Below are 108163 nucleotides of genomic sequence, written 5' to 3' on the forward strand. Positions count from 1 at the left end.
ATCCACCCAGGACAGCAAACTAACAGCTCCCAAAGCCTCCAGCATTTCCTTGTCAGCCAAACTCAGAGCCTTGGAGTCAGTGCCTGAGGAAGCACAAATGTGCCCCCAAGAACAGCTCAACCTCACCCTGCCTGCGAGATGATTTCAAAACAAGACACTGCCTGTTGTACAAGACCTGCTTTCATCAGTCTTTGGCCATTCTGTGGATTATTTGCAGGATTTATGGGCATTTAACACATTAATTTTGGCCTCCTTCACAAAGTGACACTGTCCAGAGGAACTGACTACTCCTGAGATGTTGGGAACGTTCTGCTTTCACTCCTCTGAGCACACACAAGGGACACGTGACAGGACATTCTGCCAACCCTGTGTTAGAATATCCAACGATTTCCATCATGTTTGTCTGCAAAACTGAAATACTTCAGGAACTAAAATAAAGAATTGCAATTGCAAAAGGCACTAAAACACTGGCTTGGTGTTTTGCTGGCAGAAATCATCTAGCAAGAGGAACACACAAATCCCCAGCCCCCTGCACGTGTGCCAGACAGAGGGTCTCTCACAATTCCAGCAGGTCAGGCCAGCACAGAAGAGAGCCCAGGACAAGAAGATGCCCAGAAAGGCAGGCAGAGAGACTCAGCAATGACTCTGCTGTCTTAGCAGTGTCACCTTAATGATCCCAGTGACAATCCTGGCAACTCCACACAGCTGGTCTACAGGAAATGGGCAGAAATCACTGAGTATGGAGCCAAGTGGCATTTCCTGACCAGGATGAAGAATAATTAATAGAATAGTTAATGTCTCATCTAATGAAGGGGCTCCAGTGTTACCCTTCAGCACAAGAATTAAGCACTGAGTTGTTTCTGGACTTCTGCCTTCCTTGCACAAGAGGTTTTATCGTTGGTCTCACAGGCAGCATTTCCCAAGGCTCTATTCCATGTGCTGGACACTGCACACCTGGCGAAGTACAGAACAGGAGAGATGTGCATGCAACTCCTCAGGCACAGCCTGTGTCAGTTCTCATCAGCCATTTACTCCTTTTAAACTGGCACAGCTCAATCTCAATTCTCAACACTGCTCAAGAAATATTTTTCCCTGGAATGCTGCTCCACAAGCAAAAAAGGTGGAAGAAAAGAGCTGCTTTGTTGTGAGGAAATGCTCTACCCTGTGTCAATGGAGAAATGGCACACATGAAGTTTAGAGACAGAAGTATAAGCACCAGAATTCTCTGACAATTCATAGTCCTGGAAACGAGGATAAAGAATTGGCTCTGAGCTTCTCCTGCAGAGAGATTCCCAGTGAAGCATCTTTAAAGAGACCAGCAAGAGCAATTCAATGAAATAAAAAAGACAGCAACTGCTGGAGATAGAGAATCTAACAATTTAATGGAGTTTTTTCATTGACTGTAGACAGCACAAAGAGTTTAGAAGCAGAAAGTTGTGAGAGCTGAAAAGTTGGAAAATAACAAGGCAATAACAGACAGAGAACGAGTCTGAAATAGAATCAGGCTGCTGGAGAAAATGAAATGATTTGTAAAGACTTGAGAAGAGATGCCTGTACAATAGGAAGCAGCTTTGTGGTGTATTTTGACTTCCTTCCCTCCTTTGAAGAACCTTGTAAAATTGTGTGCTGCTGAAGGAATGGCAACAGGAAGAGGGGAAGGATCTGAGATGCCAGGGGAATAAATAACTACAAGTTCAGGTTTGGCATTCACCTGACAAAGCTGCAAGAAGAAAACTCTACACATTATTTCTTTGTATTAATTTGAAAATCTTGGCTGCTTCTTGGAAGTACCCAGAAGTCAGTAATGTGTGTCCAGGGAAGGGAAGGGAAGGGAAGGGAAGGGAAGGGAAGGGAAGGGAAGGGAAGGGAAGGGAAGGGAAGGGAAGGGAAGGGAAGGGAAGGGAAGGGAAGGGAAGGGAAGGGAAGGGAAGGGAAGGGAAGGGAAGGGAAGGGAAGGGAAGGGAAGGGAAGGGAAGGGAAGGGAAGGGAAGGGAAGGGAAGGGAAGGGAAGCACAGTGCATTGCTCCCTGCTTGCCCCATACCTCTCCAATGGTGAATCCCAACTGCCTGGCCCGGACAATCATCTCCATCTGGAAGACGTAGCCTTTAGAAACACACTTCTCTATCAGCTTCTGTAAGACTTCTTTTCTGTACAACCTGTCAACAATTCCAAAGGAAATATAACCTGAAGCCCAGTTTCTGGGATTTAGAAATCCAGACAGTGTGTAGGAACCTGAACTGCAATCACTCAGCTCATGACTATTTATAAAACTCTCTAACGAGGTCATGGGAGCAGCAGTTCTTGCAATCTAATCCACTGTTTCTTCCACCCTTTCCAAACAGATTTCACAGTCCACAGTAATGAAGGTCTGTTCTTACTCCAGTTCCCTGTCCAGCAGTTTCCTAATTTCCAATAAACTTTAGGAATTGCAAACCAGACCCTTACCTGAAACTCCCTGTTAGATCTGATGCCCCTGGTCTCAACAAGACCTGGGTCAGAAAATTGGCTCCACGACTGTGAAAGAAAACATCAGTGTCAGAGTTGTTTAGTACAAGAAGATGGGCACTTACTTCAGCCATTAAAAACCAGGAACAATCCAAACCCAGTTCCTGTGAGATGACTCTAACACAGCTTGTGCTCCAGATTCCTTGCAGGATAAATAAATCAGCATTAACTCCTGCCTGTTCTCTGGGAGGGACAGGAGCATTCCAGCTGTGCAGGCTGAGGTGTCCCTCCCAGCTGCCAGGTCTGAGTCTCAGCTTGTTCCCTGGATGATGGAACTGGGTGTCTGTCCCAGTCTGAGGCCACTGTCCCATTTTTCCAAGCCCACCCATGTCATTCCAGTCCTTCTTGACCAAAGAGTTGACCAGTGATGGGTGCTCCTGGTATTTAGTGGGATTCTGCAGTGCCAGCAAGTACAGCAGTTCTGGGAACTGAAGAGTTCAGAGCTTACAGGATGGAGTACTTGGAATTATAATTTACAAATAACAAATTTCTGTGTGAAGAGCTGAAAAGTACTAACCTGATTAACTTTCTTTTCAAATCCCAGCCATACACTCCTCCATTTCCTTTATATCTTGTTCCAGATACAATATCAAAATTGCCTTCCTTCTGCTTTCTGTAAACAATTTGTTTTATTAGAAAAACTGAAGGAATGTTTCAAAGTACAAATTTCAAAGTAAGAACAATCACTCTTTCAGTACAAAATTTGTATTTTACAGACTTCTGAACGAATAAGAAGATAGGAAAGCAATAGTTAGGGTGGCTGTGAGCATTATTCAAACACAGTTAATTGTTCTCTTATAAAGAGAATAAAGAGCTACTTATAAAGAGCTACTTCAGGGAATCTTATAATTATCTTTTACCCACTATAGCATAGAATTTCACAGACTGCCTCATAAATAATTTATAAAGATCAACTTTCATACTATAATCGGCACCTACCTGATAAACTCTGGAATAAATTTTGGCTGAAATGAAAAGAAGACAGATCAGAAAACAGGGCAGGGCTAAAATCACAGCAACCACTGAAACCTGAATTATAAGAGACTGCAGGCACAGTGCATAAATGCAGCCTTACATGGTGGGAGAGGTCAGCATCCATAATAACAATGAAATTCCCAGTGGCATACTTCATTCCATGGATGTAAGCAGTGCCTGGTGGAAACAAAAATAACTGTCCTCACTCTTTTACCACACAAATGCACAGAGAAACTTCACCTGAGGATGGGTCACTACTTGAAATGTCATTTACAAAGCACCACAAGGCTCCAAATGATCACCAAGAATTCCCAGCCCCAGTCTGTGCTCAGTGGGTGCAGGGCAGGAGGGAGGATCAGGTCTGAGGTTCTGGGAAATGTTTTATAAACACATTGGGATTTTTAGTTGCATCTTTTAAGTTTCTTTCTTTAAGTTTACAAATGACTTGATGAAAATGTGTTTCTGCTTTTGGGCTTTACTGTGATTTTTTCTGGACCTTTATACACTGGATCAATCAAAGCATCCAGCAGATTCTTTTATTTATTTTTAATAATCAGAGTTAATAAGGACTTACCCAGGCCCAACTTCCTTGCTCTGGGTCTCAGAAGCTACAGGAGATAGAGAAAACACATAAATTACTTGCCATACAGTTTTTAAAAAGACTCTAAAACTTCCTGTATATTTTTTTCTTAAAACAATCTTCATAAATGCAACTTAATCCAGAAATACTTTAAAAAACTTGGCATTTACACAGTAACAGATTGGAAAAGTATCTGACTGCCACTAAGTAAATGACAGCATCTTGTCTATAACTGAGAGTTATCCTGTAATATATTACATAGACAAAAATAATAAATCTAAAACTCCCGTTCTTGAGGAATGCAATGAGACACATTAAAAATAAATCATAATCCCAGCCCAGCTTTTATCTTTCTGATTTCCTTACTCCTGCTGTCAAATAAAATGAAACTAAATCTTATCCAAACCCCAGTCATTGCTCAGCACACAGCAATGCACCAAGGACTGACAACATTTTGCAAGCAATTCATGAGTTTGCACATTTGGTCAGAATGCAGCATTATGAACTATCATGAGCTCACACTTGTCTAAAGTGGTGTACAACAGCTTGTTCAAGGATGTGAAGAAAGTGCAGAACCCAGGGAATCCATCCCAGTTCTCAAGCACTTATAGTACTTTCCAATTAAAAAAAAAACCAAAACCAAAAATCAAACAGAAAATATTACCGAACACACAACTCACTATTTTATCTGATCCATATATTTTTTCCAGTTGCTGAGCAACTTCCTGTGTCCCATCGGGGCTTCCATCATCTATGATGATAATTTCAAAATCGATGCCACTGAAACGAGAATGATTTCGCAATGAACAGGCAAAGGTTTGGATGCCCATCCCTGGAGGTGTCCCAGGAAGGGCTGCAGGTGGCACTCAGAGCTCTGGGCTGGGGACAAGGTGGGAATCCATGGGCTGGGAGGGCTTTTCCAACTCAGTTTTTCTGTGACTGCGGGTTGGGGAAAAGGTGGGGATGGGGCACGGTGGGGACTCGGTGTTCTGGGAGGGATTTTCCAACTCAGTGATTCTGTGCCTCGCTGCGGGTTGGGGACACCTGTCTGTGCACCGATGGTGTCACTGCCTTCCCACCTGTGCCGCCCCCGTGTCCCTTTCTGGGCATTTCCAGCCCTACAGACACATCTGTCCCCGCCCAGCCCTGTCCAAACCCCGCACCGCCAGCGTTTGTCCCGCTCCGAGCCGGGGCCATCCCTCGGCTCCGTGCCGGCCTGTGTCCCCCGGCCCCGGGCTGTGTCCCCCCTGTCCCGGCCTGTGTCCCCCCTGTCCCGGCCTGTGTCCCCCCCGACCCCGGGCTGTGTCCCCACGGGCTGTGTCCCCCGGGCCGTGTCCCCCCCGGTACCTGTCGCTGAAGGTGCGCACCAGCAGCCACACGACGAGGGGCAGGTTGTCGCGCTCGTTGTAGGTGGGCAGCAGCACGGAGACGCGGCCGGAGCCCCGCGCCGCCATGGCGGCAGTGACGCGGCGGAAGCGGCGGGGCCGGGGCAGGGACAGCGGCCATGGCGGGCGCGGCGGCCGCGCGGCTGCGGGCCGAGATCCGCCGGCGGGAGCGTGAACTGCGCGGGCTGCGGGAGCGGCTGGCGGCCGAGCTGGCAAGGGGGGACACGGCCGAGCAGGAGGAGGAGGAGGAGGAGGACGGAGAGCAGGAGCAGGAGGAAGGAGCGTGCGGGCTGCGGCAGCCCTCGGCGGCCGAGCTGGCGCGGGGGGACGCGGGGGATGCCGAGGATGAGAATGAGGATGCAGCGCGCGGGCTGCGGGAGCGGCTGGCGGCCGAGCTGGCGCGGGGGGACTCGGGGGATGCCGACGAGGAGGATGAGGATGGTGACGAGGAGGAGCAGGAGGGAGCCCTCGGCTTCCCCGCGGAGCTGCCGCCGCTGCCGGCGCGGGAGGCGCTGAGCGCGGCCGAGATCCTGCGCTACAGCCGGCAGCTGGTGCTGCCCGAGCTGGGCGTGCGGGGCCAGCTGCGCCTGGCGCGGAGCTCCGTGCTCGTGGTGGGCTGCGGCGGGCTGGGCTGCCCGCTGGCTCAGTACCTGGCGGCGGCCGGCGTGGGCCGCCTGGGGCTGCTGGATCACGACGTGGTGGAGACGAGCAACCTGCAGCGGCAGGTGCTGCACGGCGAGGCGCGCTGCGGGCGGCCCAAGGCGCGCTCGGCGGCCGCGGCGCTGCGGCGGCTGAACTCGGCCGTGCAGTACGTGCCGTACCGCGGGGCGCTGCGGCCGCGCTCCGCGCTGCGCCTCGTGCGCCAGTACGACATCGTGGCCGACTGCTCCGACAATGTCCCCACCCGCTACCTGGTGAGCGATGCCTGCGTGCTGGCCGGCAAGCCGCTGGTGTCCGGCAGCGCCCTGCGCCTCGAGGGGCAGCTCGTGGTGTACAACTACGGCGGCGGACCGTGCTACCGCTGCCTGTTCCCGCAGCCGCCCCCGCCCGACACCGTCACCAACTGCGCGGATGGCGGCGTGCTGGGCGTCGTCACCGGCATCATCGGCTGCCTGCAGGCGCTGGAGGTGCTGAAGATCGCCTCGGGAATGGGCTCCTCCTTCAACCAGTACATGCTGATGTTCGATGCCCTCGAGGGGAGGTTCCGCAACATCAAGCTGCGGCCGAGGAAAGCGGACTGTGCCGTGTGCGGGGACAAGCCCAGCATCACCTGCCTGCAGGATTACGAGGCGTTCTGCGGCTCCTCGGCCACGGACAAGTGCAGGGCTGTGCGGCTGCTGCCCGGCGGGGACAGGCTGTCGGTGCAGCAATACAAGGAGCTGCTGGATGCGGGGGTCCCGCATGTGCTGCTGGATGTGCGGCCGCCGGTGGAGGCGGAAATCTGCCGCCTGCCGCACGCCCTGCACATCCCGCTGCGGAGCCTGGAGCAGAGAGACGAGCAAGCGCTGCAGCTCTTGCGGGAAAGAATCTGCGAAGAAAAGCAGAGAACTGACGGCCAGAGCTCTCTCCCCGTGTATGTCGTTTGTAAGTTAGGGAATGATTCCCAGAAGGCCGTAAAGGTTCTGCGGGAGTTGCCTGCCGAAGAATTTGGTTCTGTGTTAGCTAAGGATATTAAAGGTGGGCTCATGGCTTGGGCCGCTAAAATTGACCCAACGTTTCCTCAGTACTAGAATTTTAAGTGGTGAAAAAAACCCACACGTTTTCAGAGTAAGTTCTGTAGGGGTCCATCTTCTCTCTGTAATGGCTATATCACATGGAAAAAACAGACAAAAATACCATACTGCTTTTTTGTGTTACCTTCTTTTTTTCCCCAAGAAAAATGCGTATTTTTGTAGCTGTCTGATTATTTTTATAAAAATGTAAATCAATCCATGAAAGTGGAAAGAAATGTGTTCCTTGGTTATGATTCAATAGTAAAAACTTGGCATAACTACTGACTTGTGCACGTGATGATTGAGAATATCCTAATTAGCAATTGTAACCTGGAAAACAGCAAAACACAGGAATCATATTTCTACTCAGTCTCTAAACTGCTTAACAAATTGAAACAGTGCATGAAATGAATAAAAAAATAATTACTGGTAATCTCTAGCTGGTCTGTAGCACTAATTAATCTGTGCCAGGGAATTTCCAGGACAGCACTAATGGTGAACGTGGTGGTGAACTCCTGTCAGTTCTCTCTAGAAGCCGTGTGCATTTCTGCACTGCAGCAGCTCCAGGCGTTAAGAACTTCCAGAGCCATCCATCCTCGTTTATGGGATGGCAAAGCAGTGCATTCCCCAGCTTGACTAGAGAAACTGGGGTTAACTGGTAATGAGACAAAACCCTGAAGGTTTGTAAAACAGACAGAAAATGCTTTTGTCAGTGCTTAGAAGATTTCAGAGATTGAGAGATAATGAGGAGGTTAGAGAGAAAAAAATTGATACTTACCCTCCCTCCTGCAAGGACAAAAACCTGTTTTCTGAGTTTCTCCCTGTTGCTGTGGCACTTGCAACTCCCCAGTTGGTTTTGCTGGCTGGCATGAAGAGCTCTGCACATCTGGGGAGTGTCTGTACTTAGCTGAATGAAAAAAAGAGAAATAAATAGCATTTCAACAGAGCTGCCTGAGGCCTCATCACCTCAGTATAGTAATTATCTCCTTATATTAATTAAGGTATGGATTTCTTTACTTCCTGAGGAGGAAAAAAACACCTGTCATGACTAATCTTCACATTGCACCGGGGAAAAAGAAAGAATAATGCCGTTATAATTAGTAGTTGAAAAGGTGTATTTTGGTAAAATAAATTTGAGAACAGCCACACTCCGTGCTGTATTACAACATGCCGTGCTTCTAGCAATGGCAGCCTCGTGAAGGAAAAGTGAATTTGTAAACAGAGAGTCAGATCTTGCAGTTTAGAGGACAATGAAAACATGAAAGGCCAGGACTTAAAGTAAATTTCAGTGTTGGTGTGTGCCCAAGAGTCACTGGGTTGTGGAGGCACAGCTCAGGAAGTTTCTGGAATCGGGATTTCCTCTCCTGGGAATTAGAAACCAGGGGGGCTTTAAATTTTTCTGTCTTCAGTGTGATTTCCCTTTTCTGTGATGTCAAGAAGAGACTGAAGTGTAGAAGGCAGCAGTAGCAGTAATTCTGTAATCCCCACAGTGGGTGCTGTGTCACACATCCCTCTCACCTGACTAAAGGATTCCTTCCAGTCATTCCAAGCAAGGATTTGGGGAGAAGGGAAAAACCCTTTGATTGTAAATCTGAGTGTGTGGGAAATGTGTGTGCAGTCTTTTCCCATGTTCTGAGATTGTTCTGCCTATGTGTTCTGTAAATGCAGACCTTGGCAGTGCTGGACTCTTTAAAGATAGGCTGAACAATCAAAGACCATAAAATCACAACTAAGCCCAAACATTCTTACTATTGCAGGCTTATCTTTTGTTTTGACTTGCTTTAATTCGTGAATTCCTAACATGTAGTGGTTTCTCTGTTCACTGGGAGAAACTCTACTTAGAAATTCTCAGAGAAACACTACAACTTTATGATTTGTATTGCTGCAAAAACCCTGCTGAAATGTTGGGGTGTGCTGACATCGTGAATGAAGAGAAGCTGCTTTGGCCAAGGAGCTCTCAGCGTGGCTGGGCTGTGTTTTCAGGGGGATGAGCTCAGGACAAGATCTTGTCCTTGACCCTCCATGTCCTGGGGTTGCATTTTCTAATAAAAACAAAACTTTGCCTTAGGTCCTTAAGATACTCCAAGCAGAAGTTTGTCCTTTTTTTTTTTTTTTTTTTTTTTTAATGCAAGAGCTTTGAGCTGTCCTTTGTGAAACTACAGAAAAAAATAATGTGAGGGCTGTGTGCTAGGTGGCACTGCAAGTTCATAAAACCACAGCACTCCCGAGCTTGAGAGATGCAATTCAAGCTAAGCAAGAACTGACGTCCCTTGAACAAATTATTGTGCAGGTTTTTGGAAAAAAAGATCAGGGAAATAAAATAAAATGGAGATGAATATTAACGTGGATTAGGGTAACAAAATTTGGAGCAATATAAACGACAGGAAAATGCACACACGAATTGGTTTGGGGCATTAACCTTTTGTGGTTTGTGGTGCTTGGTTAAATATACCAGCCCTGCTGCTTTACTTCCCTCTGCAGCTTCAACATCTCAGTAGGGAAATATGTACAGGGCAGGAAAAGAGGCAGAGAATAAGGCAAAGGCCAGAGAAGAAATGCAGAGTTTACAAAGTTTTATTCTGCACTGCTCTGGTGCACATCACTTCTCCCCAGTCTGTGCTCTGTGTTATGTTGAAATCTCACCCCAGTGAGCAGGTTCCAAGGAACCATTGAATAAGGATGTTCTAGAACAATTGTAATAGCTAAAATTCACAGTCTGTGGGACTTGGACAAGGCAGTGGGGCATTGCACCTGCTCTGATGGGAGCACTGGCAAAGCTGCACCCTCTGTGCTGCCCTGCCAGCAGCAAAGCAGCTGGGACACTCTGCTCTCAGCACAGGAAAAGAAAATCACCCCTGCTTGCCCATTCTCCAGTTTTGTCATTGACTGTGCTCGTTTGAGCTGGTCTTTACAATATATTTCAAGTGATTGACTCAGAGCCAACTGAAATGTGTCAGTGTGATGGTGCTGCTCTGCCCTCTTGTTGTCTTCATTGTGAAGTACCTGCAATTCTGATATTTCACACTCCTGCTAAGAACAAAAAATAGCTGCCCTCCAAAATGATGGCTGTCATGTGAACCTTACCAGAAAAGCAAGCTGATACAAATTCAGTCTAGTCCTGCTGTGGTACAAGTTCTCCAGCTAGAGAAGAAACTATTCCTAGTGTTCCTCGGGGATAATTCAGATGATGGTGTCCACTGAGATGCAGAGGCAGCCACAGCCAGCATGGGGAGAGCAGCACGGGGCAGGGGAGCAGGCTGTGACAACGTGCTGTGACAGCACAGCTGTCCTGCTGTCCTGCTGTCCTGCTGTCCTGCTGTCCTGCTCCTGGGACCCCCAGCTGGCTGCTGGATGTCCCATTTGGTGTCCTGGCCCTTTGCTGGGCTCACTGGAGGAAGGAGCAGCACTGGGATGTTCCCGGGGCCCTGCTGGGAGGGGAGGATGTGGTTTGGTTCACAAGGTGTTCGTGCTGTTGCTAGGAGACAAAATCCCTGCTGGTGAGGAAAGGTTATCTCCAAATTTAAGATGGCTCCGTAGCAATTTGACTGGGGAATGAAGTCTCTTGGGGAAATGGACATTTCCCTGCTCAGGAGCAGTGCAAGGAGTCCATGCAATCCCAGGTTGGTTTGGGTGGGAAAGGACCTTAAAGCTCATCTCATCCCAACCCACCTTCCACCATCCCAGGCTGCTCCAGCAAAGGCAGCCCCAGCTGCTCTGGGCACCCTGTGCCAGGCTCTCAGCACCCTCACATTAATAAAAATCTTCCTTATCATTAGTCTGAATCGACCCTTTTTAGTTTCAATCAATTTCCCTTGTGCTATTGCTACAGGTGCTGCTGAAAAGTTCTCATTTTGTGAAACACGCTTCTAACTTCACAATGTAAGGGTTTGAAATCCTCAAAAATCATTAAAGTGTTTAAACTTGCCCTTCCATGTATGTATTTATATGGACACACATGTATGTGCACAGCCAGAGGTGTATTCCAGGTGAGGGACAGACAGGCTTTAGGCAGAATTTCTAGAAGTCATTTCCAGGACTTGCATGTTGTCATTTCAAACACGATTCTGAAACTCTGCTCTCAATTTCTCTTTACTACTGGAGTAGTGGGAGGTAGCAGGTGTGACAGTGATTGGAACTCATTAAAACACTCTATAGCTCATCCTCAATTAGATTACTATCTTCTTTTTTATTTTAATCACTCTAAGTAGATTCTGTCACTTCTTTTATAAATAAAAACATAATTTTACTTACCAGGCTGTTCTTTTACGAGTGATGGAGGTATTTAGGTTGCCCATGTGACCTTGAAAATCTTAGTTTTAGCTAGATAAAGTTGCTTTAACCTTTTGAAAAATATCACTTATCAATATTGCAACCAAATAAATGCTGTATAAATATTTTCAGGAGTTTCACACTTCCCAGAGGTGATGGTGATGGTATCTTCATCCTCATTTCCTTGCAGATCCACCAGCCTGCTCTGGAAACGAGAGGCCACGGCTGCAGCGCATGGATTGAATATTTCCCTCGGGATGTTAAATATTTAATCCAGCCTTTTCAAGTCGGCTGGTGCAGGTGGGTGCCTTAGGACAGGAATTGGCCGGGAGCAGCCCGTAGATGGCAATGTAAGATCCTTAGATCGGGTTTATTCCTGCTCCCTTCCCCAAACACCGATTCACGCCCCGGACCTGAGATGTTTCTCAGCGATTCCTGACTCTTCCAGCAGCACGGAGCCACCTCTGGGGCCAGGCGGGCATGTGGGGCACTGCCCCTCTCCTGGTGATAAATAGAATTATACACAATACAGAAAACAACCAGAGCTGTGTTTACAGGAAACATTTGGCTTTGCCTGTCAGGAATGTGCAGAAATGTAACTGTATCTCACCACAGCATCCCAGCATCACAGAATTCCAGAATCACAGAATTCCAGAATCTCAGAATTCCAGAGTCACTGAGGTTGGAAAAGACTTCCAAGGAACATCCAGTCCACTCTGTGCCCCGTGCCCAGTTTGCCCCCAGCCCAGAGCTCTGAGTGCCACTTGCAGCCCTTCCTGGGACACCTCCAGGGATGGGCATCCAAACCTCCTTGGGCAGCCCCTGGCAAGCCCTGACCACCCTTTCCATGGGGAAATTCCTCTGGAATTCTCATGGTGCTTGCAGACAGTGGAGAGTGAGGAGGCAGCAGGGACAAAATGCACCTGCAGCTTTCCCCAGGTCCCTCTCAAAGGAAAGTTTTCCTCCAACCAAATTCAGGGCTTCTGGAAACCTCCCCTCACTCTGCCATGTGATGCTTTGCAGCCTTAACTTTGCCCGTGTTGTCCTCAGAAATATTCCTCTCCAAAATTAAAGTCACCTGCAGTTGCACTGTTGGGTTTGATTTGCATGAGGATAATATTTATGGATTTCTCAAAATGTGCTTTTCTTTAGGAGTGAAAGAAACAGAGTCATCTTTTCCTTGGCTGACCTGGGAGCTGCCAGCCCTGTGAAAGTTGTGGATGATTTCTCTCAGCTGCTTTGTGACATGAGGTGCATCACTAATGAGAATGAGAGCAGCACTTCAATTTATCATTCAGCAATTCTGTGTCAAAACTTCATTTCTCTATAGAATTAACTACAGAAATTTATGCTGGTGCCTACTTTGTTCCTGAGGTGGGCACCATTTAAATCCTATTGTTATCTTTAATGGAAAGATAAACATTATTATCTAGCTGACCACTTCACTTGCATGACTGAGAGCTGCCAAATGAGCTGTAAAGTTTTTTTAAAAAAATCCCAATCTCCAGATGATGGCTGGGAATTTCTTCTATTCCAGGTCAGTCCCTGGAGCAGCTAATTATTGTGGTTTACAGCTCAGTTTTTCTGGACCCACACTGAATGTAGGAGTTAAATTATGGCCATAATTAAGGATGGCTACAAAGCTGCTGTCATTAATGAGGGGACCTGACAAAGGAGGAGCTGAGACCTCAGCCTGACAGAGATACACAGGTTTCTGTGCCCTGCCTGCCTCTGGTGCTGCACAAGGCTCCAGCTCCTGTCACAGGGGCTACAGGGATAATGAATGAATATTTATGAAGTGTAGCAAATATGCTCTAATTACCCTAATTGGCCTGCTGTGGTTCCAGTTATGGCAGAACTTTATTTCTGTTCAAGCGACATTTGCTTCTGGATTAGTTCCTGCAGGCAAAGAAAAAATAAAAGCCCTGCTGAAGAGGGCAGAAGATCCCCTGATATCCTGGTCCTGCAGTTCCTCACCATGCTCCTGGCAGGCTCGTGGCTAATAACATTCCTCATCTCGTTAGGGATTTCTAGGGAGTGTTTCAGAGGATGTCAGACACTGGGAAATGACAAAGAAAAACAATGAGCAAAAAGGGAGGGGGAGACTAGTTTTATTGTTAGTAATTAATAGGCTAAACCCTGAACGTTTTCAGAGTGGCAGCACACAAAATTCTCCTTGATTTTATTTGTGGTGTAGAGATGTATCTTTATTTGTGGTGTAGAGATGTATCTTTATTTGTGGTGTGTGGTTTTGCAGAGTGACTGAGAGCCAGACAAGGAGCCCTGTCCTGAGGACTCACACGGAGCTGCTTCCATCCAGGGAACACATTTGCCATCTAACCTGGCCTTCCCCTCCTGCTTTGCCTCTGACCATTACTGTGCCAGGAATGCTGAGATCGTTGGGGATGCTGGAACAGGATGGTTGAGATGCCACAGAGAAAGTAGCAAAGAAGTGAGTGGGTAAATCTAGTGGTTTGCAATTCCTGCTGTAGCAATTGAACTTTTGAGGTGCATTTTTGTTGGCAGGGGTGACATTACTCCAGTTCCATGCCTTCAGATCTTTTTGGGATTCTGTAGGCTGCACTCTCTGTGTCTGGGATACTCCAGGTCCACCAGCTCATCAGACTTGGGATCTTTTCCTCCCCATATTTTGGTACCACTGTCATTTTTTGGATAAATAGATACTAAATCCACTGTCAAATCTTGCCTGAGGTAGGCAACAGAACTATTAAAACACAGGAAAAAAAAAAAAAACGGGCCATGCAGTATTTTGTACCCACTCCTGGTAGTAAATGGTGAGTAATGACTGTGAAAATGGTGAAATGTCTGATACCCCAGGCAGAGTCAGCTGCTCAGGGCAGGGGTTGGTGTGAGCAGGGATTGATGTCATGGTCTTCAACGTCACATTTGACTCTTCTTTTATTGTTTAATTTCTTATTAAACAGCCAGTTCAATCGATGTAGGTTTAGAATTATCTACTCCACTTTTCAGCCTGTTAAAACCCAAAAGAGGGGTGTGAAATTCTGCAGCAGTGTTGCTTTTGCATCAGGCTGAAGCCCCAGTGAATCTCTTCCCACACGAGTCAGGAATGTGTGGAGCACACCAGGTTTCCTTCCCAGACGTGCATCTGACGATGTGGGAATCTGTGATTCAGCCCTGCATGAGCTTTTTGTTTAATTAGACATTGCTAAAGCCTCTGAGTGTTCAGTGACACCCCTGAACCCTCTGTCTGTGGAGATCTGGGGTACTCAATTACATTGTGAAGGGTCAAATGGAGACAAGCTCTAAATATTCCCTACAGAGAATTTTTTAAGACCTTGACCTGTAGTGAATGTTGATATAATATGAATGGTTTCAGCTCACCTCTGATGTGCTGCTAGAGAAGCCACGTGGCTCTGCCTTCATTTCTGTGCTGCACCCACCAAGGGGTTTGTGCTGGTTTTGAGGGAGGAGGAGGCTGGAAAGGGAAGGATTTCAGAGAAAGGAATTTAATGTACCACCTTACCTGGAAATTCTGCCTTCAACAGGGACTTTTCTTTCTCAGTTTTTACAGATCCTTCCTGTTCTCTTCTGAATCTGACAGATTCTTTGTAAAAATATTTTAAAGTTCTGTCCCAAAGAGCTGTGATTGTGATTCTTGGGACAACATGCAAGGAAGAGGTGTCCCTGTACAATCTGGATTTTCCTGCAGGGGGATAATTTCCTTCTCTGGTGCTTTCTGGCACAGCCTGGCCCTGCTCAGAGCTGGGCTGTGCCCCAGCCCCACTCCCTGTGCCACCCTCCACCCCTCTGTTCCTGAAGGAGCCCGGGGCCGTGCAAGGAGAGCCCATCCCTTTCTGGATGCAGGGAATCCAGCTCCTGCCGTGGGATTGCAGCTGGCCAGAGCAGGAATCCGAGCAATGCCAGCCCCTGCTGCTGCAGGCATGCACTGCTGTGGGGCAGTGCCCACTGCCCTGCTGGCTGCAGCAAAGGATTGGAGCTGTCCTGGTGACTGCACACGCTGCTAAAAGGCCAAAAACGAGTGACAGCCCCAGCTGTGTCACAGGAAACAGCCAGCTTTTGTGCCAAGCCATCATTTTCATGGATTTGACTACAAATCCAGGTAATAGACCGATCACCTGAGACCCCCCAGGAAAGCTGGGACACAGCAGGTGAGCTTCACTCTGAAGTTGTGCTCTGAAGCCTCTGAGCTGGATTTATTTAGCACAAGGACTACAGCAAGCATTGCCCCTGTACAACACAGCAGGTTGGTTCAACATGCAGTCCCACATGTCAAGCACTGCTGCCAAGTTCAACTGACACAGGGTGGGGACATCCCTGGCAGCTTCCCTGTCCCTGCCCTGGCAGAACTCACAACAGGCAAGATGCTTTCACAGTTTTGCTCAACCAACACCCAACTCCAGGGTGATATTTGAATTTTATTTTTATTGGACAAGGGCTTTAGATTCAAGCTCTAGTTGTGGGATAAAAAAAATTAAGTGATACATGAAATAAATGAGCATTAATGTAAAGGCAGTGAGAAAATGGATGGCCCCACAGCATTTATTAGCTAGAAGAACATGGAAATGAGCTTAGGTTTTATTTGGTAAATCTTGATTTCTCCTTATATTCATGTACAACTCCTTATTTATGGCTCAGCCTGTCAAACACATTCTTAGATAAGCAACTGTTGCTCACAGGACTCATCTAATTACCAGTTCTTTTTATAACGAACGCTGACACAAAGGTAGAAGATGCATAGCACTTGTTCTGGAGCCAATGCTCCAGATGATCAAACAGTTTTGAAATTTTTTAAAAAATGGGGAGAAGAATTTTTTGTCACGATGTTCCTGTTTTTTGTCCAACTCTAATTAAATATGAAGAACAAGAGTGAAAAGCTGGTTCATTTGCAGCTTTGGCACAGGATTAATTGCCAAGAGTTTTGACTGGATATTTTAGCACTCTGCAGTAATGTTCCATAGGCACATTTCCCTACCACAGGCTGGAGAATGCTAGAGCCCTAATTATTTGCAAAGTGCATTTAAAAAGTTTTGGAATTTTCCTTCAGGAGCAAGCATATCAGGACAGCTTCAAATTGGATTTTAAAGACATTTGAACAGAAAATCAGCATGCTGTGGGCTTGGCAAACAGCACAGACTGAGAAACTGACTTTATTTTTTTTTTGGAAGGACAATGTTGTGTCCTTGGCCTTCATTTAAACCATAAAACCTTTGTGCATGCCGACATTTCTCACAACCTGCTCCAGAAATGCCAATAAGAAATAGTATTTCTGAAAATTAAGACAAAGAAGCCTTGGTCAGTGTGATGGGGACTTGTAAACTCCTCAAGCTCTTAACTGCTAGTAATTTAACTAAAAAAGAGTGGAAAATAGGTGATACTCCTTCAATCAGCTTTTCTTTAAGCATACATTAAATCATATTAAGTGGATTTAATTATTTTTTAAGTTCTGGAGTTTTTCTCCTGAGCCGTTCTGCAAGTCAGGGTCACTCCCTCTAAAATAAACGGGGTCTGTCCTGAACCTGCACAGAAACCTGTGCCAAACCCAAATATCCCCTGTGCTCCCCCTGACCTCAGCACAGAGCCTGGACCAAGATGAACAATACCTGCTTGTGCTTTAGGGTGTTCATTGCTTTTTGCTGTGCTAGTTCAAATCTTCCCCATTACCACCCCGTGTGTAGGGATGGCAGAGTAAAGCACACCCTGTCCCGAGTCCCTCCTGATGGAGCACAGAGAAGCACAAAGCTGTCAGTGCACCCCTCCATGACTCAAATCACATTTTCTTTTTCCCTCACTGGCAGCTTCCCACGGGCACAGATTTCCTGCTCGTGCCACAGAGCCCAGAGCTCCGTGGGAGGGGTGGCCCCAGTTTGCCCAGCAGTGCTGGGGTCCCTGGGAACTGCCCTCTCCCAATTCCCTTCCAGAGCTGAGGGACAGCGAAGCTGGGAACAGATGGTGGGGAAGGCTGGCATCTCCTCATGCATATTTCACTGGATTTGTACCTAGTCACCTCTTGGTAATAACATTAAGTGCTACAAAACTCCAAGGCTTTGTTCCTTGGAATGTTGCATTCGATGGCATCAGATCAATGCTGTAACAGCAATTCAATTTTGAAGCTGGTGAGCTCTGAGTATTTACATCTTTAGCAAGGTTATGCCATAAACAGCTCGATTCTTCTGTTCTGCTGTGGTTAGGGCTGACTTGCAAAGAAGGAGCTGGTTCTGTGGTGAGTGACAAATCTTACTTGATGTTTTTTAAAAGCACAATGGGACAAACATCTGTGGTTACTTCCATTACGCTCTAAGGCGTTGTTACTGGGAGAGAATTCAGCCATTAATTCTGATGTATTTACATTATTTATATACAAGAAGAACAAGAAAAATGGTGGCCTGTTTAATGATTATGTACATTGTGATTCGGTTGGAAAAATGTGTATTACAAATGGCAAAACAGCCTGTCAAGTGCATAATTATATGTTGCTCTTTTTTTGTTGTTCTTGCCAGAGAAGTTTTAATTCCTTAAATCCCACTGCATGATCTCATTGAAAGTTCTGCCCTATACATTATACGGGGGGGAGGAAGGAACAGCATAATAACAGACTTCTTAAACCACATCAAGTCCTGGTTAGGGCTTCTAAAATGAAGGCTCTCTTCATTTTAATATGAGGATTACCTTTGTAAGGTGCTTCCAGAGCAAATTGAAAGATGGAATCTGATGCAACGACAGCAAGAGAAACAGTAAGATAAATTTCATTCATTGTCCCTAGTCTCGGAGGAGAGAGTGGTGAACAAAACCTCGCTGCCTTGTGACTCGTTGCTCATCTGAGACTTGGCTTTCAGCAGGAACTGCGCTCTCCTGTACATGATCCTCTCCTGTTCCTGCTTCAGCTCCAGGTAGGAGCGTGAGAAGGTGTGGAAGATGGAGGTGACCGGGAAGGCCATGAGGAGGATTCCGCTCAGGATGCTGCTCAGGGCCACCACCTGCCCGGGGATGCTCCTGGGCACCATGTCCCCGTAACCCACGGTGGTCATGGTGATGACAGCCCACCAGTAGCAGGCGGGGATGCTGGTGAACTCCTGCGAGTCGGCCATCTCGTTCTCGATGACGTAGAGCAGGGGAGCGAAGAGCGCGATGGCCACGCACAGGAAGAGCAGCAGCAGCCCGAACTCGCGCGTGCAGCGCCGCGCCGTCAGCCCCAGCGTCTGCAGCCCCAGCGAGTGCCGCGCCAGCCGCATCACGTACAGGATGCGCAGCGCCCGCAGGATCCGCAGCACCAGCCCCACCTTGTCCAGGTAGATGTTGCCCGAGCTGGGCTTCTTGGAGCCCTCGGAGCCCGTGTCCACCAGCAGGGTGATGTAGTAGGGCAGGATGGCGATGATGTCTATGAGAGTCAGGGGCCTCCGCAGGAACGAGAACTTGCTCTTGGCCTGGATGAATCGGAGCAGGAACTCCAGGGAGAACCATGCCACACACACGGACTCCACAATGAAAATATTGTAGCACATCTGGGAACACTCACCCTGCAGGAAAGAGGAGGAGTTTGTAATCGGCTCTGGATAATAACTATTTTAGTTGGTGCGGTGACAGGAGGAGAGGCTTCTGTGTTGGTTTTTTTTTTTAAACCCAAAATATTAAAGGAATTGAAGCTGTTGCTATGGGGAAACACGTTGGCAGTTTGGAACATGCTAAATGCAAACCTTAGAAAGGCACTGCGTATTCCACAGAAGATACTGCTCGGGAATTTCAGGCTTTCTAAATAGCAAATGCAAAGTCTAACAAGGTAATGTACAGAAGAGTGCACGCTAACAGAATTTTCTTTGGACATAAAGCTGGATATGATTAATTCTCTTACAAGTAACTGAATGCCCATGAAATATTCCAATTACTCTTCACAATATTTCCCCCCCTCTAAAGACAGCTGCAAAATCCCCATCGAAGTCAGTAACCTCAGACCTTGTACTTGCTCTGCTCTTCCCAGCACATACCACTTTGCCATCCTAAAAGCGAACTTACCTTTTCCTCCTCCTCCCTCAGGTCAGGCATGGTGCTGATGGATAAGTTCACTGCTGTAATAGTTACAAACAAAACAGACAAACACGCAAACACCTTTCCAGGAAGGCCAGACTGGGGCCTTTCCACCATGTCTTGCAACTTTTTCATGCACAAACCAATTTTTGTCTCCTCTACTGTTTCACCTGTTGTTTCATTTTCTAGGAGGTCATCCTCCCGTTCATTAATCTCTGTGAGCTCCTCCATTTTTTGCAGGTATCTCCTTTTACAACACCAGTCCAAGTTGTCTTCCTCAATGCCCCAGTAGAGCAGCTCCTCTTGGAAGGACAGCGCGCACATCTCCCGCAGGAGCCGCAGTTTGCCGACCCGCAGGAAGGTCAGGATGGTCCTGAAGGCGCCCGGGTTGCGGTCGAAGAAGAATTCATTGCACGTCACATCGTAATCGTCACAGATGTTCAGAATGTCGTCAAAGTTAGTGCAGAACTTGAGCTGTCCCAAACGTGTCAGGGGGAACTCATCCAGCGTGGTCCAGGGCAGCAGGTACTTGATGCCCCCCACGTTAATAATTATGTGGCGCTTGCGGTCGTCGGGGTGGAAGCCTTTGAGGAGATCCTCCTGAGGGTGGATTAGCCTGGCTCTTTGGTAAAACACTCCCTTGAGGGTTTCAGACTCTGGAAAGAACGTGTGGTTGAAGGAAGCATCTGAAGTACAGCTCAGGGCACTGTAGTCATAGTCGGAATTTTCTCCAGGCATAAGAGTCATCTTGGAAGACAACTTTGCATCCCTTCGCTGCTCCTGCAAGTGTCTCCTGGAACAGAAAACAGACATGGGGTGAGGAAAGGCAGGCTGCTCTCAGGTGTTTGGAGCTCAAAAGCGTTTATGAATGATAAGAGCAATTGGAAAGAAAACAGCAGTGGCTGAGTGTGGTCAGAGACCTTTCTGGGCAGGCTGGGTTTGTCCAGCACATACCAAGGGCTGTGCCCGGTTCAGGAGCTTTGCCTGGCATATCTGTCACTCTGGAGGCTTCTCCTGCCTCAGATACAGAGGTCTCAGTTCCCAGAAGATATAAAGGGAAACCAGGAATAATTCCTCCATGTAGATGTTTCTGGTTCAGAATGGAGGTATAAAAATGATGACAGTATCACAATAAGACACGGAATTCAAATGTGTTTTGTAGGAAATGAAATTGTATAATTTTTAAAGTATTACTCATAAAACTTCGGAGTATTTTAGTGTCTATGAAATATATAGAAAGAATCAGAAGTCAATTATGTTGTAATTCAGTAAATACACACTTCTCAAAGACTAATTTCTAAAAGGCCATCTGGAAACAATTTGGGGGAAAAAAGCTCACTTGTATTGGTGATCATATAAACATTTGTATAGAGTTTATACACAATTAATGACATGGCAACTCCCTTTATATGGCCTCATTTACAAAAGACTGCAAAGAAATACAGGTTTTCCATGCAAACCTTGGAATGTTGTTTCAGTTATCACTGACACCCTACATGCAGTTATGGGGCTTTGTCCTTGCTGTAAGCTGAGCCAAGCTGCCTTTACTTCTGATTATAAGAACCCAAAAATTTCTAATGACAGCTTGGAAAATCCTATTTGAATTCATCTCATGCAACACTGGTGTAAAGTCCAGGGAATGAAGTGAGCAGAGATCAACTGGGTATCAAACACAGGAGCTGGAAATGTCCAGACTCCTTGTCTGCCTAATTACTGCACTAATAACTGCACTTCAAGAGTCAGCCTGGAATCTGCTCCTCCACAGGAGGTTGTGCAGTCCTGCTCCCACACCTTTTATCTGACATTCAGCCTCAGCTTAGTGCATGGAGTCCCTGAGTTTCACTTGATAAGAGTTTTTATTTATTAAGGAGATTGTACAATATAGACACATTAAATATGCACCAGTATTTTGGCTTTCTAGCCTCGGGTTCACAGGAAAGGAATAAATATTCCAGTTGATTGGCTTCAGTAGCAGCAGAGTTTTGTTCTTCTCCTGGCTGCACTTACCTCCCCTTGGATGTGCACCCCAGGGATATCCTCCCTGCTAGGGCCACTTGCTGAGCCACAGGACCCTCCTTTTCAGAAGCTGGGTTTATAAACCACACCAGGAATGGTACATACCTATCAGAGAAGAAAACCCCATGATTACACAACAGCAAAGGTCTCAAACCACAGCTGCACCTCAGTTTAAGAGCTCTCCTTGCTGCAAGGGCACTTGCAAGGCTTCAAATAAAAACTCTCTCATCCTGCTCCTAAACTTCCCAGAGGATTTGTGCTGAACAGAGCAGCTCTGTGCACACTTACAAACAGGTGACCCCAGGGCAGCTTTGGATGGGTTGGTTGGAAGGGACCTTAAAGCTCATCTTGTGCCACCCCCTGCCATGGATCAGCAGAAGAAATGCCACTGGAGCACAAGCTAAAGGTTTGATATGGAAACCAGGGCTGCCTGGTGGATGTTTGTGTAGGGCTTCATCCCTCAGACCAACTGCTGTTTGATTTAAAAATGCCTTTTCCCTTCTGCCTCAGCCATGTCTAAGGCAGGGCTGGTCCAAACAGAATGAAGAGTATGACTGATATAAGATATGGATAAGTGGGAGCTGTTAACCATTTTCCCTTCTGTAATACCAGATGATGTTGGTTAGCAACAACTTATCCTCTGAATCTCAGCCAAGAAAAATGAGGAGGCAGCTCATCTCTGTCACTGGTTTGATCTCCCAGCACATCCACTGTTGACACAATGGGAAGAAATGGAGAGAGGGAAATGTAAATGTTCTGCGTGTGTCAGACACACGCTGCAACCCCGAGGCAGCAACTGTGAAAGAGCAGAGCAAAGAGAAAGGCATTTCTTCCTTCCCTGCCAGCTCCTCGACCTGTGTGAAACCATAAATTGGACAAATGAATCCCCTGTGTGTCACACTGAGTGCCTGCACTTAGGAAAGGTTGCTCCTTGGGTTGCCATAACCAGAGCTGGCAAGCTTACAAATCCCACGTAGGATCTGATGCTCCACATGGGTTATTTTCATGTTCTTTGCCTCAGATACACGCAGCATCATATCTACAGGGGAAGAGTAGGAGGAGATAAAGGACAATAATAAACGTGGCCTGACTTGAAGGAAGGGAGAAAGGAGAAAAAATAAACCAGTGCCATTTCTCAGTGTGTTTCTTCTTTTCCTTCCGAGGGTGCCTCGACGGAATGATGGTCAGTATTGCTTTAGGATGAGAGAGATCTAATTAATGGAAGGACTCCTTGCTGTACAGCTTAAAGCCCAAGCAAGCTGCTTTATTCCTCCCTTGCAGCCTGATGACACTGGGGACAGCTGATAAGAAATTCCTTCAGGAGTAAAGACAACACACTGCAATGTCAGGTCAGACAAACACATCAGCCTAGAGCCCCAACCTTCCCAGCAATTAAACAAGATGAACTTTAAGGATCTGCTGTAAAATCCTCTGCTCTGCTCTGGCTAAGTCAGGCCCAATGGTAAAAGCCCTCCTGAGCAGAATTGAGCCCTTGGAATGCCTGGGACTCCCTGAAGCCCACTCCAGCTTCCTGGCTCCCCTGCTGACAATGTGCTCTCCTCTTGGGCAAATCCCTTCTCTCTGAGCAGCGTTGTGAATTTACTGGGGGCAAGAATTGCCTCTTCCTCCATTACCCACGCTGGGAATGGCTCTGGCTTTTAGAACCTGCAGTAACACAGAATAACTGGCCTGGGGCAAGGGCTCTGGGTGGCTCCAAGGGGTGGATTGTGCATGGGAAATAAGAAAGGACATATTTTCGAAAATCTGTCCTGCACAAGATGATATCCATTATGTCTGGTGAAGAAATCAAATTAGAAATCCGTACTGCCCTTACTTGCAGCCAAAAGTCAGGAAGGATGCCAGACTCCGAGGCAATGGGAAAAGAATTATTAAAGATGCCCTTCTGAGGGAAAGAAATAGAACTCATGAAAAACATGATAAAATTCCACTGCAAGTGTCGTTCCCCCCCCAGTGTCCTCTGCAGCATTTTGAATTCTGCAGTGCATCTCTGATGTAATCAGAGCTCCTGCAAGGAGTCCTGCTCCTGCTCCACGGTGCAGACAATTCAAAGTTGTGCCTGGATGATAATAAGCCTGAAAAGAAGATGCAGAACTCCTCCCTTGTCTCTTCTACCAATTCCAGTGCCTGCAAACCCTCTCCGTTGCTTTTTATTATTTTTAAATTAAGTTTAAAAACAAAAATTTAAAAAGTTTCAGATTTCAGCGCAGATTGAATACGAATAAAGTGATTTTTTGGAAAGAATTCCATAAGGAACAATTTAATGATCCCTACTCCTTTAGACTTTCCTTAGTTAAGCAGGCAGCATTTCCAAGCAGTGCCACACTCAGCTCCCTCCTGGCACAGGATTTCTGTGCTCTACCTCACTGCCAGGTACCTCCTGCCACACTTCAAGCCCTATTCCTGCAGCTCCTTACAGCCCAAGAACAGATCTCAAACTTCAACTCCGCTTGCAAAAGTGCACTTCCAGCCAAATCAGAGTAAAACTTAGAAAAGTCAATGTATAACACAAAATAAAACTCTCCTGAAAAGCAGATAAGCTGGAAAAAATATGCTCTATCTCTATCTTGCTCTCCCTGAGCTGGACAGTTGTGGCATCTTAAGACAACCTACAAATAGAATTATATCAAATATGTAACTTACTGTTTGGTTTTATAAAGCTGAGCCTTATTCTACTGATAATTATCAGAAGTGAAATAACTTTGCAGATAACTTATATCCCCAGGAGAATGTTCTGAAATACATCAGGATTAATAAATGCAGTTACTCTCCTGCTGTGAAACATATTTATGTCAACAAATTTTAGCAAGTCACATTCACAGCAATTTCTTAAAAATAATTTTAAAAAGTAAAGGATTTGTCAATTACTCGTATCGATAAATATTTTGCTACCGAAATGAAGATATGTAGACATGGAAGAGTTCTTTCATGCTTGTCCTGTCCTCACCCCCTCCCCAAGTCCTTTCCAATGAAAAAAAAATCTACCGGAAAGACATTGCCTATCAAGAACAGTTCACTTGATGCGCCTGTCAGTCACCAACGAGCAGAAGTCACTAAACACACCAACATAAAACACATCCCTTAATCATTTAAAAAATAAAAGCTATAAAGGACCTTCAGATTAGGCAAGGCGGAAGAAATCGGAAACGCGAGCCTCCATCCTGCGCTGTGCAGCCCCAGGAGCGGGGAGCGGCCAGGGCGAGCCCGGAGCAGCACGAAGCGAACCCGATGGACGAGCCCGGAGCGCCTCAGCCCCCGCGGCGGCGGGGCCGGGGCAGCGGCCGGGCACGAACGAACCGGGCGGTCCCGGGGAGCAGCCGAGCCCCTCCCGCTGCTGGCGGCGCGGCCAGCCCGGCTCCGGCAGGGAATGACGGCTCTTCCATCCCTGCGGAGGGACACACACACACACACACACACACGCACACACACACAAAACCTGTTGCTGATGCCGAGGGGAGCCCCGCCCGATCCGGGGGCTCGGCGGTCTCGGCCACCCCCGGCCGGGCGCTGCCCCCGCGGATCTCCCGCAGCCGCCAAAGTTGCCCGAACTTGCCTGCGAGTTGCCCGCGGCGGCGGCAGCGGGCAGGGAGCGCGGAGCCCCGCGGGTGGCTCGGTCGGGACCGGGCTCGGTATCGGGCTCAGTATCGGGCTCGGTACGGGCTCTCGTTACCGGGCTCGTTACTGGGCTCTCATTACCGGGCTCGGTACCGGGCTCTCGGTACCGGGCTCTCGGCACCGGGCACTCGGCACCAGGTTCTCGGTACGGGCTCTCGGTACCGTGCTCGGCACCAGGCTCTCGGTACGGGCTCTCGTTACCGGGCTCGTTACCGAGCTCTCGATACCGGGCTCTCGATACCGGGCTCTCGGTACCGGGCTCTCGTTACCGGGCTCTCGGTACGGGCTGTCGTTACCGGGCTCGGTACCGAGCGCCGGCACCGCGGGCGGGGGCGGAACGGGAGCGCTCCGGCCAAGCCCCGGCCCCGCGCATGGTGAGCACCGGCACCGGGAGCTGCGGCCGCGCCGGGACGAGCAGCAGCAGCAGGAGGAGGAAGAGGAGGAGGAGGAGCTCCCGGAGCCGAGGAGGAGCGGAACCGGAGCCGGAGCCGGAGCCGGAGCCGGAGCCGGAGCCGGAGCCGGAGCCGGAGCCGGAGCCGGAGCCGGAGCCCTGCCCCGCACACGGGTGGCATCCCGGGCTGCCCCGGTAACTGCTGTGCTGTGCCCCTGCCGAGCGCACCGCGGTTCTTTGGTTGGAGAAATGGGAGAAATGGGATTACAAGTGTCCGTGAAAGCATAAATCCCATGCCAGCTCTGTCCCCGATCTGCGCAGAGGGTCCAGGAGAGCCAAGCCCGTGCTTTGTTCCCTTGCAGCACACGGCAGCGACCCGCACACGGGGTTATTATTGTCACACACTCGGAGAATATTGCCTGGCTCTACTTTCTAATGACACTTGTTTGACATCTGGGTGGAAGTTACTGTGTGTGGATGCAATCTCCGTTTGAAAGCAGCGAGCAGAGTCTCGGTGCCAGGGTTAAGGAGTCACCCGTGTGAGCCGCTCCCATCCCGTGTGCTGTTGTCCCCCCGTGGGTGCAGAGATCGCGACACCTCTGCGCTCTGATTCCCCTTTCCTGCAGGCGATGTCCCGCTCCTCCGTGCGGGGTGGGGACAGTCCCCTCAAAGGGACGAGGGCAGTCTGTCCCGTGGGCACTGTGCCCTTCACCCGGAGCCCTGCGGGGTCTCACTTCAAGCCAAGTGCTTTGTTGCTATGGTAATACAAATGAAAAATCTAAACTATGTTAATTTTAGCAAAACACCTTTCCCCCCCCCCGAACTAAATCGGACTGTGGCTCAGGATTGTGTGGGCACACAGAAATAGTCGTGCTGACTATTGAACAGCAGTGGTGTGAGGGCAGGCAGCGACTGGGGCTGCCAGCTTGGGCTGCTTTTCCCTGATATTGCACAGGATTTTTATTTGACTTTGGAAAGGTTTCTGGGCAGGCTCTCAGCCTTTGTCTCCAGCAGGGAGCTGATTTGTTTTTCTGGCCACAGTGACAGGTACGAGAGTTTGGGCTTTTGTACAATAGTCTGTAATAATCCTGCTAACAAAAGCCTGTATTTTAAAAGCCTTTGCTGTCGAAGAGGAAGGACACATGAAGTAGAGTTTCTCAGGGAGTAATCTGGGAACAGTTTTGGTCAGTGTTCGCTGTAATAACTTGGGTGACAGAATGGAGGGCATTTTTAGAACGTGCAGTGATTCCTACATAGAGTGCGAGGCTGAGATTTCAAATGACCCCGGGATGCTGCAGAGCCTGCCTGAACTCAGCACATTGACACTGGAGGAGAAAAAGCGATGTGGTGTGCCCCAAAGGAGGAACATCCCACGTCCGAGGACCAATGTGAGGGACAAACACTGTGAGCCTGAAGCGCTCAGAGCCCGGGCAGTGCTGCAGAGCTGCCGTGCTGCTCGCAGCGCTCAGAGCAGGAGGAGCTGCGAGACATCAGAGGGCGTCATTTCTGTTCCATTTAGAGCTAACCAGGCTGGGCTGGAGCCTCTGACCAGTCCCAGGCACTGCACTCACCCTTACAGACAGATGTAGGCAAAGCAGAGAGGAGAACAGCAACCACAAGTGCAAGAGGATCGGAAATGTAAGCTGTGTGGAAGGCTGGAATTCATTATTTGAGCTGGGAAAGAAAACACAATGTAAGGACTCAGCAACTGTCTTCAAATGTATAAACACATTTGCAAAGATGACAGTAAACACTTGTCCTGTGACCACAAATGATGGGACAAAAAGCAATTTGCCGAAGTGCAATTAGGGAGATTACTTTAGATATCAGGGAAATAAACAAACAACCAGACAAAACTATTACCCTGCGAGTAGCTGGAGAGTAGCTGGAATCTCAGGAGGTTGTAAATCTGTTCAGTGAGATTTAAAGAAAAGATTGGATAAAGAGCTCTCAGGACTGGCTGTGACCATGCCTGGGGCAGGGGAGATTTTCAGCAACTTTCACTTGCCAGCCTTTATTCCTGTGAGTTCTGGCTGCCCATTGAGTTTCAGTGATCCTGCAGGAGGATCACATACCACCCCATATGATTAATGCAGAGTTTTTCTGCTACTTAATAACTCATTCATGTCTGTGCTGTTTGGATCAGAATCCTGTTTCCATCTGGAGACACACAGGAGTGGAACTCTCCATTGCAAGTAAGCAGTTTGCAAGTCCAGTTTTGAGCAATAATGACTGAAAATGGTTATTATTGTAGTCAGTGTTAATATGAATGTCCTTTCTTGGTACCCACTGTAGGATTCCTCCCTAATTTGGACTCTGGCTTGGCAGGTTCAGCTGAGATCAAGGACTTTGTGGACATCAGTGTGAGGAGTTGCTGTGAGATCACTGGCTGTGACCAATATTAAATTTGCTCTGGCAAATGGGGCTCTTCTCTCTTCTGGCTTGTCTCACCCACATCCCTCAAGAGCACAGAATTCCTGGGGGAAGCAGAGGTGGTCCCTGCCCCTGAGGGTGACCAGGAGTGCTCCAGGAGTTTTTCTGCAGAGATCAGCTTTGCATGGAGGACTGGCCAAGGATTCCCAGAGTCAATCAACTACTTCGTGCTCCTTGAGGAACTGGCAGTGCTGCACAGAAAAATTTTAATCCCACTTTCATTACTTTTATAGCCTGTGGCTGCTTTTCCTTCTGTTCCTTTGATTGCTGACATTGAAATCCTGCTCTCTCAGTTTCCCTGGCTTTTTAAGATAATTCCAGCATCGTTCTGCACTCAGGAGCAGTGCTACCAACAAAACAAGGAATCTCAGCTTCATAGCACTTTTCACCTCTCACCTCCCATACAACTCAGGAGGCTAAATTCCTTCCTTTTGAAGAACTGCATTCATTTAGGGCACTCAGGGCAGGAAAACATGCCCAGGCTGGAGTGTGCTCACAGAGGGCCACCAGGATGGTCAGTGCAGGGAGTGCCTGCTCTGCTGGGACACTCGAGGTTGGACTTGTGCAGCCTGGAGAAGAGATGGCTCTGGGGACTCCTGATAGCTGCCAGGACCAACAAAAGGCTTTTCAGAGAGACAAAAGGTTTCCAAAAGCTCGTTGGATTGAGCCCTGAGCAGCCAAGTCTGCTCTCCCAACCAAGCCTGCCCTGTGCTGGACTGGAGCCCTCCTGAGGGCTGTGCCAGCCTGAACCATTTGGGGTGGGTGGTAATTGCTCTTTGCAATTTTGCTGCCACCTCCAGCTCCCCTGAGATCGAGGACACTGCACTGAGAGCAGCTCTGGCCCCTCAAGGTGAGCAGATTTCCTGCAAGTGGACCCAATTCTCCTGTCACCACATGGTGATACATTTCTTTGCTGATTTATGGCCTATGCAGGCATTTTTGTTGCTTGCTTCTCTTGTCTTTTCTCATGAACAGCTCCATTATTCTTAGTGCAGTGCCTCTGGAGTGCACCTTCCTATGGATAGAGACTCCAAACCTGAGTTTTGTTACAAATAAACCAGTTAAACCAGCAATTTATCATGGGCTGGAGCTCAGAGATGCTCAGATCCAAAGGGATTATCCTACAGGGCTGCAATAGCAGGGGGTCTCAGCAAGCCCCATTTCCATGCTCCCCTCACCCTGCATTCCCTCCTTGTAGCCGTGGAAAGGGGTTTTAACCCTTTAAGTGCGGCAGAAATAAGATGCACAGCTCCATGGTCGTCTGTCATGACAGGAAGAAAGAGCCAAGTTTATTCAGAAACACACTTGGTTTTATAGCATGACTGCAACTCCCAGAGTAGAGAAAAGGTGATTGGTTCAGAGAGAAGACACCCCATTGCCAGGGCCTGGGCACACACCACAACAGGTGTTCTATCTTGTTATTAATTCCTTTTTATTTTGACCAAATTATCACCCTGGGAGAAATTCTCCCTGGCCTTGAGCTGGACCAGCTTATCGGCTGGGAACAGAGCTGAGAAGCTCCAGCCTGGAATATTTTTCAGGCTGTAATTTTCTTACTTTCTCAATATGTGTCCCACACCTCCTGCACTGGAATGAGCCCTCAGCAGACCCCTCCTGCCTGCAGACCACGATCCACAGCAGCTCTGCTTGGGGACCTGGCCCTGCCAGCCCTGCTTGGGGACCTGGCCCTGCTCCTGCAGTGCCCAGGGAAGGAAGGGCTCTGCCAGCCACAGGGAATTGCCCCAAAGCCTCAGAGTTGCTGTTCCAAGTGGGTCTCAAAGCTCTCACACAGCTCCCCTGGAGCACAAGGAGCAGGTTCTGGTGTGTTTGGGTTTGGTGCATTTTGCTAAAGATTTCCTCACCCGCCCTGCTGGAGGTAAATATGAATTTTAACTCCTTATGGTCCCTTTATTGCCACTGAGGTGCTTTGGAGCTGATGTGGTTGCCCACCAGGAATAAACTGTGTCTGTCTCAATGGGTGACTCAGGGCTCAATTCACTGTGAGGGCATTTTACAGAATTCTGGCACTGATGTTCACTTCTGCTGAGCAGATCCCACCTGCAGCCACTGGACTGGATCACAGGAGGTCTGCAGCACAGAGGGGATTACATTCAGATTTCTTACTCTCACTTTTAATCATTAACCAACTCCTAAGGCTTTTGTATTTGCAGAAAAGCTTTCCTTTAGCCTTATTCCTTGTGCAGTTTTCTGGGAGTTTTGTGTTTGTGCACGGGCAGCACCAGGCTCTTCTCCCATTCTGCTTCTGTCTGTCCTTGCTGCAAATCCCCCAGGAGAGCTCCTGAGGAGCTCCTGCACGTCTGTGTCGTGTTAGTGGCACTGGAGGAGCGAGGAGTAACACATCCCTCCTCCATCTGCAGCTCTGGGATGTTGTGTTTGTGTTTGCAAGGTGCCCCATGCGACTAAAATTAATTTACAAACCCTTGAGATTTTACTCCAGTGCCTCGTGCTGCCAACCTCCCCCATATTCCCTGTGCAGATCCACGGGGAGGTGTTCTGGATCCTCCCCTGGCTGCATGGTGTGTGCTGGCACCTGGGGGCTGCTGGAACGTGTCTGAGCAGGAGGGGCTGGATCAACAGAATCAACACAAAAAAACTGGGAAATGAACAGGAAACGAGCTGGAAAACAGAAAGAACTCAGGTGTACAATTGGGCAGAAAACTGTTTAGTCTGAACAAGTAGAGAGGTGTGGATGGGGGCTGGTTTCAGGTGTGCAGCTTTTCCTCCTCAGGGATATCTCAGGTGCTTGGCTGTGCAGCCCTGGAAAATCCTGGGATTGCCTGAGTGAGGAGAGGAACCTCTGCACGCAGATATTTGTGTGCTTAGCATAACTCCTGCCTAGTCTGAATGTGAATGTGAATCCTAGCAAAGGATAAACAGGAGAATTTCTGTCTCCAGGTGATTCTTGCCCCTTTGGATTCCTTTGCAGCCGAGGAATGCGATTGTAACTGTGGCACATAACCAGGAACCAGCTTTAAAAATATTTATATTCCAAAATGTTTGGTAAAATGCAGAACTTCAAGTGTGTTTAAATAACTGATTTACATCGTGTATCAACAAGAGCAGTGGAAAGTGTTTACAGGAGAGGGAGGTTCTTGGGCTGAAATGAGTTTCAGGGAACTGCTGTATTGAAACTATCAGGACCAGTGGATTATTTATCATGGCTCTGGCAGGCTGCCAAAAACGTATCACATTTTTTTTCAGATTAGTGAACTGGAAGAGCCTTGCAAGGATCTGAGAAATGCTTTCCCAAGCATGTGCTGTTCAGCTTTGCGAGTGAGAATGGATAATGCTCCTAAATACTTCATTACTGCATCTGCCTCAGGTTAGAACCTGAACAGAACCTGAAACACTTCAAGGGCAAGAGGGTCCTTAATTCCAAACGAAATCTACTGATTCCCTGATGATAGATCACTCACTCTGTCAAATGTCACCTGGTACACAATTTTCAGTCATTTATTTCTGTTCAGAAATATAGGCAAGAGGAGATCAACTTCCATTACCTCTCTTTTTCTAGCTCAGTCAATTTTTAAAACTGGTGATACGTTCAGTGGATGGGAAATAATTATCTTAGTCATAATACTTTTGATTCATACAAAAATATATTTTGTGTTGCAGCTTTTAAAACGATTTTGACAGTATAAAGGAAAAATTTTATTAAGCAAAAGTCATCATGCATAACTCCTGTAATTGCTGTTACTGAAAGCTGGGGGGATGCAGTAGAATTGAGATGATTTATATCTCAGTATTTCTGCAAATAACGAACAGGGGACATGGGGAGATGGGACAGAGAGATCTGAGTTCCTCTGGGCACTGGGGAAATTCCTGCCCAGCCTGGGCTGATTTTCCTTCCCTCTGTCGTTTGTTGTGTCTGCAGAGCAGAACATTTTCAACAGCAAAACCTGCACATGTTCCCTGCTGAGAGCTTCCCTTTGGGAAGGGAATCATGTGCACAGGGGCTGGTGGGAGGGGCCCAGGGAGAGCTCTCGGGCTCGGTGGGAGCTGTGATAATTCCGAGTCATTACTGTAATTACAGTAATGTGTAATTACAGCTCCCACGTGCCAGTGCCCCTTGGCTTGGCTGAGGGGACTTGGGTGGAGTTTCCTTCTGGTCCCCTCAGTTCTTTCTCTGTGAAGGAGATGCAGCTCTGTGAAACTTCCACATACATGAACTTGTAATGTGTTTGTCTCAGATAAACCTGGGAGTGCAAATAATGAAGGAACTCATTAATTTTTACTGTACGTAGCTCTGAAAGAAATGCTTTTGATCCTGCTTCTAAAACTTCCCAGTGTAACTCTTGTATTTTAGAAAGTATGTAGCTCCAAAATACTTTTTCCTTTCTAAAATAGTAAATAAATCTTCCACATGGCTGTATGGTGAATCTGAACATCTCTTTCGCTAAATCCAGATTATTAATTTCATCTCATTATTACTCAATAATTGCTGAAACTATTAACAGTTGATAAAAGAAAATGCAGTAGAGGCCAGGTAAGACATCTCATGGAGAAGTTTAGCTTTCCTAGTAGGTGATAAAAATCAATATAAATAAATTCAAAGTTAAACTTATGTGTGATTCTTATAATTCAGAAAAGGAACCACCCATACAAGAAGCAAGACTTGCATAATGCAGTTATTATACCTAATTACTGCTCAGCTGTATGACTTGCTTACAGCAAAATTACCACAAAATGTAGACCAGCTTTCTGCTTAATAAGATTCTTTCTCTTCTTATTAAGTTTATGAAATATTGCCCTGAGAATAATTCTTGTAGAAACCATAAGAATAAGACCAGGTTCTTCACTGGCAGTGTACTGTGGGTCAGCCATTCACATTTACTGAACTTTTTGAAGCTGATGGATTTATCTAAAAATAAACCGTGTTTTTTGGCATTTCCTGTTGGGCTGAGCCCTCCTAGCAGCTGCAGCTGCAAACCTCTGGAACTCGGGCATGGCAACCTTTTGCTGGTTTTGCCATTGAAATTCCTGTCAGAAGTTCCTCAGTGAGAGGGGTCCCAGCTTTTGCTGCTCTGCCGGCACAGTGTGGACAGAAGGGAAGTTCACAGATGATCACAGTTCTTCTGTCTTGGTGTCTTTTCTGGCTCAGATTGTGAGCAAATTGAGGTTTAATTAGCACTGTGAATTCTGTTTGTCCTCGTGCAGCAGGGATGGGCTCTGCTGCTGTGGCTCCTGAAGCTGCCACAAAACAAGTAAAGAGTAATTTTCCAGCATGACCCCAATAAATCTGTGCTTTTTGCCACTTCTGTGTTTAATCTGGCAAAGGAGGGGAGCTGGGGGGGGGGGGGGGGGGGTGTGCACTGAACAACTGAGTTCTCTGTTGGATTTCATGGCTGTTGGGAATTGAAGAACAATGTCAGCATTTGTTGTTTCTCTCATAAAATAGAGAAACCAGCACTGTCTTGACAAATAACTCACAAATGGATGGTTCCTCTGCAGGAACAAATACACTCTAAGGTCACTCTGCTCCCCTGCATCTGCAGGCATTCTAGGACAACAAAACGTAAAGATTTGTTTTATTTTATACAAATAAAAGAAAAACCTCCATATTTTCAGTCTTTAAATAACCTCTGCAATGCCATGTCATAGCTATAACAAGGTCTGATTGCTTTGCTGATAGAATCTTAGCTTAGCAGTGCTCTGATAAAAAGATATTAATGACTTCTTGGCTGCTACTCTTTTTCTGTCATACAGGAAGATAAACTGGACCAGTTTAATTGGAAAATGGGCACTGGAGCACCAGCAGAGCGTGGGGGAGAGATCCCATCTCTTGTCTGTCACTAAGTGACTAAACTGTCCTCTCGTGGAGTGTTTCATGTCCAGGAGATACAGAACATAATTGCAGTGTGGGATTTTCAGAAGTGCTTCATTGGGGATATCTGGGAGTCACTTAGGTAGTTTTGCAATTTGTAACGTAGAGTGTATGAAATTACTTAAATAATTAATTCAGGCAGTTGTTTTTATGGATATGCTTTGGGGTGTTTTGTACTGAATTCTGTCTGTGTTTGTTTTTCAGTCTCAATTCCTCCTGGTTGATGGTTTTACTGGTACTTTGGAAAATTGGAGCAGTGTTAGCATTGTCCAACCTCTCTATGCACCATTACAGACAGAACCAAGAGGAAATGGAATAAATCAGCTCAGGCTGCACTGGCATTTCTGTAAGAATTCCACGTTCTGGCAAGGCAAGCAGCATATGCAGAGTCACTTTCCAGAGCTGCTTGCTTTTGAAATACAGTGGAGGTGAGACTGAAGCTGATTGTCTCCAGCAAAGGGAAGCTTAAGTTTATTATTTCTCATCTCTGGCATTTTGTTCAACTCACCTGCCAAGAAAAATATAAAAACAAGTTTCCAGGGTGTCCATGGCTCTCTGGACACCCAGAGCTGATGGAGTGCTGGGGTCCAGCTCTCTTCCAGGCTCTGGTGGAAATCCTGTTTGTGTGTTTATGGGCAGACAGGCACTGCAGGGCAGCATCAGGGTTCGACTTTGCTCTGACCCTTGTGGGGCAGAGCTGTGCCCAGAGGCCAAGAGCAGCCAGGGCTGTTTGCAGCTCCGGGCTCACAGGGGCTGCTCTGGCTAATGGGATCTGTTAATTAATAAATCATCAGTGCTCCAGAGGGGCTGGAGCTGCCCTGACATCCTGAACCATTCCCTTTGGCCAGCAAAGTTTCCCTTCCCCTCCTGCCCAGCCTGCTCTGCCCTGGGCTAGAGTACGGTTTGGCTGGGCCAGGTCTGGGTGGGTTGGGGGAGTCTGTGATGGGAACTCGGTGGGACAGGGACAGGGGTGGGACAGGGAAAGGGAGAAAGACAGGGAGAGGGAGAGGGACAAGGGCAGGGACAAAGACAGGAACAGGGATGGGACAGGGAGAGGGAAAGGGAGAGGGACAAGGACAGGGACACGGACACAGCCAGGGACAGGGATGGAGATACAGGGATACAGACATAGACAGGAACAGGACAGGGACAAAGACACAGATGAGGACAGGGGCACAGCCGAGGACAGGGATACAGGGACAGGGATGGGGACAGGGACACAGCAGGGATGGGGCACAGCCGTTCTGCCTGCAGGGGCGAGGCAGGCTGAGCTGCAGGCAGGCTCTGATGCCCTGCCCTGGCTTTGGCTGCAGATCCGGTCCCAGCGCTGGGATGGCACAGCTCGCTGGGCTGGGCTGGGCTGGGCTGGGCTCTGGCAGGCTGGGCTTGAGCACACACCCATTCCGTTTTAATTACAGCAATTACAGGCGCTCTCTGCCTCTCTAGCTGGAAGCAGCAGTACTTAGGCACTGACCTGCAGACATCCAATTAGCTCCCTCTGAAAGCCACCACATAATGACTTGTTAAAAACTTCCCTGATGCTGCATTGTGGGCAGCATCAATTATTTGCTGCACTCAAGACTATGACTTCGTTCTGAGTCAATGAATAACTTTTCTAATTCCTGGAAAATGCTTCTGTGTCCTGCTGTGAGCCGCAGTTATTCCTTAAGAGCTGATGCAATGGTTTTGTCTGCATGGGGAGTTGCAGGGCTGGGGCCTGTCCATCCCTCTGAAAGAGCAGAATTCCTTCCTTGGTCATCCCACAGAATTCCCACCTGTCCATCCCACAGCCCATTCCCACCTGCTCTGTTGCTCTGTTGAGATGAACCCTCCAAAATCTTGGTGAAAATCTTGCAGCATTCTACCACAAATTCTTGCTATTTTGGGCAGGAAAAGCTTCCCAATTTTTTCCGTGCTGCCTGGATAGTTCCAGCTCCTGCTGAAATTCCAGAGGAAGCTGTGTTGTACTCCCTCTAAGTGCTCCTGTGGCAGATTTCTTACTGCTGTCCTCTAGCCCAGCTTCCCAGTGTGCTGCTCTGAGCAGAGTTTATTGCATTTTTAACCAATTCCTCCTGAAAATCCTTCCCAGTAAATAAAGCTTATTTCAACAGAGCCATCCCAGAGTTACCTGCACTCCTCTTGAATGCAGGATCTTCTTATTGTTTACATTTTTCACATAATAAAATGAAGACATCCTGGCACATCTGAAGTTTCCAGCAGGGGAGATTTGTTTGTCTCTGTCTCTCACTGCACCCTGAGCCCGAAGGTTGGCAGCTATAAATGAAACTCTAGAATGATACAGTTCCTCCCTGCCATGACTCAGAACAAGTTTTTCATCAAGCTGAAATGATAATCAGTGATGACAAAGGTGGCAGGATGCCAGAGGGATGATCCATGGAGCGAGGAGGAGACAGGAGGCACCACCTGGAGTCTGGAGCTGAGCCAGTGTGTGGCCAGCAGCTCCAGGGGTGTCCCTGGTCCTGCTGCCCCAGGGGAGGGTGGGCAGAGCACAATTCCAGGGCTCTGAGCAGCATTCCAGGCACTCAGCGCTTCCATGGGCAGAGCTGCTGCTCCTGGGACAAGGTTCCTTGGATCTCGGGTCCTCTCAGGGTTCCAGACTCATCCCAGTCATCCCCTGAGCATGAGAGCTGCTCTGGAAAAGTCATTGCTGGGGGCAGGAGGAGCTCCAGATGTGCTGGGCAATATCAAAAGGCCCAAATTCTGCAAAGTGTTGCCTTCCAGCTTAGGGCTGAGGCAGGTGAGTTACAAACACACCTGAGGAATGAATGTTGGACCAGATTCTGCCCGAGTTCAGAAGGGCTGGGGCTGATTCTGGTCTTACTGGCCCATAGATTTTGTTTTTCTTATGCCTGTAACAATTTCTGTTTAAAGACAATAATAATAACAACAGATTTAGGTTTGCTTTCATTTTTCTTCATTCAGTATTTTCCTGTCTAAACTTCCTGTAAGATGTTCACTCCAGGGTGAATTTGGCCCACACGAGAGGCAGAGTTTAGGAGGAGAGTTGTTATCTGAAGAGGAAAAAGTAAATTTACCGACAGAAGGAAAGGAAACAAAGGCAGTATTTATCCACAGTGGTGCTGCTATAGAGACCAGGCCATTTCAAACAGCAAGAATAAAGAGATGTGTGCTAAATTATCTCTGCTTGGTTCTGTCCCTGGCAGGCTCGTTACCATCACTGCCTGAGCACTGGCTCTGACCAACAGCTCCACCACTATTTCTTTAGAGGTTTATACTTACAAAAAACTCTAGATTTGTGGAACTGGATGATTTCATTTTACTTTGACAGTAAGGTTTCAGCCTTTAGAAAAAAAAAAAAAAGCTTTTCAGTCTCTTTCCCAGACTCCAAATTAAAAGAATAATTTGTCATGGAAAAGTACAAAAATGGGCTTAAAGAGAATGAAAGTAACATTGATTTTTCCCTCTGGATAAAAATGTACCTCAGAAGTTGAAAGGAAAAGATGCAAATGAAGAAGGTTGATTTAGGCACTGCTGCATATTATGCACATTCTGTGAATCTTTGTTTATTTAGGAATGTAAACTGAAAGTAAAACAAACGTGGTTCACATTTTTAAGTGGGTTTCCAGAAATCATTCAGCCAATTCTGTTTTATCCTATTTACAGCCTGTCAGCATCAGTAGGTGTAGAACAACAAACCTGCACTGCACTGCACCTCTGTGCTCATGGGAGGGGTGTGCAAAGCACAGCTGAGGTTCCACACCTGGGAAAGGTTCCTGCAGTGCTCTGCTCACCTGGGGTGTCCCAAAATCGTCCCTGGCCAAGCTGCAGGGGCTTTGCTGCTCTCCTGGGATCTCCCTGATCTCTGACAGGTGACAGCCACCAGAAGCAATGGGATTGGGAGTGTTTTTTACACTTGGGATCCACCCCTTGGGATCCATCCCTTGGGATCCACCCCTCAGATCCATCCCTCCTTTCTGCCAGGCTGAGGAGTGGAGCTGGGACTGGCAGCCACTGTAAAACCTGCTGGGAAACCCCAAAGCCAGCAGCATTTCTGGGTCTGATGTTCCCACGTTGAGTCTCTTTTCAGTCATCACACTTTGGTGTTCTCAGTGAACACCAAATTTACCAGCTCCTATTTGCCATTGCTGCTAAATAATCCAGCCAGAAGTGCTTTGGTGTGCTACATGCCCATTTTACCTGAGATGAAAATAGAGTTTATTTCTGAGTATATTCCTGGTGGCCCTTGTCCAGGCACCACTGCAGGCATTTCTGCTCAACAGCTACCACGTGTCAGAAGCCAAATTTTCCTCTTTCTTTGCTTTTTGCTTGAGATCCCTTGTATAGAAATGAAGGAGCCCAGTGGCTGTGTCACTGTAAGGACAATGGATGTGCCCAGGATTTTCCTGCTGCTGCTCTCAGGAGCCACTGAGGCTGTGTGGAACTGGGGAGCTGTTAGCTTGAGAAATGATCTGGAAAGGATCAGAAATGAAGAGAAAACCTGGGATATTGGAATGCATAGAGTGTTCCCCAGGGAAGAGAACATGCTCCATGTTTAATTCTGGGATCCTGGAGCCAGGCGGGTATTTCCATGCTGGGAATCAGGTGAGAGTGTCACCCATGGGAGAGGTTTGCATGCCAGAGGTGCTGATGAAAATGTTCTGAATATTTTTATAGGCACCTGTGAATTATTAATTGGGCTAATACTGTCATCGTGTCAGCTGAATTATTGAAGCAGGCTGAGTTCAGGAGCCGTGCTCTGTGAGTGCACATTGCCACGAGTGTCAGTCTGAGGGGACACTTGGACACTGGAGCCCAACTTATCCATGTCCATAAGAAAATTCCTGCTGCACCTCCCTCCACCCTGTGCTGGAGATCCTCATCAAGTCCTTTCCATATTACTTTGTTTTTTCCAGCTTTTCCTGAAATGTGTGTGTGCTTTAATAATGATGATGACATCAGTGTTAAATTATATGCCACATTTTTGGCCAGCATCAGAATGAAGATACTTTATCAGCCATTCTGAAAGCCACATTTGGAGAATAGAACAACAGCAGCTCCAGTCAGTTTTCCCCTCACCATTAGGGGAATTACTTGATGTAATTTGGTATATGATGGAGCTGTAGATACCTTAGAAAATTCCAGTATGTGCCTGTCTGCATCTTCCAGGGTTAATACCTCCACAACACTGACTGTGTGACACAAAGTCACTTCTGAACTGGAATTTATACTCCTGCATTAATTAGGTGTGTTAGAAATCTTCACCTCCCAGGTGACTGGCTGGTTTACACTGAGAGAATTGGTGGCTGTGGTTTCATGAAAATACACAGGACATTCTTCATCCCCAGGTCTTTTACCTCTTCAAAGCATGATGTCATACCAGGATTGGAAAATCCAGACAAAAATAATCCCCAGGCTGGGAAATGTTTGAGCCATGCTGAGGTGAGTTGCAGTTTTCCCAGTTCTTTGCAGCCTTACTCTCTTTGCAGCTTTTAAAATTTATGAAAAACAGCCAAGAAAGGATAAGACAATTATTCAACCTTATTAAACAAAAGCAGTTAATTGTATTTCCTTGTCATTCTCTTTTATATTTGTGAACTTAAGGCCTTGAAGTATATTTTCTGTCACCAGTTACGGGTCAGCCTTAGTGGTCAGCACGGAGTTTCCATCCAGAAGGAATTTTCTTTCTCCTGTTTTTCGGAATCCATCCCATCCCTCTGGGCTCACAGGGGTCACTGCTGGTCCCAGGCTGCTCCTCAGCTCCTCCCTGATGATAATTCCCTATGCCCAGGGCTTCTGATACTGAATTCAGCTTTCTATTCATGTTTCTTGTCCTTTAACCTGTGACAGAAGGAGCAAAGTTAAGTGCAGGGTAATTCCTTCCTGCCATACATGGGCATACGTGGAAAATTTGGGATGTTTTATGATCCAGTTGTAGCTTGTGTTTTCTTTGGTTTGCTCTGGTTCTTGGCATGTTTTATTGCAGTGTCTGGAAAATCAATTTTTCTTCTCCCAGCTACAAAGCAGTGCATGTGTTCTTAAACAAAACCCTGTCATCCTGTTAAGTTTTTTTTCCCTGGTGTTGTCATGAAATCTACTTCAGCCCCATATATTTGCTCTTTAATTTTAGTGTTGCTTTTAGTGATCTTACTTAGTTTAAGAATGCTGTCAAACAACAGATTATACAAAAGGGCTGCATGTGTATCTAGTGTTTCTCCCAAAGGAGTTGCTTTATTTTAATTACGCTTTCTAAACTGTAAAACTTCACTGGTTTCTTTCTTCTCTCTTCCTTGTTTACTACATATCTTCTTGTTTAATGAACTTGGCTGGGTTAGTGGTGAGAGTCACACTCTAACTGCTCCTCAGATGGGGATTTGTGGGAGAAAAGGGACCAAAAATGTTGTATTTCAGTTCTGATGGGCTGCCAGCCATGCCCCTGTGGATGCAGAGGTGCAGCTCTGCCCCATGGCAGGGATGTGGCACCGTGTCAGAGAGAGGATCCAGGGCAACCCCAATCCAAAGCATATCCAGCTGATTAAGCAGGAATTTGAAAAGATATTTTTATAAAAGCAGCTTCTTAAATTTTTCTTAAGACCTTTAAGACAACCTTAAAAACCAAATTCTGGAAGAGAGCAGGATATTGCTCCGTGAACTCCCAGCTACCATGTGCTGGCTCAACAGTCCTCACATTACTTTGAGGGCTGGTTAAAGATATTCCCATGAAAAAGGGCTTAAAGTTGTTTTGTTTTTCAGAAGAATATGTTGATTTCTCTTTAAAAGTCAGCATTTTACTTGTGCATTGTTTGCTCACACCTGTAGCTGTGCAGGGGTATTTAACCCTCATCACTGAGCAGCTGAAAGCAATATCTGCTGTGTGGGGACATGTGCTCTTCTTTCCCAGAAAAACTCCCAGTGCTGCTTTCCTCCATGCCATGTGCTGGTCTCACTTTCCTGGTTTGGTTTTTTTTTTTTTTTTTATTTTTTTTTAAACTCTAGCAACACTTAAAATTCAGGCCAAGCCAGGAACTCTGGAACAGAGCACATCCAGCCATCAATTTTCAATTCCTCACATAAGAAGAGACTGAATCATAAACTGCTGCTGACTCTGGGGATGAAATGGGAAGGACATCCCAGTGCAGGTAAGGAGCTTGAATTCAAATGTGAGCTGCTGCTTTTTCTTGTGCTGCCAAACTCTCTGCTGGTCCCTGAGGACAGGGAGGCTCTGCAGGGCTGTTGTTGATGCAGAGGAAGGACTGAGCTGCTGCATGGGGAGTGCTGGGATTGTGACTGCTGGGCTCCTCTGCAGGAAAGCTGCACTCGGGGGTTTCCTTGCAAAGCTCTGATGCAGGTTCATCTGAAGCTTCTTTAGTTCTGGTTACAATGCATTCTATACTTTTCATTACAGAGCATTTTAAAACATGACAACCAATCAATACCTTTACTGTTACCTATAGCCTGTCATAACTACTAACATGACCATATTCATGTTATTATTTTCCAATCACAAAAGGTTAGTATGTTACAGTTTAAGCTAGAAATTCTTTTTCAGTTTTCTTGCTGTGGAAAATTCTGAGATCTTTTCTCTACTTGCAACATTGACTTTCTTGTTTATCTGTGAAAATCTTTTTGCTTGGTAAAAACATCTTTTGTTTGAGGTGGATTTATCCTTTGCTTTAAGTCATAAAAGCCCCTTCCAACTCACTTGCTCTTTGCCTTTTAGTTACCCACTAAGACTGGCTCAGCAATTCTTTTCTTCTGTATCAAAACTTTAATTTCTCTTCCTTCTTCAGATTCTGCATTCAAAGACTTTTTGTTCTACACACACACGTGTGAGACCTTCCTGTCAAATCCTTCTCCTTCCCAGCACTCTGAGTTTATCCCTGTGCTGTTTATCCCATGTGGGACGGGTACAAGAGCAATTCTGGGACCTGGTTCCTGTGGAGTTAATGTTGCTCTTGTTGTTCTTGGCTGCAGTGGAGGCAGAAACCCTCCATGGATCCCTCTGGTGCAGAAAGCAGAGCTTTGCTGATGATAACAGAGCTTTTAACTCCCTTTCTCCTGCAGACCTCGGTCCTGCAGATAAGTGCTGTCAGTAAGGGGGGTATTAGTACATAATACAATTTCTTGCTGCTTGTCTCTTTTTAGAAGAGCTCTTCATCTTGTTACCAGGCAGTCAATGCTATTAGAACCAAGCATACAACCCCAGAGAGGCTGATCTTTTCTGTCCCAGCTTACTTGAAATTATACTGACAGGAGAGTTTTGGTGATTTGGGATTTATTTATAGCTCTTGTGATGACGACAGCACGCTTGTAGCTGGGTTTAGGGGTTTGAGACCCTTTTGACTTGCAGAAACAGCCATCCCCCTGCTGCAGACACTCCCGGGGTGAAATGGGGGAGTTGTAGGGACCTTCCTGGTGCCAGATCAGCTCCTGGGATGGTGGATGGCCTGTTGGAGTTTGTGAAGAGGTTTTGTCTGGTTTTCTGTTGGCAAGAGAGTAAAATTGTCTTTCTTAGTGTTTTGTTTGCCCTCTTCTTTCCTCATTCTGAACATCAACCATCCCAAGGGGTTTCCAAAGGTCCTGTGCCTGCTGGGGCAAAATGACCATGGAAAAAGGCAGAGCTTGGGATAATCAATTTTCCTGGAACAAAACCTGTGCAGGGCATGCATGTGCTCCCACACCTGCAGGCTGAGAGGGTGAATCCATCTGCAGCTCCAAGACCTCTGATCACTGGGATCATCCAGGTGCAGGGAACAAAGCCATGGAATTTACTAAAACAAAAAAAAAAGAAAAAAAATCAAAATGTAGGGGGGGAAATGTCCAGAGCAATTTGAGAAGCCCAACTCTGAAGGAGCATTTCGTGTTTGGATTCTGAGCCCAGTGGCACAGGGAGTTCAGTCCAATTTTAGTAATGAAGCTGATTCCGTGAGACTTCACACAAGCAGGAGGGTGTTTTACAAGATGGGCTTTGTATTCAGGTCTCCCAGGATCAGACTGAAAAGGCCTTAAATCTCTTCTCTCAAGAAATTCACGTCTAGCCAAATATTTAAGAAGTAATCAAGGCTTAACAAGCATCCAATTTATTCACCGTCTTAACAAAACAGGCTTGATATTCTTTATTAGCTGGCTTCTCAAGAGCTGCAAAAATAACCAGTGGAGATTGCTAATAGGAAATGTCACCTGCTTTATTATTCTATTTGTTTGTGTGATTGGACTTCAGGGTAGTATTCATCCATATCAAGAATGTAACCATTTTCCAGCCTGTGTGCTTAAAGTTTTCCTAATAATAATTTAAAAAAAAAAATGCTTACAGGAGGTTTTGTTAGTGTAAGAGCCTGGGAATAGGTCACAGTTTGCCACCTTCTGGTTTTGCCATTTGGAAAAGCTAATTTTGTCACAGGAATTGCTCCTGGCCACTGGTGAGCAGCAGCTGCAGCGAGGTGCAGTGAAGGGGCCCCTTCTAAAGCATTTCTGTGCCTTTGAGAGACTGGATTTTTAATTTTTTTTTGTGTTTGTGTTCATTACTGCTTCTCTTTGCTTAGGGGAATGATCCTACCCAGCACCAAACTCCACTCTTTTCCTAAGGGCACCTTCTGTGCTTTTAAACGAGTTCTGTAAGGCCCTGATTGTTCCTAGTTAAGGAGAGCTCTAATGACCCCATCTCATTTCCCTGTTTTAATGAGCTGAGCAAATCAGTGGCAGCTCAGGCACCGCCAACTTCTGGAACACAATTCAACACCAAACCCTCCACCAGCTTGAGGAAACTCTCAAACACTGATATTATCCCAGTGGGCTGGTGGATGGGAAAAGGTGGCAGAGCAGAAAATTGGGTTGGGCTGGAGCTGGGGATCCTCTGTGGGTGCAAAGAGTGAGTTTGAGGTGTCTGTGCAAGGATGAGAACCTGGTGCTCTGTATTTCCAGGGAAGAAGAAGAAGGGTTTGTCTGCAGGGCACTGCTCCCTCTGACCAAACCCAGAGCATGGGGATGGCAGCACAATTGGCAGCACTGGTGCCAACCTGAGGAGGGGCTGGTGAAGGTGGAACCTGTTTGGGGTGGAGGTTATGAGGAATTTTGAAGTATTTAGAATTTTACTTGTTTGGAATAAAGAGATCTAAAAGTAGGATCAGCCTGTCCTCAAAATAAACACGGACATAGGACCTGCCTGCCAGCTTCACCTGTGAGAGCAGCTGAAATCTCTGGGTGGAATGTTGGATCTCAAGGGACTGAATGTGGATTTGAAAGCCTCTAACTGAGAGCTGAATCAGTGAGGTAAATCTAAAGGGACGTGTGGTTGTGCAGCCCTTGGCTTGGATCATTTTGGTTTGAGAGTTAAACTCTGGTCCTTGGTGATTAAACTTCAACAGCCAAGAGATCTCTGCTGGGAGATGCTCCTGCCCACTCCAAGCTTCACCCAAATCTTGTGCTCACCTTTACTGCTGTTATTCATTAGTGTGACCTCAAAAGCCACGGAAATAACCCTTGGGAAGGCTCATGCCCCTGCATAATGAGATTCAAATGTAAATGTGCATTTCCCAGTGATTTTCCTCTCCCCTCTCAGTTTGGGGAGTGGCTCCTTGCCCTCAGTCATGTGTGCAGGTATTCTCCTTTTGAGACACAGCTGAAAAGGAGAAGGCAAACAGGCCCTAGTTGTAATCCCAGGGAGTTTTTATTTCCGTGGGTTAGATTCAGTCTAGGACTGAATGAAATAACTGAGCTTGCTGGGAAATGTTGGAATATGAGAAGTCTGTTAATGTGGTGCCTTTCTGGGCTTGTACTTAATTTCTTCTTGGCTCTTTTGACCCAAAGTCTGTCCACCCAATGAAAAGATTATTGTGAAATGATTCCATTGCAATTCCTGATTTACAGATTGTTCCTCTACTCATTAAAAATCTGAAGTGTGTTTGAAGGACGTGTAGGAAATGGTGTTCATCAAGAGGCAGTGCCCTTGAAAATCTGCTTTTAAAACAGTGATATAAGGAGAGATTTAGAACTATGGGGCAATGTGATAATGTAAGAGGTAATTAATTCTAGTGAGACCTATTTTCTGCCTTTATTAGTGAGGATATTAATTGTTTCTGAAGTGCTATAGATTTAGGATGTTTTGCATTGGTGAGAATTCCCTTTGGAGTTGCTGTTGGAGCTGCAGCAGTGCTCCAGGACCTGTACCTGGGACAGGTGATCACTGTCCCCTTGGTGCTTTTTAGGTGCAAACGAAGACTTGGACCTTGACCTAAAAAGTTCATTAAAAATGATTTGTCTTCATATTGTCCAGTTTATATTTAGTATTTCCTGTGCATGTGCGAGCAGATTCCAGCCTAAGGCTTTGCAAGCCAAGAGAGGCCCGGGTGAGCAGGACCTGTATATATGAATTAGTGAAATTCACTGTAACTCACAATCTGTCACCAGAGGAGTTTTAAGGTCACTCTCCAGTTGTTGCCCAGGCCCATATAATGCTGTTTTGCAATTCTGGTGATATTTTTCAAAGCTCAAATATTTCTTTACCATCATGCCTGGGACATGGCTTCTTCAAAATTCCAATTGTGGGCTATCCACATTTCATTAATTTGTTTTAGGTTATTCTGTTGAGTCTTTAATGGGAACAAGGACACTATCACTCTGCTCCTGGAAATTATTCCTTAAAGACATTTGAATCTGGACTGTCTTGTTGTAACACCTCAGAATGAGGCACCAGGAGCTGTGCTGCTGCTCCTTCTGTTCCTAGCAGGTAGGAGGGGGCAGAGTGTGAAATAGAGAGAGTGTCATATTCAGTGTTATCCCACTGCATAGTTACAGAAATATGAAATAATTTAAAATACTCAAACCATTGGAGGATGAGCTTGAAAAAACCAGATTGTATCACATACCTCAGGGTGATATTTTCAGGTAGATGTCTCTGAAGAATGGAGCAGAAATGACCCTTCCATTGGGGACACTGGGCCCCTGAAATGCACTGACACTGGTTTTTCCCTGGGTGAAGGGACAAGCTGGGGATGGAAACCAGCACTGGAAGCACTTTGGAACAGGAATTGTGCAGTGTTTGAGCAGCTGCCCTTTGAGCCTGGGCATGGCCCCATTAAAGGCTCTGGGGCCACCACTGGCAAGGGAATTTCAGTCACACTCTCTTCAGGTCTCAGCATCATGAGTGTTTTGTCTTTTTTCTGAAGCTGGTTTTGACTTGGAACCTAAACTTGATGGCACTTGAGGAAATTGTTCTTTTGATCCCATATAAAATGCTCCAGGCTGTTCCAGCAGGGTCTCCCTGCAGGACAGACAGGGAGGGGACAGGGCTGTGAGGCACTGAAGGTGTGCTGGTGAATTTGGAGCTGATTGAAGAGTCAGTCACAGCTTCTGCCTCTTCAGGTGCCATCTCTGCATGGGGGGGTTTGGGTTTCTCGTGTTTGAGCCAACAGTGAGGTGCCAAAATCTGCCTGGAGGAGCAAAGGCTCTTCCAAAGGGAAGGCAAAGCAGAGAGCAGCCTGCAAGGACTGCTAATGAATATTAACGTGTGCTGCTGGGTGGGTTGGGGGTCTAGGGGTAGAGAGAAAAATCAGGCAAGAGGAGTGAGAGACAGAAGGGTGGGAAAGAATGGAAAGCAAAGGTCAGGAGCAGTGCCAGTGCTGAAGGTGTACAAATGGCTGCTGCTGAATGAACTGTGAGGTACTGAACAAATAGTAATTAAAATCCCAGCTACTATGTAAATGCCAGATTAGAGCTGTGATCTTTTTGCAGACTTTCCTTGGAGGTGAGTGGGAGTCTCTGTGTTGCCCTTGGGAATGCTTCAGCCTAAATATATGCTCAAAGCCAGGGATATTCAGACTTCTCCCTGACTTGAGCTGACACTTGTCCCTCTGCCACATCCCAGCAGCACCCCGAGGTCTCTGTGAGGTTTCAGTGCTCAGGGTTTCCAGCAGGGTGATTTCACTGTTCTGCACATGAAGATGTTTCACTGATATTCTCCTTTCAAAGATACTGAGCTGGATTTCTAACCTGGCCCAGAACTGAGCATTTCACTTGCTCTGAAATTGTGGCCATGGGGCTGTGTGGGGGAAATGATGCTCTCGTGGGCAGGGAGGGTTCCAGGCTCCCAGAAAAACCTGGAGTCTCCCAAGGCAGCCCCAGGGTGCTGTGCTCACCCTGAGGCTGACAGGGGCAGAGTGCAGGGGCTGGGGGAGAGCTATTGACAACTTATTTGCTGAACACATCTCTATAGTCCTGTTTCCATGGCAACCCTGATGTGAAATGTGTTGCTAGAAAAACATTAGTTACTATAGAAACATCTTCCCTGTGAAAAGTTTGCTTTGTAACACATGATACCTAATATTAGGTTTTTTTTAACTTGAACTGCCCACGTGTGTGTTTGGCTCAATAAACAGATCATTGTACTCAGGGTGACAGAGCTGGGAAGGGACAGGACCTGCCTGTCCTACCCAAAATCCTCTGCTGGCATTGCCTACCCCCAGACCGAGCAGCAGTGAAGGCAACAGAAATGTTGTATTATGCAGGAGGTGATGGACTCTAGATATATCTGTGCCTGAAGTGTTAGTCGAGACCCTAGATTTTATGGAAAATCAGTAATTTTGGTTTTCAGTGGATTTAATTTTTTCATATTTAAGAAAAAGCCACAAATCCCATCCTGGGTTACTGGGCACCACCCAGATTCTCCCAGCAGCACTTGAAAACTGGGGGGAAAGGTTTGGTTGGCTTTGTTAGGGTCACGTTCTAGAAAACAGCTGCCAGGAAGTGAGGCTTGAATCTGCTCCTCCACAGAATCCTTTGGGTTGGAAGGGACCTTTGGGGTGTTTGCAGTGACCCCACTGCAGTTCCATACCCAGCTCTCTCCTGGCACTGTGAGCCTGCCTTGCTCAGAGATGGGGCAGGGCTGGGCTGGGTGAGCTGACAGGGTTCCTCAGTTGTTTTTTTGGGGTTTTGCTCTGTGAATTGTGCTGCCGTGGGTTCACTGAGCTTGGGGGTCAATGGGAAGGATTTCCTGTCCCCTAAGGGTTTATTTCTGCCTGGTTCTGAGTGCTGCAGAGCTGTAGCAATGGTTTAGCAAACGCGAAAGAACAATTCCTCATTGTGGTTGTGCTCCATTGGCGAATCACTGAGCTCCACAAAACATCCCCACATCTCCTCCCAGGAAACAGGGTCAGAGTTGTCACCTTGTGGCTGAGACATCGAGCTGCAGCCGTGGGCAGCTGCTGCTCCTCGCGTGGGGAGTGAGAGCCTTGGAGAAGGACCCAGCCCCTCCAGGTTTCATGGACAACAAGCGGGGTGTCAGGAAGTCCATCACCTTTTCTCCCTGAATTAGCTGAAAGGTGGAAAAGCTTCGTTTTTCTAATTGTACTTTTCAGTTTCAGGCTGGAGTCTTCTAGGAAACAAGTTTTGGTTCAGAAATTTCTCAACTTTTTTTCCAGTTTTGTCATCCGATTTCTAGCCTGGGGGCTTTCCTCTGGGAAGATGCTGAAGGGCCATCTGTCGTTGGCTGGAGGGGGGAGTTGTTCCTGGAATAGCGGTGGATAAAGCAGTTAATGTGCATTGTTTCACAGGATGTGGAACTGTGGAGGTGTCCAGGAGTGAAGGGATGTGGGCTGTGCTGGAAATGAGGTGCAAAGGGAAGGGTTCTGCTGTTGCCTCCCCGGGGACTGGCCTGGATGTGATGACTGCTCTGGAAATGTGCTGGGCTAAGCCCTGTGGTTAACTCTTTATTTGCCTTGAAAACTCTGATCCCAGGCTGAACAGAATTTCCAAGGAAAAATAAATCCCCTAAACGGAGCTTTGGGGTAAAGGATTTGTTTTTGCCGTCGTGGAGCTGGGGAAGGCAGGTTGCAAAGGTGGCTTCAGTGGGCAGAGGGCTCAGGGCTGGAAGTCATGAAGGAAAGAATAGAGAATTTGGGAGATATTGTTCCAGAAATGCTGTTTCTTAAGCAGGTGCCCCTTCTGAGGGTTCTCACCACTGCTGCTGGGTTGTCTTTGAGCACAAAGTCTCAGATTATCTGAAGTGCTTGAATGAAGGCAAGAAATGACCTCTCTGAGGAGTTCCAGGGGGATTGTGTTCAGGTGAAGCTTGGACTGTTATGTTTAGGAACTTGTACAAAACTTGAATTTATGTAATTCTACTAGTCTGATTATTTTTAACTTAAATGCTGCCGATGCAAAACTCAGGGCTGTTTCTGGGCTTTTATCTTTCCCAGAATGTGCCAGCTCTGTTTAATCACTGGATTTCATGCTGTCTGACCACCTGCAAAGAGATCTCTTGAGAACTCCTTTAGACTTCCAGGCTGGGATGTGGAATGGACCTGGCACGAGCCTGGTTTGGGGAGGACAAGGTCTGTGTCTCCTTGCAGCCTTCCTCTGAGGGATTCAGAGTCAAAAGAATTAGACTGGCCTCCTGTTTTCTGAAGAAATCTGGAACTTGGAATAGACACGTGAACACACAAGCTGCTGTTTCTGGATATAATATCCCTGTTCCTGGTGCTGCAGGAGTTTTCCTTCAAGCACATTTGTGTGGTGCAGCTGTGGCATGGAGAGATTGGCAGGACCCATCTGCCCATCCTCTGTGTGGGGCCCAGGGGCTGGAGAAAAACAAGATCTGTTCATTTGGAGGAAGGGAAAGATCATCTTCCCCCTGCTCTGGTGTGCTCCCAGCCCCCTCTCCTGCCAGGGCTGACCCAATGCCTCCCTGCTCTGGTCCTGCTCAGCAGTGCAGACACTAAAAAGGACTTTTTGCTTTCTCCAGATGCTGCTGAGCAGAGCCCATGGGGCAGTTCCCATCCCTTGGGAGCTTCCCTGGGAGGAAGCAGCCCAGGGAGCTGTGGCTGTGAGCAAGGGGAGGCTGGACAGAAGTGAAGGGCAGTGTTGGACACGCTGCTGCCTCTGTCTGTGTGTCACAGGTGAGGGAAGAGGCCACACCAGCCTCTGCTGGACTGCCATGGCAGGAGTGGGATGCAGGGTTGGGATGCCTGGGTTGTGCAGCAATCCCAAACCCCTCAGCGTGCTGAGATGATGCAGGGCTGCCTCTTGCCAGCCCTGGTGGTTCAGCCCTGCAGGGATGGGCACTCACTCAGCTGAGTGCCTCAGGATGGATCCCAGGGGCTCTCAGCAGGGCTGAGCTGTGTTGGGATTTCCACGTTTGCTGTGCTCTGAAGAAACAAAAAAAATCCATCCAGCGGATTTTTCACTGCCAGCCTTGATCAAGCAAAGCTGTGAACATCGTGAAGGAATGACTGAAGGCACAATCAAGGAGGAAGGAAGGAAGGCTCTGTCCAAGTAAAGAGGGATTGGGGAATTTCTGCCTTGAGAAAATGGCCTTGAGGATGAGCAGTACAGCACATTTCCAACTCATTTCCTTTTGCTTTGTCTTTCCTCATGTCCTTGCCAGATGATGGCTGCTCTTCATGCATAACTTGAACTGTACTTGATCATCTCTGGCAGTTTGTCCTTTTTGACAGCTCATGGATTCAAGGGCTCATGTGGAGATGGTTGGAGCCAGTTTGACCTTGTGGATGGGCAGAAGAGATCTCCAAAGTTGGGAGTTCAGGTGTTTGTGGTGCTTGTTTAAAGTGTGAGCAGTCCTGGGCATCTCACTGAAGATCTGGGGGTAAATTTCAGTGTTGCTCCACTCATGTCCCCACAGAAGGGGAAGAAGTTCTGCACTGGGAACTAAAGGACAGAATATTCTAATTTGGGTATCATAAATTATAGCCATGAATAAGCATGTCCTGGTTTTTCAGAGGTGCCGAACACTTTTATAATTCTATTGACTTCAGTGGGAACTGGAATGAGTGCAGTGCATGCTTTGGATAAATCACATTATGTAACAGAAAAAATGATGGTAATTTATGTTCAAGAAGTTTTCATCACAGCACTGAGCTCTGTTCTTTTGGAAAGAATGAAAAGTTTGAGGAGTTGTGCTGAGACTCTTAATGCACCTGCACAGCATTTCTGATCCAGGATTCCTGCCCTGTGCTGGGCCATGCAGGGGACGATGCCACCCGAGGTGTGACACCAGGGGAGCTCTGAACTGTCACTCAGGGCTGCTCCTGGCCCATCCCTCCTGTCCTGCCAGGAAGAACCTGAGCAGCACTTTGGTGCTCTCCCAGCACTGCTGTTTGCTCTCAGGAAAGGGTGCAGGGAACATCAAGTGCAAATTAAAAATAGCAATAAAAATGAAGTGAGGAAAGCAATCAGAACACCTAAAATCCAGCACTATCTTTAATCATAAGTGGAGAAAAAATGTATGAGTGTTGTTTGATCACAATCTAAACACAGCCTAAACAACTCTTTGAATTTGTAAATGACATGCAATAGAGATATTTTTAGCTCATGTTGCTCAGATCTTGAGGAGGATTTTTTGTATGTTTTAGCTTATCACATTTCTTGCATAATAAGCTCTAGTTTTGCACAGCAGTTTAATTTTCTGTGAGCCTATTCTGTATGCAAATAACTTTTCTTTTGTGGTCTCCAGTGGCAAGATTATCTCCACACTGACTGGATTTAAGGTGAAAAGAACTTTACTTGAAGGGCAAGATTATAATCTCTTCATTTACCTGGTTTGTCTTTCTCAGGCTGTTGTTGTTATCAGTCTGCTCATGTTTTGTTCCTTCTGTTTGAAATTCCAATGAAAATGGTGAAACTTTTCCCATCTTCAGGGAGTGCCAAAAAGGCACAGTTTTTGTTGCACTTTCCGATTGAGATGTGCCCTTTTTACTTTCCGTGTATCTGCCTGAGTGTGCTTAGCAGGGTGCATCAATTCTGTGTGAGTAGAAAACGCTCTTGAATAAAATGAATAACTTGGGTTTCTGATGCACTCTTCTGCTGATAGTGCAAGGGCAGCTGAAAAGCTCAGCCTTATCTGCAGGCCATGCCAGGCTGGATTTTGTCTCCTGGAAATGGACTGAGGATTTGGAGTGTAGATATGGGGCAGCTACAGAAGGAAGGGTTGGAGACAGGCCATGGACAGCTGGGTTTGGAGCCTTTTCCAAAGAAACTGCTGCTCAAGTTTAGTTTTGCAACAAAATAGAATTAATTCTCTGCTCCAGGGATTGATGGGCTTGGAGGGGCAGTGATGGGGGTGCCCAGGGCTGTGTGATGGGGAGGAGAACACCTGCTGCTGGAGGGAGCAGGAAAGCCTGGGAGAGGCTGGAAAGGCAGGAAAGCTTAAAGGAAGAGAAAGGGAAAGGCAAGAACACAGGAGGAAGAAGTGGAGTTGGGCAGTGGGACCTTTCCTCAGCAATCCTGAGCCTCAGCCAAGCTCCTCTCCCTGCTGCTCGTGGAGAGCTGGAGCTGTGGGGCAGTGCCAGCGAGACAAATCTGCCTCTGGTGAATGAGAAACCTGGAAATGTCAGGGGGGAATGTGAGCCCAATGGCCTCTGTCACTGATCTCAAAGGATGTGCTGCCATAAGCAAAACGGGAATCCTGTATTTTGACCAATATTTCAATTCCCTACTTGTATTTAACACCTGAAGTACAACAAATACAAACAGCATTCACAGGAAGTGTGGTTCTCCCTCCCTCCCTGTAATGATCAGTTCCTGCTGAAATCACTTGGGCTGACTGCATAACAAATTTTAGGGTTCTTGGCATTCAGTGAAAATGGGAGTACCTGGAGAATTGGAGGCTTTGTTTAATTACAGAAATGCCTGGAGCTGGGCTGGGAGCAGCACTGACTTCAGCTGGACTTGCTGTACCTGTGTGCTGTTGTCCATTGGATATTTGGGGATCTCTGCCATCCCTTGATTCATGGAGTTGTCATAGGAACTATTCCCTAAGCTGTGTTCTGACTTTTTCCATGAGGCACTTTATTGTGTTATAAAGTGTTGACAGCAAAGCACAGGGATAGATTTTTAAATGTCACCAAGGTAACTACTGGCATTCAATTACAGTTTCAGATAAAGATGAATCCCTTCTGCAAATGGGACTGTGTGAAAGTCAAAAACTGTGCTGAGGATGACGGTGATTTGTGATAGAGCAAAGAATTCCCTTGTCACTTTGCCAGGTTAATTGTGCCCATGCTGGGTTTTGGTAGCACAAATGTGACTCCATTCTTCAGCTGGTGTCTCTGAGACACTGATCACTCAGGATCCAGCTCTTTGGGGTTTGTCCTGCTCTCTCTCTCTCTGTGATTCTGTCTCCCTGTGGCAGCCCAGGGCTGATCTGGGGATGCTGTGTAACACCCACACTGACTCTGCTGTAAAGGACATTTCTCTGGGCTTACATAAACACCCAGAGACCGGAGCAGGACTTGGCTGCAAATCTCTTGAAACCTCAGATTGTCTCGTTCATCTTAAGCCTGAGAAGATGAGAGTGCCAGACTCGTGGGGATCAGGGGAGAGTGGACAACTTGAGAAAAACTTGTGCTTTGGAAAAGGTTTTTAGAGCTTGGGAAAGAGTGAGAGTGAATTTGTGTGTGGGATCTAAGGAGTCAAGTGGGGAGAGAGAAGGGAAAGGTGAGAACCTGGCAGAGAAAACTCATGGATGGTTTGCTGTTGAAGTTGTGTTGAAGCTGGACTTTGGATGTGAGAGCTGGGGGCAGTCCTTTGAGGGCAGGAGAACACTTGGGAGCTGTGCAGGCTCTGAAAAAATCACCCTTAAACCCCCCAAGGCTCTAAAGTTTGAGGCTGTGCCCATGGAAAGGCTTCTTCAAAGCCAGCCTGCTCCAAGTGCTGCTCCTTCCCTCACTCTTCCCCCTTATCTCATGTCCATTACATCTCAACATCTCTTCACAGCCATAATCACTAAGATTTAGCCAATTATACATTCATTTTTCTCTCCCATTAAGAACAATCTTTCCTTTCTCAATAAACTACCTATCTTTTATTTGAAGTTTCACACTAAATGTGAAAAGAACAGAACCCGACAATGTCATTTGAGGAAAGTGATTTTATTTTAAGGTAAAGTGGTTTGTGAACAGCATCCTGATTGCCTGGCAGAGCTAAAAATAGGTGACTGGTTAAGTAGCTGATCTGCAGGTGGAGACCTGGCAGTGATGCATTTTTACTCCTGCCCAGTAATTCCATTCCAAACACAGTCCTGGTGCTGGAATTGTAATGGAGGGGGAGCAGAGGATTCCTCGAGAGGTGCCCATGACAGGGTAAAGCAAAATCAGAGCAGCAATTTGATTTATCAGCACAATTTGAGGTGTCACATCTCCGATGGTTTTATGGTGCTATTTGCAGGTGTTTGTGTCTGCACAAGCCCACAGTGCCCTGCTGAAAGTGGAACAGCAAAGCTGGGCAAGGAGCAGCTGGCTCAGAGGCAGCAGCTGCACATTTCATAGCAGGGAGGAGGTTTCAGCCCTGAGTGATGTTTTCTGCCCTGTTCAGGGCAGGACGTGCCCACCTGGACCTGCTGCCCCTCCTGCATCCCTGGGAGCTGCCAGTGCCCAGAATTGCTGCCTGGCAAAGCCATGGGGACACAAGCCAGGCTGTGCTTCCTGCCCCAAAAAAGGCCTTAAAAACCGACGTGGAACTCCCTAAGATAAACGGGAGATGTGAGCAAACCCCGAAGATGTACAGAGCACTTGTGCTGCCTTGACAGGCAACACGAAATCCAAACAAAGGCTGGGATTCCTCAGGGATTTGCCATGTAAGGGGCCCCGTGCAGATGCAGCCTCCTCTGCCAGGACAGCTCTGTTTGGGTTTGGGTCTTGTAACTTGGGCAGTTCTTCTCTTTGTTTTAAAGTTGTTTTCTGGAGATTTCTTTAATCATAATCCCCCTTCCATCATGAGCCTGCCTACTAACAGAATATTTGTCCTTCTGAATGCCTCTATTTCTATCCTTCCCCCTCCATCCTCCCTCCCAGGCACACTCTGATTTGGATTTCAGCCCTTCAAGGAACACCACACTGGGAGGGATTGCAGTCCTGGGGTGTCTCCATCACTGCAGAATTCCCGTGGAAAAAAATGTCATGGCTGAAGAATTTTGGCTGTTTTCTTTTTAGAAGATGAAGTGGGTCAGGTTCTAGAGAGCCTTTGCTCTTTGGGGAGAATTTCTCTTTGTCTGGGGATGTGGCACAAGGAGAATTAATTTGGGAAGGGGTCCTGGGACACATTTGTGTGGGTACAGCTCTGGTACAAACCCCAGTGCCACACAGAGCAATTCCCTCTCATCCTGCCTCACTGCTGGGGGAAGTGAACTCTGTGTGTGGTGGTTTTGAGATGATTTAATGCAGTTTTGAGACAGGAATCCCACGTCCCTGAGCAAATGGCAAAGGGCAGCTGGACTCCTCTGGGTGTGGGTTGTGCTGAGCTCCATCCTCAGTGGAAGAAAAGGCAACTCTCTCCTATTCCTTGGAAGTCTCTTGTTCCTGAAAATGTTCAGCCTCAAGGGAAGCCAGGATTGTAGAGAGGGAATTAAAGTGGGAATGGGAATATGATTTAAGGATTGATAAACTGCTCTGTAACTTTTGGAAACTGAAGTTTCTGTGCAATTTAAAGGCATTTCCCTGTTCAGTTTTAATATATGCCAACCACTTAGATCTTTTTCCAATGTTTGGAAATATTTCTAGCAATGGGAAAACGGAAATAGTTTTGTTTTTCATCTCCCTCTTCTGCCTGCAGGTAAATTCTCTGGAGGTTCTATCTGACACTTTCTGAATCTCAATTCAACAGCTCTTCAGGGTATTTGTGTTAAACACACAACTTGTTCAGAAGCTCTGTTAGGCTTGAAGTGATTCAAGCACAGAAGAAAGCAGATGGGAGGATACACCGAGTGCTTTTTGTTTTTAAAAAATGCAGTGGTATAGTAGAAATAGTTCTCCTTTTGCCTTTGGAGATTGAATCAGCGAATCACTGGTGTAAATGTCTGTCTGGAACTTTGCACTTCATGAGACAGGAGGCTGAAGGGATCCTGTCCCCTGAGGATTTGTTCTCCAAATCTGTAATTGTGGAGACAAAGCTCTGTGGATGTTGGTGAGTCTGTCTGTGGGTTCAGAGGCACCAATGGCCCAGGAATCTTTAATTCTTCTGGTTCTGGTGTCCAGGTGTCACCCCTAGAGCCAGAGCAGCTCCTTTCCTGTCCAAAGAGCTCTGGGTGTGAACGTGTGCACACACTCACGAATGTTCTTTGGGTTTCTCTCACATTCCCATCTTAACCTGGATTGTGGAATGAGCTGGGAGCTGAAATGCAGAATTTATCTCCACAACCATGAAGGGAACAGCTTCATTTTTCCTTTTGTATAGTCTGTGCCTGGTACACGTTCTGAATTGGAAAAATGAGAGCTGGTAAAATTTCAATTAAATCTTAAGAAAGCCAATATATTAATTAAAAGGAATGCTGATGGTCTTAATTAACAATGTATTAACATGCTGCAAGCACCAGAAGTTCTACTGAGTTGGCTGGTCTGACTGATTCACCTGTATTTACCACTAATTAATGAGACATTGCAATCATTAATGCTTTTTGTGATTGCTTGATTGGGAAGTTAACTGTGTAGAGACTCAGAGCTGCACTAAACAGTGTCAGGATGAGGTCAGGTGCATGTGGGGCACAGGGAAATGATTTCCCCCATGATGAAGAGGTACTGAGCTTTTTTCCCTCTGGTAGGATGAGGTGACTTACCACATTTTTTTTTAAAATAATGTTTACATAAAGGTGTTTGGAAAACATCTGCTAAACACACACCTGGTCTTGGCAGAAGAAAAGCAGTTTGTCAGCACTGGCTATAAAACTATTAATTTTGATCTGTCTAGACAAGAGCTTGGTTGTATTAGAAGATGGATTTCATGACAATTAAGAACTTCCATCCTCAAACTCTTTAATAAAGTTGGGAAGCCACTTGAGCATTCTCAAGAGCACCTTTTCAATTTGTACCAAATGATGCATTTAATAACCTCTAATGAAGCAGATGCTGAGTTATAGTTTGGGTGGAGATGGTCCAGATCTCATTCCTCTGGGCTGTGTTGTACTTTTGTTATTGTGACATGAGAGTTAAAGGCTGATGCTGGAGCTTTTTGGTCTGGTTTTACCACACCTCACTCTTAGGTTAGTTTAATTTCCCATATAGGTCCTGCTTAAAGCTGTGGATAAGGCTGGGTCCAAAGCACAGGCTTAGCTTTGTGCTCTGCAGGTGACTTTAAATCAGAATTGTGTGTCAGAGGTTTTGTGTGCTCCCTGCATCTCCAGGAATGTTTTCCCTCCTCCTGCCCCCCTGGCAGGCAAGGCTGAGTTCAGGAGTTCCTGGGTGGGCTGGGCAGTGATTCCTGTGATTCTCCAGAGCTCGGAGACCTCAGGCTGTGCTCCAGAGGAGAACGCTCTAAAGGTCAGCCAAAGCTGGGGGGAGCTGCCAGGCAGGAGAAATTCCAGCTCTGCCCTCACTCTGGGTTTGCAGGAGGATGGAAAGGGCAAAGCCTGGCACAAGGGGCTCTGAGGGGAAGCCCTTCACTCATCGCTCTAGGGGGGTTCCTTTGGGCATAAATGAAAGGCAGCACTGGGGGATGTTCCTCACTCCTGACAGGTTAAATGGCTCCCTTGGCTCCAAGGGGCTGGCTTGGCACTTCTGGAGCTGCTCATTAACTCCTCCAGCACCTCTGCCTGCAGGTTACACAACACTGAATTTATGAGCCTGCCCAGCACTCAGTTCTGCCTTCCATCCTCCTGCAAAAGCTGATATTATTGCACGTTTACTGCTTGCTGGTACACACTTCAGATCTGTGCTCAGATTGGCACTGTAAAGTTCTTGTTCTTTTACAGAATTTCCTAGGCTTTAGAGAACACCTCTGAAGTCTGGTACAATGGCTGTCTGATCCTCACATCTTCAATAGTAATAATGAAAATCATTCAGAAATGGGTTGGAAACAAATATTCTGTTTTCATGTTGCACCGTGTTATTGGATCTGACTCGGTTCTGGGAATTTAGCAGCACTGAACAGATCAAACCATTCCCACAGAGACTTCTGGCTGAAAACCACTTCCAAACCTCAAAACCAATAACATGAGTAAAAGTTTGTCTTCAGCACAGACTGTATTTGCAAGCACAGAATAACTGCTGTGTTCCAGGGCACCACCAACTCTTCCAGCATTTGTATTTTCGTTCCAATCCATCTGCTGAAGGTTCTGTCACTGTGTCAGAGCCTCCCATCACTTCAGGGTCCTGAGCCCTTCCTGCCATTAGTTCAAGCTGAACCTGGATATGAAATCTTTCAGGTGTGTTACAGATATACAACTCAACGTGCTGCCTTCTCTGTGGCAGAGAAGGGTTTCTCTGGCATCCCCAGCACAGAGCAGATGGGGATCTTGGGGTGCAGCTCTGTGCTGAGCCCCTCTGCAGGGCAGTGACTCTGAATGTTCTCCTGGCTGTAAACAAGAAATAATGAACCTCGGGTAGGATGTGCCTGGGAGCTCAGAGTGCTGGCCTGCAGCTTTTCATCTTTTCATAAATGCACAGCAATTGAACTTCTCATTTTCATTTTCCATCAGGAGCTTCCACCTGAACTGCAAAGAGCTGGGTGTTGTATTTGGGCTCATGCCTGAAACTGGCTCTGGGTTTGATCAGTGCCATTGCAAGTGGCTGCTTGCAAGACTTTAGTGATGGTGCCCCTGAGCTCTGGGACTCCCAGAGTGGCAGGAGGTTCTGAGATGGATGTGACAAGGCTGGATGGGGTCTGGTTGCTGGTGGTGCTGTGGGGAGGGTATCCATTGCAGCCCCATCTGTTGTTTGCAGTGGGGTCTGCAGGCATGAGAGGAAAAACCATATGGTTTTTGGTTGGCAAAATGAGGAGGATTTGGGCTATCTGGAAATTGTAATGAGATCTGTCATCCTGGGGTGTTACACCTCAGTGGGACTGAGCCAAGTGACAGCAGAGAGAGGCTCTGTGAGACTCTGAATGGGGAAAAACTGCAGAAATCCACAGCACAACCTAAACACCAGCTCTGAAAGCAGCCCAGGGCTGTGACAGGGGACCAGGCATGAGCCTAACCCCGGGATTAGGTTCCTAACAACCCAGACTAACCCCAGTGCCTCAGCACTGACCATTTCCAGATCAATTCCTGGGCCTTTCTGCAGCTCTGCCACGCTTGGTGTGAAGTCCGTGTGTGTCACACACCCTGCAGAAGATGAGGGAGGACTTCTTGCCTTGAAATTCTCATTGTGGCACGTTCAGCTTGGAGGTCTGTAGATGTTCAGGGTATCGTGTGGAGCACTGGGAGCAGTCGGTGTCCCTTGGAGCACCCAGCACTTGTTGATGAGCAGAATTGTCACATCTCCTGTCTTTCAGCAATAACAAAGGCGTGTGCTCAGTAACAACTTGTCTGGGCCAAGCGCCAGCAGAGAAGTTCTAGGAGCTGTGACAACAAAGTGTTGGGGCTCCTCGGGGAAAAAATATCTCCTGAAAAATGAACAAGCTGTATCAAACTTTAAATGGGGGAGAAAAGCAGCTCTGAGGAATCCATTATTGATGAGCTTGGTGTTTTTGGAATACCTGCACTGGCTCTTGCCAGGCCATGTGCCAGATCCCTGCTCCCATCTGAAAGATTTCCACATCTCTGGCGCTTGGTGCATTTTTCCCTTTCACCATTCAGCTGCAAATACTCCAAGCATGTTCATGAGATGCCATTAAAAAATGGGCAGTTTCTGTTGTGTAAATAACATCTGATTTTATTTTTTAGGGAAATCCTTCAGCTAGATACGTGTTTTCAGAACCAAATTTATTAAAATAGACGTTCTGCACACAAAATGAGCAGAGAGAAGGCTTGCAGTAAACTTCTTAGTGCCATGCCATGAATTGTTTGAGTTTTGTGTCTTGTGAGGGCTTCAATCACTGTGATATAAAATAGAGTGTGTATGTGCATGGTGCAAGGGAATAGTTTTGGATCCTGTGAACAGCTGGAACCAGGAGCCATCCACCCAGCTGTGGGACGTGCAGAAAGAAGCACCAGCAGATGATTTCTGCTGTGGTTTGTGCATGTGTGGAGCTGCACCTGGCCTTGGCTCCCTGAGGGTTTCTCAGCTCCTTCTTTGGGTTTGGCAGTGCCTGGGATTTTTGGGAACAGTCCCAGTGGGTCCTGGCATTGCAGAAGAGCCCTGGGACCTCTGAGCTGCTGCTGGCTCTGTCCCTGCCACAGGCACCCACAGCACTCAGGGGGGTTCAGGTCTCTGTGAGAGCTTTTCCTGCACCTCTGGTCTGTAAGCAATCCATACTTTTTATTCTGGAAAAGAGGATTTTAAACGTTTGCTTCCAGGTGAAGCAGAATCAAGCCCAGCTGAATGTTTAAAATAGACACTGTCCTGCTAGACCCTGCTTCTGGTGGGGAACATTTCAGTGCAATATTTGAGAAGTTAATAAATTTTAGTGCAAATCGGTGCTGCTGAAAGCCCTAAGTAAATATTAAGACTCTATATTCATGAATAACTCCTGGCTAGGATATTATTTCTAATTCAAGAAACCACCCCTTTCATCTCCTACCTAAACACTTTTTATATTTGGATCAAGGTTATGTTTTACTACACACTGCACAAATGTTTGAGAAGATATAGTTTTTTCACTGAGAAGCTGACAGTTTTCTCCATAAATTCAATGTTGCTAGGTTCACAGAAAAATATTTATCAGCTGAAGAGAACTTGAGCTGATCAAAATCACTGACATGGACAGCTGGGGTACCATTAATAATCATTGGTTTAATATGCCAGAAAATTAATTGTTAAATACAGGCAGAGGTGGGGAGGAGGGAGAGCACCTCACTCAGTGAATCTCAAGGTGAGAGCAGTGGGATTGAAGTCACTGGAGGGAATAATTACAGCTTGTGACACCTGTAAGGCTGTGCCCACTGTCAGTGGTTTCCCCCTCTAGTTGTGCATCACCAGTTTGCTCTGCATTCACGAAAGAGCAGAGTTGCTGTGGGGGGGTTCACAAGCACAGCAGATGTAACTCTTTTTCCCCTTAACTCCTGTATTGACTATATTGATCCCCAAGAAAATTAGGTTTTTGAAAGTTCAAGTGTGGTTTAATGTCCCAGAGTGAAATGGATCTTTTCCTCAGCCCCAGCTGCTCAGGGACCATTTTGTGCAGATTTACCCTGCAGCAGAACAATCTGTGCTTCAGTCAGGGGCAGAGTGACCCCTGAGCTGAGTGTCAGCTGCACAAATTCTATTTAGTATCGCTGCCTACCTTGTCTTAAAACCCATAAAGGTTCTGGCAGGGAGAGGGAGCTGTAAGGAACGTGGATGGGTGGTTGAAAACAGGATGTAGGACAAGTTTGGAGGTGTTTAGATTGCAGGCTGGTTATTGCAGCCACTTCTGTGCTGTGTTTGAGGACTCACCTTCACCAGCCTGGGGACAGGCAGTAATTCAGACAAGGGACAGTTTAGCTGTAATTAAAAGCTTGAGTTAAATTCCTTCTTAAAACTGAAGCTATTTGATTGTCATTGTTGTTTGTGACACAAGTGTCCTAGGCTTGGTAAATCCAGTGTTCAGCCCCTTGCCTGTGCTACAGACAGGCCTGGAGGGATCAGAATATACTGCAATAAACTATGCATAAGCAGAAAACTTTGTGTTCCAAGATGTCCTGATTTCCTATGAAAGCACTGTCACATCTGGATCATCCCCCCAAGCCCTCTGGGCTGATTTGCAGAGGGCAGGAGGCAGGAATTTCTCTGTCCACCTGTAAGCAAAAGCTCAGTAAAGAACATCTGCTGAGGCTGAGACATCCACCCCCAGTTTCTGTGAAATAAAAAAGCCTTGCTCCTCTGGAATGGAGAAGTAGGCCTGGATTACTGGTTCCTGAGCAGGCTGGAGTTCAGGGTACATTTGTGTACATTATAATTTCCAGTTCCCTTGAAAAATTCTTCTTCCTGAAACTCTCCCCTTGGTAGGAAAGCAGATGTCCGCTGCATGGCACAGCCTGCGAATTCTGTCTGCTCCTTGTCATCCATTTCTCTGCACATTTGACCTCCAAAGGGTGAACTTCCAGCTTTGCTCCTTTTGTATAACCTGGGCTTTTCCCCCTTGAGAAGAGAACCTGAAGTTTGAGGCAGCTGTGACTTAGATGAGTCACATTTAATTAAAGCCCTGAAGAGATCAGCTCTTCCATGGTTAGCTGCCCACTTTATGGGGCACTTAATTTAAGTCCCTAGAGAATCATGAGAAACTTAGCTTAGTTTTGGGGTTGGCTTTTGGGTGGCACTGCTTTGGCTGCTCTATTTTCACAAACTTGGCTTTTTTTGTGGGTGAAGCTTTGGCATTTCTGCACGCAGAACTGGCAGGGTTCAGTAGCTGAGTGCCTGTGGCATCATCTGCCAAGGTGCACCAGAGGTTGGCAATTTTTTTTTCCTTGTTAAGGTGATGAAAACATGCTCCCACAAATCTATCCATGCCTGTGCAGCTCTGTGTGGGTGGGCACAATGTTGAACTGGTGATTTCTGTAGCAATGACTTTCTGCAGTGTTGATACGTCATAACTTCAGGTTTTAACTTCATCTGGGCAGTGCCAGCCAGAAAATATAACTGAAATAAGTACAGAAATGCAAAAGCCCTCATCCCCCAAAATGCTACTTTTTGCTTATCACAATAATGAGTTTTTACTTTCCATGGTTCCATGCCACCCCTTCTGCTGGGCAGGTGTGAGCAGGGAGACTGGAGACATCAAAACTGGAGGACAAATTAGAGAGGAAAACAAAGGACAGGGGGAGACCACCCTGGAGAGCTCTGCCACTGCAGCTCCCAGGGCAGTCCCTCTCTCTTGGGATGGAAAGAGCTGCTGAAAAAAACTCCAACCTTTTGGGTGTTTATCAGTTTTATCAGTTCTTTTGGTGCTTGGAGCAGTAATTTATTTGTAAGTCTTGAAGGAAAGAAGCTACAGGACTCCAAACAGCTTTGTCCAGGAATTGTGAGGTTACATGACACCAGTGGTGTTCAGCTGATTAGAGTCACACCAGAAAATGGGAGAGAAGCTTGGCCAGAACTCCAGTCAAACTGCAGGAGAGCTGCAGTCCCCTGGGCATTGAGTAACTGCTGCTTAGATGGCAAAATAATTGAAACTTGTGGGGAGGAGGGGAGAGCTCTGCAGATGGTGCTGGGCTGTGCCTGAGATCCTGCAAGATGTAAAAAGCAAGAGCATTTGGCATCAGAGAGGAGGCAAATGATGCTGGCTTTGTGCCAGGCAACTCCTTAATACCAGCCCATCGAGAGGTGGAATTGCAGAACCAAGCACAGCCAGGCAGCCTGGATTACAAACAGGAAAGTAAAAGAAGTCCCTGAGTGTGAGCTGTGACTTTCTCCTCCTCATGAACGCCTTGTGCCCAGGCATGAGAGTTCTTTGGCAGCAGCGTGGGACACATCAGTGTCCCTGGGAGCCAGGGGGGCAAGGAGCACACAAATCCATCATGGACCTTGTTTGCTCCCTGTGCTTATCTCAGGGATTCAGTCGGGAGCAGTGGGCAATTTATATTTCTTTATTTGGCTTCCCCTCCTAATCAGTCCAACCCTGATGAGGACTGGCTGTACCTCTGCCTTGTGGCTGCCATTCAGGCTGCCCAGAGCTCAGCCCACCCTGCAGGGAGCTCTGCAAAACCCAAAACTCCTCCCAGCCTTTCTCATCTTCTTCTTTCCACGCGTGGAATTTCTGCTCTGGCTGCGTAATTTTGTTTTCTGGGCTGGAATCCTTGCTTTACATATAACAATTATTAACTCATCTGTTTTTGAGCAATGAGCTGCTCACACCCTGGGAGTGCATCACCCTCTGGGGGCACCAAACCCCGGAGTGGCCATGGGGCCACCTCTGCACCCCAGTCTGGGGCTCTGGAGCTGCTGCTCCCAGGAGCAGAGGCTGGATGTGGCCACTGGGATAGAAAGCAGGAGTCAGGGTGGGGCTCTGCTCGTGGATTTACTGGGCTTTGTTTTTATCTTACAGAGTATGTCCTGTGCTGCTGGACTCAGCAGCAATTTGTCTGATGGTTGCAGCCCTGGGATTTGCAGCATTGAAGGCCTGGAAATCCCCAGACAAACTATCAGATTCCTCTCTTCCTGCATGGGCACTTTTTTCATTTGAAAAATAGTAAATCAGTCAACATGTATTAGATGTTTTCTTAAGAAAAATGGCTTGTTCCACACGTTCTGAAGAAACTTTGGAAAATTCCATAGTGTGGATTATTTTTTAACAAGGTATCAAAGTGATGACCAGTCTGGGTGGGACAGATCTGTTCATTCTCTAGTGGCATGGCACAGACAGTTGTAAAAAAAACAGGAAAATGAGCACCCTGCTTAAATCCTGAATTTTCTGGAAGAAGAGAAAGTCTCCTGTGTGCTGAGCAAATGTTTCTGAGCCATTCTGGTTGAACCAGCAGGACCTGAGGCTTTTGGGGGCCAGAATAACACACTGGGAAGGACAAATGATATTCCATCTTCTTTAGACTGAATTACTTTTCTAAAAGTGGTTGCTAATGCTCTCTTGCTGTGGTATTTTAAGACCTACTCAGATGAATAACTGCTATACTGAAGAGACTTAATTACTGGAAGATAATCCAATAATGATTCAATGAACGACCTGTTCCATGAGATGGTAAAGTTCAATATGGTGAAATCTTGTTTTTTTTTTTTTCTCCTAAACACAAATTGCTTAAGGTTGGTTTCATGCAGATGAAAAATCGCCAGCAAATTAATGCCAGAAAGGCCTAATTTATGGATTTTCCCCATCTGTTAAGATATAGCTTATATATATAAATATATCTATATGATTATACATAAGCAGAGAGCTGAAAGCACAGAGTTATTTGTGAGGTGCAGCTCTTCTCGATGAAACCTCAGCCCATGGATTTTCTCTTGGATGTGTTTTGCCAGACTTTTGTGCCCTGCCTTTTGCAGAGCTTTGTGTCCCCAGGTGCTGGGATGAGGAATGCCCATGGATTATCCCCTTTCTCAGGTCCTGACACTTTTAACTGTAATATAAAAAGTAATTATGGGCCTCACAGGACCTGGGTTATTTACAAAACATTAAAACCCTATATTGTAACTAAACTGGGACAAATCCTTTTAGATAACAACTCATTTTCCTGCCTCACCACACGAGCCCTGGAGCTGCTGTCCCCTCTCCTGGGTGGGGTTGGGGCTGCCCTGGGTGTGCTGGCTGCTTTAGTGCCAGCTCTGCTCAAACAGGCAAGGTTTGGTGTCCAGGGCACTGTTTGTGAAAATGAAAACTGCAACTCTTCCAGTCTCTGCCAGGGAATAAAGCTGGGCCTTTTCCATCTCACCTCAGAAGGATTCTCCGTTTTGGGGCATTCTCAACATCCCCTTTGTGCCATGGTGCTCTTCCAAAATTGCTGTTGCAGACCCCAGTCCTTTGTGCACTTGTTTCAGTCATTCACAGTTCCATCTTCCCTCTCTTTCAGCTGCCTGTTATTCTCCAGTTTGAATACATTTAACATTCTCCATCTTCACTCTGGAGAATGAACCTTTTCAAAATAATTACTCCCACTCATCTCCAGAGCAATCGATAGAGTGAATAAACCTGGAGGCTGCCAGAGGTTTAATTCAGTCCCATTTTCTAGAAAATATTTTGAAAGTGAAATGAATGGACCTAAATGTAGGGCTAAATTAATGATGTGCTGGTGTGGCAGCAGGGACTTTCCTTTTGAAGCTGTTTGTGCCTTGTATGAACACAGAAGTGATGGCATGTTCCAGGTGTGAGCTGCATCTCAGCTGTGCTCATTTTTAGAGTGGAAAAAGGAGGGATGGCACCAGAGATCTTTGCTGCTCTTCCCATGCCAGGGATAACTTCTCAGAAGGACTAGCAAAGACACAGAGTTGTCAGAAATAAATTAGGTTGGTGGATCATGGTTGACATGGACAATTTGACCCTTTTCATGTCTCTTCTTTTCCTACCTGGTGCTCCATGAGCACCTTCTTCTCTTAGGCAGATTTTCATCACCAAAAACTCCAAAGGACTGTGCTGTAAACAGGAAATATCTTCTGCAGCAGCTCCTCTCTCCTTCCTCACAGCAGAGTTTGGTGCAGTTTGGTTGCTGAATGTGCCAGCTAAACCCAACCAGATGAATTATTAATGCTTTGCAGGCTGCTGCTTTCAAGGGGCTGAGCTGAGGCAGCTTTGGTGGGGCGTGTGTAACTTCAGCTCTCAGCAGCAAAAATAGACTGCAGGCCTCAGAGGAATGGGAAGCTTAACAGACTATTTTTGTCAGCACAGTTTTAGTTCTATTATGTGTTATTTTGTCACAGTGGATAGGGTGGATTGTTATTTTGGACGTAGTGGGTGCTCTGACTGAAAAACCACTTCTGTTTCCTTTCTATATGTCACAAGCTGCTCCAAGTGAGGAGCCCCACATTCCCAGGCTGCATCCACGAGCAGGAGGAGATAAACAGGATGCTGTGGCTGTTCTGCAGGTTCTCTTGCAGACTGTCTTGCTTCCACCGAGCAGCCACAATTCCTAGGGAGAGGATTTGCACTTCATTAACAACTTAAGGTCAAAGTGGTTGAAAATCTTTGTCTTTATTAACCTTTCTTACTGCTGGCATTTAATTGGATTAATTAATTTGAGCACACAACCCCTTCCCTAACATTCTGCAGTGCCTCTGCTGCACCATGTGCCAAAGGTTCTGCATCCCTGCCTGGGTGCCCTGGTTTGGTGGTGATGCTTTTCCCAGAGCTCTTGGACACTGATCCGAGTGAATAAAGCCAGAGTCAGGAGGAATAAAGCTCTTGCAGGGCCTCTAGAATGTTCAAGGGTCTTAACACGGAGTTTATTTGCTTTCCTGCACAGGATAAATGCTTGTTTGCACCCTTTGCTGCCTCAGTTCTGCCAAATTGGGTCAGGTTTTGTCCAGTTCTCTCCTGAGCATCACTCCTTAGGCTGAGGGTTTTGCTATCAGCATCAAGCTGGGACAGGAATGAATTAATGCACATTTCCCGTGTTTCCATAAGTACATGGAAATGTACTGGCAAGGCCAGTGGGGAAAGTACTTTCTAGTTGTTCTGAATGGTGCCTTTGACATGGGATTTGTTGCATTTTGTGTGTGAATAAAAATCAATATTTGGGAATTTGTGCTGTTGGCAGTCCAAGGAGCTGCCTGGTCTGTAGGTGATGCTGAGCACACTGACCTTGTCACACTTGGATAAGGTCAGACTGGCCCTGGAGATTTCTGAAAGCTCTTTTTCACTTTATGGTGATCTTGTTTTCTGCCATGCTGGTCTGGAACATTTCACTTCTCCTTTGAGGTAGATGGTGGCAGAGAAAATCTCAGTTTGTTTTGTCTTTGGTGTGTTTTATTCCTTTCCTTCCCAGGTCTCAGATTTATGGGGACTGGTAGGATAATTTCCTGCCATGCTGTGCTCTGCCAGAGCCTTGCCCTTCTCTTGGTGCAGTGCATCATCCCCTGCAGGTTTTGTGACATCTGGTGGCTGACATATTTTGAGATATTTCAAAATTCCACATGAATCATTTTATTTGCTTCCTTATAATTTTGGATGTGCCATCTTGTCAGTGGTGCTAACATTTCAGCTCTCTTTTAATTTACACTATTAAGCCACAAGGAAAACAATCAAATACAGCAACTAAACCTGGATTGTCTTTAACTTCAGCTTCTGTGTTTTGCTGATAAATTCACTTACAAGCTCTTCCAGTCAAGACATGACCTTTTTTCCCCCTGTGCTTATTAAATACAACAAATAATAAAAGTCCACGAACCCCCAAAATACTGCTACAAGTAATTTTTTTTTTTTTTTTAATGAATCAAGAGCTTTCCTCTGAATGAAGGGAATGGAGAGCAGGAATTTCATTCTGAACGTGAGGAAGCTCAATTTTAGTTACTGGATCTGCCTGTAACAGTAACCTGTCTCCCCCCAAGCAAGGACAACTGTGATAAAAATTAGAAAACAACTTATTTGTTTCCACTTCCTGTGTTTTTATTGTCAACTCCACCTCCCACTTTTGTTCTCTCTGAATTTCAAGGCTTCACATCTGGTCTTGTGTTAATTGCTCCTAAAAAAAAATAATCTGTCTTTATTGGAGGAATCACAAATCTTGTAATCTGCCATAGCTGCTAATTAAATTACAGCTGACTTTTGATGTTACAGAAATAAACATTTCCTTTGCATTTTATTCTCCCTCTTCAAGATGAACTGTGGAGTAATCCTTGCAGAGGCAGATTTCGACTGCAAATGCTATGGAATAATTTTAAATTAAAATTCTTTCTTTTAAGGCAAAAATATCTTCAAAGTAGAGGTGTAGACAGAATTTGGAAAGGGATTTAACAACTGAGTTGGGTTGGTTTGTTGAGGGTTTTTAGATTTATTTTGTTTGTTGGGTTTTTCCTCTTCTTTTTGGTAAGAATGAAAACTTTCTCTTGAAAGGTTTTCCTTTATTTTCATGGTTTCATGTGCCTTCTGTTGGGATTTCTGTTCCAAGGGAGATATTTAGAGCCAAATCAATATTAGAATATTCCTTTGAACTTTGGGGTCTGAGATGAGAAGAACTCTAGATCTGATTACCAGTGGCTTTGCAAAATCAAAACCTGACATGGGTTTTATGGGTTGCTGATATTGATCTGGGGAAATTTTTGTTTCTCTCCAAGCTGTGACCTGAAGTTTCTGAGCTCTTTCTGCTCCACACCATATTCAGTGCACAAATCTAGAATTATTATTATTCAGGGAAAATGCATCCCACAATTATAACGGTATTTGACCATGATTCTTTTCCTTTCTCTACAAGAATGTTTGCTGATGAACAGACTGTTGATATACTTGGTGTATATGATAGATAATGACCAAAAATGTCATTGCACCAAGAGGGGTGATACTGCTGCCCATTATTTACCAATTTCCTACCCAGGAATCAGCTCCCAGCTCAGGATTTTTTCTCTCCCCCGTGCCCCAGGTGAGGATTTCTGTAGAGAGGAGGGCAGGGATGGAGGCTGAGCCCTCATGGGCTGCTGTCCCCAGTAATCAGAGAACGTGGGGCTCTGCTGATGAGCTCTTTTAGCTGGTTAAAGCTGATATTTTATTTTCATCCAGACCTTCCCAGGATCCTGTGGCAATGCAAGAGCCTTTTGAAAGTCCTGTGATATCAGCCCTATGTCCCAGCACTGTATTTCATTGCAATTTTTATGCACAACATATTCTGCCCAGCCCTTCTAAGTTTCTCTCACAGAAATGTATCAAATTCCAACCCAGAAATATTCTCTCTTTTGAGATCCATCGATTCCTCTCTCATTATGTATCTTGGAAAAGCTCTTTAGGAACCCTTGGGATGAAAATCTTTTGAATATATAGAGAAATGATTTTGCTGTTGCTTCATATGCTTGACTTCAGTTGGATTTGAGCATCAATGAAAGTTGCAGCTGCTGGAGAAATGAGGATTCAGGTTTTTTTAGATCAGTCTTCATTGCTCACATACCTGCACTCTGTTTTTTTCCTGCCATTTTTCAGTAAAACATTCACATAACTCCTTGCCTAGTCGACAGGAGGAGTTAATGGCACTGAATGCACAAGTGGTGTTGCTGTGGGTAAAAAATAAAAAGCCATTTGTAGGCATGCAGGGCACACAAATGAGGAGCCTCATTAAGGGCCAATATTGTCTCCTCGTGTGGAGGCCTGAGAGGTCCCAAATCAGACACACAAATCTGGGAATCAGCTCTTCGCAGGTGGAATTTGGGTATTTACTGCCCTGTAATCAGAGGTGTTTGTCATGATTCACATTTATTTAGGCTCAGAATAAAGAAAACCAGATGAGCGACGGTGCTGAAAACAGAATTTGAAAAAAATATTGAAATGAAAAATGAGATTATAAAAAACTGGTTTTGTCAACTTTCCAGGCAACTGGAATATGAAATAGTTTAACATCTACATGTATTAAATGAGATTAAGAGTGGAGTTTGAAATGGAATCACTACAGATTTCAGGGGATAAAAGGATTATGATGAATTAAAAACAAAGCCAAAGGTGCCAAGTAAATAAAATACTTCCAAAAAAATAGACTAAAATTTACATTGCTATGGACTTTCTGCCAGAGGATTTTATCTTTGGCTGACTAATTGCATCCATTAATTACATTTAATGGTGGTGGGAAATACACCGTGTTATTTGGAAGTTTAGCCCAGCATCAGCAGGATTAAAGCAGCTGCACGAGTCCAGGAGTGCTGGGGACACCATCAGGTCCTTGGGAAGCCTTTTTTACCATCTGCAGGTCTCTGTATCACCTGGTGCAGGTGAGACATCATTCCAGTCGCAGTCAGGACCAGCGGGGTTTGCTGGTGAGGAATGGGAGCAGTGGGTGAAGCCCAGCAGTGTCAGAGGGGTCATTGTCCCAGCTGGGGTGTTCACAGAGCTCTGGGCTCTGCCTGTTGTTCTCCCCGTGCCTGTTGTTCTCCCCGTGCCTGTTGTTCTCCCCGTGCCTGTTGTTCTCCCCGTGCCTGTTGTTCTCCCTGTGTCTGTACCTGCCAGCAGCTGCAGGTGACACTCTGTGCCATGCCTGCCCTGCTGGCAGCACAGATTCCATTTGTGGCCGTTTCCTGTGGGGTGTAGGGCAGTGTGGGGACCCTGTGTCCCCCCTGCTCCCCCACATCCCCTGGGGAGTGGTGGGGTCAGGCTCGTGCTCCTGGTGCTCAGCAGAGTTTGGGGTCTTTGGGCATGAGCTGTGTTTGAGTGGGGTTTGCTTGTCCTTTCCCACCGGAGGACAGGAAATGTAATTTGTGCTCTCCTGAGGTCCATCTCCAGCTCTTTGTCATGGCCTGTCCTTCCACCACCTGCTCTGACATCTGCACTGGTGTTCTCTGAGCTCCTTCACCTCATTATTGCCCTCCTGCCTCTGTGTTCTGCCCAGGCATTTTCCTCTGACAGTCCTTTCTTCACTTCCCCTTTCTCTGCCCAGTTGTTTCCAGCCATCCTCCTGGGAAGCCCTGACCCCAAATCCAGCCCTGACCACAAATCCAGCCCTGTCCACCCTGGGCTCACCAGACTGACACAGGTGACCTTGTGTAGCTCTGGTGGGAACAGCTTTCCCTGGAAAGGAAGGTCTCAGCTGCCTCACAAACACTTCCTGTGGTCCCACAAGGAGAAGGGGGCCAAGGGAGACTTTTCCATGTCCTTTTTCTGGAATGAAGCAGCCCTGGAAAGGCTGAGGGCATCCGGTCCCTGGAAGATCTGGTCCTAAGGAAGCAAAAGCTGAACACGAGCAGTAACTCTGGCATTTAGACAAGAAAAATGTGTTCCAAGCCCTTACAGGGTTTTGTGAAGGGTTGGCACCTCTGCACGGGGCAGAGTGAGAGGTGGGCATGGCACAAGAGCCAAGCTCCAAGGCTTTGCTGTGTTTTCCTGACATTGCCTCAATGCAGAACTCCAGGGAGTGAGCCCCATGCCTGCTCAGGGGTTTGCAAGGAGCACACACCGTGTTCCATGCCTGCCTTCCTGTGGGGATGGATGGATGCATTCTCAGTTTTAGGTGTTATTTTTGGTCATGTGCTTATTATGGCTATTTTCTAGTTCATTTCTCTTGCTAATAGTTCCCAGGTTCCAGGCAGTCTGAGAGCCAGCTCACAGCAGTCCCAGGTTTTGATGCTGAGGGGCTGCAGAGCTGGGCACGGAGATTTTCTTCTACAAATGACTCTGAGGGAGGGAGGATTTACTCCTGTGATGTGCTCAGAGGGGGAGAGAAAAAAGCAAATGATCAAATAAGGACTGCAAAGTCTCTCCCATTTGATCCTGACACAGGCTGGGGCATCCTTAATGTGAAATTTTCCCCTTTAGATCTTTTCCTGTGCCATTTGCCAGGATTTCTGATCATCCTCTTCATGGGTGGTGGCTGTGTGTGCCAAAAACATCTTTAGTGTAATTATCCACTACTTCTGCATCCGTGCCAATGGAATGCTGTGCCCATTCTTTTCTGCTTCATCTCATCCCAAGGTCCCTGTGAGTCTTGAATTCAATGGGGAGGAAAAGATCAACAATGGGATACTACTTGTGCTTGGGATTCAGGGACATCCGGGCTTCCTTTTGCTCTTCTTTCTAAAAACAGTTCAGCTGCCTGCTCCTCCCTTTCCTCCTCCTCCTCCTCTCCTCGGCTTGGCTGCTCTCCTCTTCCCTATTTTGGAATGGAGATCAGGCTGAGTCAGAGCGAAGTTTGTCAGATTCTGAGGAAAATAACCCACAACATGCTGCTGGTGATGGCTCAGGGAAGGGGCAGAGCAGATCTATTGGAGGGAGAGCTGCTGGCTCTCAGATTTACATCAGCCTTTGCTTCACCTCTGAGTTCAGATGAGATGGCACTGAAACCTCATAAATCCTCTCGCACAATTTCAGCCTGAGCTGCCCTGAAATCTTTCAGCCACCTGTCTTAACAAGATTCTTTTGGCTGTGCAGATTGAGGAGATGAAAATCGTGGGGTTTGGATGGAGGGTGGTGTTAGATCATGAATGATGTTGGTATCAAAGGCTGCAAGGCAAAACATCCTGAGAAATGTGGCAGATTGTGAAGGGCTTGGCTTTGGCCCCTGCTTGGAACCAAAAGGCTTTGAGGTTTCTGTCTTACAGGAGCCAGGATAGGGGAGTGCTCTGTGACCTCCAACCTTCTACAGGAGACCTGTGATGATTCTTAAAATATGAAAAAAAATGATGGCTTATACAGGCCTGTGGAATTGGCAGAGGCTGTAGTGAGAAATATAATCTGGTTTTCAGTCTGCAGTCACATGCAATTGCTTGTCTTTGATTTGAACAAAATGTATAGCTTGTTGTCATGGCAGTCATTAAATGCTGTTTTTCCTTTGGCTTTGCCCCATTTTTTTCCCAGAGTTGTATTTTATTAATGCATTATCATTCTTTATCAGTAACTGCAGTCTAAAATGTCAGTTGTGGTTACTGCCCTCTGTTTTACCAAGACATCCCAAATCGTGTGTGGTTGTTCAGTGACCTATAACAAAGTGCTGTAAAAAAAAAAAAAAAAACAGCACAAAAGCCATGAAGTTCTGTGGTTAAAACTTGCTGGATGTGATGGAGTTATCCAGGATATCTAGCAAAATCCGGCATGGATGTCCTTGTCTTCTTTAATTGTTACTGGAAGCTTTGAAACCCTGAATTGCAGGAATTGCCCAGCTTTGGGCACTGAGAGTGCTGTGGATGAGCACCCTGTGCCTGCAGTTTTTGGGATTTTGGGAGCAGCAGGGGAGGTGCCACGAGGGTGCCCAGAGCAGGGTCTGACCCATCAGAGCTTGGACACTGCCCACGAGTTTGTCACCAGCAGCACAGGCTGCCCCTGCAGCCACCTCCAAAATATCCCTGGGGCTGTCAGAGAGGGCACAGAGCCCGCAGCAATGCCTGCTGCTGCTCACAGAACAGCACAGCTTCAAGAGGGAGTAACCTTTGTGTAGAGTAACTCTGTGCCGACCCTGAGTAGCACAAGGTGAGTAACCTTTGTGTAGAGTAACTCTGTGCCGACCCTGAGTAGCACAAGGTGAGTAACCTTTCTGTGTAACAGGACATGAATAATCTTTCTGTAGAGTAACTCTGTGTAACACAATGTGAGTAACCTTTCTGTAGAGCAAACTCTGTGTAACAGGACATGAATAATCTTTCCATAGAGTAACCCAGTATAACACAACATGAGTAACCTTTCTGTAGAGTAACTCTCTGGTAACACAATGTGAGTAACCTTTCTGTAAAGCAACCCTGTGTAAATCAGTGTGAGTAACCTTTTTCTAGAGTAACTTCGTGTAATTGTGCTAACTCTGAGTAGCACAATGTGAGTAACCTCTCTGTAGAGTAATTCTGTGTAACAGGACATGAGTAACATTTCTGTAGAGTAATTCTGTGCTAACTCTGAGTAGCACAACGTGAGTAACCTCTCTGTAGAGATAACCCAACGTGAGGGTTGAGAGATAGAGATAACACAGTGTGAGTAATCTCTCTGTAGAGTAACTGTGTGTAAAACAACATGAGTAACATTTCTGTAGAGCTCACTCTGTGTAACACGAGTAACCTTTCTGTAGAGTAACTCTGTGTAACAGGACATGAATAATATTTCTGTAGGTTAACTATGTAATACAGTGTGAGTAACCTCTCTGTAGGATAACCCTGTGTAACTCAGTGCCAGCTCCCTGTAGCACAAGGTGAGTGCCTGCACTGCAGCTCTGGTGCAGGACCCTGCAGTTTCCCAGCCATGGTGTGAGTACCAGCAGGCTGAGATGTTTCTGTTCAGTGCATCCCCAGCCTGGAATTTCAAAGAACAGCTGTGGTTGTAACTACACTGAGACTCTCTGCATTCATTGACAGAAAAATCACTTCATAAATATTGGATTGAGCTGCTACCTGCAGCATACTTTGTGTGTGATGGTGATCTAGAAATAAATTGGTAGGAATTAGGTGATTATCACTGGTGGTATTCATGAGACTTTCCAGGCAAATAAATAATGGATAGAAATGTCACTTACTCAGCTTTAAACCTAAGAACAGCATCCTCATTATTCTATTGACTCAGTAAGAGGGAAGAGCTGCATGAGGGAAGAAAATGGAAAGCTAAAGACAATCAAAGCATTTCAGAAGCATCCTAAACTCCCCAGCTGTAGCAATTTAGGGATGGAGATCCCAGGAGGGGATCAGCAGTGGTAAGAGGTTATTTAGCAGTGTTATCACAGCACTTGCATTGATGTGGTTGAAGAATAGAAAATGCTGTTTCTCACATGCCAGACTCGCCCTCCTGGCCCAAAGCTGCCCTGTGCTGCCTCTGTCCGTGGTAGCCAGGCTCCTGGGGAGCTGGCCCATCACTGCCAGCCCTGGGCTTGCTCCTCTGATGGCCAGGCTTGAGGTGCTGCATAAAACCAACCAGACACTGAGTAACCATCAGTGCTGCTGGTTCTTGGAGAAGAGAGTAAAACCTGTGTGTGTGTTTTGTGCATTAAAGCACAACGTAGGTTTGTTTTGGTTTCTCTGGATTTTGGCCAGGCCCTGGGTGCAGTGTGCCACTGAGAGCAGCAGTGCTCAGCCAGGCATTTCTGAGAGTCTGGGGGCCACGAGGGGCTCTGGCAGCTCCATGGTTGGTCACAGCATCCTTTTCAGTGTCAGAGGCTGGCCTTGACCTGCTCCCCTCTCTGCTGTGCCCAGTTTGGAAGTTCCACTACTCAAACACTGATAAAAATGCTGAGCTCTGTGGCTATCTGCTGTCAGGTAATAGTTTTTTGCTATCTCCATTTCCTTCCACTGCTGATTTGTGACTTGTTTCTCCAGCTATTTATTTTCTGAGCCCTAGCATCAGTGGGAAAACCTCTAGGAGAAAATGAGGACAGTGATTGTGCAGTGCCATTATTTATCTAAAAATCCATTTTAATACTTTCAAAAAAAGTGGCACTAGATATCTTCCTCTGAAGTGTGTTTGTCCTTGGGAAACCCCCCACCATTTCCAAAAGCATGTTCTCCCTCTGACAGCATGTGCTGAGTTAAAGTGAGGACAGGAACATCTGAGCATCTCTATTTGTGTTGCTTATGCTCAGTTACTTCCACTGGGCTGGAGGTAAAAGGCTCTGCCTGATGCTTTAAATCCCACTGAGGTCTTGTTGCAGCTGCATGGGGTCATTTGGGGTCAAACCAAATCAATAATTTTCTCCTATTCTTTTATACAAAATGACTTGTCCTTATTAAAAAACAAATAACTCCCCTTTTTTTAAAAAAAACAAAAAAACAAACCCTGTCCTTTGTATTTGGTGGTCGGTGGCTTTTCTTTTCCAGTCAGTGCTGAGATGTGTGACTGCTGTCACAGGCTGGGTGAGCTTCAATACTGGAGTTGAGCTGGTGGGACATGTTACCTTCTGAAACAGAGAAAAACAATCCCTGTCACTGTGGCCTGGCTTAGAGAAAGTCACAGAAGAACTGGGAATTCGAGGAGTAAAAGTGGCTTTTTTTGGCTTTCACTCTAAGTTAAATATGAGTATAATTGGCACCATTATTTCAGTGCAGCCGCATTCTCAGGAAGTCGCTGGATTTGTGAATAAAGGCCGAATTAAAGCTTTTTGTCATATTGGAAATGTAACATTCACAAGGTGCCGTTCCAAGAGTGTGTCCATTATCCCTGCAGAGGAAATGCAGGTGAAATCTCTGTCAGGGGAGGGGTGGCTGTTTGTGCACAGAGCGTCAATCTTCTCACGGTAAAATTCCAGACTGAACCAATTCTGTCTAGTTAATATTCCTCTGTGTTTTCCTGCAGAAAAAAGGATATTCTCAGTGTTCCAGCATTTAGACTTTAATAGTGATGCTATTTTAGCACCTGGGAATGGAACAGTGGGACTTGAAACACCTCAGAAAATGGGATCAGTCCTGGCTGCTGCCTCCCAGATCCCGCAGAGCTGCAGCCTCAGCCCTGCTTGTCTCTGTCCCTGGCTGATGTTTGGGGTGCTGGGGGTTCCCAGCTGCCACTGGTGAGGTCTGGGGTGAAATCTGGGTCACCTGAACCCCACGGAGATGGGGACCTGGGACAAACTGCCCTGACCTGCTCACGGCAGCATCTCCGGGCCAGGTCACCCTTCTCCTCCAGCTCTGGTGTGGGGAACACCAGCAGAGGAAGATGAGTAGCAAAGCTGAGTGACAGTGGCTGAGGAGTCCCAGTTGGGTGACACTGGGTGAGTCCCAGCTAGGATATTTGAGCCCTGGAGAGTTTTTCCAAGTGCTGTTGTGTTTGCAGAGTGGCAGTGTCTCTTTCCCACGGCAGAGGAGTGCAGGTGGCAGCACGAAGGTGCACACTGCAGAAAACTGTCTTTATAAACTCCCACTGCAGCTGATTCTCAGGTATCACCTCCTCAACTCCACCCCTTTCACCGTGTAGGAGTTCTCTCAGTTTGGCCTTTCCTGCCTGGCTGGGGTATTAAGGTAAATATCACTGCACAGCCAGGATTGCTCGGTGCTCTCTGCACTCCCCTCAGCTCCCAACTCAGGTGTCACTCCCAAATTGTGCCACTGAGATGATTTCCCTGCAATGAGACAGATAACGAAGGGAAATATTTATTTGCTTCTTTGTTTTTGGGCCCAAGGGATACTGGGCAGAGCCATCCTTTTCCTCCCCACAATGACAAGGTTGTTCTGACAATTGAGAATTTTCTCCCTCTCTCATCCTATTAAACAGCACAGATTTAGTTATTGTTTTGGTTTGGTTCGTTTCATGTTATTTTTTTTTTTCCCCCTGTCTTGAAAATTCCATTTATAGAGTGGCTGGCACAATTCTGCTGCCACTTATCACGATCTAGCTGAGCTGATGGCAAATTCACAGGTCTGGAAAGCACAGTGAGAGGATGGAGAACAAAATGCTTGTAATGGATTCTTGGTAACTCTTAACCCAAAAGAACCCCTCTTGATAAATTGTGATTTTTTTTGGGTGAGTTAGGGGGGGAGCACCTTGCAGGAAATCAAAGCTGCAGTTCAGAGCCAAAACATCCTAAAGTGGGATCTCAGATTGCAGTTTCTATTCACACACGTGGTCATTTCTATCCCCGTGGAGCATCTGATGGAAGCAAGAGTTGCTGTAATTGGATTCTCTTTCCCTTCCTGTTACTGGTCATGGATTTAATTGAAATTCTGGTCTTTTAAAAAATTATTGAAAAATCATCCTTTTCCCCCCCATTATTGATGCTTCTAATGTGAACACGATGTTCATGTAAAAATTGAATTAAAAATCTCTCTTTCTGGAGCATGTCTGAGTTAATCAGTTAAAATTATCCTTTCAAGCTGAGCAGAAGAAAATACTCTGCTGTTAAAGGGTAAAACTCTGAAGAATTAAGCAACTTAAAAGCTCTCAGTGAAGGGGAAGAAGGAAGGGAAAGAAGGTTTTTAGGGGCTGAAACTAGATGATCCTTAATGTCCCCTTGAACCCAAATAATTCTATGATTCTATGACCTCAAAAACAGTGGTAGGGACCTCTAGGAAACATGAAAATGAATTCCTGTTTTACTGTGCTTCTGATTCAGAACAGGAGAGGCAGAGTGTCTGTGCTGAATGGCAGGGCTGGCCTTGGGAAATCGTTACGGGATTATTTCATGTGTGAACACACTGGGAAGGGGGAGGGAATGGGAATGTTTAGCTGGGAGAAGTGAGGAAAAGAGGGTAAGAGAGGAAAGAGAAAAACAAGTGAAAAACGAATTTCTGGGACGCTTTTTGTACTGCTGCTTATTGTATCCAGATGATCCAGCAATTCACAGGTCGTGGGTGACAAGAGCCCAGCCCACACTTTCAGTCACAGCTGTGGGTTTGTCTGAAGCCAACTTTAGTTCTGGTTACAATGCATTCTATACTTTTTGCTGAACATTCTTAATACATGACAAACAATCAATACTTTTTCTATTACCTACAGCCCATCGTAACTATTAATATTATTATATTTATGTTACTATTTTCTAATTACAAAAAGTTAGTATGTTAAGCTAGAAGCTAGTAGTTTAGCTAGTAGTTTAAGCTAGAAGTTGTTTTTCAGTTTTCTTGCAGTGGAAAATTCTGAGATCTTTTTTTTACTTGTAACATTGGCTTTCTTGTTTGCTTGTGAAATCTTTTTGCTTGGTAAAACCATCTTTTATTTGAGGTAGATTTATCCTTTGCTCTGAGCCATAAAAACCCCTTCTAACTTATTTTACCTTTGGCTTTCTAGTTACCCAGTCAGACTGGCTCAGCAATTCTTTTCTTCTCTATCAAAACTTGCTCTCATTTCTATTCCTTCTTCAGATTCTACATTCAAAGATCTTTCTGTTACACACACACACATCTGTGAGACCTCCCTGCCAAATCCTTCTCCTTCCCAACATGATGGGAAGGGAAGGGACAGCCTGGATCCCTTGCCTGGTCCAGGTGTTTCCCTCCCAGGTGTTTCCCTCCCAGGTGCCGATCCCTTCCCGGCTCCTTTGTCATTCCCTGGCTCTGTCCCTGTGGGAGTGAGCCCTGCCAGCAGCCCCTGGAAAGGCAGAGGTGTTACTGAGGTAGATATACAATTTTTTGAAGGCTTTTCCCGTCGTTTGCAGCTGTGTAATTGCCAGCTTTCATGTGGGCTGAGAGGGCTGTACTTCTGCTAGGGATTATTTAGAATTCTTATTCAACAGAGGCTTCAAAAGATGCGGGGACACAACAGAGAGCTCAAGTCCTCAGCAAAAGCCACCATAAATTACCCTCAAAGTGGTTTTGTTTCTTGTAATTGGAGCTGTCCTCACAGCTTTGTTTTAAAAGGCATTTTGGAATCTCCTAAATGGGCTCCACAGGAAGAGCAATGCTGCAGCATCAGCTCTGATCCTGCACTGGTGAACAATTGGAGCCCAGTTGTGGCTTATGGGTTGATGCTCTGTGCTGCTGAGGGAGGATGAGGATGAGGAGGCACAGCTGGGGTTCCCTCACAGACAGACATCAGCAGTGACATTGCCAGGGACCAGGGCACACACAGACCAGCTGCTCTCTGAGCTGGCAAAGCCACAAGCAAGGTGTGAGTATTTTTTTTTAAATATATTTTCGTTCTTCCTCAGCATTTTATTATTTTTTTGTGTTCTTCTGCTTCCCCTGACTTGCTTAAATGACTGGACTAAACAGGCCATGATTTTTAAGTCATTTTATTGTGAGGATGGAGAGACTTGGTCAAGGCTCTGAGTCAGACCGTTCCTTTTTTAACCAAGGCTGGATACAAATCAAGCATGGAGTCAATGCCACGTATAATTTTTAATTATCGAATCATAAGGAATAGAGGCCCTGGAAGTCTGAAGGGGTCAGAGAGGTGAAAGGTACAACATCACCATCAGGGGGTGTTTGCTGAGGGCAATGGTTTGAAACCAGTGAAACCAATGCCACGTTCTTAAAGGACACTCACAAGCTCCAGCTGGGGTACAAAAGGTACTGAAAATGGGGATTTGAGTTTTGTTTTCCTGTTTTCTGAGCCCAGCCTGCAGTGCATTTTGAAAGCAATTCTTTAAAGGAGCATATGAAAGAGGTGAGGCTGGCAGGAGTGTGTGCCCATGAACAGAGCTCACCCCGTGCCCAGCACTGGGAATGGCTCTGATGCAGCTGCTGAGGGAAGAGACCAAAACATCAAAAACATCAAACACAGCCGAGCCCCACTCATTTACAATTGGTTTTGTCGGAAAATCGTGGGTTTTAGGAAAAGCTGTGGTTAATCCTGTCACAAGCATCCTCCAGCAGTTTTCCCTCTCCCCTGGGGCCCTGGTGGCACCCAGGGAGGGGCAGGGGCAGCTGAGGCAGACAAGCAGCTCTGTCTTCTCCCTTCAGGTGCTGCTGGAAATGCTTCCTGCAGGTTGTCACCACCAATGACCCCAAAGGCTGAGCTCTGTGAGCAGCCCTGCTCAGCCCTGCGTGCCCCACAGAGAGCTGGGAGCCTCTGGAGCTCATTTTTGGGCAGGCTGGGACTGCCAGGGGCTGAGTGTGACACAAACTCTGCTCGGGGCTGCTGCATTTTGGGCTAAATCTGCAAGACAAGAGATCAGAAAAATGGCAGCCAATATCCCAAAGTGGTTCCTGCCAGAGCACAGGCTGTAACTCCCTGTAATCTAACACTCTCCAGGGGTTGGGTTTGAATAAAATAAGATCTGGTGATTCATCCCTTCATCTTAAACTCTGAATGAACCTAAGCATGAAATTAAAACACGAGTAGCTTTTCCCCCTACTTTAATTATTTCCACATTTCTTTGTGAGTCCTGATTCCTACCCAGGCTGGAAGTGCAGATTCTCTTACCACAGAAAAACCTGTGCTCCCAAAGCCTCTGCAAGCAGAAAATCCATAAAACTCTGTCAGAAAGTTTGTTCCCAGGAGAATTCTGCTCTGTGTAGGGCCAGTGTCCATTTTCTTCTTCCATTATATGAAATATTTAATCCTACAAGTGCTGAAAAGTTGTTTATTGTTAGGCCTAAAAGCACGTGGGTTATTACACCTGATATTATTAGAAGGTGATCAGGATTTGCCTGTAATTTTTAATAACATTAAATCTCCAAGCCCATCTCAAGAGTTATTCAGGCCATATTTCTTGTGATTTCATCAACTCTGTTTTCTTGATGAGTCGTGATGAAGGGGCTCAGGGATAGCTGCAGTGATTGCAGGAGTGTTGCAGAAGTGCCCCTGGGCTCCTCCCTCTCACACCTCGAGGAGCTGTGCCTGTGTTGATATTGCAGCTGGGGTAATTCCAATTTTCTGGAATTTTTTGGAATGAAATGGCTTTGCTGTGGATGGGATCCATCCCTGCAGTGTCACCTCCTCCAGAGGGTGAGCAGACCACAAGCACAGTTTTGTGTCTGCCACTTCTTGCTGTGCCATTCTTGACTTCCCTTCCCTTGGCTCAGGGTCTGAACATCCCCCTGTGCTAAATTTCCACCTTCATAAGGTCCTGGATGGAATTTAGTTGTACCCAAGGACACTGCCCATGAGTTTTGGTGCCTGATAGAGAACTCAAGCCTCTCTCCACACACTGCCCATGCCCCTTCCTTTAGGGACATGCCACAGGGGTGCAGCCAGAGCCTTCTCCAGGCACTTCTTTCATGCCCAAACTACCCTGGCCCTGCTGCTTTTCTGTAGAGCCTGGGATTATTTGCCTGCACACCTCAACTCTGCTGTAAGGTTTACACCAGAGCCTTCTCCTCTGCAGTGTCTAACACAGGGGGAAGTTCCATTGAAAAGCCTTCCTGGCACTGCTTTTGGTTCCAAATCTCATCTGAAAATCTCTTTTATTGCTGGTTTAATTTCCTTTTTTTTCTTTCCACCCCCGCCCCTCTTTTGCTACCATTAATCTGACTTTGTAACTCTGTTATTTAAATGTGAAAAACGTTTTAGGTAGAATTTTATGAAAGCCATGCCTTGGAATGCCTATTAAAAAAAAAAAGCAACTCCCAAACAAGATTTGTATGTGATATAGCATAACAAAGATTACACTGCATCTAGATTTAAATTAAGACTAAGAACATCAAAATGAACAGGAGCCATAAAGTGCCAGAGGGGCAAAATGAAACCCCAGCCTTGAGAGGAGAGTGTGAAGTTTATAATGAGAGCACAACTTTATCCTTGTGAACATTATTTGTTATTTCTCCTCCGGCATTGCCCAATTTAATAAAGTCTTGGAGAACTTTCAACCCTACAGAACCGCTGATTTTTAATGAAAAAAGATGAAAGAGATCAGAGATCTCTGTGCTTGCAATCTCTAAAGTGAACCTCTGTACATCAGAAACTCGCCTGCATAAAAATGCCTGTGAGAGGTGATTTTTAAAGAAATCCTCATAAAGTTTATTCTTGTTTTATTGGATACTAAACCTAATACTCCCTGTATGCTCCTGGCTGCATGTTTACACTGGAAAGCGGAGTTTAGCAAGGCGTGTGTCTTCATTTGTGATCAGGGTCCTGTTCCCTGTATGGGATCTGCCCCTGTGGGATTTGTCTGAGCACTGAGGGGCTGCTCAGGGCTCCCTGCAGGTGCTGCACAGGTTCCAGGTGTCCCAAAGCCACCCGTGGTCCTTTAAACCCTCGGGGTCTGGAGAAGCAGAGGAGCCAGGCTGGGGCACAGAAATGTGTCCAGACAGATTTTCCTCACTTGGAGGCTGGGAAAAGCTGTGTTTGTTTGGTGCTCTCTGCCCATCAGTGGTGCCTGGGGATGGCCCTAGGAAGAGCTCTGGCCATGCCTGTTCCTCATGGACCATCCTGGGCTCCACAATGATCCCAACATCTCCCTCCCTTCCAGGTCTGGAGGCTGGGAAGCTCCAGGTTCCTGTCCCTTTTCCTGGCTGTCCCTGTTCCTCGATCTCCTGTCCCTGTTCCTGATTGTCCCTGTTCCTCAATCTCCCGTCCCTTTTCCTGGCTTTCCCTGTCCCTTTTCCTGGCTGTCCCTGTTCCTCGATCTCCCGTCCCTTTTCCTGGCTGTCCCTGTTCCTCAATCTCCTGTCCCTTTTCCTGGCTGTCTCTGGGATGGTTGGGAATGGTCAGGAAAGGACCCCTCCAGCATTTCCACTCCCTGCTCCCAGCCCTGGCACTGCTGCCATCCCAAAGGGCAGTGCCCTGTGAAGGTGGCTGTTCCTTGACAGTCTCCTGATATGTGCAGCAAATTCCTGTCCTGTGAAATCTTCCCGTGGTTGTAGCTTAAAAATACACATTGAGTCAAGAGAGCTGAGCGTGGGCTGAGCTCCTGCTCGTCTCCAGGAGGAACTGCTCTGATGGGCATCCCAGTGGGATCTTTGGGGGGTTGGCTCAGCCCTGCAGGGTCCTGCCCAGAGGGAAGGGTTCCCTGGGACCTGTGACCTCCCAGCTCAGCCACCTCCAGGATCTCAGCTCTTTGCTGTCCATGCTCAAACCCCTGCAAGGCTGGTGGTGATTCCCAGCTCTGCTGCAGTCTTTGGCCTCAATTTCTTTAGAGAAGAGCACTTCGATGTTTTAGTGACAACAAGGGAGATGTCAGAGCCCCTGTGGCCTCCCCAGCACGATGACTCCTGGCCCCAGAGCCAGGCTGGAACCTCCCAGCAGTTCCCACTCTGCTGTCCTGCCTGCCCATTCTCATTGGAGCCCTTGGCACACTCCTAAATTAAATCCTAAACCTGAAGGCTGAGAGGCAGAAGGCTGGAAGTGATGTATGAAAATGCAGATTGCCAATTTCCATGTTCCAGGTGTGATTCAGGGGGATGCTGCCTGGGAAATGTTCACATCCAACTGGAACAAACCTAAAGAGAATGGCACAGTTTATTAAGCCAGAGGCAAATGTAAATGATGAAAGGCTGCTGTGTAAAACTGCATTAAACACATCCCATTACATGATGCAAACCACTTTATGTAGCTCCTTAAACATAATGCTCCTTTCATTCCTCTAATTCCTTGGTGATTTAAGTTTCTATATTTTATGAGATAGGAAAATAATAAAATATTAATTGCACTTGTGCATGCTAATGTTCTGTGATCAATATAAAAATCAGAGATAAAATAATGTCTCCAGCAGGGATGGAGATCTCTAAATATCTGTTGTCAGGATGGGAAAATCTCTTTTCACCCTGGGCTGACTGAGGGGGTGACCCCACCTTCGTGTTTGCAAGTTTTCCAGAATGTGCTGCCCAGCTCTGGGTGCAGAGATCTCCCCTGTGGGGCTCATGGGGCACTGCCAGGCACCCCCTGGGATGTTCATGGGGTCAGTGCTGCTGGGGGTGGCTTTGCTCTCCCCATGCAGGCACAGCTGAGAGAGCAGAGCAGTCCTTGGCACATCTCATTTCTTGTTCATCTCTGAATTGCAGTCTTTACAAGATGCAGAGGAAGAGAAGCCTCTAAGAGCACGAAGGAAACAGTAGGTGGGTTTGTTCTGACTTGCTGTTTAAAAATGGAGTTGGGAAGGAAATTGATTTCCCATCCCCAGAAAAATAGTTTTGCTGTGGCATAAAAAATATTTGAGCTGTGCTGGAGGTGAGGCTGAAGCCTTGCAAAGCTTTGAGGGAGAGGCAGCTGCTGTGCCAAAGGAACCTTCCCAGGGTGTGGGCACACCTCCAGGCTGGTCCAGAGAGAAAAGGAGTCTGGATGTGTGTCCAGACAGCCCTGGGCAACAGAGCAGACGTGGCACAATCCCTGAATTCTCTGAGAGTCCTCCCGGGGTCTAAAATGTTTCCAGGTGATCCCTTTTCAAAAATTGATCCATTACTCTGTTTTTTGAGAAATTGGCATTTTCTGAGGGTTGGGGTTTTTTCCCAAACAGACCAAAGGCAATCAAATTCTGTTGTCATGCCAGAGCACAGAGACTCATTTTGAAGGAAGATATATTATTTGTGGAGAGAAAAGTATTCCCATTTATTCTCCACTATTTATGGTGCTCTCATATCCTGGTCCTTGTTAGTGTGCATTCAGTGGAAACCATCAGGCAGCTCCAGTGATAAACTATGGATCTCAAACCATAGCAGGGCACAGCCAAAGCAGAATAAAACATAACTTACAGCACCAATTAAAAATATTTACTGCACTGTACTTCCTATAGGAAGTTTAAACACAGCTTTTTCATCTTCTCAGGGTTCTGTTTTGCATAGATTTGATTACAGTTTGCAGTTCCCAAAGGCAGGGAACAGCAGTGATGGCTGGGATGTGCTGCAAGGGGTTTGGAGGCATCACAGCTCTGTTCATTTGTCTGTTCTTACCCCACGCTCTCATTTTCCAAGCACTTGGGGACTTTAGTAAATACCCACAATCACAGAATGTCCTGGCTGGAAGGGACCCACGGGGGTCATTGATGCAACCCTGGCCCTGCACAGACCCCAGCAATCCCACCCTGTGTCTAAGGGCATTGTCCAAACGCTCCTGGAGCTCTGGAATTCCGAGCCCAGGAAATGCAGAGGGGAGCAGGAGGAGCAGAGGGTGCATCCACCTCCCCCTTCTGGGACAAACCCTCCGGCACCTCGTGGGGAAATGGCTTTTCAGGAGAGCTGGCTCAGAAATGAAGAGTTTATTCACACAGCTCCCACATCCAGGCTGACCTCGGCATCCGTGGCCCTGGCAGCTCCTGCTGGGAGCGGCTGTAGGAGCTGCTGGTCGGGACTGAGAGATCTCTAAAGCCGGGTTTTGGAACTTGTGGTTTATTGCAAAGGGCGTGGGTGAAAGAGCCCTGCTTGGAGCTGCCAGCTCGGAGCAGGCTGTGAGAACAGGAGGGCAAGAGGAAAAAAGTAAAGAGAGAGCAAGGGGTAAGAGGGGCAAGGGCGGTAAGAGGCAGGAGCATAAGAGAGGTAAGAGAAGAGAGTGAGGTAAGAGAAATAAGCAAGGTAAGAGAGCGAGGTTCCCGTTACAATACAATCAATCTTCTTCTGTGTTGAATATTCTAATTTTCACTCACTAATCTAATACAAGATACAAATGTTATAGCATTTACATACAGCCTATAAGAATCACTACATTACCATACTGTGTTACATTTAAAGCCTAAAAACTACTCTTTGCACCCTCTTTACCAAACTAGCAGGGTCTTCTCTGACCCTTGGACCTGTCTGCAAGCAGAGGGGATTTTTCAATCAAGAGGGGATTATTTTCAGTTGGCCACACTATTGTTTTTTAGTGGTTCAGTAACTAAGGTTTGGTATCTCAAAGATGGCTTTCATTTCGATCTTGCTTATAGTTTCCATTTTCTCAAAATCTTTTGCCAGGCAATCATATAAATATGATTTTTTTTCCATTTTCATCTTCCCCAACAAGCGGGGCCATTTCCTCCAGGGTGCACAGAAGGGTTCTTGTCTCTCCTCTCCAGTGCTCCACTCTGCTAAGGAGGTGATGGGATCTCAGCTCTCAGAGCCCTGACCCCAGCAGGAAGGTTTAGCACAAGGGCTTGCCAAAGAGATTCTGGATTCACACCCCCTTGAATTTGAAAATCTCTTTAAAATTCTGTCCAAAATGTCAGAAACATTTCCAAGAACTGTTAACCTGAAGGCGTTTTGTAACCTTGGATGGCACAAATCATAGCAGAAACTTCCTAGAAGTTTTAACAACAGCTGAAGGAGCCTGAGGGCAGTGCTGCTACAGCCTTTGGCTACATCTAGATTAGACCTGGAAAACAAATTTCCCTTCACTTTAATCCCTTTATGTTTTATGGATGCAAATCCCTTTTATGTCGTTTTTCCCAGCAGTTATTACACTTTAACTTGGCTTGTAAACTTGTCCTTGTCACCCGAGGGTCACACAGGGATCCCATTCCAGCTCCTCTCCTGCCTCTGGCTTTGCAGGGATGGATATCGTGGGGGTCACAGGGAATTTGGCTGCCTCTGGGACATCTTTCCTATCTTTGCCCATTTAGAGGCCTCCAGGAAGAAATTTTCAGAGGGTGATTTTGCTCAGCTCCTCTCTCAGTATTTTTGTGCACCTCCCATTATAGTCATTAGGCTTGTGTGGCTGTTCAACCCCTACATGCTCCACATTTGTGTTTTCCTCCTACCTTTTCAAAAATAGATATTTCAGCGATCTGCAGCATCACATTTGTTGCTGTGGAGACGATTGTGATGTTGCCAATGGAGATGTGACTTCACTGACAAGCTCCCAAGAAGGACAGGACCATGAAGTGGGGCTCTGTTTTCTCTCCTGCCCCATCCCTGCTCTCCTCCTCCTCTTCCCTCTTCCCCCTGCTGTATCTTGAAGTGATGCTCAGATCTCTCTTCCCTCTCAACTGAGCTGTGTTTTGGCATCAATATGTGCATGTAGCAGATGCAAATTGCCTCTAATTAGAGGTAGAACACAGGACTGGTGTAATGATTCGTGGATTCTTGCCACACTCTTTTTACAACTTTACCAACACCCTTTGGGCTGTAATTGTGTAGGAAGAATCCACCAAAGGTACAAGCACGGATGAATTGTCTAATATTCAGGGAAAATGGCAGTAATTTCCTGGTTCTTTGCGTGGGCAATCCCAAAGCAAAGTGAGAGGTTGGAGGGAGGGAAGGGAAGAGGGATGGGCAGAGTGACAAGCCATTATTGCTCCTGCTGAACGTCTGGCAAAAACACAAACGCTGTTCCCCACCCTGCTGCTACCCCTTGGTGTTTCTAATGAAAATTGGTGAGCTTTGAGAGCAGGTTTGACTTGAGAGAGGAGAGGAAAGCAGGAGAGGAGGGTTTGGCCCTGCGGGGTGTGGGTGGTTCTGCAGGAGCCCAGCAAAAGCTGCTCCTGCTGGGGAAGGATCCGTGCTCTGCTGGTGCTGGGATGCAGGGCCATGCTCAGGGGCAGGAAGGAAAAATCCAGCTCCATACAGCAGCCCAGGCAATGCAGGTTTTCCTCTGGACAAAGCTGTGGAGAAAAATTCCCAAACAAATGAGCTGCGTGCCCCAGGGGAGAAGGAGTGCTCTGGGAATTCAGTGGTGTTTCTCCCTGGCAGCCTCTCAGGCTGCCTCAGAAGTGGTTTGTGCTGTGATGGTAATTGGGTTTCAGCTGATTGCAGCAAAACTATGAATCAACTGCAGCCCATTTTTAATAATGAAATACTGAAACACAATCAGAAATATATTCACAGTGCTACAGCTTTCAGTGATTATATGCAGCAACTGGTGCCTGCAGCCTCTTTTTGGACTCATATTCTTTATCTTGCCTTTTTTTTTTTTTCATTTTATTTAAGTTTAAGCATTAGAAAAGAATCCAATATTCAGAGCAGTTGATTTGGCATGAGATGGGACTGAATGCAAGGATTAATAGTGCTCTTTTCTGTGCTCCAGTGCAGATTTCTGATCCCTGCTGGGGGGAGAACTTCCTCTCCCTGCCCCAGGCCCAGGTCAACAGCAGCAGCAGCACAGAATTTGGCAAGGCAGGATGTGCTCCTGAGGTCACCTGTGAAAATGGTGCAGTAACCTTGAGTGCTGATAAGGGAAAGTGGATTTTACCTCTCCTGGGTGCAGGAAGCAGCACTGACAGGAGGATAAGTTACTATGGTGATGAAGGCTATAAAACAGATGGAAATAAATATATGTATAAATGCCTTTTAGGTATGATCTGACAAAAAAGTGGTGACCTGTTTCCATGGGACCTCGTGGAGATGGGAGTGTGCTCACATTGACACTTTCTGGAAGTCAGAAGTGATGGATGAGAGGCTGAGTTTTCTATCAGAGCAGCACTGCAAGGTGTCTGTGCTGCAGCAGCAGCTCCTGGATTCAGATTTCTCCCCTGCAGGTCTTGCACCCCCTCCCCTCCAGCTCTGGGGCTGTGGTTCCAGCACTGACAACTCCCCATCCTTCCCTGTCTGCTGCCTGCAGAGCCTGGGCTTTGCTCAGACACTCAAGCAGCAGGGAAATGACAGGGGCAGAACTTTGGGCTCCTCACAGCCCCATCTCCTGCAGTCCCCCCCGCTGTGGATGCTTCAGGTTCAAACATTTTTCTGGGAGAAAAAAAAGAGATTCAGTTTTCCCTTCTTTCCCTGCTTTCTCCACCTCTCCCTGCCCCAGGTCACTGGATCGTTTTTAGCTGACCCTCAGTAATGGTTTGTTTTTCTCCTTCCATAATCTCCCATAGCCTGAGGCAGCTTGGCCACTTGGACTCTTTATGTGCCTTATCTTCATCAGTAAAATGCCAAAGTGAGTTATAGGAAGATTTTAGACAGCACTGAGGGTAATGTGATGATTACGTAGATCAATTTTGAAGCCTTTTTTGCTTTCAGGATTTTGTTCATGACTCATGTTTGTTCACAAGATGTGATTATAGAAGTTTTTAGAGCAATGGCATGTGTGCATTTGGGAAGGGCTCGTGTAGATTTAAAGGGGACCTCTCAGACGAGGAGGTAAAGGTCGAGTTCAGATGAGACACGAGGACTTTCTTTTTCTCCCAGCCTGTTCTTATTTCCCTGCATCTGCCATTCCTCAGAAGGAGCTGCTGGCAGTGATGCTGTGCTGCGTTTGGTGCTGCATGCAGGGGGATCTGCTCCCCGGGCTGGTTCTGCAGTGCTGAGAAAGTGGAAAAGCTGCTTTTGTCAGGAAAATAAGGAGAGATGACTCAAGGTGCAAACCAGGAGCTGAGTAAGGCTGTTCTGCTCTACCTGTCAGAGCAGGGCTCTGGGAGGGAGCAGTGAGTGCCTGCTGTTCCCAGCACCCTCACACCCAGGGCTCTGCCACCCAAAACTGCTCAGCTTTTCAGTTTTCTCCACCAGAAAACAACCATGGGTCCCTTTTTGGGAAAGTGGATGTTTTAAGGGAGCACATCAGCTCCTAAAGTGCTGAACTCCAGCCCTGCTGCTCCAGGTCCCACACAGGAAAAGGCAAATATTTATCTGTGCATGCAATCCGGGTTTTATTTCCCCATTCAGAATTTTGTTCCCCCAGAAGAGCTCCAGGTGAGCTGGGCAAACAACATTGGGTGGGAGTGCTTGAGGCTCCAGTGCAGGTGTGTCAGTGCAGGTGTCCCAGTGTAGGTGTCAGTGCAGGTGTCCCCAGTTCAGGTGTCCCAGTACAGGTGTCCCCTGCCCCAGCTGCTGGCAGCGTTCTGCTGCCCCAGGTGCCCTGGCTCTGTGCCCTCTGTGCTGCCAGTGCCTGGCTCCTGACAGACACTCAGAGCTCTGTGCTGCCCGAGGGGCTCTCACACCTTCAGGGTTTGCCATGGAGCCAGGGAAGAGTGTGGCTGAATAAAACACAGCAGGGATTCAGCTCTGTCTGCATCCAGGTGTTCATCCAGCTGCTGTGCCTGGGCACGGTTGGTGTTTGGGCTACCCCAGAGCTGCTGTGGCCTGAGCCAATTCACTGATTTATCCCTGCACTGGCACTCCTTGGGCAGATGAATCACAGGAATATTTGCATTCCCTAAATTTAGCGTGTGCATCTCTCTATCCAGCCTGTGTGCATGTTTTCATTTGCATTTTGTCACATTTAGCTGAGGAAGGTGCAGAACATTTTGGGTTGAGCAGGACCTCTCGTGGCCACTCCATCAAAATCTGGCAATCCCAAACCCCACTCAGCCTCCATTGGGGTTTGCTTGCAAGGGAGGACTTCTCCAGTTATGCCAACAAAGTTTAAAGAGTGCATGAAAATATCCCAATTACAGAGAGTTTATACCTCAGGAAAAGCTGCTCTGGTGTAATTGCATCAGCTTGAATCCACAAACCAACTCAACCAGCAGAGTTTCCTCTGCAAGCAGCCTTTAAATGTCTCTAATGCTGTGTTTCCAAGCTGCCCATTAGTGTTTGTTCCCCCATCTTCCATTAAATGTAATTACCCCATATTAAACATTCCACAGCCAGCAGGGTCCTCCCATGGAGAGCTCTGAGAGGGCTGGAGCTGTCCTGGTGACCCTGCCATGGGCACAGTTTGTTCCTGCCCTAAAATTGGGTGTTCCACACCCCCCTGCTCACTGCTGCTCTCCAGGGTTTGGATTCTGCTGGAAGCACCAGGGATGCACAGGAGGAACCAGAACAGCCAAATCCTGGAGCTCTTATCTCACATCTCCGTTTGTACAAAGGTTTTATCTCACAATCTGATTTCATTTTCAGTCCTGAGAGTAAAAGGAAGTTCACAGGGGTCTGGATTGTTTTTGAGGAAATTAATTCCCATTTTCATCCCTGTTCACTGCCCTGATCTGAAGTTATTTAAGCAAAGGCAGAAGAAATGGCAATGTTTGGGTGCAGCAGGAATTTACTCCACTAAAATGAAAGTTAACCTTTCAAACTGGAGCAAAGCAAGCTCTGGTACTGCTGGTGGCTTTTGTTGCTTGTTGTGCTCGTGTCTCCTTCCCTGGCAGAAGGAGCTCAGGGGTGCCAGGGTGCTTGGCACAAATCTGGGAGCTGGGGAAGCATCACTGTCCTACGACTGAGGCACCAGGCCCTAAAGAAGATGTTAATGAAGCTTGAAATTCCATTTGAATTGCAAATGATACAATTTGTTCTGCCTTTATACGGAATTAATCTGAACTGCTTGCTGCTTTGTTCCAATTGTGCATGTGAATAATGCTGCAGTTAGGTGGCTCAGCATGGTAAAGATCTTAGTCACAAACAAGGCAGGGGAAATTAAAAATATGCTGTGTGAAGTCAACTTCATGACTTTTCTTTATCAGCCACCTTCAGATTATCAGGCCATGGAGGAGTCCTTCTCTCCCTCAGAGTCTGAAGGATTGATGCTGATTTGCTCAGTTCCAGGCTGATTTTTAATTACAGCAACATAAAAGATTACCTGAGGAGTTGAACCAACCTCCCAAAGTGGTTCATGAGCTCTCCTGAGTAGTCAGAGCAGAAGAACAGGTGAGTTTCTGCTGGGAGCAGCTTCTCCCTCATGCAGAGCATGGACAAAGCAGCTCCTGCCTGCTCCTCCTCAAAACTTGGAATTTCATGGCAAGTTTCTTTCTGGGCACGTGGAAAAGCTCAGGGTAATTACTGCATCAAAATCACCTTGGAAATGTTTCACCTTGCAAACAGAACTGATCTGTGTGGCAAAACCTCAGCTGAGCTGGGAGAAAAGTCAGGATGGACACCCAGGATCAGATCCTGACCCTGCTGCTTTTGTTTCAAACACGTTGGAAATCTGAGGATGATATTTTCTAGGTGTTTATGGATCTGTCTGCACACAGTGCTGGTGTGGCAGGGGTGAATTCTGGAGAATTCTGGTGAATTCTGGGTTTCTTGCCCAGCCAGCAGTGATGGGTGTGACCTGACCAGGCTGGCTGGGGACTGCCAGGTGTCCCTGTGAGTGCTGGCAGGTCCCCAGGAGCAGATTTGGGAGGCACACTCTGGTCAGAATGAGCTGACCTGGAGTTCCTCAGACCAGACCTGCCCTGCAGAGCAGTGTGGGATCCTGTGATCAAAGCCAGGTGAGCTGCAGAGGGCCAGAACAGCTCCTTGCCAGCTTGGTCTAAGAGATGTTCAACAAACCCAGGCTCAGATCCAGTCTGAGCTCGTGGTCCTTGGCCAAAGCGGCCTCTGAAGTGGCCAAAACCCCAAACTGGGGTTCAGAGCTGGGGAATCACCAAGGCACCAGCAGGGCAGAAACCTGGGGGCACTTCTGGCTTAGTCTGAGAGCTGGATTTGAAAAGGTTGCTGAGGGTTCAGGAGCCAGTTCCCACTTTCCCTGACAAGGAATGTTACTATTCAGGGAATGTTTCATGAACTTTTTCAGCAGGGGTGTGAGCTGAGATGCTGAAATGGTGACAGCTCTGCCTTCACCTGCTGGGATGGGCAGAAATGTTTCCAGAGGGGGGAAAGGCACAGCTGGAGCTCTCTTAGGGACCTCAGCACAGGGAGTTTTCCCCTCTCCACCAGAGGAGTGGATCTCTTGTCCAGACAGAAAAAAAATCATCCCAGGTGATCTCACAAGTCAGATCTAACCTGCTGAAATGTTGCATTCTTTTTTTCCCTACTACCTGTGTGTGTTTTTTCTTTTTAATGCTATTAGTTACAATTTTGCTTTAAACTGTGAGCTCTGTGCTGCCTCAGCCTGGCAGGAGAAACACCTCAAGGCTTTAATATAATTCAGCTGAATAACAACGTGATAAATGTTTGAAAAGTTGTTTTCAAAAGGGTGCAAAGAAAATCTATTTCATCTCCCCATGCAGGAGGGAGCTGATATCAGTTGATTTCAGATCTCTCCTTTATCATCCTTTAGCAGCTGTAACAAGAACATGTCCTGAGTCTGTGGCCTTCCCAAGCTGGTGCCTGTCTGGCTCAATTGGCATTTCCAGGACCTTCTGAAGAGATTTTTGGGAAGAGTAGAGAGGTTCAACTTACTCTGCATACAGAGACTTTGCTTTTTTCGGCTCTCTGCAAACAGAGGCTTCAGAACAGTCACATCTACAAATTATTTAACTTTCAAATGCTCATTAAATCCCAGGCTCCTTCTGCAGGCTCTGCAAGTGCCACGTACAAAATTCTGCAAGTGAGGTAGGAGGAGGAACAGGATAAAAATGGTTTTTTAAAAATGGTTTTTCCTCCCCGCTGCTGCAGCCTGGGGTATGCTGCTGTTTGGGCAGGCACTGTCCCTCAGCTCTGGAGTTCTGAGTTAGGATCAGCTTCCTAATTCCGTGCCCAGGAGAGCTGAGGCAGCTCCAGCAGCCCAAACTTGACTCCAGAACAAAGCCTGCTTAGCAGAAGGGCTGGGCAGCATTAATGAGGAATTCTCCTTCAGCTCCATGGGTTCAGCCCTCTGCAAGGAGCTGGTGCCTCATTGCACTGATGTGCCTCACGTGGCTAAAGGCAGGGTTGTTGTGATGTCTGATCTAAACCACACTTTTCACCATCTAAATCTTTTTTTTTTTTTTTTTATTTTTTATTCCCACTGCATAGTTTTAGCAGGAAAAACGAAAGAAAAATTGCTGTCATCAAAGACTCATCTGCTTCCCATTACACTGACATTTAAGGATTGCACACATTAAAACGCTCCTGTGCACTACAGACAGGCACAGAGGAGCCAGGAGGTAGAAATTTATAACAAATGGGAGATTTAGTAATTCAGCCAGCCTGGGGTGCAGCAGGCCTGGGGAGGAGAATGATGTCCCTGCATCCCACCCTGTAGCAGAGGAGCTGAACTGCCAGTGCAGAGGAATATCTTCTCAGAACACCCTTTAGCCCCTGTCTCCTTCAGATAGAAAAGAAAGGTGTGTTTCTATTTCCAGCCCTAACTCGGTGTGCTGTGCTCCCTGCAGGGGTAACTCCAAAGGCAGGGAATTCACATGGAGCAGGTGAGCAGTGGCTTCTGCTCTGCACTGCAGTGAAATTGTTAAGAAGCTTTTTCTTTGAATTACGAAATCAAATTCCTCCTGGGCACCTTCCAGCCACTGGAATCTTTGAGGAGCAGCACTTTTTCGGGATGCTGGTGGCTTGGGAAGCAGGTGGCAGACACAGAGCTCTGTGTCCTTGTCCTGGCAGTGCTGAGGGATTCCCGTGGCTGAGGAGCTTTAGCACACACAGGATGTGTCACACAGCCCTGCCAGCAGCAGATCAGCCTCCTCCCTCTGGAATTCTGCACTGAGCCCCTGCAGTGCCAGCCTGCTGTGGCACCAGAGGGGTGGCACAGCAGTTATTTCTGCTTGGAGAGGGATTTACTCTGGAACTGTGGGGCAGAGGTTGTCCTGGCAGGTTTTTACAGGTTTAAGGACTTTGGCCAACAAGAATGTTCTCAAAACCAGTTTTTGTGAGCCCTGACTTGGCCTGTTCAGAGCCTGTCCTCTGGGGACTGTCAGAGGGAGCACAAGGAGCTGTCCTGGAGTTCTGCATTGAAACTCTGCAGCACTTTGTGAATTTTACAGGTTGTATTTGCTGCCCAAAACATAATTTTCTGAGCTCTGAATGGGTTTGCTTCCCAGCTAAGCAGGATGGTTTGGAAATTGTTTATCTCCCTGGGATTGTGTCCAGCAGTGTTTGCTGTGTGGCTGCAGTGGGTGTTGCCTGGTGGGAATTATTTGGCAGGACAGGCTCTCTTCTGTTTTTTTTTTTTCTATATCAGGGTCATCTTGGATCCCTGTCATCCCAGCAATCTAATGTAGCCTGTATATAAATTTGAAATATGTATGGAAAATATCTAACTCTGATGCACATGGACATGGTATGGTTTGGACACGGGGTGGCTTGGGATAAATAACATTTATGTTCTCTATAGGAAGGTATTTTTAGTATTTTATTAATGTCTTTGTCAATCAAAGTTTAAAAGTTATTTTTATAGGAAAACTATCCTCTGCTAAATGCTTGAAGCTTTCACAGTAAGTAATAGTGTGCATATTGCTGCTGCTATTTAAAAACTAATGGTTAGGATTTATTGGAGAACTGTAAATATTAAAGGCCAGATTTGTCCATGCAAGTCTCATTAAATCTGTGATCAGAATCTGATCCAATAAGGAAACTTTTCTCCACTGATCCTAAGCACACCTTTTAAGACAATTAACTTGGCTCAGTGTTTTGATTTGATCTTAAACAGGACCACGTTCCTTGAAAACGATTTATTGCATCCATTTGAATCAATAGTGCTGTTAAAAGAGCACTGGGAAGGAAAAGCACAAACGTCATATGAGGTAAAGCAGTGAAACAAGACTGCAAATTTAATAGAAAAATGTAGGAATGAGAATTGACAGTCCCAGCCTCAGCCAAGGCCTGGGTTCTGGTGCAGAGATGGAGAGTTTTGGAGTATTTAACCAGAACAGCAGAAAACCTGCAGGACACAGATCACAGAGGGGACAGCGAGGGGAGGGAAATCTGCTGGCAGCTCCTGGAGAGCTCTGTGTGCTGCTCTCTGCTCAAAACACTGCTCAGCTGTGGTGTGAGGTGTGAGAACAGCCCCTGTGCAGGTGGGCACACCTGCCCTGGGCTCTGTGCAGGAGGTGACAGTCCCTGGTGCCTGGCACTGCCATCCCTGTCCCCAACCCCCCACACCTGCCCCGGGCAGGTGTGGGCTCACCTGGCTGCCCCACCCCAAACTCACCCATGGCTCCACAGCATGGGTTGGAAAAGACCTTGGAGATCAAGAGTCCAACCCGAGGAGCAGCAGGAGAGGAAGAAAAACAGGAGGGAGAGGAGGAAAAGCCCAGGTGAGCTCCCAGAAGGGAGGGCAGGGGTTTGGCAGTGCCAGGCTGGGGCTGCTGCTGGCACTGACAGCAGATTATCCCACGGAGCTGTGAAATTGTCCTGCTCCTTGAAAACATCCCCAATAACTGGGAGCTGTGGAGGAAAAGCCTCATCTCTGAGCAGGGAGCTGATGGTTTTATTGTTAACAATTTCCTGCCAGACTGATCCCTTTCCATCAATTCTCACCCACAGCCCCACGTTTCCAGCTCTTCTCCCTGGAGTCACATCCCCCTCTCAGGCACCCAGGGCACCCCAAGGGGAGGATTTGGCAGCACAGATCTTTGGGACTTTGTGCAGCACAGATCTTTGGGACTTGGTGCAGGAGCTTCCCATGGCAGGCTGAGCACAGGAGCTGCTCCTCAGCCATCCCAAATTCCACACCACAATGAAAGCCCAGACGGTCTCTGGATTCCAAACAGAGACAGCTGGCAGTCTTCGACTTCCAGACATCAAACAGCCTCCTGTTTGCTCGGGTTTTACCTCCAGCTAATCAGTTAATTGGAGTTAAGTACTCTGAGACGTTTCACATCCCTCTTCTCCTAATGGAGAGCCCCACTGCCAGCTCCAGAGTCCATCCACAGCTCCCTGCCTGCAATTACAAACCAAGGGAACACAGAGACAGGACAAGGCTTCAGTCTGACAGAGAGGGGGTTTAGATCAGAGATCAGGAAGGAATTGTTCCCTGGGGGGATGAGGAGACCCTGGAATAGAATTCCCAGAGCAGCTGTGGCTGTTCTGGATCCCTGGCAGTGGCCAAGGCCAGGTGGGACACTGGGGTTTGGATCCACCTGGGATGGTGGAAGGTGTCCCTGGCATGGCAGGGGTGGCACTGGGGATGTTTAATGTGCCCTCCAGAAACCATGGTGTGATTCTGCTCTGTGCCATGGCCTGAAATGCTCTGCAGCTCCCTCTAAGGCTGCCATTATTTTTTTATGAAGACCAAATTAATTCAGAAATATGAAAAGAATGGAAATCGGCACAAATATGCCAATTTATGCATTTAGCTCTCCCCCCCAGCATTTTTGATTTTCCTCTTCTTCTTCTTTCCCCCATCCCCTTGAGCAACTCAGGATTGTTGTGTTTCAGTAACAGCTCAAATGCCTGGTGAGCTCTTCCAGAGCAGCCTCACAAATTCTCACCCATCTCTTCCCAGATGCACAACTGGTCTTTAGTGCAGTGTGGAGGTTTATCCTCATTTAACCACTCACCTCACCATTTTTGATCACTGAAGGCTGAGATTTCAATATTAAATAAGATTATAAACCTCTGTTTCAGCGAGCTTTCACAAGCCCCATTCCATTTGCTGCCTCACCATTGCACGCTGGAGATCTCCAGCTCTGGGACATTGAAATGGGAGGCAGAGCTGGGTTTTGTGAGCCAGGAAAGGTCTGAGCCAGGAAACAGCAGGGGTGGGTGAGCCACAGCCAGCCTGGAAGCTCCAGCCCCACTGGGATTTTGCTCTGGGCTCTGCTTTTCCTGGGCAAAAAATTCCATGGGTTTGTAGTGGTCTGGGGTCCTTTGTTTTTTTTTCATATTCCCTGGTAAAATTTCCAAGTATGGATGTAATTGAAACACTTTTGGGAGCGTCCTTAAGACAAAAAAAAAAAAATCTGTTTTTTTTCTTGTTTTTCCTAATCTGTCTCAGAATGAGATGAGATCTTAGACCTTGCTGAAGATCAGTTCCTAAAAGCCAAGAAAGTTGCTCAACCAGTTCTTTCAGAGCTGGTTCTTTCATAAAACTTTATTTCTAGAATTCTGGGAGGTTTTTTTCCAGCTTGAGTCCTGGTAGGATGTTTTAGGCAGCTACATTTTAATCTTTAGCATTAATTAACTTGGTAAAGTATAAAGTAGCAGAAGCATGGATGACAATACTAATGAAAGTAATAAAAACAGATTAATGGCTAAATCCAAAGAAACAGAACCCTCTGCCTCCCTGCAGACATGGATATTAATGAGATTTCCTTTGTTTCTCTCCGAGGGTGGGCAGTTTCTCCCACCCCACAAATCTCTGCAAGTGCCAAACGGTTTTGTTAATTTTGTGCCTGATTCCAGTTAGAGCTGCAGGCAGAAACTGCTAAATAGAGTGAAATATTGTTAGAAGCAGGGATTTCTGACCTGATAGTAAAAGTGACAAACCAATAGCATGAATGGGGATTTTCTGTCTTGAGGTGACCAGAGAAGAAGAGTGCTTTGCTCGTTGGTTTTTATACAAAGTGAAGTTCTGAGATTGCTTTGCTTGGGTAGGAGAGGCAAGCAAAGTTTTCAGTATCTACCCAACTTATTCTGGAAATTTAAATACACAGAAATGGACTGAAAGAGGTGAATTAGGGAGATTCTGCCACACCAGCTGCTGGCCTGGTTGTCTGCTCAAATAAATAATACCAAGTGTCTTGAGGAAAAATGAAATAGGCTCGTGAGTGAGCAATGCATGAGAGGAGCTGCTGGGCATCCAGCTCTCTGCTTTTCCCTGAAATCTCATTTGTGCACCCTCCCCTCCCTGCCTTTCCAGAGGTAAAACAGGGATAAATCACAGCACGACCCCCCCTCAGCCTGAGCCTTTGTCCGGGAGAAAGGTGGGACTGCAAAGAGGAGAGGTTCAGTCATTCCAGCAAAGACATTTCTCTTGATGAGAGAAACTCTGCAAGGTGTGAAATTATGTCATTAGTACTCCATGACACTTGTTTAAAGAAGCCTCAAACATTTTAACTTATTAAATTATTTCATTTTCTGTTTTACTTTTATATCGAGTCCTTTCTACCAAAATGACTGGAGAACCTACGGGTAATGAGGTGAGAAATATCGTGAAAAGAAGGGCTGATCAATGGTGAGGGTGAGAATTTCTTTTCAAACACTTTGAAGCTCTTTGGGTTTTCTTAGTGCTACTTTAACTCAGACTTCTGAGAGCCGCTGAGGCAAAAGAAGTCTTTGTTAAAATTCATTGCTTCTTTCTCCTTATTTAAAGAAGGAGAAATAAGAGACTGCTGACGAGTTACATGGAAAGGTCAGAATTGACAGCAACTGTAAAGAAGAACAAAACAGCTTTAAAACCTTATCCCTCTCTGGTGATAAATAAAGAGCATCATCTCAATCATTTTGCTCTTTCAAGGACCTGTTTCAAGCGAAGATTTTTTTTTTATTACATGCAGTTTCTTCTCTGAAAACAAAACATGTTGGCAGTGAGGAGTGCTCCTTCCCTTGGGTGAGTTGAATCCCTGAATTCTGAGGAGGCAGGACCAGGGCCGTGGGTTCTGTGCCCATGAGAGGATTGTAGGTGTGCAGGGACAGCTGTGGTGACTGCACTGCAAAGAGAAAGAAAGGACAGAACACACACGGAGCTCTCTGGGGAGAAAAGGTCAATTTATTGTACAGACAGCCCGGATTTAAAGTGTGTTAGTGCAGCCAGGACAGGACAGGAGCTCAGTGGAAAATTGGGAAAAACATCCTTGGGACAGCACCTCAGGATGTGTCCCACGGGAAAGACACCAGGGGTTAATGTTGGTGATGAATTCCACTCTGTTTGTCACCATGTTCTCACCCTGGGAGACTCCTCCCTAACTGAAGCTGCAGTCAGCTTGTCAGCCTGGGAATGGAGCTGAGAGTCAGGAGAAATCCAGGCCTGACAAGAATTTCCAAGCTGTGATTCCCCAGCTCTGTGAATGTGTGTGTCCACAGACAGCCAGGATGGATGCTGGTGTCCCATGAAAATGATGTTTGGTGAGGGGACAACGAGTCCCAGTGAGGGCTGGGACAGGTGGAGGAGCAGCTGAATCATGCCCAGGATTTCTGCTCCCAAACTCTCAGTGAAAACTGGAAATGCCCTGGGTTTCCCCAGCAGCAGCCGTGCCTGGGGCTCTGCAGCAGGGCAGGGAATGGGCTCTGGGTCAGCCAGCCCTGCCAGCACCACCCGAGAGCTCCCCCAGCTCCTGCAGGCTCTGCTGGGGACCCTGCTGCTGGACCTGTGCTCTGGGGACAGCAGAGCAGGGCCAGGGGGGAAAATCCCACCCTGCCCCTCCTGAACTCTGGGTTCTGTGATCCCTTACTGAGCAGAGCCAGCCGTGTGTTTGGGGTGGGACATCAGCCTTCCTCTGCCACCAGCTCCTGTCCAGAGAGTCACCTCAGCACCTCCCTGGGCTCCAGGACAGAGATTTGCTGGGTAATAACCCCAGGAACAGCCCCAGGGCCACCTGCAGTGTAAGAGCCTGATGGAGAGACTGAGGGTTCCAGCCAGCTCCTAAAATGCTGTTTATTGCACAGATGAGGGTTGAGGGTCTTGGGTCAAGCTGTGTGTCCTGAAGCCCCTCCAGTTCATTATAAACTTTTCATTACAGAGCATCTTAATACATGGCCATCAATCAGCATCACACACAACACCTTTTCCATTTACATACAACCTATCCAAACTGCTAAAATTACCATATTATATTAGTGACTAGCCAGTCATTGGAGTTAGTGGTCACATGTTAAACTTTGGGACTTGTTCTGCCGTGGAAATTTCTGAGATCTTTTCTCTACTTGCAGCATTGGCTTTCTTGTTTGCCTGTGAAAATCTTTTTTTGTTTGGTAGAAACATCTTTTGTTTGAGGTGGATTTATCCTTTGCTCTAAGCCATAAAAGCCCCTTCCACCTCACTTTGCTCTTTGCCTTCTCGTTACCCAGTCAGACTGGCTCAGCAATTCTTTTCTTCTATATCAAACCTTGCTTTTCTTCTGTATCAAACCTTGCTTTCATTCCTACAGAACTTTCTGTACATCTGCACAACTCCTCTGTTAAATTCTCACTCCAGTGCTGCTGGGGCTTGGCTCTGGGGTGTCCCAGTGCTCCAGCTCTGCTCCAGGCTCCCTGAGCCACCCCAGGGACTCCTCTCACCTGCTGGGTGCAGGTTTGGACCTGTGCCTTTAAGCAATAGAAAAACCCCTGCTGGTCCTGCAGGTGCAAATCTCATCTCCAAATAATGAACCTGGCCACAGAAATGAGAACATGCACAATAAACTGCTGAGATTTAATAGTAGGCGTGACATTTGAGCCCACAATTAATTAATGAGCTCCCAGCCTACAGCAAAGCCTGTCCTTTGTCACTGGAGGTTTGACTTGGGACCCTGTGGCCTTTCAGCAGAATCCTCAGGATTCCCCAGGGAATCAATCCCGGGGCTGTGTGAGGGAGGAGAAGCACTGAGAGCTCCTATAGAAATTCATATTTCATGTCAAAGCCCTGGAACAAAGAGTCTTCAGCACACACACATAAATAATTAGTGTGGTTAGAAGCTGGCTGGATTGTTTTTAATTGACTGGATGTATGCATTGACTGACTTTGAAAACGATGCCAAACTTCCCTGCTGAATCCAAGGAGCTGCCTTGCCCTCTCCCAATGCTTTCCATGTGCTGGGCAGTTGAAGAGACTTTCCCTGAGCTGCAGAAGGAAAAGGCTCCCCTCTCGTGGCTGCGAGAGAAAATGGCATTTTCTGCACTGCATTCTCCACTCCCTGAGCTGTGGAGGAACATAAATAAGTGATAGAATTATAACTTCTATTGTGGTCATCCTCCAGCCCAGCACACAGCCCTGCCAGCTGTGCTGCAGCAGCCTCTGCCCTGTTTGCTTCAGGGAAAGGGAAATATTTGAAGGGAATTGACTGAAGTTATTTAAATAACAACTAAAAGTCATGATCTATATCAACAGTCAGAAGCATTAGAGGTGAAGAACGGATTTAAAGCTGTTTTGCATTTGCTCTTTTAAAAGGCTTTCTTAGTAAATGTTGACTTTTATGTGTTGGATTTATTTTGCTCTATAAAGTCTGCTCTTGGAGAGGAGACCTGATAGATAAATGTTCAATCCATTCTGTAAATCAGGAGGCATCCATTCAGACGAGCAGGTTTTCTGTTTTTATTAGGTTAGAAATGCTAGAAAGCATCTGTTATTTACAGGACACCTGCTTTCACTTCCAGTTGGTGTGAAACTGCTTTTGAATAAAACCTGAAATTCAATTTAAAAGCTTTAAAAACAGCAGCTTAAAATGATTACTTAAAAGCTGTCTTGAAATACTTTGGATGCATCAGGAAGAGAGGCCATAAGCTCACAGAGGCACAAGTTAAAATTAAAATTAGGCTTTTATGGAGCAAAGGGAGTTTTCCCCAAAGCCAAGTGCTTGTTTCTCATCACTGTCTGTCAGAGGTTTGGAGCTCAGGGGACTCAGCCTCTCACACCTCATTTGTGTGCAGAAATGGCAAGAAGAAGAGAAGTTTTCTTGATTTTTCAGTTCCTTTTTGGTTTCTCAGTGTTGAAGGACCTCTCATTGAGCACAGATGTACTGAAACTCAAATACACTGAATTTCCTTTTCTCCCTGTTCCTACTCCAAGTAAAGCACATTTACTCATTTAACTGTCCAACTTCTTGGAGAATTACTCCCTTGACTTCCTTTACAATATCAGCAGCAGTGATGCACTATTTGAGAATATATAAATAGTTTATATAAAATTTAAAATAGCTGGTGTTTAATTTATGTCTCACTCTAAGCTGTTATTATTTCATATTTCCCCTTTATATTTGCATATTCTTAAAACACACATATTAAATAATCTGAAGGGTTTTTTCTTAAATATATATTTGATCTATTGCAGAGACACTTAAATTCCAGGAAATAATTTAATCCTTGGGATTTGATGCTGGACCTACAAGGAAATTGTAAAAGTTTTGGATTCAAGGCTAAGATCTTGGACAACTCTCAAAAGGAAATATAGAAAAATGTAGTGCAGGAAAGAGGCAGCCTGAAATTAGAACTGTTATTAACACAAATAGTACAAATTTAGATTTTGGTTCTTACCTTGGTGTTATTTTTTATACTAAAAACAGGCTAAAAAGGGGAAGTATTTTATCTAATGAAAATCTGAATATAAACAATGTCTTTTTGATTTCTAGATTTTTCTATTGAGGGAAATGTATGATTTTCAAATTATTAAAATCATCAAAATTATTATTATATTGCTACTATTACTACTGTTATTTAAAATGGCATGTAATAGGCCCAATGCTTTGACACACAGAGTAGAACTGCTCATTTTTAATTATTACTTCGTGGAGCTAAACCCTGTCATTTTTCCTTTATGTTGAGCAGATCTATTCAGCAGAGCTGAAAATGGGATGGAAATGGGATTGATCAGAGAGGCAGAGCAGGAGCAGAGCAATTCCCAGCACTTGTGTGAGTACCCAGAGCTGATGGGGATCTGATTTTTCTCTGCTTTGCTGTCCTGTCTTTGGCCTTGTTCTGCACTTGGTGCCACCAATACCACTTTGATTTTCACTGGGGCTGAGGGACCCTCCCAGGGCAGTGCCACCAGGGACCTCAGTGTTCCTCTTTGTCCTGCCCAACAGGAAAATCTGCAGCTTTTGGAGCTGGAATCTCTCTAGATGTGTTTGCAGCTGGAACATCTCCAGATGTGTTTGCAGCTGGATCAACTCCACATGTGTTTGCAGCTGGAACGTCTCCAGATGTGTTCGCTGTGTTCAGCCCACGGGCATTGGGCACATCCTGAGCTCACTGGGGGCTCCTCAGGAGCTGCAGCCCCACCCAGGGGTGCAGCCAGGGTTTGTTCTCCCCCTGAACAAACGCATCCAGAGAAGGCTCCTGCAGCCAGCTCGGCAAACACCCCGGGAGGGAAGGGACCACGCAGGGCTGGGGAGCTCCTGTGCTCATCCCCTGCCACCCTGAGCAGGGTTTCAGCAGCAATTTCCCCATGGAAAGGGTGGGCAGGGCTTGGAAGTGCCCAGGGGGGTTTGGATCCCATCCCTGGAGGTGCCCAAGCAATTCCTGGAGTGGCACTGAGTGCTCTGGGCTGGGGACAAAGTGGGGATCAGTCAGAGCTGGGACTCGATGGGCTTGGAGGCCTTTTCCAACCCAAATGATTCTGTGATTCTGAGAGCTTTGTTTCTTTAAGATAACACTTGCAGAGGTCTCAGATCCTCGCTGAAAGTGGAACCCAGCAGCCTTTGGGCACGGGAGAGGTCAGAGAGGGCTGAGCTGTTCCCTGCTGGGACAAACACCCTCCCCACCCACTCCTGCTGCTCAGCATCCTCTCCAAAAGCCTTCCTGGGAGTACAAGATGTACTTTAGCCATCCAGCTTGGAAATTTGGGGTTGCCCCTTAATGCTTTGTGAGAAGGTAAAACCTGTGCTGTGCTTGGTGCCTCATTGCCCTGCACAGGGACACACGAGGTGTAACTGGAGCTCCTCGGGGCGAAATGAGCTGCAGAACACAAACTGCTGTTCTCTTCTACATTGAAGCAATAATTTATGATTCTAATTAGGCTCTGGTTTGCAAGAATGATGAATATTCACATTTTAAATAGCCGAGAAATATTGAAAATGTCTGACAGCTTTATTTGTGCCAGCTCTGAGGGTTGTGGGGAATGTTCTCCTCAAGGTGCTGAGCTTTCCCAGCATCGTTTCTGCCCCCGGATCCCTGGAAGTGTCCAAGGCCAGCTTGGACAGGGCTTGGAGCAGCCTGGGATAGTGGATCTGTCCATTGCAGGGGGTGGGAATGAGGTCCCTTCCAACCTTGGAGCTCCTTCAAAAGGGTTGAACCATCCCTAAAAAACATTTCGTGTTGGCCAAATGCTGCTGACTCCGAGTCCCACTCTGACTGTCCAGGGGCTGTGGAAGGACAGGCTCTGAGCTGATTAATTCTTCACCTAAGTGGATGAGACAGAGCAAAGAGGAGCGTGAGGAAGTGTCATTGTCCCTGTTCCATGGGCTGGGAATGGCAGGCACTTACTCATTCAAAGTCACACAATAGATGTGTGGGTGCCAGATGCTGGAGATGCCAGAGATGGGATTTAAACCCAGATGTCCCGAGTGCCAGCTCAGCACTAAATTCGTGGTTATCCATCCTCCCAAAAATGCAAGAATCTTTCTGATTCATTCAGCATTTGGAACATTTTTCCTGCCATAGAGACACCTCAGAGAACTCTACAATTTACTGATGTAAAAGATGCCTTTACTGTCCTGTTCATCTCCTTTAGGAATGGAGGAGTTCATCCATCTATGAGGTAAGAGAATAGCAAAATAACAACTACAGAGACTTTTCAGAAGTTGCTGTTCCATTGTGTCTGAAATCACTTGCCAATAACAGCTGGGAATTCTTTGTTAGGAGAAATAAATCTGGTCCCACTCGATGCTGCAGTGATTTCAGGTACCCTTCTGTAATATTCTGTTCCTCGGTTTCCTTTCATTCTTTAATGCGTTTTTTTTTGACGTTGCAGATCATAAAAATGGCATTGTTTTCAAATTGATAAAAACCCTTCCTTACACCAGAATAAATGGAGCCTCTCTGGTGGATACAATTGATCTGATGGAACACAACTTCGAAAGGAAGCCACTACCTCCAAAAAACCACAGAAAGGAAAGGAGGGGGGAATCTGAGTTCTGAAGACTGTAAACTTTGGAGCATAAATTACAATGGAAGTTTATGGAGTCTTTTGGATTAAACCAAAAGCCAGCACCATTAAACCAAATGGAGCATTCCTAATCTGACATGTTGACAAGGACAACCCTGCCTCTTCCAAAAGGGAGTTTCAAATGAATCCAGATTTATCTGATGTTCCCAACAGGGGCTGGGCTGGCTCCAGAGGAAGTGATCCAGGCCAAAAGTAAACAAGATGCACATGAAGCAGTTTGTGCCACAAGGAAAACTTCCAGGGAATATGCAGAGAGGAGAAGGGGAGCCAGCAGAATCACAGCCTGAGATTTTTCCTGTCTCCTCGTTATGTTTCTATTCCTCTGGACAATGTAAATCAGAGTTTCTTCCCCAGGAGATCCCTGCTCCTTCTGCTCACTCTCCCCATCTTTGCTTCCCCCCAGAGAGGCTCCCTGTGCTGCCTCTCCCCAGCACGGAGCTCCCTCCTGTCCTGCAGGGCAGGGAAGCAGCCAGAGGTGCTCAGAGCTCGAGTGCTGCTCCTGCATCTGCCGAGACTCAGCCCCAGCTCCTGAGCTCTGGGTGCAGCCCTGGGGTGAGCACAGTGGGAATCAGCTCATGCTGAAAGCAAATTCAGCCTTTTCCAGCTGCTCTTCCTGTGGCAGACACGTGTCACAGTCACTGCAAAGAGCAGGACAAGCACCTCTGCATTGATTCTTTGTCACACTGGGACCAACCTTTGAATTTTCAGTGAGATCCTGGGTGAGCCATCCTGGAGAACTGGGATTGCTCAGCCTGGAGAGGAGAAGCTCTGGGGTGACCCAACTGTGATGTTGCAGTACCCACAAAAAAGATGGACAGAGACTATTTACAATTGCCTAGAGTGACAGGACAGAATTCTGGAACTCAGAAATCTGCTCCAGAGACGTGTCTTGCTTTCCATCCCTTTAACATTTAAATTTTGCGTGTCTCCCATCAAACAGCAGCAGTGCTCTTTGTCCCTGAACTGTGTCCTTTGCTGTCCCCAGTGATAACTGGATGATAATGGCCATATTCTGGTGGAGTGTGACACTCAAAATTAATACTCTAACAAAATTAAATGTGAAAAATTGATTACTGGTGCCCCTTGCAGCAGGGGGAACTCTTGCAGAGATAGCACAGGATATGGCTGCAGAGTGGAAAGTGTGGAGACACTGCTCATAAACCAGAGAAGTGACAATCAGTGGTTTTATGTGTGTATTCCCCACAGTCATGTTGAATTTAATGGCAGTTTTAGGTGCTGTCAAGGAAGATTTTTTATCATATATACACAAATAGCTGTATTTATAGATCTCTACATACATGAGTAGATGGATGTGTCTGCATTTGTGTATAAAACCCCAGAAAACCACAGCTGCTTGGTCTGTCTGCTGGAGATTTATTCTGATAATATTACAGTGTATTTGCTACATGTTCCAAGGGATTTTTATTTGCTTGTGCTTTTTGTAGGTACTACAAAAGTAGCCCGATTTGGGGATTCAAGCAGATGCAAAAATCTGAGGTTGGCCAGATCAAGACTTCAGCTTGAGAGGTGTGAAATACAGAGCTGGATCCGTGCAGCAGCTCTGGGGCAGGGATTCTGCTCCTCTGCCTCTGAGCTGCCTTTTGACTTGCTCTCAACCTTGGCAAGAAACTCACATTCGAGGCTTTGGCTCTCCTTCCAAGGGGGAATATTTAGGTCAGTATGGACACTCGAATTCCCAGTCCTTGAGGAACCAACAGAATCACGGGCGAGTTCCACTGGGTGTTACTGGAGAATGATTTAGGACAAGTGGTGCAGGTGGGATTTGGGGTGGGGATCCTGGGGAGAGCAGGGATCACGGGGAGGGGACAGCTCCTGCTGGGCTGGGGACTCTGCAGAGCCCAAATGGTGCTGGGCTTGGCCAGCAGCTCATCAGCCTCTCCCTGGGGAGGGAGGAGGGAGGGAGGATGGAGGGAGAATGGATGGAGGGAGGGAGAAGGATGGAAAGAGGATGGAGGGAGGATGGAAGGAGGATGGAGGGAGGGAGGAGGAGGGAGGGAGGGAGGAGGAGGGAGGGAGGAGGGTGACTCACAGGGGTGTCTGAATCATCGGGGCTTCCCCAGGGTGAGGCAGGGCTGGGCTCGGGGCCCTGCTGCGTGTCCAGGGATGATGGGATCAGCTTCCAGCTCCCCACACCTCAGGAACAAGAACAGCCTCCCTGCCCTGGGCCTGGCAGTACCCACAGGTGCCAAGCAGGGCAGGGATGTCACCTCCTACATGGCACTTGTGACAGTGGCTCCTGTGAGCTGTGTTCACTCCGGTTCCATTCAGGGACAGGTTCATGCAGAGCCTGTGAGTGGCTGCTGGGAGCTGCTCTGCTCTCCTGGCATCACCCCCTGCTTCCACCCACCCCTGAAAATCATCTCTGGCCCAAACTGGAGCTGTGAGCTGTACCACATGCTCTAAATGAAGTGCTAATTAAATACTTGTACTTAATGTAGACAACATTTCTTTGAGAAGGCTGTAATGCACTGCAGATGTCCCAGATCCCTCGGAGAACAGCTCAGGGAACAAATGCACGTTGTGTCCGTGTCTGAGCCGGGGATGGAGCCCAGGTGCCTGTGACTGGTAAGGGTTAATGCTGAAACATGTCTGATCCAAATTCCCACACACGTCCTCCCACAGCGACCTCGGGTTGGGAACTGCAGGTGCTTCCATGTGGGCACACTGTGACAGAAATGGGGGAGCTGCTGAGCGAGGTGGGCACTGAGTCCTCAAGGAAACAGGTGAGAGCTGCAGGTGCTGCAGAAAGGGACCTCAGTGTCCTGCCTGGAACCCCAGCCTTGCTGGCAAAAATTGTTCCTGGCTGGGGCAGCCCCAGTGCAGACAGAGCTGCACAAGAGAGGGGCTGGGAGCTTTGGGTTCTGCACGAAAACCCTTTCAGGCAGCAGGAGAAAGGCTGCAAACCCAGCTCTGGAGAGCTCTGCTGAAGTTCCTGCCACTGCAGTCATGGTTGTTCCTTAGGCCAGCAGCCACCAGGCTCGGGAGAGCTGCATTGCCCAGGTTTTGGGATGTGCTGGTTAATTAATAGCCACTAATGAACTGTGTCCATTCCCAGCCCAGACTGCCCATGAGCAGCTGCTTCC

At 46.7% G+C, this 108163-nt stretch overlaps 2 protein-coding genes and 1 long non-coding RNA gene across 4 annotated transcripts; 2 read left to right on the forward strand and 1 right to left on the reverse strand.

The window, feature by feature from the left end:
• Positions 1-5550: 5550 nt before the first annotated feature.
• MOCS3 (molybdenum cofactor synthesis 3) lies at positions 5551-7597 on the forward strand. The gene has a single exon (XM_088175107.1). The coding sequence runs from the start codon at positions 5566-5568 to the stop codon at positions 7174-7176; it is 1611 nt and encodes a 536-aa protein (XP_088031233.1). The 5' UTR covers positions 5551-5565; the 3' UTR covers positions 7177-7597.
• An 8235-nt stretch (positions 7598-15832) lies between these two features.
• On the reverse strand, positions 15833-24827 carry KCNG1 (potassium voltage-gated channel modifier subfamily G member 1). 2 transcript variants are annotated; one of them, XM_088175108.1, is made up of 4 exons: positions 24598-24827; positions 21457-21570; positions 19438-20242; positions 15833-18944 (listed from the first exon to the last, which is right to left on the reverse strand). In XM_088175108.1, the coding sequence occupies exons 3-4, from the start codon at positions 20194-20196 to the stop codon at positions 18174-18176; spliced, it is 1530 nt and encodes a 509-aa protein (XP_088031234.1). In that variant the 5' UTR covers positions 20197-20242; positions 21457-21570; positions 24598-24827; the 3' UTR covers positions 15833-18173. The 2 variants fall into 2 exon arrangements, with proteins under 2 accessions (XP_088031234.1, XP_014731558.1); XM_014876072.2 differs by lacking the exon at positions 24598-24827 and having other exon boundaries at positions 21457-21572.
• Positions 24828-40686: 15859 nt separating this feature from the next.
• Positions 40687-106472, forward strand: LOC148221836 (uncharacterized). The gene is made up of 3 exons (XR_015807366.1): positions 40687-40885; positions 102722-102805; positions 104865-106472. It is a non-coding gene; the product is annotated as an uncharacterized LOC148221836 (long non-coding RNA).
• Positions 106473-108163: the final 1691 nt, after the last annotated feature.

Source organism: Sturnus vulgaris, chromosome 17, assembly GCF_052056855.1.
Source record: "Sturnus vulgaris isolate bStuVul1 chromosome 17, bStuVul1.hap1, whole genome shotgun sequence".
NCBI classification, from domain to species: domain Eukaryota; kingdom Metazoa; phylum Chordata; class Aves; order Passeriformes; family Sturnidae; genus Sturnus; species Sturnus vulgaris.

What these genes read in the sequence shown, in the direction of transcription:
- MOCS3 (XM_088175107.1), top strand. Translation starts at nt 5,566, where the DNA reads ATGGCGGGCGCGGCGGCCGCGCGGCTGCGGGCCGAGATCCGCCGGCGG.
- KCNG1 (XM_088175108.1), bottom strand. Translation starts at nt 20,196, where the DNA reads ATGACTCTTATGCCTGGAGAAAATTCCGACTATGACTACAGTGCCCTG. An exon ending in TGAGGGAGGAGGAGGAAAAG is followed by an intron (nt 18,945 to 19,437) that starts GTAAGTTCGCTT and finishes TCTTTCCTGCAG; the next exon opens with GGTGAGTGTTCCCAGATGTG.